The sequence below is a fragment of the Triplophysa dalaica genome, chromosome 15, assembly GCF_015846415.1.
Source record: "Triplophysa dalaica isolate WHDGS20190420 chromosome 15, ASM1584641v1, whole genome shotgun sequence".
NCBI lineage: Eukaryota > Metazoa > Chordata > Actinopteri > Cypriniformes > Nemacheilidae > Triplophysa > Triplophysa dalaica.
This window is the reverse complement of record NC_079556.1, coordinates 17249241-17380559: the sequence shown is the minus strand read 5'-3', so window position 1 is coordinate 17380559 and position 131319 is coordinate 17249241. Positions and strand designations below refer to the sequence as shown.

Genomic DNA, 131319 nt, shown 5'->3' with positions numbered 1-131319 from the left:
ATCAGGCTTTGTTAGAAATCGTGAATTTTTTCCGACTATGGTGAGGGAAATGACACCGGACTGATTGGTGTCAGACCGGTTATATTAATCAACAATAATAACAGAAGCATTAGTTTTGCCTTTTTATATTGGACCCGAGTTGGATTATAAAACAAGCAGATTGACCAGGAGACATTTGCAAGCAGAACTTTAAAGGACGTTTCATAGAAGTGTTTTGGAGGTACGCTATGCGCACACACACACACAATATCAGTGTATTACACAGACCAGCTTTCACATCCGATGTTAAAGTCATGGAAGCTGTTATTTGACCTTTGGTTATCTTAGGAGATGGTGGTCTAGTGGGTTAAACCAGTGAACTGGTAAATCAAAGGTTGCTGGTTCGATCCCAGCAGCCACCACCAGAGTGTCCTTGAGCAAGACACTTTACTCCATGTTGCTCCAGGGGGATTGTCCCTGTATTAAGTGCACTGTAAGTCGCTTTGGATAAAAGCGTCTGCCAAATGACTAAATGTAAATGTAAATGTGGAATATGTGTAGATGAATTCTTATTACCATCTGTAGGACTGTGATGAAAGTGAAAGAAGTTTAGGGCTCAGGCAAATGTTTATGATCTCTGATAACCAAACAATACTCCAGCGGTTCCTCCTCTTCTCTAAGGAGGACCCTACCCCTTTTTGGCGTATTCCTTTGGGCGGAGGTTATTAAAAAGCACTCGGAACAGTGACATCATATACCCGGTTAGAAGAGGGCTGTAGTCCGATTCAAGCCGTTCTCTGTAGTCCTTGAAAAGCCAATTCTGTTAAAGACAATATCTCGCATGGCACTGAACTTTGAGCTTTATCATTTTGCAGGTATTGTTTATCCTCTAACAGCAACATTACATACTATCTAAAGGTTGAAAAATGTGATCTCGGGGAACGTGGCCTTTAAAATATATTTTGTTCTGTTTCACAGCAGAAAGAGTCCGATACAGGTTGTGAATATCATAAGGGTGAATAAATTATTGCAGAATTTTCATTTCTGGGTGAACTATCACTTTAATGTTTTTTTTCATTTTGTAGAAAATTTTCACACTTTTTTCTAATGAATTCACTATTCTACATTTTAGCCCAAAATCCATTTTAGAGAATCAATGTAGTAACTATATAGTAAGGGATAGATTTTTCCAGAATATTGTTCTAGAAGGTTTTAGTTATGCTGCTGTCAAATGAACATCCCAACTGTCCCAACACAGCAACACTGATTCAACAAATGCCATAAATTTGGGGATTTTCTGTTTGGCCAAACGGTTCATGACGGGATATTTTGGAAACCTGTTTGAAACAGGGGGACAAGGTTTGCTTGTTTAGTATCAGGACCTGTTGGAAGATGCTGTAGCCTACACCTTGCAGAAGGCACAAAAACATTTTTCACCGGTCGACGGCCATCAGCATTAGTGCTGCAATACGGACAAAATTGCAAATATACCTTCTAGAGAGTAGGAGACAAATTGAAAGAGACGAGAGGGGAATAGTGCAGGTCTTCACAATAGTAGGAATAGTGATTCGGTCTTCAGCATGATAATAAGGATGTTACCCAAACGACTGCCCTCCACAGTGTCCTTAGAATCTTCTGTGCTCAGAGAAACGATATAGCCTGGTCAGTAATTCACTTGGCGGCTAATGCCCTGTCAACATAGGGGCAGGCTCTATTGTATTTTTTCGACGAGAGGGGAATAGTGCAGTTCTTCACAATAGTAGGAATAGTGATTCGGTCTTCAGCATGATAATAAGGATGTTACCCAAACGACTGCCCTCCACAGTGTCCTTAGAATCTTCTGTGCTCAGAGAAACGATATAGCCTGGTCAGTAATTCACTTGGCGGCTAATGCCCTGTCAACATAGGGGCAGGCTCTATTGTATTTTTTTAAAATGTCGTAGCAGTTCAGTTCATCTGCTCTTTCTCTCCCTCATTATTTTACTTGGAATCACTTTTATTTATTTCTTTGTCGTTTGCACGCTTAGGGAGAGCCGGGGAGGTCGAACCAAAAATCACAATCAGAAGCAGAGTAGACAGATTTTAAATGCATAATTGCCGTAAGCCTGAAGTGTCTGTCTGGCTGCCACAGGAGGGAGGGTTTGTCAGTGGGAGAGACATGATCGTAATGAGATTCTCCTCAATGTAACATTGCACAGGCTTTATGGCGAGAGAGTAATATAAACTGGTTAATTAGAAGATGTAGCAATTATAATTGTATTTTCCTCTCTATGTGATCTTCATTAGACAACTGGCTCTTAAGCTAATATTCTTGAATAGTGATGTCCCAGACTTGCATTCTTAGTAATTGCTATTACCAAGTATTAAAGAGACTAGCAAAATAGTTGGAAATTGGTTCTTTCTCAATTCTCAGTAAACACCCAACTCACACTCACCCGGAAAAAACCGATGAACCACATAAGAAATAGCAAGATGCTAAAAAACACAGCCACATAGCACTCTGCTGATCTGGTTCAGTTCTTTTGTATGTGCTTTGTTACATTTACTCATTTGGCAGATGCTTTTATCCAAAGCGACTAACATTGCTATACATTTATACTTAGGTATATGCAATCCCATGGGATCGAACCCACAACGCTCTTACCACTGAGCTACAGGAAAGCTAGTACATATACTCTAGAGCTGTTTTACTAAAAAGGTACAAAAGATTAGTTAAATCGATGTCCAGTTGATACTTTGAGCAGCATCTAAATCATAATTCCTCATAAGTGGGAATTAAAAATAAGCTCTCCTCACTTGAGGCACAGCATATAACAGATTTGTTTCATATGTAGTCCAAATTTATCTTTACTCTCAAGTTGCTTTTCTGACAAGCAAAAAACGATACACAATTATTGGGTGAAAAAGTTACATTTACAGTTGAAAGAAAAAGTATGTGAACCCTTTGGGCTTACTTGGATTTCTTCATAAATTGCTCATAAAATGTGTTCTGATCTTCATCTAAGTCACAACAATAGAGAAACACAATCTGCTTAAACTAATATCGCACAAACATTATACGTTTTCATGTTTTTATTGAACACAACATGTAAACATTCATAGTGCAGGGTGGGAAAAGTATGTGAACCTTAGGGTTTAATAACTGGTTGACTCTCCTTTGGCAGCAATAACCTCAACCAAACGTTTCCTATAGTTGCAGATCAGACCTGCACAACGGTCAGGAGAAATTTTGGACCATTCCTCTTTACAAAAGTGTTTCAGTTCAGCAATATTCTTGGGATGTCTGGTGTGAATCGCTCTCTTGAGGTCATGCCACAGCATCTCAATCGGGTTGAGGTCAGGACTCTGACTGGGCCACTCCAGAAGGCGTATTTTCTTCTGTTGAAGCCATTCTGTTGTTGATTTACTTCTATGCTTTGGGTCGTTGTCCTGTTGCATCGTCCATCCTCTGTTAAGCTTCAGTTGGCGGACAGATGGTCTTAAGTTTTCCTGCAAAATGTCTTGATAAACTTTGGAATTCATTTTTCCATCGATGACAGTAATCCGTCCAGGGCCTGAGGCAGCAAAGAAGCCCCAAACCATGATGCCCCCTCCACCATATTTCACAGTTGGGATGAGGTTTTCATGTTGGTGTGCTGTGCCTTTTGTTCTCCACACATAGCGTTGTGTGTTCTTTCCAAACAACTCAATTTTGGTTTCATCTGTCCACAGAATGTTTTGCCAGTAGTGCTGTGGAACATCCAGGTGCTCTTTTGCAAACTTCAAACGTGCTGCAATGTTTTTTTGGGACAGCAGTGGCTTCCTCCGTGGTGTCCTCCCATGAAGTCCATTCTTGTTTAATGTTTTCCTTATTGTAGATTTGTCAACAAAAATGTTAGCATGTGCCAGAGATTTCTGTAAGTGTTTAGCTGACACTCTAGGATTCTTCTTCACCTCATTGAGCATTCTGCGCTGTGCTCTTGCAGTCATCTTTACAGGACGACCACGCCTAGGGAGTGTAGCAACAGTGCTGAACTTTCTCCATTTGTAGACAATCTGTCTTACCGTGGACACATGGACATCAAGGCTTTTAGATATACTTTTGTAGCCCTTTCCAGCTTTATGTAAGTCAACAATTCTTGATAGTAGGTCTTCTGAGAGCTCTTTTGTGCGAGGCATGGTTCACATCGGACAACGCTTCTTCAGAACAGCAAACTCAAAACTGGTGTGTGTTTTTTATTGGACAGGCCAGCTTTAATCAACACATCCAATCTCATCACATTGACTGGACCCCAGGTTGGCTGACTCCTGGCTCCAATTAGCTCTTGGAGAAGTTATTAGCCTAGGGTTTCACATTCTTTTTCCACCCTGCACTATGAATGTTTACATGTTGTGTTCAATAAAAACATGAAAACGTATAATGTTTGTGCGGTATTAGTTTAAGCAGACTGTGTTTCTCTATTGTTGTGACTTAGATGAAGATCAGAACACATTTTATGAGCAATTTATGAAGAAATCCAAGTAAGCCCAAAGGGTTCACATACTTTTTCTTTCAACTGTATTTCAATTCCTTAATTCTTTATCATTTCTGAATGAGTTGCAGTGCTTCTCAGCAAAGGATGCGAAACAAGGTATCTTATGATACAGAAAATTAAACTGGATGCCTTTTGGAAAACCTTTTAGAAACAAGTTTTTGAGGACTTACAATGTCTAGGTAGGCAGCTTACTAGGTTTTGGAACAGAGTCAAAATATCTGCTGGTGCTAAATGAAATGTAACAAAATATGTGCTCATAATTTCATGGAGGTGTGGAGTCGGAGGATGTTCTGTTACTTCCAGATAATATAGAAACATCAAAGTGAGACAAATAGACCTATTATAACGGTTAAGAAGTGCTGGAAAAGGAAAAAAGCCCAAAGGGGCTTTTAGAGAGCACTTTGCTTCAAATAAAAAATACATTTGCTTTTCAAATCGCAAACAGCAAAAAAGAAAGACACTATACAGTATGTAGAAACAAAAAGAAATTGATAAGAATGAAAATGCTAAATGGCTTGATAAGAATTAAACTGAGCAAATTCTTAAAGCAAACGAAATAGTTAATGAAAGGGGAGTTTGCTTCAAATGTCTGAAGATAGAACTTGGAAGAAATTCGTAAGATTGAAGGATAAATACATTTTGTATAATATCTGCCCACAATTATGTATAGATTTCATATACACTGGGAATTTGAACTGTAGATTCTAAAACAAAAGTAACAGTTTGCTAAACACTGTAAAAGCTGACCATTCTAACAAAACATTATGGTAAATTCAAGACAGGAAATGTTACTTTTATATTACAATGTAAAAATTCAGCTGTGGAGCCAAAAAAAACTGATGTTTTTCTTGTCAATTTGCTGTATCTTTCTGTTATGTTAGAGTTTTGACTGTATATTCAAAAAATAAACTGTAAAAAAATCCTTTAAAAAATCCTGTTTTTTTTCTTGTAAAATTACGTTTTCCCTGTTTTTGCAGTCTATTCTGTAATGTTACGTTTTTGACCATACTTAAAAAACATGAAAAATAAAAACTATTCTTTGGCATTATACATAAAATATGAAAAAATAAAATAACAGATTCTACAAAATTATGTTTTTTTTTTAGCTCAGATAATGTTACAATATGACATATACAAGCACAATATGGATAAATTAATTATGTTTAAGTATGTGGTGGATTCTATTGATGGGATGTTACAACCGACTAGAGTAATACACAAAACACACAACTGGTTTGAAATAACTTGCAAGTAATATGACTGTATATTCAAAATATACATCACAGAAACTATTAGAATTTCTGTGATGGTTTCTATGTTTTTTTCAGCAGGGATAGATACTTTGATCTAAACTATGTTTTTAATAGTAAACACAAAATGACTATGACTAGTGAATAAGTGATACTTTTATAATTTAGCTCTGGCTATGCCCTTCATTTGCACTTGAGTGCAAGCTAGACTATAATGCTACACTTTCATTGATTCCAAGAGCCGATAACATGTTAGGTGTCTCATAGTTAGAAACGTTAGGGTCTGCCTTAGAATATCTTATGTACTTTTTAAAAATAATTTAAAGATACTCTGCTCTTTATAGCCTTTATTAACCCCGAAGTGGATGTACTGCATGCATAACGGCACGCTTCAAAAAATCACTTCTGTCACATATTGACCGTGAGGCTTTGAGATACAGCTGTCATACAGTATGGCTATCAAGCATTTCATGTACGGGGACACTTGAAGGAGAGCAGTAATCCGAATCTAACCCTGCTTCTCTGGGCTAATGGGTCACCTTTGTGATCTGTGTCTTCAGCAGTGTGCTAAAGATAACTGTGGCAGGTTTCAAGCCTAAACTTACAGATGCCCACTATGGCACCTATTTTTCTTTTTAGCAGACTTATGATTTTTGTTTGACTGTGAAATCCATCCTGTACATACTGAAGCAGGATTATGAGCAAAATCTTTTTCATAAAGATTTTGGGGTGGAATCATTTTGCTTCCAGTAACACCCTAAATACCCTAGCAACGGCATCTTTTTCACAGGGTTTATAAAATGTAATAATGTAGTTTTCAGTTGTCCTCTATATTCTCTGTAGTCTCCATGTTGTTCTTTTTATGTCCAGTCGACCAACAAAGGTCAGGGAGAAAAGAGGCTCATGAATATTTAATACACCTACATGGACACATGAAGCTATGCACTATGTATTGCTTTAATTAAACGCAGCATGGTGTTGTAAAGAGCCATCGGGATAATGCCACCGGTATTTTGGGGTGTATTGATCTACTCAGACAAGAGTTATGCATGACCTAACAAGGACAGTAAAACAATGAATCCCAAATTGTATCTGCTTTGTTGATCTGCTTTTATTCATGATTCATGCATGCATATTTGTCACCAAAAAGTATTTATTATACATATTAATTGCTTAGTTTTTTGGGCTTGTCTTGATCATGTAAATAATGTTTAGGAAAGTTTTTTAGGTATTTCAACAATCAATAGTTATGACATAATAACACACTTGTACAAACGAGCATACAACATCAATTGTTCACATGGCAGTAAATGAATAGCAAATGGATTATCTGTTGCTACGGTGGGAATCTGACCTTTCAATGTGCATGCATCAGCAAACAGTGAGAGGGAAACGCCATCATAGCTCAGTGAATATGTAGTGTTTTTCTCTCTCTTTTTCATCTGTGAGCAAAGACTTTGTCTTAAACAATATAAGGGAAGTCTATATGTTTCTCTGGACTCTATATACATTTCTGGAGTCCCTGTTTTATAGAGATAGCTCACCTAAAAATCATTTATTCACCCTCATGTTGTTCATAAGCTTTTTTTTGAAGAACACAAAATAAAATATTCTGAAAGATACCTCAGTGCTTTTGTGTGCCAGACAATGGAAGTAAGTGGGCACCAATGTTTTTTGGTTACCAGCATTCATACCATATACACACATACACCACAATGTGATGTCTTTCCAGAAACATTAAATCTATGTTACACAATAATAATGATTTCATTGTTTCAAAACCTATAGGGACCATGATTGTCCAATAATCTCTATTCAGAAATACCATCTTATTTACCAATAAAGTACTATTGATATAATATTCAGATTAAATGCTTAAATCTGTCAGGAATGCTGGACAGAACCCAAGTGCGAACAGGTCAGGGGTTTTAAACAAAAGACTTTATTACAAACATCAAACACCCACTATGGGGGAAAAGCACTATAAATAATATAAGAGTTCAAACTGAAATACTGAAATACTGAAATATTGTTTCTGCACGCATCTCAGCCTGCCTAGCTGATATCTGCAAAACTATAAATTCAAAAACAGAACTGCTTGTAATCCCGGCTGATACAAAGACTTATCACAACCTTTCCATTCAACTGGGCTCCTCAACCATCACACCTTCCAGAAAGGCAAGAAACCTGGGAGTGGTGATCGATGATCAGCTCAACTTCACGGATCAAGTTGCCAGTACCGCCCGGTGCTGTAGATTCATCCTCGTACAATATCAGGAAAATTAGACCCTTCCTATCAGAGCATGCTACGCAAGTCCTAGTGCAGGCTCTAGTCCTGTCCAGACTGGACTACTGCAATGCGCTACTGGGTGGACTTCTAGCTTGCACAACCAAACCTCTACAGATGATCCAGAATGCTGCGGCAAGAGTTATCTTTAATGAACCGAAGAGAGCACACGTCCCATAAAGGTAAAAAATCTCTCTCGCGCACCTTCTCTGGATCTGTTCCACAATAGACAATTTTTAACGCCTGCCTCAAAGAGCCCCTCAAGCTGGCGGAGACCAGGATGATGAGGTCCCTGTACTTCGGGGACATGGTCAGGTTCGTGGTGAACCAGAAGTCCGGTGGGCCGTACGAAGAGGAAGAGGAGACCCAAGGTCTCTTCCGCTCCGGTCCAGCCATCACCCAGCTCAGTCCAGCCTCTACCCAGACCGGTCCAGTCGGTATCCTGTCCAGTTCAGCCAGCACCCAGTCCTGTCCAGCAGATATTCGGTTCGGTCCAGCTGGCATCCAGTCCTGTCCAGCCGGCATCCTGTCCAGCAGGCATTCAGTCCAGCCGGCATCCAGCCCTGTCCAGCAGGCATCCAGTCCGGGTCTACCACAGCAGGCATCCAGTCCGGATGTTCCCAGTGTGCGATTGTTCCCTCAGCCTCTTCCTCAGCCAGGCCTGCTCCACAGACTCCACACTCTCCCCCTCTGAAACAGCCCTAAGACTGTCCCACCCTGCCCCAACCATTTTGGACTTCCCCCATGGATGCTTGTGTTCCTGAACACCCCCTCCCGTGTTTATTATTTTCATTGTGTCACCCCAACCCTTGGATTATTCTTGCTTGTCTGCCACTGTTGATGTTTTCTATGTTTTGTTGGTTCATGTCTCTGTCCCAATCAGTCTTGTCTGTCCCCTTGAGGATAGCCAGGTTGTCGTTCCTTAAGGGGGGTACTGTCATGATTCTGCCTCTCCTTGTCATGCTTTTCTAGTCTTGTGGCAGGGTCATGACAGCCCCACATGTTTAGTGTGGTGAGAGAAATGGCATTGTATGATTGTTGACCCCCTGCTGGGTTCTTTTCATTTCACATTCTGGACACAGTGTAAAAGTCTTAAACACACAGATCAGCAGATCAAACCTGCTGGGTTCTTTTCCTTGCACATTCCTGACACAGTGTAAAAGTCTTAAACACAAAGATCAGCAGATCAGATCAGCTTCAGTATGGTCTTTAGTTTGATAAATGTATTGAAGTTCAAGGGGGGATGCCTTTTACTGCTCTGTAGTCAGCAATCTAGTGCAGTGAACTCGATAAAAATGAAACAGAAGAAACTGCTGTGATTCAAAACCATTTAAGAATTCCATTTGGAGATTTGTGTGAAAGCCCTTTCCTCAAATCTACAACTTTATCACATGTTGCTTCTAGTGTCCGAGCACTTTATCCATAAGTAGTTTAAATCTTGCAAGTGTAAGAAATGGATTTTATGGACACCTTTATTTAGACATTGGCTGTGTCCTATACCAAAACTAGCTGTTAGTGTGTTAGTGTTTTTTGTATAAAATTGTAAGGAGACAGACAGGCGTACAAAAGATACTTTAGAAAAATCATCATGCAATTGTTGGTTAAAACAAATAAAAAATATGTGAATTAATCTGCTTTATTTAATCACTTCAATGGTTGTAATTTTCCTTTCCGCCAACCTCTTATCATACAATGGATTGGTGGGTATTATAGCAAACAAAGAAAATGTTGCTTTCAAAAATCAAACCGATGATGTTAGTGGTTTGTTTATTGTGTTATTGTTATTGTGCTGTTTTGTATACATATAAATATAAAAAGTGGTGACCAAAAATTATGTGCGGGGAACTACTTGCTGTTAATGACCCCCACATCAAAATATGTTCAAAATGTATAAAACACAACACTTAACTTTTAAGATATTTACCAAATTGTTGGGAAAAAAGCTAACAGCCCCATATAAGGGGGGTGTATCCAAATATACAAAAAAATGCTTAGAAAAACAAAAAGCTCAGTGGAACTAATGCATTTCATAAATAAAATACTTTATCTGTTATTAATATTTTGTCGCCTTGAAATTGTCTTAGCAGTTTTGAGAAATTGAGCTTTAAAGTTTGTGCATTTCATATAAAAAAATTAAATGAGGAAAAAATCTCTTTTATACATGAAAAAGACAGACACCCTTATTCAAAATGAACAATATCAACTTTCTCTGAAATTTGTAAATGTTTTTTTTTTTGGAACAGGTCAAACGCAGATAGAACCTTCTTATTCAGAAAAATCACTTTCGGTTAAGATTTATATGGTTCTATCGGCAAAACATTCATTAAAGTAATACATTTTCAAACGTCACAAACAATTTACTTATAACTTTTGTGGCGAGCGGGACAATGGCAAATCAGCGTCGCCAAGGAAACGGCGCAATCAAGCCACCGCACCTGCTCCCGATCAAGTTCCCCCCATATAAACAGAAAGGAAGCAGGTAGGATGAGATTGTTCTCCTATAGTTGCATGACTAACATGTGGCTGTTTTCCCCTTCTAGAGACCAGCAGCTAACGATCGGCAGGAACCCTTCACAACCCACGGAGCACCACGGCACTCACGTCCCCGGAGCCTCCACGACAAGATTCACAACTGGAACAAACGGGTCTAATTCCCCCACAGCTCTCCCCACTGTTTAGATGTGCACATCTTTTAATAAATCACCCTCCGGGGCCTAACACAGCAATTCTGTGCCTGTCACATTTCCATGCCTGCCACACGTTTGTTAAAACACGAAATTAGTTTATAATAATGTGTTAAAAAGGTACATTTACATGGTTTTTATGACACTTATGTCATATTTTAGGATCGTTTTTTTCTTGTTTAAGTTAAGCATAAAAGGCCATGCTAATTGTTCTATCAGAGTTTTGTCACAGAAGGTGGGACATCAAATTACTTTTTAGAGATGAGTATGGCTGAAACAACATTAAATGTTTATTATTGTAATTAAGACTCTTGACATTGTTGACTATTTGACATTAAGGGCATTATGAGAGTCTATGTAAACACAGGTATTAGGAAGCTAGCGCTCCTGGCTAGTGTTGTGTCTTTGAAAAAAGAAATGTATCTGCTCAATAAAACCTAAAACAAAACCAAAAATTTGTCGTTGGAGCTGCTCTCGTTGACAAGAGTATCAATTAAACAGTCAACCTTGAGGTTTCTTTTAAACATTGTTTTGTGTTGCACTGTTCCCTCAGATATTGCCCTGTCACTGAGGAGTCCGGTCACATGACAAAGAAACTGATCCTGATTGGTCGTAGATAGAACCTTTTTGTTTTCTTAAGAAAAGTCCCAAAATGCACACATTTTAAAAAACAAACATGACATAATGTAAAGAGCTGTAACAGAATAAGCATATGTGAATAACTAAATTTTTACCTAGAACCTTATCATTCTAAGGTGACAATTTGCTGATCATATTTTGTATTAATCTTCTGTTGCAATTATCCCATGTCTTTATAAACTTTATAAACACATATACTACAGCTGCCACATGGAAGTCAAAATATAAGAGTAAACGAGAACATTCCTTCTGTTCTAAAATCATGGTTCATATGGCATAAGCCTACTGGCTAAAAATGCCCGGTTTTCTTGTTTTAATAGGAATTATATCAACACCCGGGAAGGAAATTGTGTTAAGTAATCACATTTGGTCTAGAAACCACACATCGCTCTGTGTTGTTGGACATAGGAGGTCAGGGTTGGTATTGTCTGAACATCACATGTTGGAGTATGCAGGAAGTTGTAATCTACTTCAACATAGTGATAGTGTGTTATATGATGCAGCTGTTGGCTCATGTCTTCTCAGTTAGCGGTTAAACACACCTTTTTTAGAGGATATGAGGAGTAACAAGACAGGGTAACATATTTAGAAGTCTCTGGGGTCAATATGAACACCCCCTGATTCTCCCACTGCTGGAATGATGGATGAGGGGGCACTAGAAGAGCTGATGCTGGAGGTGGAGATAGACAGTCCAAAATAAGTAACAGGAAATGGGCCTATTTAAGGGTAATAGATATAATGAAATAGTGAATCTGCATAACAATGCTTTTAAAAGACTCATTCTTGAGGAATTCATTCATCAAGAACAAAAAGTAGTCTGGACTTGGTTTCGTTCATTGAAAATTGACTGGATCTTAAAAAGTGGGACTGTGGACGTGGAATGAATCCAGACAGAGGTGGTGACCAGTGGAACTTGAGCTGGGTGTCGGGATCCTTTGAGGAGAGCAAGTCAACTTCAATGAATGAAAGATCAAACTTTATTTCGAACATGCAATAATTAAACAATATTAGCTAATAAACAAAACACTAACTAAACAAAATAATCTAATCATACACATATCCGAAAAGGAGTAGGAAGAAGCAACAGGTTATATAGTCCTACCACCTTCTCCAGTGCTCAATTATGATCATCATGTTATCTTTGTAATTCTGTCACCATAAACCCATATTAATAAGTTGATTACAATTGTCTACATATATTTGTTTTCAACACCAACTAAAAAAATCCAAAAACCCACATAGTTACATATATATCCACCGTAAAAAATAAGAATATAAAAAAACACAACAAACTGACACAAAAAAACACAATAATAATACAATAAATAAATAAATAGTTGGTGAAAACACCTAACCGAAACCCTTCTTCCTCCCCCTACATTGTAAAAAAACATACATAAACATTTTGTACCGCTGTTTAAACTGGCTCATACTTGGACACTGCTTGATCACTGGACTCAATTTGTTCCACATCTTCAGTCTACATACAGAAATACTAAACTTTTTAAAGCACTACGTGGGGTGGCATTTTATTTTAGAGGTTACAAGTTTTAAAAGAATCTTACAATAATCATACAATCACGTACAAATGACGTTCATTGTTTCAACTTTTTCTCTTTGATTATAATTTTAAACTTAGATTTATTGTTCCCATTTATGTGCACGGTCTTGTTTTGCCCCTAGTAGGAAGTTTTTTGTTTGTAGTTTTTAATTTTCTTTGTTATCGCGTTTGCCCCATCGTGGGTTTTTGTGTTCAATAAATTTGAGTTTCTTGCTGCCTATGTTTGGGTTCTGCCTTCTGCGGTTTGTGACAGAACGAACCAGCCAACTTTGAACCCAGCGGGCAGTAATGGACAGTGCGCAATCCCCGTTGCAATCCCGCAGAGCCCAGCTATATATATGATTTCCCTGGGAGTTCCTGGATGCAGCAGTGTAAACAGATTTTAAAAGCTAAATCATATCTTCAACGGCTGTCTCATCGAGACCCTCAAGCCAGCGGAGACAGTGATGCTGAGGCCCCTGGGTTTCCTGTCCTGGAAACAGCCTTCAATTTCATGACACTGATTCAAACAAAAGCAAAATATATTGTATAACAATAAAATCATTGAATGAACTAAGATGATGTGCATTGTGTTGTGGTTGCTAAGGTCTTCCAAATGTTTTGCTCATTTTATAACATTTTGTGGGTAGGTTCGTTTTATAGTCCCAAAATGGCTTGAATCTTTTGTTTAATGTCTGTAGGATTTTCACCCGAACTGTCGTCTCCCCAGCTATCATTTTCTAGAACCAAAAGTACTAACACCAAACAAAAATACATAACTTGGTGGATTAAATACAACTAAAATATGCAAATAATATGCTAGGGGACATGCACGCTCATTGTAAACTTCACTTTATTGTAAACTTATGAAAATTGTAGAAGGAAGGTCATCACTGATTCAGACTTCACCTCTGTTATATAGTCAATTTTCTTGCACACAGCTAGGAGGGACATTCATCAGACGTTATTCCTTTAATCTCACTGCCAAAGAGGCAGACAGACCCCAGGTGCTGAGAGCAGGGCAATTCATTCTATTCTCTTTCCAATCACACTTTATGACAGGTCTCCTGGGAGAGTTGCCATCTTATCAGTCTGTTGTTACTGTGGGCTCTGAAGCGGAGGCAAAAAATTAGAGCGTGAGTGCTGCTTTCAATAATGTCCACCCCCAGCACTTAGAGGATTACATTATAAGAAATAACGAGTTGAACACATACCTTGCTCTTAAGTATTGTCACTTTTACATTAAAAGCTCTTCTTCCAATAATGCGTAATGGAAGTGAGAATGTTAACAGAGAAATGTTCAAGAAGATTGGGTTTACTACTTTTATCCTCAAAGGCTTATAAATTTAGCAATATCCACTTGGGTACCATTGGAAGAAATTACAACAGTTAATAAACATAGACATAGGCTATACATACATACATACACACACACACACTCATGCACAAACACACTGTATATCGTATATACACACATACTGCATTTGAATCAGTTTCATATGAAATTTAATTTAGCTGCTACTTGGCTGCTTTTGTGATAGGCAATTTTGTACATCAGAATTAATGGAGCAAGATTTTTAAGGTGGGGTATCTTGGAAAAGGAATATACTTACTATATAACTATAGAGATAAATTGTAGTAGTAAAAGAAAGTTAATGCCTAATGACAAAAGTTCAAAAATATGGCACAATCTCTAACAATTACCCCCTTGGAAAAGATTCTGGAAGAGACTGTAGAACAGTCATTAAATAAATAGTTTACCAAAAAAAAAAAATCTGTCATCGTTTACTCATCCTCTGTCATTCCAAACCTGTATGACTTTCTGTCCTCCACACAACACATAAGAAGATATTTTGAAAGATTATTAATCAAACAATATTGGGCCCCATTGACTTCCATTACATCGACACAAAATCACATTTCTCTAATATTTTTTGTTCCACAGCAGAAAATCATACAGCTTTTTAACAACGTGTGTGAATAATGATGACAGAATTTTAATTCTCTCGGGACCACTGTCGTCAATTATTTAACGATAGCATATACTTGGTTTGGCAGAATGAACTGTTCTAGGCAAACTCTGCCCGTCCATGCAGCCTCGCATGGACATAGCAGGAGCGCAGCTACAGTTCCTGATGTATAACAGGATTATATTAAAAGATCAGAAGATATGGGCAGATAAGGAGGATATGGGGATGGAGGTGGGTTTTAACTGCAAACGATTAAGCAGCTGATAAGGAGCAAAGAAAGGAACTTAATAGAATGCAGTCTAGTATGTGTTGTATAACTATTGGTTAACGTTGATTAGCTGCACCTGATGTGATCAGCTGATGCACGGTGAACTCACGTGGCCAGCCAGAACTAACGCTATGCTTGATTTCTGTCGGGAGCACTGTCGTCAATTATTTAACGAAAGCATATATTTAGTTTGGCGGAATTAACTGTTCTGGGCAAACTCTGCCCGTCCATGCAGCCTTGCATGGACATAGCAGGGGCGCAACTATACATGTCCCCCAAAAACAAAATAATTGCCACCAAAACAAAATCATTCCCCCAAACAAATAGCATGTCTAAATAGCATAAAGAACTTGCCTCATTATGCAGACACTGTGTTTAACTAGCAGTACGGCTGGCAGGGGAAGCATGCACTCTGCAACAATTTGCACGAGTTTGGTTAGCAAGTTGTTAGGTGCCAAATGGGTTTAATTAGTTGTAAGAGGTCAGGGGAAGCACACACGCTGCAAAACAGCACTAGAGTTGCTTAAACTAGCAGGTGGCTGGCGGGGAAGCATATGCCCTGGCACAAATAGCAACCAGAGTTATATGAGCAGGTTGTTAGCAAACCGAACGAGTTAAACGAGCAGTAAAGCTGGCGGGGGAAGCAAACACCCTGCAACGAACAGCACAGCAGTTACAGGAGCAAGTTGCAAGCAAACAGAACAGGTTAAACAAGCAGTAAGCTGGCATGGGAGCTATACACTCTGCAACGTATTGCACCGGTGTTACATGAGCAAGTTGTTAACGGTTAATCTTGCAGTTGCTGGCAGGAGAAGCATTCACCCTGCAACGAATAGCTCCGGAGTTTACATGAGCAAGTTACCAAACCGAATGGGTTAAGCGAGCAGTTAGGCTAGCGGGGTAAGTGTACACCCTGGAACAAATAGCCCCAGAGTTAAAGGAGCAAGTCATTAGCAAACCGAAAGGGTTAAACAAGCATTAAAGCTGGCGGGGGAAGCAAACACTCTGGAAGGAACAGCACAGGAGTTATAGGAGCCAGTTGTTACCAAAACAAAACGGGTTAAACAAGCGGTAAAGCAGCTGGGATAGCGTATACCCTGCAACTAATAGCACAGGAGTTACATGAGCAAGTTTTAACGAGCTGAAAGGGTTAAACTAGCAGTAGCTGGCAGGAGAAGCGTACACCCTGCAACAATTAGAACTGGAGTTACATGAGCAAGTTGTTAGGGAGCCAAAAGGGTGAAACGAGCAGTAAGCTGGCAAGAGAAGCGTACACCCTAGTCCAACGTAGTCAGACCTTCATACTGAAAATTCTCGAAGAATTTTCTGAAATTCTTCTTGTTCTTTGTACAAATTGATTTAATTGACATGCATTGAGGTGTGAGAATGACGCCCTTTATCTTCGTCTGTGAAACCACGCACACTTCCGGTTAGTATTCCATTTGGGATGATACTCTTAAATGCATTCACTATGCATACTACTAGAAAGCGTTTATTTCTGTTATACGCGCCTTTTTCAATTGTTTCAGATGGCAGAGAACCTTGCGCGTTGATTATGCACGCCGGGCATCTCGCGTTTTTCCGGCTTGCTGTGTTTACAGTCTTCTTTGGTAAAGAAATGTTGTAGTTACAGCCCCGCGAGTGCGTTGTTTGCTTTGCCGACGCAGTTTGCATTTCTCTTGCTCTATCTGTGCAGCGACTGCCAGAGAACAGCAGCACATTCAACTGACCAAACAAAACGCAGTTTCCAAAATTCTATCAATTTGCTGTTGATTCGCTAAAAATACAAAACGTTTTACTGGGCATTGAAATTGTTATCAATGAAACAAGCAATTCGGACCTTTGAATGTAAACTTTGAGAAACCCTGCAAAGTTTAAGTGCCTAGTATATCATTTGGGAAACTGGGAACAAGGCCCACCCAGAGGCCATATGACTGACAGGTAAGGAACCCAAGCTCGTTTTGTGCCACGTCGTTTTTAGAGACATGGAAAAGTCCCCGCAGTATCAGACCGGTTTAGATTCATGTGCGTGTTAAAGCAACGATTATAGTTTAAGCAGTTAACCTAGAATACTTATACAAACTAAGCGTGATTAGTTCCTATTGCAACCTTTTAAAACCTTCTTAGATCAGACGGCCCCTATTGTTCCCAGGTGGACCGTTAAAATACCGGAAATCCTGTAAAATTCAGAAAATCAGATGACGATTTTTAACATGCCGAAGTGTTCCCAAGAAGTGTGCCTTGCATCAGATGTTTAGACACCCGTGTTTGAGGCTGCGCACATCCTCCAATGAAAGCCACGAGTGTTATGAGAAAATTGATAACGAGACGAATGGGTAAACTAGCAGTTAAGCTAGCAGGGGAAGCGTACACCCTGCAACAAATAGCACTAGAGCTGAATGAGCAAGTGTTAACAAGTAGATATACATTGTGACTGCATTATTATATACAATTTTGGCTATATAGCTTACCCCATGCATGTATTAGACACGTAAAATTGCAAAAATTTAAGTGTTGAAACAAAAGATGCATTCTATCTAAAAGCGATTGCTCAACGAGACCTGCCTGAAACGCCCTTGTGTAACCACACCCCCACAAATCTATGTCAGTTATGTCATGATTTAACTAAGAATATAGACGCAAGTAAGGTGGGTGTACCTGTCAGTACAATTGGTTTGGAACCTGATGTTCCAAATATGGTAAGAAACGTTATATTTCCGTCAAACGCTTGCAATATTCGAACAATCACTGCGGACTGGCTGAGCATGGCCAAGCATAGCACACCTTGTTTTTCAGAGCGATGAGCTTTTTAAAAATTCTGAGCTGTTATAAAAAATAGATGATATGTGGAAAAATCTGCATTTTTTTCCTTAAATCTTGTATACACATTGCATTACACCGAAAACAAACTATAATTTTAGATTTAGCCGTGTCATATGACCCCTTTAACTGAAACCGAGCTCAGGCCCTGTCCACGCAAACACGGTATTTTCAAAACCGCAGCTCTTTCTATGCTGAAATGTAGTTTCAGGTCACGGAAACGAACAGTTTTGTAAAATATGTAGACTGAGTGTGGTTTTGTTGTTTGTCTGTATGATCTCAGAATTCACAGCAGCCTGACTGAGACCGGACCAAAAAGACTGTTTATTTCATTCCTAGTCCTTGTCCCTTCTGGATGTATAATAACATTTGCACAGATGTGATCTGACATTCTTCCATCTGCTTATAATATTATGCACGTTCATTTAGCAAACACATCAAATCAACGGTCTATTTGCCGGCTGTTCATCTCTAAATGAAGACATTATTTGCCTTTGCTAGATGAACAAGACGCGTACAACATGATATATATGCTCAGTACAGTATGTGATCTTCAAAACAACCTACTCCGTCTTCTGCTGTGACGTCTGTCCAATTTTCACCCGACGTGTTGTATAATATATCTACACAACACAGTAATATCTAACATCTAAAGGATAATGAAAATCTTACAGTGAGCCTATAGGAGGCACCGGAGGTTTCGTATTCAGTCCTTTTTCTGCATTTTATTTTCACCACTTGTGAGATACCAACCGATTTATCCGTGCTGTCAATGTCTTCTGGGATTATAAATTCCCTTGCTGATCAATGTGCCTACTTGCCTCATGAAGACGAACTCTTTAATCTAATATTGAACCTTTTATCTGTATCCTCCTGGCTTTATTCTTAACCATTAAATCCATCAATACATGTGTCTCATTGTCTTTATTTCATTTGTCACTAACTGTTCTCTCTCTACTTTTTTATGACCCTGGCTTCCCATTATTTCTTTTTTTATCACACCCACTTTCCTTTTCATAATTTTGACCTCACTGTTACAATTTTGCCCCTTTTTAGAGCACATATTTAAAATGAAACACTGCTGTTTTTTGCATTGTGAATGGAATAAAGACCTCGCTCTTGATGGCACACACTCACTCTATTCACAAGGCCATCTTGATCCTCCCTTATTGATCGCTGCTTCCCACAGGCAATGCATGTCTCAGCGCAATGGCAAGCACCTCTCCAATTCACATCGGGGATAATTTAACTCATCTGTCATTGGCAGGTTCCCTCCTCTCTCTGCCTTCCTAAACAGGCATGTTGGGAACAGCAAGGAAATCAACATTTTTAAATGAATTTGTTCCTAACGCTTGATACGATTAGTGCATCAGTGCATTGACACTTATTGGCAGGAAGATGGAGCTATAATTGAAAATGATTGATGCTCTGTCGACAATTGATTGCCACATTAGAGTTGGGATTTAATATTTATTACATGATTTGACCAAGGGTGTAACTTTGGTATGAAAAGTGGGGGGGACACAAAATGGCGGAAAATGTTTTTGATTTGAATACTATCATAAATGAAAATACCTATGTGTTTTTGATTGTTTAAATTGATTAAAATGTTTTTATTGTCTAGGAAAATGTTCATGAAGGGGGGAAAATGTGAGTATTGACAGAGAAATGGCTCAAAACTTGTAAACCAGAATCTGTGGTCGGAAGGGGGCAAGCCGGATGACTTTCTAAACTGCTTATCGAGGTTAACCGTACCTAAACAACGACCAGAGAAGGTCACATGTCGGTCAAGCCTTGTCATACACACTAATTAATTAAAAGAGCTAGTCCTTATCAAAAAAAGTAATAAATCACGGGTTGCGTTTATCCTACCGAAACAACGACCACGTAAAAACAAATTTCTGTGAATTGAAAACATAGTGTGTGCAAGTGACACGCGCATCGACACAGGCAGGCAGACTCTCTGTGTCCTGCTTGGTCCGAGTACTTCTCCGTGGCGATGATGGCATGTGGTTAAAAAATCTTTTCAAACAAATTTGACAGTGAGGGGGACACGAATGGGATTTGGAAAAGGTGGACATGTCCCCCCTGTCCCCAGTGGAAATTATGCCCCTGGGTTCGACCATTTCACATACTGTACTGCAGCTTTGTAGTGTTACGAAATGCAATCATGGTGGTTAAAAAACAGCTTAATTATTATCTTTATTAAAAAAACTCTGCTGCTTATTTAGAATTGATTAAACAGTACGGTTGCATGAATGTGTCATGATTCTGCCTCATCGTGTCATTTCTTTCTTGGTCTTGTGGCAGAATCATAGCAGAGGCTCATGTTTTGTGTGGAGAGAAACATATTATTGTCTGTCCTGACGTACAGTAAATGCATTCCCTCCAGTCTCGTCTTTTAACCCCGCCCCCTCGTTTCCTCGTTAAGCTTCCCGCCAGTGTTGATTCCCCTCACCTGCCCTTGCTAATTACCCTTTGGTAGTTTCCCCTATATTATGCCCTTATGTCTGCTGTCCTGTGCTCGTTCGTTCTGTCGATTTTTTTGATTTGCTTGTTTTGCTCCATGCCTCATCTGACGTTGCATCATGTTCCTGCCTGTGAGTTATCCAAGTCTAGTCTAGTGTTAGTTTTGTCAAGTGTTGTTATAGTCCAGTGTTAGTTAGTTCACATTCATGTTTCTGTTTGCCTGTCTTATTATTCCCCTGTCATTATTGTTTTACCCCCTCGTGGGTTCTTGTTTTGTATAAATAAATCCTTGTTTGGTTAAGGGGTTGGGTGAGGGGATATAATATACAGTTTGTTCACCATTAAAATCATTATGTCTATGGAATGTTACCACATAGCACGGAAACCCATCATGTTGTGCATGTACACTGACCAAAATTATAAAGACTTGGCCCCCATTTTTCATGTGCTGAACTAAAAGGTCGAAGATGTTTTCTATGTACACAAAAGGCCGATATCTCTTAGATATTGTTCACAAACAGTTTGTGCAGAAATTCTTTGGATATGTAAACCGATTGTTGCAGCAGCTGTACGGGTGGCTGGTCTCAGATGATCTTGGAGGTGAAGGTCCTGGGCTGGTGCGGTTACAGTTGGTCTGCGGTTGCGAGGCCGGTTGGATGTACTGCCAAATTCTCAGAAATACCTTTGGAGACGACTTGTGGTAGAGAAATAAACATTCAATTCACGGGCAACAGCTCTGGTGGACAATCTTGCAGCCAGCATGCCAATTGCACACTCCCTCAAAACTTGCAACATCTGTGGCATTGTGCTATGTGATAAAACGGAACATTTTAGAGTGGCCTTTAATTGTTGCCAGCCTAAGGCACACCTGTGCAATAATCATGCCGTCAAATCAGCATCTTGATATGCCACACCTGTGAGGTGGATGGATTATCTCGGCAAAGGAGAAGTGCTCACATACACAGATTAAGACAGATTTGTGAACAATATTTTAAAGAAATAGGCCTTTTGTGTACATAGAAAAAGTCTTAAATCTTTGAGTTCAGTTTATGGAAAAAGGGGGAAAAACTGTTTCGTGTTTATAATTTTGGTCAGTTTATATAGACACTCTTAGAGAACTCTTGGTTGTTTCACTTTTTTCAGTTTAAATATCTAAAAAGATTTTCATAAATAGAAGTATCACAGTGGATGTCAAAACTCTTCTGTGTCTCATAAATAAAATTAATGCATCAATAAATTTGAGTAAAGTCCCATACTTTACACACCAACACAATGATTTTTGAATAAAATTAAAAAAAGTAATTTCTTTGCTTTGAGTAGTAGAGAACTAATATAATTTCACTGAATTCTGAAAAGTTAGTATAACATAACCAAGAAACAAACAGCCGGTGACATTTTTTGCCATTAGCATTACATTGCTGCCCTCCAGTGGATGTCACCAGCATTGTTAATTTGGGATAGTCAACATCAATATCCTCATTTATGATTTGACAGACAAAAAATATGTTCACACCCACACGAGAAATAAATGGCAGATAGAAGATGCTAAACAAAGTAAAATATTGAATTTAGGGATCCCTCATTAGCTCACAATGTCTCTTTGGAATTGGCTTTATCTTCTAAATAGTTTCAGCCTGCCATTCTACACCACACTGAAACTACACTAGACACATCTTCTACTGTGTATAACTTACAGTAAGCTTCAATATATTTCACGAGAATAACATCTTTAAAAACATTTAGCTTGCCCCTGTAGGGTGCTGAGTGGGTTCCTCCATATTTTAACCCAGATTGACGATGTAGCCCAAAAAGAGGTCCTGATAAATGCTTTTGGAGCATGTTGAGTAGAGCAAGAAATGTTCTTATTCTGGAAATGCAAAGAACTTTTCTTTATTCAGATGAGTAGACCATTGGATTACAAGAACATTTATTTATATTGAACCAAGATATCAAATGTATTTAAGGGCATTAAACGGTGCAGTGGCTGGAAATATATACTACATGAATGGATAGTTGCTGCTATCTTTAGTCGAGATATAAAACAGGCCATCAGGATAACACCCATAATCCTTCAAACCATTTAACGTATTATACTTAAGTACGTTGTTATGACTGGCATTTTGCTTTAATCGTAAAGATGTCAGCCTACTTGCACTCCATTATAATATCACTTTTCATCCCATGTAGACACAGATGTCTTTTCCACTTTCTCTCTGAGACCACAGCGCAGCTGAGTTATGTAATTTTATTACGTTTGTCGGCTCTTCCTCACCAGGTGACTGCATGCTACAGTCATCAGTCAAGGCCTGAAACCCTTGGGCTCCATTAAACCGGCTTTTGGATTGACAAAGTCCTTCAGCAGAGTTTTACTTCAGATGTCTGAGGAAACAGGAGCAGCAGGGAGCTCACATCAGTGAACTTCACCATCGTCATACTGTACAAGCAGATGGATACTTGAAAAGGTATACAGTACACAGCCCTTTCTTACCTAAACTGATTTGACTCTGAACCAAGTTTATATGAGTCATTTATCTTTGTGACCCCTTCTCAGAATTGTTTATTGTGAAAACGCAACACTCAAATCTATGAATATTACCATCAATTGAATGGTCATAATTATGCAAAAATATTAGGAATTTTGTTTTTATTAAAACTGCAGAAACATATGACTGACAAACTTTTATCATTGTTGCAACATGACCCAATTATTATTTATTTTAACTGGCTAGCTTCTACCAAGTTACAGAAGAATTAGTCTCCAAGACTTTCAGACTGACGGCAGAACGTCTGGGAACCATGGGTGCTTTTATTAGTTATAGACCGATTTCACGCGGCCGCCATGTTGAAATCGAAAGCGAGGCAGAGGTGGGAAGAAACTTGGAAGGACAGATAGACTGCAATGGTTTGGACAACCAACCTGGAGTTATTAAAACGATTTATGATCTAAAATGTATCAATATAAGCATAGGATGTATGTCACACGAGCTGTTATACTTGACCACTTAAGGCATACCATTACATATTAGTTACTGTTTAAACTGACATAAACAGGTTTCATTCGCGCACATACAGCCAATCTAACGGTGTTTTTAAATGCATTATTTGTTTATCCATGTCACAGACACCAGATGGTAGTCCAAACCATTGCAGTCTATCTGTCCTTCCGGGTTTCTTCCCACCTCTGCCTCGCTTTCATTTTCAACATGGCAGGGGATTGACCTCCAAGATGCCACATGTCATGTTTAGGAGTGAGGAGATGTCCCCACAGTTAACAGAATCAAGTGTTTAGTTAATTTTGATGAATGCTCATTGTCACAGATATAAGCACCACAGCATTTTTCTTTGATCAGACGGCTTTGTGTTTTTTCAAGGCAAGGCATTAAAGAACGCAACAAGCATGTCTCTCGGAAATTCTGAGGCTGAGAAAAAAAAATGCCAACAAACACAGAGTGATTTTTGATTTGTGACCCATATTGAGAAGCACTGGCTTAAACACACCTTGATTTTACCAAGATAAAAACTGAAACTGAATTGTGTTGCTGGCACAGTTAATCATATTTTTTGTAAATAAAGTAATTCATGCAGTTTGTTGCTCTGATAATAGTAAGATGATATCCAGGCTGAAATTCAAGCAATTTAACTTCAAAGATCTGGAATTTTGACCAAAAATGTGGCTAAACACATAGTTCCTCTGAGAGGAACGGCGGAATTTTGATTTTAACAGATCGGATGCCTGCACCCCACACACGTTTATATCAAAAGATGTGCTGCAGGTTGCCAGAACATAGTTTTGAGAGAATGAGTTGATTTGTTTCTCGGTTACACGAATTGGCAGTTTGTCAGCTCTTTAAAGCTTGAATTTGGGATATTATACGTTTTTCACTCATGTCCAGACGTACACTACAGTTGAACTTCAAACAGTTGTGTTTTGATTTAATGAGATGTTTTTTGTGAAGTAGGTCTCAAGCTTTTGCCAATATAATTCGATCTGATAGTGGAAAAAGCAGGAATGCATCTTCAATGAGAAAAATCTGCCTATGTGCATTTTGGAATTCATCCAGTTATTCAGTCTACTCAGTCAAATGAATCAGAAATTCTTTAATAATATCAATTTACTGTAGCTAATAATATAATATACAATAATATGAATTAAACGTGATGCAGTCAATGAAAAACATTGAACAATATCAAATAACATAATTGTTGTATATGGTACCTATTACAGACTGCTGGTCATAAATCCATCACAGTAAGCAAACGCGAGATGGTCACATGACTTCTCTTCCATATAAGAATATCTGTTATATCTGGAAAACTGTTAAAACCAACGGGTGATGTACCCAAACGAGAGCTGACTATTAAGCTGAGTGAAGGGTTATTTAGATTAAACAAAGAACGTGCACTGCTGTCAGCAGTTCTGAAGTCCTCATGCTTTAAGTTTAAAAGTAGGAATAATTCACCCAGTATTAGCCAATATTGTTCATTATTCTCAAGCCTTGTCTTGATTATGATGAGGAAACATCTGGTTTGGATATGTGCTTTAAAAAATGTGTCTTGTGAATAGCCACATCTGCACAGACATTTCCAAGCACTGCCATTGTGTACTCTATTGCTTATGGTGAAAAGGTAAAGCTGTAAAACAGTGCTGCTGAGGAGATTACCTACTAGGCTAAACAGGAGTTCAGGGGGAGACCGAATGTTTTACACTGCAGCTAAATGCGAAATAAAAATAAAATGTCATATCAAAATAAAATAACATTTATCTGATTGGAAAATAACAACTGTGCTCTCTGGCTTGTTTTTCTATATTGTTGGAAACAAGTCAATCAAATATAAGGAAATCTTGGTGACCATGCTTATGAAATGACCTGTTTAATGTTTTCTGTGGACTGTTGTTTCGCTTTGAATTGCCCAAAATAAATTTATAAAAAATTCCCAAAATCCAAAACAGATTAAATGACAATGCAACTAACTGACAAAAATGCCCCCCCCCCCAAAAAAAAACTCAGTATTGTTTCATTATAGTAGTGGAGAGAATTTGCGAGAAGCCGGTCCATATTCTAATTAAAAGGCAATATTTTATTTTCAAATATAAGCCTTATGGTAGCTCATCTGTTGTACTGTAAATGTTGCATATTCTTACAGGAAAAGAATCCTAAGGTTTTTTAGCTGTAAAATGCCCAGTTGTATAAAACAGAAAAAATGCTGTGAGCTCCATTGTCTGCATAAAGCTGAACTGTGTTCATTCTTACCCACTGGTCACTGTCACTGCTTGTATCTTAAAATCACAATTTCTGAATAAAAGATACTCACGTTTTGTCAGTGTTTTATAAGTGAACATACCGGCAAACTTCTATTTTGGTTGTTTTCTGGGCTTTTTACTGAATGTGTTAATTTTTTTATCAGAACAAATGGAGTATGTAATAAGATCTTGCTTCATTTGCCTAGTACTTATGAATGTCACATATGCAGCGCTTATCTCCCCCGAGTAACGTTTTTTGACATTTCTCACTGTATTATAATTAAAGATTCCCATGGTAACAGTTGAAGATGTTTCCCAGCTGTTCACTGTACATCTGCTGATCCGTCCCATCCGACGGGCCAAACCAACAGCATGATTCTCATGAGTCTGCATCTTAGCCTGTCAACGAACACCAGCCGTGCGTCTGGAGCTGCTTTCCTCTTCTCATGCATCCTATTACCAAGATGGGCAGACGTCTGCCGCACGGGTGCAATTTCCTTTTGCTAAATCGAGCTAATGGTATTGAGAATTTAGTTGCCCTTATCGCTATGATCTTACAAAGAGAAAGAGCATAAGAACAAGACAGAGAAAATGTATAATATTTTGAACACACGTGTAAATGAACGCACTAGAAGAATAATGAAGGTGAAGAGGTGGAGGATCTAGCAGCTGGATCGCTTGGGGAGAGAGTTACAGGAGAGCGACAATGTACAAACATCAGCGCTCTTGCTAAGGAGGCATTTCCTTTAGTGCCTGGACACTCTCCGGCTCCCGACTGTTTATCCCACAAAGATAACAACAAAAGGAAGAGCAAAGTTCCTCCAGCGTGCAGCCAGCACTCTAACGGCAGTCCCATTTGTCACCACTAATGTCTTCAGATGGCTTAGTTGGATTTGGGGGCCAATAGGGGGAATTGTAAGCCCTTTGGGATCTATCGAGTTATCTCTGCGCTGGAAATGCAGGCAGTCACGACACAGTGCGGTCCCAGCACTGTGTGGGAACAGTTACGGCTGTCGTAAATGTGCTCGATAAGAGAGTCCGTAGAAAGGATTTTGGGGAGGGAGGGATGTTGCAAGATCATGATGGGTTTTCTTGAAAGGTTCATCTTTGTAGTTGTAGTGTTATGACCAGCTCATCTCCTAAGTTCATACAGCATTCTTTTACCCACATCAACAATGTTTAATGCTTCCAGAGATGTAAAGATCTAGTGGAGCTTAAGGGCTTTGCCTGCCAGGTGTAAGGTGGTCTTCTGTGTTGCTCCAGCATTTAAACCACAGGTGAGCATCAATACCTTGAGCCATTAGGGTTACTGGTGTGTAAGAAATATTGGTGTTGATATGACGAAAAAGGTTAAAGACGAACATTTCCTATGATTCACATTGAACAAATTCTTTACAGTATATTATATTCACATCGTAAAATGGTTACAAATTCTTGCAAGACCATGTTGGTTCTGGGTGTTGCTGGTGCTTGCTTACTGGCCCAGGTCAAAAGAGCCCAGTCTCAAATATAGAGGAAAATCTGGGTTACGACTTATACTTTATACGATATTTTATCATTCACCGGGTCAATTTGGCTTTTAAAAAGATATAGCTTTAGTTATAGTTAATTCATCTGTAATGAGTTACAGTATGCACCAAAATCCTTAACAAATAGAGAAGGGATGACTCTTCTTGGAACCTAAATTATCATGTGATCTTTAATGAGGAATATGGACCATTATTGGATCGAACAGTTATAAAAGTGACACTTTGAAAAAAAACTTGGATTTGGATATAGAACTGTGCCCACACTGGTGTCTTTTTAATCAAGTTCTAGTCCTGTCAATCATCTTTAAGGGCCGCCCCAGCGTAAGCTCCTACGGCATCCCCCCTCCTCCCCATCTCCTCCTTATTTTCTCTCTTTCTTCCTACTTGTAGTTCTGTTACAGGGGGAGGTTAAGCTTGGAGCTCGAGCCGAGCCTTGGGTTCGAGCCCCCTTCAAGGACAGCAAGCCAAGTTTGTTTACCCTTATCTGTTAGACTGAATGGGCAGGCGAACTCATGAAATCTATTTTAAAAACCCATCTTTATCTCTGGCATTTCTGTCTAATCCTACTAAACTGATATGCTAGTGGCTTGTGTTTTTGTGTGTTTGGGCTTTGCGTATGTTTACAAATTGTACACCACACACATTCAACTACCTATTGTTTTATAATTGTGCTTTCTAAATAAATGGTTTTGCTTGCCTTGTCTAACACCATGTCTACACCGGCATGAAGCGACTCGACAAAAGACGTTAGTAACGCATTAGAATCCATTATAATTTTACATATTGGCCACACTGGATGCGGCGCGTCATGCCGGTTGCATGCTAAGAGAGCTCATATGGGTATTGTAAACCTCCAAATATTTTCGTCAACTATTAGCATGGGCAAAAACCTTAGGAAGAACGTTGAGTTTTTCATGGTAAGGTTGAACTTTGCAGAGAATTGCCCCTGTGATAAGATTGTAAATGATAAAGTTCAAGCAGCATACAAATACTTACATTGGCGCTGAGTGGGTTTGCATTTGATGTAAATCATTATCATTCTTGGATTAGTATCACACACTAAAGCCACTGTTAAACACAGACACTACAAAGCCAATTTATCTAAACTTGTGAAATAACTAGCCGTGCGCATTATATTATGGCTGACTTAACCTCTGATGGTCTTGATATGATGTTTTCTGCACAAAGCTTTCTTGTTTTTCTACCAAAAAAATAAAGCATATCTTTTCTGTCGGTCTAACGTTACACAGTTACACAGTCATTATAATGTGAGATTTTAAAGTTTCTCAGAAAACATTTATTGAGATTGAACAGTGCAGAAGTCAACCAGGAACATCATTCCTAGTCTTGTTTGACTTAATACGGAAGAATTGAAGCACACTTTGTGTGGATTTCTAAAGGCTTTGTAAGAGCTTCCCTCATGCTTGAAAGTGCCCTGATCTCTTTACTCCAGTATGGTCTCCTCTGATGGACCATTCACTATAAGCAGCCTCTCCTCCCCATATCTTAAAATCTTGCCATTTAGAGAGGAACATCGCCATTTAGAAGGTGCCAATAATACTGATTCAAAAATGTAGCACAGTGTCTTTTGACCAATTCACAGCCAGCATTTTAAGTGATTTCACCTGAGCCAATGAGAAGACAGGTAAGGGTTTAAGTTTAGGGTGATGTCAGAACACTCCAACTTGAACCTTTATCTCTGCTTATGCATCCTGGTTCATTAAAAAGCAATTTAGCGAAACCATTATAAGTAATTATAGGTCTACTAAAAAAAACTCAAAAATTGCTTCTCGGAAATTTTCATACTACCAGGTCCTTGTGACCTTCTGAGTGAACTTTGCCAAAAGTTCAATTCTCATTGACGTATTGTTATGAGAAAGGTAGGAGAACCTGTTGTGGTTGCACAATCCCTGGAACGACTTTATGCTCTTTGGCTCCTTCTGACGCAGATGTCAGCCAGATGTTTCCCAAAGCATCCAATCACTTCTGTTTTAGGACCCCAGTCTCCCATCTCAAAGATAGGGAGTGATGTGGTTTCAAGGTCCATCTAAAATGTCTTCTGGTTTTCCCTGCACGAAATCTTCATGACTGTGTGAACTTTTGCTCTATCTTAAGACTAAAACCACAAACACAATCAAAGCTTGGCAGTTATGCAGTACTTGAAGCCAAACTAATGTGCATCTCTATTATTAGTTGACAGTTTTATAGATCCCGATCTTGTTCCCAAAGGCAAACTGACAGCAGCCTCCAAAGGAAGCCACTTGTAACAATGTAGGAACTTCATTGCATGGTCAATAAATTACCAAACATAATTTCTGACATTTGAAAGAAAATGACGTTGTGAGCTGTTCTCAGAACTTACTTGTTCTTTTTAGACAGACCTGTATTCAAAACCATATTCAACTAGTCTTAAAGTGAATTTTTAGGAGACGTTAATGTGTCCTAGCAGATTGACACCATGTGTGGTTCATGCCTTAAACACCCACCAAAAATTCACACTACGAGAACCATTATGGTTTTTCGATCGTTAAAATGTTGGTTTTTAATATAAATGGCTTTTTTTGCAAAAACACTACATACCAAATACATAACACCCATATAATGCTGCTCTGTTCTGACTTACATAAATTCTATCATACACAAAAAGTTCCCTTAATCTTTGTTATACTTCTCCATATGGAGTTCCCGTTGCCTCTGCCAGCTCTTTGTTTACAGACATCTTGTCCAGCAGCCCTGTGACCCATTCGCAAGAGCAAACCCAGAGAAAAACCGATATGTTTGTGCCATTGCCAAAATATTAGTCTAAAGACGTCAACAAAAGAAACTGAGTCCACACATAAGCATCAGACATTGGGTAATTGTTAGATAATTCTTGCAGGGGTGATGATTTTTGAATTACTAGAAGGTTAAAAAGAGCATTAAAAGGTTTAAACAATGCTTAGCAAATTCTCTATTTAAAAAAAAACCATTTGGTAACGTCATAGTTCACCTCTAACATCAACAATTGGCTAGAGATCAATCTCTACTTTCAGAGTATTCAACTGGGAATGATCAAAAACAGAACAATTCACAGAATTGCCTTGTTTCTTGTTGCATGAGAAAGTACAGGAGCTGTTGGACACAGTCCATAAAGTTCACAGCTCTACCTACCATCATCGCTGCTTGCCTCCCACAGAAAGGCAGGCGCATTGGTCATGTGACCAGGTTTCTGGGGACCTTAGTCCTTCCCATGGTGCTAATGTTCCTTCAGTGTGCCCCAGGGATTGACAAGGCTGAGGGACCGGTTTGGGGAGGGGATGTCCTGAGAGACTGAGATAGGCCAAGATAGTGAGATAGACATGAAGATGCAGGGAATGGGGGATTAGAAGGGAAGTGTGTAGCGGTGAGTGAAAGAAAACTACCAGTGACCAGACGAGAAGGAGGGACATGCTTTGACGTCAAAGCGAGTTGACAATTGATAAAGTAAGGGAAGTTAACAGAAAGCAAGATAAAAAGAAGAGTACAGGGGGAAGGGAGAGATGGAGACATCTGCTTCTCATCTGGTATGGGAAAATCCCCCAAATCACAAAGATTAGGCTGTGATCCCTCGAATGAGGTTACTAAACCACTTTACGATTCTCAGACTGTTAATCGGGCTATAATGATACACCTCCTAGTGTCTTCAAACAGGGTGTATATGCATAAACTAGGTTTTTACATTTTCTAAAGAAATTGTGAGTGGTGCTTGACTGTAAGTTTTTGGCAGGCCATTACTGATGCTAATATATTTTTTGGCACATTCATGTGAAATTGCTTTACTTGAACATTTAAACATATGTTCTGTTGTAACCTTATGCAGTCAGTTTTATGTAGGTTAAAAAAGGAATGTTGTTCTGAATTATTTGAGTAACATTGACCCGATATACAACAGAGCTTAGGATGGACAGATTCAACGCATACACACTATAACTGCAACTGACCTAGAGGGAGTTGTATACAGTCGTGTCTTCTGATGTGAAGGTCAAAGATGAAAAATTGAATGTTTGGTTGGGGTGTACAATGAGGTAAAACTATTTTTTTACTGTAGATGTGGTGAAGTGTGGAGTATGTTATTGGTGTGCAAAATGAATTCATTAAATCTTTAAGGTTTCACTGTAAGCCTGAAAACTCCAAGTATTTAATTTAAATAAATGAAGTAGAAAACTCAATTTAGAATTTATTTTACAAGTCAATTCAACATGATTGGATGAGGAGGATTATTAGTTCCCAGCATGCTTTGCATGAGACTGAATTAGTTAATTTTGAGTTATGTTCTGAGTTTTCCAGAAAACAGAAAGGCGTATTGATGTTTAGGGTTTGTGTAGGATCACGTATGGTTTCTTAACGAATAAAAACACAGCCTGGAAACTTCATGATGTTCTTCTATTTTATTGTTTGCAAGGAGAACATTTTGTATGTATATTGTGTAAAGTAATACCACATGTGATCTACAGTACTTTAGAGGTATTATTCATGTCAAAAAATTCTCCCTTATCATTAACAGAAGTTATTAATTTGATTACTTAAGCATAAAGCCCACCTCTCCTCAACAAGCTTAAGTCTAAAATGGGTTTAGCAACCTTGAAAAGAAATGTTAGAATTTCCAAAGGGTAGTACCATTGTAAGCTTGCGTTGAGTCAGCAAGTTCACTCAAAAAGTCATCTACGTATTCCTCAGAAGTTATTTAACAAGATAAATGCCAGCCTTCCACTCTAATCTTCACAATATCTGCTTGATCAATTTGGGGTTGATTATCTCGTAAATACCACCGAAGCACAGTCACAACCGTTCCACAAAATATCCTTTTTGTCAGCAATAATTTTTCTTATTTTCGAAATAAATACCAAAATTCTGTATGGTGTATCACGCGATAGATCTCAGAAACAAAAACTTTTTTTGTTTGCTTCCTTAGTACATTTATCCTGTTTTAAACATGTTTAGCTATTAAAATGAAGTCAGGATGCTTGTATAAGAAATATTTATTTGAATTCCCCTAAAATACCCTAAACCAGATATGTTTCTATGGCGATTAAACTTTGTCTTTTTTATAAAAGGGGGTTATTCTAATGTACCGTAGCTGTGTTTATCCAATTACTTTTCCCCGTGATCAGAAAGGGGGTGTGTGCACTGGTGTAATGATTTATGCCCTGGGGCATGTCCTGTTTCTCTGATAAGATGGCTTGCAGTCTGTTTTAATGAGTGTTGAACAGAGCCAACTTCTGAGTCCTACCAGAATGAGTTTGATGTAACTGGCTTGCTGGGAATATGTTTATATTAGTGGTACAATATTTATATGTATAAACTATATGTATAAAGACTAAAGTCCACTATTCTTAAATTAGTTTTTGCCTGAGACGTATTTTACACAACAATGGAAAGCTTTTTTCAGAATGGCAAGCGCGTATGTGGTTAATTAATTCTTGATTATTTTAATTTGATGGTTACATAGATTTTTTAAACAAAGGCTGAAATAAAACATCTGTCAAACATTATTGTCATGAAGTAAATATTCTTGGAACTAAAACTGAACCTCAGCCTCTGACATCAGAAATTGTGTTTACGTCAAAACAGGAAAATCATCCACTTGGACTTTCCACAGTCTGATGCATTTTCATTTAATAATTTTTAACTCACTTGGTTCCTAAGTGTTTTGAGGTTTTGAAGTTGGCAGGTTGTTAAAATAATGGTTCTGAGAAAATAGCTGCTGGATTTTCCAAAGTTGGCTTAATGTATGGCATCTGTCTTAATAAAAGAGATTTGCAAGATTTGTACATTGTAAGCGGTCAGGCCAACAGATGGAGCTTGATGCAAACCAAATAATGAACAATTGGCTTCCTCTTACTTCTTGATGGTTGTCTGTAGAACACAAACTCAAATATTAAATCTTTTTAAATGAACTTTCACTTCATTGCACATTAAACTACACTATTCATTATATTTTGTGCAATAACATGTCTAATTAATATTGCAGAATGCACCTCTGAGTAATTTTAATAGTGACATAAATGTCTGGGCCTAAAAACCTGAAAGAACCTTAAACTCAACAATTAAACATTAAAGACTTAACTAAACATGTAGGCATTAACCACTAGAACTGTGCACATACTATAACTACAGGTGTAAATAAAATGATACCAAACCAACAAAAATCTAAGATCCACGAAACAGTAGATCTCCATGAGTTCAGGCATCTTCCAAAAGTTCAGGCCTTTACATCCTTATCATCTTCCTCGGCTCGGCCATCCTGAAGCTCCTCTGTTTATTTGTGTACACTATGTGAGGAACATGGTCATGGAAAACCAAACATCACATTTAGGCCAAAGTGACTGGAAAGTCTCACTGGCAAACGTGAAAAAGAGCTGTTTTATTAAAAAGAATCAATAATATATCAACATTAAATGCAGTATCATACTGTTGTCTTACAATGATAAAACCATGGTTTCTTTATGATCTGTACCACAGTGGTGGTCTCTCACTATGTTTCCATCTGGGACCAGTCCTCCTCACCAGCCCTCCAGCACACATGGCACCAGACCAGTCCATAATGAGACAGAATTGCAACAACAAACAGACAATATTAGAGGAAATCGAATCCAGTGTTTTAGCAAGTGCACGGCGGCCCTGGAGCACCGTTCCCCATTAATAGTCAGCTCAGCCATGGTAAGGAATTGTTCCACTGCCAAATTCTCATCGTCCGGTTACACTGTGTATTGTTTTAAGATATTAACTTTCCACAGCACTAAACCCATCATCCTTTAAACTCCTCCCCTAGTCTCCTCTTTCCCTTCAGCTTTCAAATTTTCCCTAAGACCCACGACACACTGTCACTTCCCCGATCCCTCCATCTGCTCTTGTTCTACAACTGGAGGCAGTGGTAATAACTATTTAGGTAGTTGTCTTTCCCTGCACAAAAATAAACCCTGAGGAAATCATTTTGCTTGGCAATGGGTTATATAAACACATCTACAGCGGATGGATTTCACCTTGCACTCGCCTCTGGCATGTCCTACTTTAAACTCTTGTAATGAGATACGCCTGACAACCCCCCTTAACCTTACATTGTGTTCATAAAGATTAACAGAAGTGTTTGTAGAATAATTATACACACTTCCTTTGACAAGAGGTTTGGTGGAATTATTGTGGTTTCATCGTTTTACGAACATTAAAAATCACATTAATAGTCCTAAAACAGGGATTATGTGCGTGCAAGAAATAAAATCATGGATTGTAGTTGATGACTGTAAGGAATTGTTCTGGTCCTGTGTAAGAAGTACTGCATACCTTGAAGGAAAAATTCAGGTTAAGAAGTACAGCTTTCTTACCACATTAATAAATAAATTAAAGTAATAATAATGATATTTATTAATTATTAATATTCGGTCTGTTTTTACCGCAAATTAATACATTATGCGACTCTTACACTGTTTAAAAAACATTGAATTTAGCATGTTACCTGTTCACATATAAAGTATAAAATACCTGGAGAGATGTAACATTCCCATTCCTTTCATTTCCAGTTTCTGAACTAACAAAAATAAAAAAATCTTCTTTCTCTTCTCTCCAATCTACATGATCTAAGTTGCATTGCAATGTGTATCCCCTTACAGAGAAAATGCTTTTTATTATTTTTACAAACTTTGGAAAGAACATAATGTAATAGACAGCAAGCTGTACTTAACCTCTATGTGTGTGGCTGTAAATTTATGCATAAAGTGTAGAAACCTTTTAAGACTCTTGCATTTCACCCCCAAGGGAAGAAAAACTTATTAGTAGTGCTTACACAAAATATTATTATACTGCAATAATAAACAGTACAGTTCCAGCAGAGCAGAAGTCTAAAAGACCACATTGTTTTTATAGGACTCCTTGCAAATATCATTAAAAACAAATTCAGTTAAGCAGTGGAACCTACCTCATTTCAGATACACTCTTGTGGCATCTATTTGTGGGAATGCCTAGTCAATGAATATATATTGTGCTGTTTTTTATGCTTTGGGTGTAATTTTCAGGAAAGGTATTTGGACAATACACAAGCTAAACTTAAACCTGAAAGTACAGTTGCCATGGCTCAAATAAAACTTTTTGGTTGTTAACGAAATGCTCTTACCTTCGGAGCTTCACCTCCGGAGGTATAGCTTTGTAGATTAAATTGCATTTCTATCATTAGATCATCCCAAAAATTACACACTGGACGTTTAAGGGATATTTCGTCCAAAAACAAAAATTCGGTCATCATTTACTCACCCTCAAGTTGTTCCAAATCTGTACTAAAACCTTTGTTCTTTTGGACACAAAAAGTATATATTTTGAAGAATATCGGAGACTAAACATTTCAGGGGCACTATTAACTAACATAGTAGTTTTTTACTACTATGGACATCTCTTGTGCCCCGATCTGTTTGGTTACAAACATTCTTCCAAATATCTTTCTTTGTGTTGAGCAGAACAAAGAAATTTACACACATTTTGGAACAACTTAAGGATGAGTATATTTTGATTTTATTTGTGGGTGAACTATCCCTTTAAATATGACTAAATTTAGATGAAGTTAACCATTTATAAGTTGTTCTAGTTTGGGCTTTGCATCCGTTCGATGAAAATTAGTTACAATCTGAAATAAAATATAACCCTGATCAATGAAATGTCAAGACTGCCTTTATGGTCAAAGTAAATAGTCAATTTGAAAACCTAAATTCCCAGATTCATTTTTGAGCTGACATGATATGATTTTTATCCTGTTGGTTTCCGTAATGTTTTGCAACAAAAACTGTCAACATGTGCATTACTATAGAAATACCTTATTTCATATTGCATATGTCCTAAATCAACCCAATGACCGGCAGAATTGAGTTCCATCTCTTAGACAGCACATCTGCCTGTAGTTTTGATTCTTGAAGACCTTGATTTAGTGTTTGAAGTGTGCTAATAAGTGCTTGAGCTAAACTCTGTAGAACCTTGTTCGTAGGAGCACGATTTGACAGCCCTGCTCTAAATTAAAGTTGTTTTCATGTTGCTTATCCTGTAGAGCTACGACGTAAACGCCCATTGAAATGATTGGCTAACATCTTTGCGTAGGAAAACGCCCCTGCTGTTATTTTATTTAGACAGCTATTTACAATAAATAATGAGGAAGAGAAGAGTGCAGCAACATATGTCTGAACAAAATTCCGACCCTGAATTAAAAGAACCACAAAAATACAGCAGCATGTTTCTGCATTATACGAATCAGAAATCACACTGAGAAGCAAGGCATGGTCTTCGGTCAACATCTTTTTTTTGTTCTGGAAAACCCTTAATATTTTGTCGAAGAAAGCATATTTTGATGAGTTTTTGTTATGTTGAATACAAAAGAAGATATTTCGAAGAAAGCAAACAGTTTTGGTGCACTTGTGACTATTACTATAATTTGTAACCAAGAAATGTTTGCTTACAAGCATTCTCAAAATATGTTTTACTGTTCATCGGAACAAAGACATTTGTACAGATTTGGAACAACTTGAGATGAGTAAATGATGACAGAATTTGTATTTTTAATAAATCAAATTTGAAAAATCATCAGCAGACACGAGGAACCATACGCTAAATTTGAGTTGTGTTAAAGTCAACTATACATCTCATGCCATGTGACACATCACTGCCAGACAATGACAGCACATTAGGCATGCACGCATGGAAGGGGACTTCCTACAAAAACAAAAAAAATACGGCTCCATACAATAGAGCGGAATGCCTGAGGAAACCGCTTAACACCTGTAGGCCTTCCTTCAAGACGTAAGGAAGACTGTCATCTTTGTCTTGCAAATAGGAAGTGATACAAGGAAAAACAAAAAAACTGTTACAGTAATATCAAAGTCTATTTTTCACAACAATGCAAAGGATATTTTAGATAAGACTCATTTCCAGGGCTGCCTAATACCTCATTTTTCCTTACACCGGAAACAACAGGTGTTAACATGATGACTGAGGTCAGTCAATTGCAGGAAGCTAAATCATGTAATATCCGGGTGAGGTGCTGGCCAGATGCTGACCTCAAAAACAGCAGTAATGGAGATTCTTGAATACCTTCAAGCATATCATTCCAGTGTTTATCATGTCTTCCCATGGGTAAAACAAACCTTGATGGAGGAAATCAGATCTTATAAACAATGATGAATGGATAACTTTAATGTTGATCATGTTTTCCCCTCTGTGAAACCTAAGATTCAAAAGATCCAGGCAGATGTAGTTTGTACGCATGGATCATCACAACAATAATTTATCAGCATAATAATAATTTAAGTGTTTCTGATAATAAAATTAATCTGAGAGCAATCTTCATGAGGCTTTTATTTAAAACCATGATTGCAATTTCTGTTATAAAACGTTATAAAACATGTAATTTGGTAACAAAAAAATTATAATAAATACAGTTGGGTTCTCTGCCTTGGATCAAGCATAATTAAAATATAGGAATAAATTATTTATGCATTTTATTGCTTTTTCAGCAAAATTGTCATTACCGTAAAGCCTCCTGATTTGTATAAAAACTGAGTAAAATGTATATATGCTGTAAAAAAAGGATGTTGTACTAGTTCTCAAATGACAAGAAATGACAAAAACTGTCAGTGAAAGTTTTGAAATTAATGTTTTTAAACATGTCATACCATGTTTTAATGAATAAAATGGAAAAGTGTTTACATGTGTGTTTTCAAGAAAATCAAGGATTCGTGAGAATGACCTATTATTTTAAAGTTCTTCGTCTCTTTTTCCGTTTGTTATTTTTCCAAGTTTTGTCTGTGGTTTGTTCAACACCCAATAATGTCTCACAGGTGCTCTATTGATTCTTCAAATAGTTTTGAAAAACAGACCATTTTATGTTGTAATCAGTTTGCTGAGCCCTTCCAAAGTAAGACAGACGCATTCAGATCTAAGAAGGGACATTTAGGTATATCTACATAACAAACTTCCAGCTATTGTGCGCTAGAGATCTCCAGTCTAAAGAAATAATACTCAATACCTCTGTTTTAGTTGCTTAAATTTACACTGCAAATGAAATGACTTCATGACATATCAGAACCTATGATAATCTCAAACAGACACATTTCGAAGGGAGGGTCCTCAAAGCTACTGCCATTAAAATGTTCACTAACACATTTCACAAAAATCCTTTCCACAGATCAAACATCAGAGTTTAAAGTCTTTCAGACATCTTCATTTTGAGTGGTGCACAAGACAAGTGCTGGGAAGGGGTATGTGGGGGGGTTATCTGAAGCAGCGGAACCCACACTGTTTGCTGACACCATCTACTAAAGCGTGCACTTCACAATAGCACATAGAGGCCCTGTCAGTCAACATACCGTGAAGAATGCAATGAAACTGAAGAATCTCCAGCCTCTGCATTCCAACACTACAGCAAACACCACATCCTTGTATATAAATGTTGTGTGCGTGAGACAGGAATCCTTTACACACACACACACACACACACATACATACAGTGACAGAATTTGGAACCGCACATCTCTTGTACATCATCTGATTTACTGCAATAAAACTGTCTCCAATGTGTCCCTTTAAAAATGATAGTTAACAATGTATTATTATAATACAGCATGCCCAGAGAAGGATATTGTTTGTTTCTCAGGGTGTCTATTCTGAGCCTGTGCTTTTTCTGGTCGGATTGTAGACCCCATACTGCTTTCCTCAAAATATGAGATGAATTCTGAGACTTTTGACCACACAAAACTGTGGTGAACATACCAACATCAACATACCGGGCTTTCAGGTTTGTTTATTGTGTTATGACGCAATAACAACTGCCAAGTACAATGAACATGAGTTTTGTAACAGCATGATGAATTGGGACCGATGTCAAATTTGTAGTTATGCATTTTAATCCTCTGATGCGAGACGTCTTCTACAGTGGCCATTTTAACCATTTAGGGCGTGATGTATCATTTAAACCATGATGACTTATTACTTTCGAATTACCTGTATACTCATCTGACGTTTTTTTCAAATCCCACTGTGCTTTATTTTTATGACTTCATACATTTTAAACGGTTACTGTATTTTATTATTATTTATATAATCGTTTTGCTGCATAGAAAATACAATTTCAATGTGATGTGAACAGAAACATTGTGATTTGTTGTGATGTTAAACAATAATAAAAAAAATATCTGTTCAAAACTATATGATTATTACCTCGCTAATACTTTATTGTGACAACAATAATTCCACCAGCCATAATTATGTGTCATTAAACACTATTCTATTGTATTATGTGCCTAATCATAATATTATTATTAAAAAATTGTGTAATGATGCTGGGTGTCACAAATTATAGGCTGTTGAGCGCAATAAATGATAATATCATGAGTATGAGTCCTGTTTTACACTTCCTATCTTTATTTAAATTTGGTGACAGCACAGAGTAAAATAATAATTTATTAATCCATAAAAAATTGTCAAATAATGTGAGAGATGAGGTTATGTAGGAGGGCAGTGGGAGGACAGTATGAAAATGAGCTGGGTTTTGGGAGGAGGAGATTTAAATGATCCACTTGTTGAAAGGTAGTCACGGCTCTCATGTGGAAGTGTGCCACTCTGTTTGGAACATGCGCGTGCAGGATTTTTTTAAAACAGACGCTTGATCTCCGGTGTCGCGTGGGGATGATTAAAGCCGGCAAACTATAATTCAAAACACTATAACACAATAAGGATCTACCTTTAACTTTGCGTTTATTTAGTAGCATAGAGTTCTACAACTTTGGTCTTTTATGAAAATTTTCATGTCCAGTCAAATTTTAAAACCTTTTTCCGGATTTTTTGGTGCAATCTAAAGAAAGCCAAGTGACGCACATTTCACTGTCGACGAGGAAAGCAACTAACTGGGCCTTTTGTGGAATATTCAAGTTTACGTTCATCATACAGTTTGGATGGACAACGGTTTGGATTTCTCTGCTATTAGACTTTGCACCCGACTAGTCTTGGCATTCGAGATGAGTTACTTCACATCAGTGTTACATATCGTGGCTGCGGTCCTGAGCCTTTTACCTGCACAGGTGAGCATTCCTGGGCTGTCCCGTATTAAAGATAAACTGCTTATCTCTATGCCACTCTTTACGCTGTAAGCGAAACTTAAAACGACACCTCGTAGTTATAAACGAACCGCTCATATGGCTTCGTTGCCAAGGAGAGGCTAGATTTGTCGCGTCGTGTCACTATAAGTCCAAATGTGAGGAAGGGGCCATTCACACAGAACGCGTTCTTGCCTTTTGTTTGCGCTTTTGTATTATTGTTAGTTAACGTGAACAGATGTCCTTGTGTTGCGTCGCGTTAAGCTTATTTAAAGAAGTATATTTGCTTTAACCGCGTCCTGTTTGAATTGCCCCGAAACTGAATTGCGTTAAAGTTTGTGAATTGAATATATCCTTTGGCCACTATTTGCATGCAGATACAAAGCTAAATATGAAACTTAATTTAAAGACATAATTTCTATTGAATAAATTGATTTATATAGATTAGGAGGCGTATATGTGGCAGACAAAAGCACTGGCTGAATGAAAGGAGTCAGTTTACTTGTGTCACGGCTCTCAGACAGACGCCTGTTTTTATAACGCCCTCTATAACTGGATACCTTTTTGAAGTGCTGACACAGAAATCGTCGAGTCATGAAACGAAACGTGACGGACTGCATCACCTCCTCTAACCCGCCAGCGTTTGACACAGGGCTGTGCTCATTAGACCTTACTCAAAAGAAATGAGTACCGTGGCACAGTCGTGAGAGTAAGCAGAAAGAAAGCACTGTTGCTACAGATTCAAGCGCCTATTAACCATGTCTCTGCTCCATTCTGGCTTTCTTTATATAAACAATAAAATTACAGTGTGTGTGTGTTTCCAACCAAACTCATTCAAATTGAGTGTTTCAGAGAGTTGAATGATAGGATTATTGTCCATCAGCTCAAGGTAGGCTTAAGTAGGCTACCTCAGGTGAGATGGCAAAGCTGAACCATGTCTGTAGAATGGAATGCTGGAAGCAAAATCTTGTCCACTTCTCTTATGACATTTTCATTAATTTTTGACATTTTCTTTGAGTACTATATGAGTGTCATGTGAATGCCATTCTACATTTTATTCACTCAACTACTCTTGAGATATTATCATTTCTTCTGACAACTGTTAAGATGCTTTGTTTGGGCTTGTGTCCACAATGGTTGAATACATCTAACTGAAGTAAGATACACCTGTATGTGTATGTTGTGGCTCAGATGATCAAGAGGTAAATTTAGCTTAGAATGTGTATACAACCTCTTTATCCATGTGTTCTGTTCATCACTAAAGGGAATAATATACAAGAGAATGATGCAACTTCAGTCCTTGATTTCAGTTCATCCGAAATACGTTAATTCTATTACCCAGCCTCTCATCCTACCAAACCTGTATGACGCCCTTTCCTCCACCCTTTTAAAGGGATATTTCACCCAAAAATGAAAATCCTGTCATCAATTACTCATGTTGTTTCAAACCTGTATACATGTCTTTGTTCTGTAGACACAAAGAAGGGTATATGGAAGATTGTTAGCAATTTTTAGTTCTGGGACATCATTGACTACCATATTAGAACACAAAATGAGACATTTTGCTAAATTTAGGGTAACAAACAGTTCTGGGGCACCTCTGACTACCATTTAATATTATCTACTATGTCTAATGTTCCAGAACTGAAATTGCCAACATTCTTCTTTGTGTTCATCAGATATGTAGTTATGAAATTCCATGAGGTTGAGCAAATGATGAAAGATATTTCGTTTTTGGGTGAACTATCCCTTTAAGAGTAAATAATAATTGATTGAGGACTTGTACTGTCAAGCTCCAAGATGACAAAACCCTCCAAAAATGTAATCCTGAAATCTTTCTTCACATGTTAATATAATAATAAAAAGGAAGCTAAGAGCATATTGCTATAAATACAATTATGTGACAACAAATGGCCATCTAAATGTGTGATGTCTGCAGCAAATTTTGCCGTTCATGCCTTATTAGTAAATTTAATCTGGAAATGTTCCTCCATATCAAAATATGATGCATTGTGACTGTTTGTAGCAGACTGAAAATAACTACATCAATATTAAACAATGATTTAGCCGTTCCAACAGCTAATGCAAAATGACTAGCTGTCACAACTCTAGACAAACTGCAGAGAACAATGCCTAATACCAGCCAGACTGTAAGTGTAACTGATTTCAGTGTATTTCTGTATCTCAGTGGAACACATTGACTTTGTTTTCCCCATAGAAATGAACTAGTAAATCTGGTATTTGGAATTTGTTTCCCATCCATGGGTGGATGGAGCCTACACATATCTGTGGCCTTTCATTATTCAGTGTAAATCCTACTTGCAGGTCAGAACAAGGTTTAGTTGGTGTAACAACACCCCTTCAACACCTTCCTGACCCCACTACCGTCTTACACCCTCCAATTGCAATTTTAAAATACACAAATGCCGTCTCTGATATAACTTTGCAACACTAGGTGTGTGTGTGTGTCAGAATGTGTCTGCATCTTCCCTGATTTTCCATTACGCCTGTGGCAAGATTTTGCCACTGTTTTGTCAGACTTCATGTCAAAAGTCAAAAGAAGTTGGCAAACGCCTGCTGTTACTATTGCTGGTAATTACAGTAAAGAAAATGCTCAATTAGGCTTTTCTTTTGTAAAAAAGAATGGGCATCCTCCTCTCTTACCACAGCCTTCATATATCCATGAAGGAATTCACTTCTCCTAATACTTTCCCTTTAAATCCTTGGCTGTGTTGTCTTTGCAAATGAATGGATATTCATATCTTTTCTTACATTGTGATTTTAGTCCATGCCCTGCCCTGTATTGGGCTGTACCCGGTTTCAGTAGGATCTGTGTGGAGCAACTTTGTAAAGAATATATTATAGCCAGGGGAGTTCCTGTATCATTTCCAAATCTCTCACATTTTTTGTTTAAGTGTGACACGGTTCAAAGTACTACACAACACAACAAGAAGCTGGAAATAATTTCCCAAAATTGGCTCCTGATTTTCCTAGCTTTATTATTCAACATCTTATGCAGAATCACGGGACTACTATTTTTGTGTCATTTTTTACAGTCTTTTTGAAGCTATTATTTAGGGAAGATCTAGTGCCAAAGTGCAATATTTTGAACAGATGCTCTATATTATAGTGTTAAATGTAATATCGCTTGGTTTTACTGAATAGGCTATTCTGCAAACGATCAAACATGAAATACTCTTAAAAAGTGCTCTGGAAAAAAGCCAAATTTTAAAGAGGTTGTATAACCCACATAATAGCCATTGCAATTTTTTGTCATTAGTCTTCAGTTTTCATATTTTAAGATGTGTGCTGTTGTATAAATTCAAGGGTTAGAATACTTTTTTCATCAGGTGAACCTGGTTGGTCATCTACAGTACTGCATTGTCCATTACTGGTGCAGTGCAGTGCATTCAAATCACCTTTTGCTCCTGGGTGGAATGAAATGCATTTCCCTGTGGACCAAAACCAGTCCAGTATGTGCTGAATAATGAGAGCTACTTTACAGTATTCTATCAGGATAGAGATGTCTCCTCTGTCTGCCTCATCTGCTTCTGCCACCCTTTCTAGAGAAAAGTAAATATTGGCCATGTGGTTGTGAAAAGCATTTATAAATGTTTTCTCCTGCTCTCTCGTGTCGGGTGGAGTGCTTGGTTTACCCAAAATATTCTTAGTGTTGAGTCAGGCACTGGGCGAAATTATTCCATGTGTCATCGTCGTTCATGTGTCAAGAACTTCTTGACACGTCTCCGTGGTATTAACAAAGGTCTTTTGAAGCAAATTGATACATTTGTTTAAGGGTAATATCATAAACAAATGCATCAATTCCCCCAAGCATCTCCAGGAAACTTCAAGAAGCTGGTTGATAAAATGCCAATTCCAGTCAAAGGGCTATTGTATTACAGTAAAGATACTGAAATATAGCAAATTTTGTGACAGCAAAATTCCCACTGTATAGTATTTTTTTGTGTTTCTAAAAATAAAAACATAAAAAATGAGTAGAATACTTATTATTATGAACGTAGTGTAGTTTTGTAGTGTTTTAACTTGGTGACTTACTAAGATGCCTTTCCCAACACAGGGAACATTTTGTACTGAAGTTCTGGAACTTTTTGCCCGCTTTTTGTTGTGTTCACCGCAAGTACTGGGAGGAATTTTAGTTCAGAAACGCCTTTTGTAGGCATGTCACAGAGTATGCTTATGTGTGACAAGACATAAACATAAAGAGAACTTATGTTAGAGACATCTTTCTGTTGTTTTTGTTGCATGTTGAGTTTTTCTCTATGTGCACACCTGATTCCAACTATCACTCACGCCACCGGCCCCGCCTCACGGCTCTCGTCCAGCCTTCCTCACCACACACAACTTGTATCATTGTCCTTCAGTTTTTTATGTTTTATATTTATGCATTTGGCAGATGCCTTTGTCCAAAGCAACGTACATTGCACAATACTATACTTTTGTTTCTAATTATGTGCAATCCCTGGGATTGAACCCATGACCTTGGCTTTGTTAGCGCCAAGCTGTAACCCCTGAGCTACAGGAAAGCTGCAACACTTTATGTTGTATGGCACTGAGGTGTATTTGGTGGTGTTTACATTAGCCCGTCGTCATATGAACCGCATTTTAAAACGAAAACGATTCTCGTTTATACTACCATTTCCACAAGGGTTTAAGAAAAAACGTGTTAACGCTAGGTGTAACCGTAGCAAGATTTATGCGTTTTTAAATGAAAACGCACTAGTAAAAATGCTGCCTTAGATAGTTTTATTTACACTCGTATTGTCCCTGCATGTTAAGTTTATAAAGTGATGTGACAGGTTGCAGGTGTTGGCTTGTGAATCTGTCTTTCTCAGGATATGTAACTGAGCCAATAGGATGTATGTGACAGACTAAACAGTGTTGAATACATCCACAATCACCCAATTCCATGAGAGAGTCTGTTACTGCTTACCCACGTTTGCTTTGTGACTTCTCAAGTTCATTCATTTATTGCTAATTTTACTGTGCTGTCCTATTCTATTTTCTTCTCTTCCTGCTTTAATTGACCTTCCTGTGTCACGTGTCATTTGCTTTGTGTCCTTCCTTAGTTCTTCCTCCTAGTGTCCAAAACTCTCTTTTTTGGGTCTGATGACGTCCCATCATTCATTTCCTTCCTCACTGTATCATTTACATTGTCTCTTTCTTTTGCCTTAATATTCCAATGTCCTGCATGTCTTTGATCTATTCCTCCTGGGCCTGGCACTGGTGCTGGGATGTTGATAGGAGAGTTTTGTGTGAATTCGCAAGTTCCTGCTTCCTGTGTCTGGTTTTATAAAATGAACATCATGCCAGCCATGTTGGATCTCCTGGTCATCTGATCTTATGACAGATGTTGCTGGCAGTGTTCCCTCTAAGCCAGGTGCACACGTGGCTGCGTACCTATGATACTGACCCTAAGCAGATAATAAAAATCCACACATTACACAGAAAAATGTGAAAAATGAAGTCTTTGTTTTGCCCTGTAGAACTATAGCTGTAAGCAATTTTTGACTGAGCTGTGGAGCTCTGATTAATTGTGAGATAAGGGTTGCATGCGGCAACAACAGTGCAGTGATATCCAATTATACTGTGATAATAATGTCAACTGTTTCCAACACAGAGGAGACTCTTACGATAAACAAAACTGGCAGAGTTATGTTGCAAAACTTATACAATTTTTAAAACATTACAAATAAAATGAAATAAGAGATGAATTAGAATGAAATAAGAGATGTGTATTTTAAGTCCATTCCATTCCATTCCATTTTCTACCGCTTATCCGAACTACCTCGGGTCACGGGGAGCCTGTGCCTATCTCAGGAGTCATCGGGCATCAAGGCAGGAAACACCCTGGATGGAGTGCCAACCCATGCGGCTGTATTTAAGTCAATTGTTTAAATTAAACACGATCACTAGGCAATTGCTACAAGGTATATAGCTATATTATGGTCAAGTTACGTAACAGTTTAGTAATCCAATAACAAATGGAAAATGTAACTACAATGTCATGTGCCTGTTATTTTTTATCCTTTAAATGACCAGTTGCAGCATCAGAAATCTGTCCCTTAAACCAAAATAGTTTTAACATACAGTTCTAAGCTGCACACACAGCAGAACTGCGTTTGACACCACAGACCGTTCTTTCAAAGTGAGAAGAGTGATTTCTCCATTGTGACAATGTGCTGTTTTGACACGACAACAGCTCTGCAGTGACTTAAGTCCCCCTGTGGTCGATAATTTTATCCCTTAAAACTAATCTTTGACCATCAAAATTACATACTTTTTCCTGTCTTACAATAGCTTGAATGTAACTCTACACCTCATATTTATTAAGTATACGCAGAAACATGAATATGCAAATGAGTCCAGCCCCCACTCAATCGCACTCTGCAGTTCAGACGCTGCTAAAACAGAAAGTGACACTTAGAGCTGACACAGCAGTGCAGCGATTGTTCCAGCCCGAATCTATGCACCATGTAAAGCTGATCCACAGGGCTAAAAAGAGTTAATGTGATTGGTTACAGGTTTATGATGTCCTTTACCGGAGGAGTTTCAAACCGCATTTTTTAAACTGTCTTTAATGCACGATGTGGAGGCCGAGAACCAGAGACCGTTGAGAGAGAGAGTCGCAACAACTGAAGTTTAAAGTTTTCATGTGTCACAAGATTCATGGAGCCTTCAGATAGTTCAAGGAAGTTATGTTTTCTCTTTAAATGCTGCATTTCTTTCATTTTTTATTAATTGAAATGACTGACATCTTTAAATTGCTTAAAGGTTTAGACCACAATCGGTCTGTTTAGTCACAGCTCCATGTTGTACAAGTAACTTCCGGAAACTTTTGAGAGACTCCTTGGACTGCGTGACTTCTTTTGTGCTTGCGTTGCACATTATACACAAGTGATTGCAGAGTACAGTTAGAAGAACCATTCTGCTCATTTATAGAAGTGAACTCTCATAGTCACATTCTTTAAATAAAGGCGCTACAAAAGGTTGACTCCTAAATATCAGGATGCCATAGATTTTCTTGTTTCGGAAAAGGTTCATATTAAAAGGTAAGACAGTCATGGCTCTTTAATAAAACTTTGACTGAGTGGTTCCTTGTGGAATCCAAAATGTTTTTCTATAGCATCACTTTGAGGAACATTTTAAGTACATTTATTTTAAAGAGTGTTCTTCGTTAAAAATTTCTAGACCCTTGTCTATCCTACCTCTGTAGAGTCTTATTTGTAGAGTCAGAAAGTTTTTTTCTAATGTACTGTAAAAGGTTTTTTGGAACCATACAGCCAAAACTGGTTATTTTATAAGCACCATCATTTGTAAGAGTGAAAGTCCACTTCTCCACTGTAGCAATTCCATTGACTGTTGCTCTGTTAGACATGATATCTGGATGTCAAGATGGTTTAAAATCTGTTGTTGCATCTCCTACTTCTTGTATTTTGTTTCATTTGTGTGAACACTACACTATACAATAGGGGTACTTTGTGAGCCACTATTCCTTGTTGAAGACTAATGACAGGGTTGTCACAAGCTATTCAAAGCAATAAATGTCTGCATTTAGAATTAGGTGGCTGAATAATTGAATTGAAAAATGATGATTGAAAAAAAAGGACGGCATCTCTGGAAAAATTGTCTGTAGGGTGTGAGTGCGCGAGTGAATGAGTGAGTGTGTGTGCCCTGCGATGGGTTGGCACTCCATCCAGGGTGTATCCTGCCTTGATGCCCGATGACTCCTGAGATAGGCACAGGCTCCCCGTGACCCGAGGTAGTTCGGATAAGCGGTAGAAAATGGAATGGAAAAAGAAGGACTTTATTTGTTGGTTTATTCACAAGATAAGATTATTAAAGATCTTCCATAACTGTCTCAGACAGAAGAAATCGTGAGGATGTGATACAGACAGTAAAGAACACTATACAGGGACATATGCCAAAGAAAAAGATCTGAAGAATCATGCTGTATTGGGAAAAAACCCAAATAAGGGATGAGAGGTGAGAGAGTGTCAAGAGCGACAGCAACACAAGCTTAGAACATGATTAACTGCAGGTGTTTCCTCTCCGTCAACACTCAGAGCACAATAATACTTGAGACGGGCCATCTGCGTCTGTGCTGGTTTCCTCTGCCTCCATAACATGGAGTGGCAGCTATTTATACAAGCTCCATTGACTGTCTTGCTGGCAAAGTAAACACCTGAGTCGTGAGGTTATACGGAGTTGTTAACAGATCCTGCTCAGACTTCCACCACTTCCAATGCACTCGGTTCATTGAAATTGTGTGATGTCTACGAAATATACCTCCTCTTAAAAGTGTGGCTCAAAACCCACCTTTTCATGATACACCAGATATAGAATAATATTTTACCTAGAGACAGCATATTCAGTGTATATTGGATTTCTTGCATTGTCTCTTGTAACTGCGCTAAGTGCATGCTATTGTGTTATGCAAGTGTTTTACTTAAACAAAGTCGTTTCAGACTGGTTCAAAAGGTTAACGTCTGCTTTTTTACAACCAAACATGCCTGCTCATCTCCACAGACTTTACCTTTTTGTGTCAGTGGATTTAAAAGAATACAAGAGTCTACATGCATGTGTCGCCACCCATCAGTTCACCCCCTAGAATCAACCTGGGTTTAAGAAATTATTGCAGGAATCATAATAATAAAAGCACATGGAAAGTGCTAGTATGTAATACACACTGTAAATAAATCCAATTAAAAAATGTCATTTTCCGGCATCTGTGGTGCCAAAATACCATAAGATAACAGTTTTGTCATGTAAAATTACCTCATGTTTAAATTTTGTTTTAGATTTGTCTTGTTTGTCTTTTCGGTATTTCCTGTTCCCGAAATTATGATATTTTGAATACAACCCGGGCTGCCCCTGAAGTTTACATTGGAAATAATTAATAAATAACGATAAAGACTTAGGTAAATAAAACCAGACAAATGTATTAAAATAACTTATTTGAACTAAAAAACAAAAATGAAATAAATAAATACAAATAAATTAAAAATACAATAAATAAATAACAGATATGCAATTAAAAATAAACAACCCCCCAAAAATAATTTAACTACAACAATATGGTAATTGTTATTTTATTGTTATTTTAATTGAATTAAAAGACAATTACAAATAACCTTTAATATATTTTTATGTGTAAAATGTATCTAAAGTTTTGTTATTTTTTCTAATGTAGAAATTTTAGTTTTTATCTACATAGAAAAAGTTTTTTTAGGTCAATTATTTCGCTACAGATAAACTTGTGGGGTTTATATGCTTCATTCCCTCATAAGGGATCTAATATAACTTTCATCTGTGTCAATGTGTTAATTTAAAGACACATGTGCCTATAGACAACTCAGCTTGCATTGGGTTGTTGTGGTGACAAAACCTCAACTTTTGTATGGGTCTGGGTATGACTCAAGGGACAAGGTGCAATCACAATCAGGAGAAATGGATCTCTCCTTCCTTCAGTGGCACTCAGGGGACTGTCATCCACTCTGTAGGCTTTAATCTCTCATGTGGAAGCAATTTGCTTTCATTTACATAGCCACAACAGGGTTTACTGTAATAAGGAGCATAATTATCCCTGGCCGACAAGTTTCAAGGGAGTTTATATGGAGATATTTGAGCAAAAGAATACAGTTTGTTGCTCTCCAGGATGTTCTGAAAGAATCTGAACACTTTAATAATGCTTAGCTTATTAAATTAAATTTACTTTGCGCACATTGCTAGTTTTGATGTGAACATTTAATCTGTCTTTCCCCTTTGATTTTGTACTCTTTAATCAAAACATGCATGTTGGCTACTACCGCTCTGGAGTGTCGATTTTTGTCTGATGACGTTAGAGTAGAACATCTGTTTACCCTCCACTCCAACTGTCAGTCTGCTGCAACTGTAAAATCTAATAGCAATCTTGACTAACTTAAAATAGGTAAACGTTTTACTCGTTTTATCAAGTTACACATAATTGTGGCGTGAAAAGGGTAATTTACTTATCGCTTTGAGTGACATTAACTTTAAACAATCAAGTTAGCAACAATGGAAGCAATGATGTTACTACACCACCTAGAGGCGGAGGAGAACAGAGGTTTCTGTGAGCATGTGCAGCATCTGCAGTAGCCAAAATTTGTGCTGGGATCATGTGGCTCAGGTGACGATGGAGGATTTTTCTGTAGACGAGGATGCAGTCAGACCGAACGCGGTAAGTTGTCAAGCAAGCAATCATTTTCCCTGAATGTATTGTTTTGACTTATTGTACATTATAATTTTGTTCTTGTCCCACCATGGTCCATGGATTGTAGCAAGTTATGTACTTTATCTCGAGTTGACACAGAAAATGCATTTTGTTTGCATATTGATCATTTACAGCTGGTAAACCACAAAACAAGTGTACATCTGTCATACCAATTGATTTAAACCGAAATATAATCCAATGCTATCGCAGAAATAAGCCCCTTCAATGTGATACAAGACCCTCTGCTTCGCGACGGGTCCTGATCACATTGTCAAGGCTTATTTTTGCGATTATAACTGGCTGCTTGGACATATCCCTTACTTGGAACATCTTGAGGATGAGTAATTCATGATATCAGTTTCATTTTTGGGTCTACTATCTCTTTAAAGAAAACATTGTAGGACAGTTTTCTTTATACATGCTGCCATGTAACTGAGCTTTCAAGAAAAATGATTTAATAACTAGACTTTGCATGTATATACTGTATATATATGTATGACCCTGTCTGTGAAAACCCAGTTTAGGTCATTTTATTGTGATTTATTGTTTTCTACATGAAATCATCCTACATAATGTAAAGAACATGCTGTGAAAATATAACCTTGATCTCTAAAATCATAAAATGTCAAAGATTTAAAGTCACTGAAATCAAACTTTCCCTGATCTAATGTCATGATAAGATCATAAGATTTTAACCTGAATTTCACAGACAAGGTCACATTTTAATAACGAAAGAAATCTCTTTTTTTTAATTGTCTATCAATTTTTAATGTGCAATGCATGGGCATGGTAGATAGGAAATCTAGTTAGCACAGACAACAGTCACAGTTGATCATGCCTATCAATATTTCCTTGTTGTAATATTGTGATTTTAATGTTTTCCATAGGTGTCTGATGTTAATGTGACCTGGGAAAATGAACAAATGTACCTCTCTTTGCAAACCTTCTGTGTCGTGAGCAAGTGTGCTTTCCTGTACCTCAGTGGTTAGAGCATAATGCTAGCAATACCAAGGACATGGCTTTCGATCCCAGGGATTACACCAATTTAGAAAATCGCTTTGGATTAAAGCCAAAAATGTATAAATGACTATTCCCATCATTGTTTTCCTGAATAAAAAAAAATGCTAAATTGATCCTTTGGAATGCTTAACACTCATAGATTCGTATTGTCTCAATTTACTTGGTTTGACAAATCTTCATTAGCTATTTAAAGAAGCACCTTTGGACATGCTGCAGCTTGATTCTAAGAACCCTAGTCATATGCACACAAAAATACAGAAAAAAACATTCTTGAAATTGCATTTTTAGCTCACTTTTGCTGTTTCAGTATGAATAAAACTACCGTAAACCAGCAACATTAACCCACAATCACAGGAAACTGTTCACATTAATAATATTAAGAATAAGCTTGTGTTCATTACACATCATAGAAATATTTCAGTGATCCACCCAGTCTCAATTAGTTTGCCATAAAGGCGTGCACAAGTTCAAAGGACTTTTGTCTTAAGAGGTAATGTTGAAAGTAAAAGTTCCCATAGACTTTATGTTTGCCTAAAGTCTCTTTTTCAGTTTACTCAGACTCTTCCTGTTAGGCCAGCCCTCTCCCACACTGTTCCATCAACTGGAAAAGAGGATGGTCAGATACTCTTTCTGTTAGGCTTACTGTAAGGTCACTGTGTTTTTTTTATATTTAAGAGACAGGTCTTGTATGACACTAACATGAACTATTTCTATAACTCAGAAGTATTTACATTTGGCAGTAGAAACTGTATCATGAGTCATGAACTGAATTTAAAAGATTAAACATGAAATAGGTCATTGATTTTAGAGTAAAAAGTTAAGCAACTTTGAAGGTTTATAGGTTAAAAGTCATTGTTGAAAAAACTCTTAGTAGGTCGGATTAACTACTTACTTATCTGTTGCTTGAGTACATGTCTATTTGTGTACAATAATAACACAAAGCTACACACCAGAAATTTAATTGTTTCATTTGTTGCAAAATATATTCTTTTTTTAATACAGTACATCAAACACTTAAATAAAACAACATGCAAATAACAAACTTTCCTTTGGACAAAATCTTGTTTAGATACAATGCTCTATTACTTGAAAATAACATTATGGAGATTTTTATTTGTGGTGGATATTCAATTTAGTATGCTTCAATGATACAGTAATTGCATTTCATGACATGAGGTATGCAAATTACTTTCATCATTTCATCATTCCTTGTGGGTTTGATGATTTATGACTAATTTAACCTGAAAATATATTGTTTCTCTATTAAGAAATCAAACAGAACAGAAATAAAAAGTTATACTTTTTAATGAAATATGTATTAAGTGAGTGAAAACAAATAAGAATTTTAACATAATTATTACACAGCTTTATTTGGATTGGTCAGGTGCGATTTTTTAAGGTCATATTTTCAAGATTTCAAAATAACAACCACTAAAATGTACACATATAGTTACAGAATTGAATTGTCTGTGTGTAACTTTGACAGTACTATTAATTATTTAAGTATATTAATTTTATTATTATTCATCTAGAATTATGTTTCAGCAAGTACTTACATAGTCTTTTATTTGGTTCTAACAATCTGAATTTAAACTGAACATGCTTCTTTTTTTGTGACCCATAGGCCTATCACTCATATAAAAATCATATAAAATAAAAGAAGAAACTATGCCTATCTGTACAATTATGTCACTTATTTCCCATGAAAAATTACAACTGTCAGTAACAGGAGAACATCAGAATAGCTATTTTAGTAAAACCTTCCATCCCTGGAGCCAGAACATTTACCAGAACAGTTTTTATCATAAACCACATTTTTATGAGGAGCCAAAAGTCTGCAGAACTGTTTGGTTACCAATTTGTTTGCTTTCCTATTTCACTCAAAACTTCCTGTCTCGCATCCTTCGAACCATGGGATTGGAGGATATTAAACCTAATGTCTCCTATTGTAGGAAACCCTAAAGTGCATGTCAGTTTGTTCACACAAATTCACAAATTGCACAAATTCCCATTATAGAGACAGACAGATACACAGACAGACAGTTGTCTGGCTCTATGTAGCCGGAATATTGTGACCACATGCTTGCAATGCATTGGCATCTGCATTTCTGGCTATAGAGAGCACCTGCCCACAGGTGCGTGCCTGCATGTAGGGAATAGACTGTGATGCAGCTCACTGGGTTTTGGGATAGAGCCAAGGGTAACTTACTGTTGCCTTGTGTACACAACGTGTGAAGGTTTCTTTTTTTCGTTTTGAAAAGTGCATAAGCTTGAGGAGACAACAGGAATTTAAGATATCTGCTCTCTCACTTGTGTTTTTATGTGGATAATTTGAAAAACTGAGTCGTAAATGGCTATCAGTATCTTCCATCTATTCACACAAAATATGTAAAATGTTATTTTTTACAAATGTTGTGTTAACTTGCATTTGCCAAGTTTGACCATTCAACCATTTTACCCTAGTTTTTGTAAGTAATAAATGACAGAAAATTATCTTTCTTTTCCTTCATTTATTGGAAATATTTATAAAATCTCAAACTCACTAACAAATACTTAGTAATTCATTAATTAAGTTAAATTTGCATTATTGTTAGGCCTATCTATTGCATTCTCAAACACTGTTAAAGTAGCGTTTCTTACCTCAAAATAAAGGGGTTGGTGGATGTACAGTATCTTTCTTCTTAAAGTATTACAGTACATGCAATTTCCTTCAAGGCAAAGATTTGAAACCACACTTATTCTGATGGTGGCCCATGCTGTTATTTTAACATAGCCAGAGATGGAGATGGACCAATGTGAAAATAAATGCCCAATTCTTATACTACAGGATTTTATCCCACACAGACACTCGCAAAAGAAATATGATGAATCAGCTCCCTCTCCTGGCACAAGTCTTGTCACAGGGGTAAAACTAATGTAAAAATAATAATACAAGAGAGGAATCATGCATGTTTTATTTCGCCAGTAGGAAGTGCTGTTTAGTCAAACTGTACATTTTGAAAAGCATCACTGCTTTTTACATCTAATGTACATCTAATATTTTGTTTCTATGGCTGTAATCTTGTGAATATTTGTTTGTTTTCCAAACAGTAATATTAATACTGTGTAAATCTAAGCATTTTGATCTGATTTGAACAATTAAATCTCCCATGAAACTTCACATTCTAATCTGTGTCTTTTTACGCTTCTTGCAGAGTTCTCCCTTGGCAAGCGTAAACAGCACTGCTAAAGGTAAGAGCATCAGCACGTAAAGCTTATCATAGTTGGCATTGACCTTTTTTAAATTGCAGCTAAAACATATTATTATAGATGATTTAGATGATCAAATCCAAAGCGAGATTAAAACAGGCACTTAAACATTTATTGGTATAATAGTAATAATTCCTCTGCTTTGGTGTTATTGTTTGCCTGAAATATTGCTGCTTTGATTTTTTTCACCAAATCTCCCTTTTTTTATTTTTTTATTCCTGCTGTCCCTTTCTCTTTTCATTTTAGCCTGAGTATACCCCCACTGGAAATTATCTTTTGAGAAATTTGGATAAATGAGAAGGAGATAACACACCCAGGACATTACAGGGATTCTTTGTTTCCTTACCCATAGATTATCAAATATCAAAAAATATTTAAATGTTTCTCATGGGTCAAAAAAAAATCCACACCAGAAATAAGTCTAACAGTACTTTATGTATTCTAGTGTTACTACAGTAAACCTAAAATGAATGAATGAGTAAAATGAAGAGTTTGGTTCCATAATTAGATAATTGTGCATCCCAATTAATATCAATCAAACTGCTGTTGGTTTGATTTGATTTAAGCCGTAAAAAAATACAGCACAACAAAAACATGATAACATAATAAAAACATGATTTTAAAGTTTCTAAATACAGAGTTATCTCATTTTGGAACCAATCTCTTCAAATATTCTTTTAAAGATTAGATTTATCAAAAAGATTTTAAAATCTGCTTCTTGTTTGCTAAAAGTTTGATCCACAGAAGGTTTAGTCTCTCAAGCTTTTAGTTTCAGTCTAATGAGGAACATAAATATTGGTTAATTATGCGTAGAACATGGAGAGTGCAGCAAATAGCTAATCTCATCCTGTCCTTTGATACGTGCAGGTTTTATGCATCTCAGAGAAAGGCTTCCGCTGAAACACTACTAGTAGTATAGTTATCTGAATTTATGTTATGACTACTGTGATTGTTAGTTTCTCTAAACTCATTGGCTCTTCCTTATTTCTCTTGTTGTGTTTCAGTCATGCTGTTTCAGGAGGTGTGGGGGAAAAGCTTCTGCCGCACTATAGAGAAGCTAGTGGAAGTAGTTCAGGAGTACCCTGGGGAGGTGGAGCACATTTTCAGCCCCGCCTGTGTGCCATTGGTCCGTTGCGCTGGTTGCTGTGGAGATGAGAACTTGGAGTGTCACCCTACGCTTACCTCGAACACAACCATGCAAGTAAGAATATTAACTTTGGTCAAACATGCTTCAAAAGCAGCCCAGAAGATCCTGATCAATTAAAACAGATTTTCAGGGATTATCCATATTTCCATTCGTACTGTATGTTGACATCATATGTTTTGTCTTTGTCATCGGTGGAATTAAGACAGATGTCAATGTAATGATTTTTTTCAGTTATTAAAGATTAAGCCGGCAGAGCAGGGTCAAGAATACATGGACATGACCTTTGTGGAGCACAAAGCCTGTGAATGTAGGTAAGGACAAAAGTCAATTTATTCCATTTATGTAACTACATATGTTTTGCATTGTAAAAGAGCTTTGTACTATCTCATGACACCTTAGAATCAAAAGATTGATTTCTGAGATAACAGAGTTCAAGTATAAAATGCTTGTGTAACTCAACTTCTCTCACCACCTCTCTTCCATGATTTCTCTTGGGATGCCAAGACTAAGAAAGTCTACAGCAAAACATGACAGGTAATAAGTTGTACAAAACACAATCACATTGAGCATACAGACAAACTGAATTATAGTGACTTCAGTGACTCTTCATTTTGTAGATGGAAACCAAGAAATAGAGGGAGAAAAAGGAAGGAGAAACAGAAAGTGAAGGATTGTGACAGGTAAGCTAAATATTATACACTGAAACTATAATCAAAAGTGCAATGTATAAAAGTCGATTTTGCACATTGTATAGGTAAATTCCAGGCTGGTTAATTTACCAAAATAAACAATCCGAGTAGATTAGATGGTAAGCAAACAATCAGTTCTTATAAATCGTAATTGACATGTTAGTTGTAGGAGAAATGGGCAGGAATAAAAATCTGAGCAACTTTAACAAGGGCCAAATTGATAATATTATTACAGTTTACTATCTATCATAGATTATATATTACCTCTATGTTTATATTATTTATATTTTTTATTTTGTTATTAATAAAAATATTATTTAATTATAATAATTGCACAGTCTTTGGAGCTAACCTGACTTATATTTCACTACTGGTTGTATATTTTCTAGCTGTGTATATGACAAATCAAAATTTTGAATCTTGTTATGAAATGGTGTGAAAGTACATTTTTTTGTAAGTATCAACAGCTCAACGACCTCAATGTATGTTTTCTTACAGGTGTCAGCCTCCTCGCAGGTAAACGTTGTCTCACCGTGATCTCAGCCAATCACGCGCATCCGTCCCCTGCTGTGCGACCCTCATCATCATCATCTTACACTAATGGATACTGCCACTGCTCTGCCCCCCAAGATCCCAGAAGCAGAGTTGTTATGGTGATGGGGCTTCCCTCCAGCACATGGGGGAGCTTTTAATGATCTATAGAGGAAGCTCCTGTTGTGCAGAGGCATCTTGACAATAGCTTTTTACAGGACCACACCTAAAATGACTGACATAAACACAAAGGCCCTCTATTATTATTATTATTATTATTATTATTATATAATAATGTTATATATTTTTTATGTTTGTAGTAGTTGAAATAGTAGCTGTAATAGTAGTTATAGTATTGGTTTACACCGTTTCCAAGTTTTCCTTATTATTTATTTTGAGTAATGTAAATATAGTTTCATTACATTTATTTTTAAACAATCAGTCAAAATATATAAATACAAACCAAAAATACCAAAGATTGGTTGTTTATCATGGCATTTATAATAATTTGAGTATTTTGTCACATTGGAATAATGCTATGAATATAATATAAACAGATGAGCATTAACAAGTTCTGTGTGATTTTTTCTCACGGTATTTTATTATGTGAAATGAAATGGAGATACTGACATCTAGTGTTAACATAATTTTCAGACAAGCTGTTGTACAAATAATACTGATGCAAGCCATTTAAACTTGAAAAATAAAACTTTTGAGGTGTAACTGTGAAAGGACAAATGCCTTTTCTCTTAAAGGCCCAGTCAACCTGAACGAGACAGACATTCATCATCATCTAAGGAAATGTGGATGTTTTGTATTATTACTTTGTCAATGGTAACTGAATTTCCCACAGTGCGGACTCGGGTCTGTAAAGTGCCTGAAATAAACGAATAAAATAAAAAAAACATTATTTATGCTGCTGGCTACGTTCAGGGCCCCAAATGCACCAGTTTACAAAAAAAACTGGCTTTGTGTTTTCCAAAGTATAAAAAGTGGTCTGCTGATCAAAACGTTGTAATATTCTATGTATGAATATTCTATGATAAGTATCTTACTAAATAAAGTGTTTATTTTTTGTTATTAACAAATATTTTTTAAAGCAGTGTAGTATATGTGTTTATGAGAGTGTGTGAGCATGTTTTATTAGTGAAAGTTGTTGCAGGTTATGACATTGGTAATAAAGAAAAGGTCACATAAAGAGATACTTTCTGCAATTCTGTGATAGAGTACTTCATTCTTATATTGTTATGCATTTTTATAGATTTGTTTGAATTGGTAATTTACAATATTTTATTTTCTTGTTAGACAACTGCATTAGTTAAGCATATATGTTTCAATTACAGGTTGGCCTAATACAGCAAATAAAGCGACTATTTATCCGTAGTCAATAAAAGTAGCCCGATTTGACACATGACGACATTATAACATATAAAATGCTAATTGTGGCTGCTATTTTATAGCTTTATAAGTTCACAATATTCAAGCTATGCAGAAGATGACGGTGAGGTATATACGTTTACAACTATGTTATGGAGGGGATGACGCCAAAGCGCGTGCCACTCTAGATTCACTCTTCTTGACACCAGTGCATATTTCACAGTCACGTTTACGGTCGCAAGGGTTCAGCTCCGCACCAATCAGAACGCGATATGCAAATAGAGTGCGAATCTTGCATGCTTAAGCAGGCTATGATTATGCGGTTTCCGTGGTAACAGTCCTTTACACCAGCAGCATAGGCGGAGCCACGGTTGTAAACTCACGTTGCACTCTGGGCAATCCAATTTCAACAACAACACATTTATAAGGTTACTTTTGCGTGTTTAGCATCATTTCGCACACGGGCCTTACCGAGAGGACAGGTTTGAGGAAAACAAAATTTGGTAAGTAATAAAAACGCGTTTCTGATCATGTAAAATGTGTTTATGTGAGTCTCGTGTTCGGCATCGTGTGTCAGGCGCTGCAGTAACTTCGCTGTTCTCTGACAGTCAGCCTCTGTTCAAATTTAAACGCTATTCACCAGAGGTCTATTTAAAATAATCTACTACTGTTTTAGTTTATTACAAAAAATATTAAGTTGTGTTTTAAAGTGTTCAAATATATTTATACCGTCTACTCTGCACAGTATGTTGATCGATCAATCTCAGGTTTGTTTTCATGCGAAACCACGAGACAAGTTGCTTGTGATAGGCCTACATTCATTGGGCGTATCTTTTGGAATCACATACTTCGTATATTATATTCGGTTATTTGCAGTTAAGCTGTTTTTGGTCGTACAAAACCACCTCTTTTAGTTCTACCGTTGGCTGCATTTCATTGATTTGAATCATAAATCTGCTCAAATTACAGGACTATCTCCTTACGAGGTTAAGACGTCCCTTTATTTATTAATCCATTGGCTCTCAGTCACTGCCTGGCTGCATCAGGGCAGTTCATGGACCTCACATCACACTGAAATCAAACAAACTGGATTGTCACAAAAGATCAACCATGGGAAACAAACGGAAAGCACCTAGTGACATTGATAAATATTCAGGTTTGTCGCTTACCTTATTTTCTTGCTTTGTTCTGGTGTAAGTGGTTGTTTTATTCCTGATTTATTACAAACTAATGCAGTGCTTTTAGGGCAATTCTGTCAAATTCTTCCTTTTCTTTAGCAATAAATACAAAACCTAGATATTAATGTAAGTAAAATGTCTTGGGCAAAATTCAATTAAAACATTGATTTCAAAGTCCTTGTTATTTCCCAGTATTGTGGTGGGGAACAAAATCACTTTGTCAGTCAAGTTACTGTATTTTTGAAATATCTATATTTATTAACTGTACTATTTACTTTCAATGCCATAGATGCCAGTTCAGGATATTTTAGCGCTTTGGACCAGACAGATTTTGAAGATGTGGTACCAACCACTACTGCAACACATAGCATGCAGACAGCCCGACAGGTCCCTTTCATTCCTGGTTCACATACAGGCGTCTCTCCCATGATCATAATGAACAACCTTGTACTTAAACAGGTATTGCATATGCATATTATACAGTAATGATTCTTCCCATCTGTTGTAGCATTTCGTGAGTTTACTTTATGGCACATCTATAATCTATATCTGCTGCAAAGTTTACATTTGTACGCCGTTAACGCAGTGAGACTATTATCGCGCGTTAAAAAAAATGTCGCCGTTAATCTATTCTCAAAGTTGGGTTGTGAGCTGGGTCTATACTACGCAAGCTATGATGACTTTCACCTTGATATTTTAGCGCGGATGTATACCAGCTTAACTGCACTGTACGGGGCGAGAACGAGATTTTTCAACTCGCGTGATTCGCGTCATTCGCGGAAGCAGAAGCAGCCTCATCATCTCATAACCAGGGCTTCATTCGCGACTCATCATCTCATAACCAGGGCTTCATTCGCGCGATTCGCGCAGCAAGTAGGTCTATTGGCTCTTTGCATTAACATATAAATCACTCGCGCTTGACACGCCATTCGCGTTTGGTCTGAACACAACATAACGTTACTGTGAAATTACCGCATCAAACGTGACGTGCTAACATGGATGCAGCTATGAAGCCGCCGGGTTTGCTTCAGGGAATATTAATTTTTAAGAAGCTTCCCAATAGGAACATCGACAAGACTAACGTTGTTTGCACCTTGTGCAATGCGGAATTGGTTAAAAAAACACTTTCTCTCAACAGGTAGTGGTCTAGCTTAAGTTGAAACCAGTAACTTTGTATTGAGATCTAATGTATTATGGCTCCTGTATGACATATCGCTTGTTGCTCCCTCACTCTTTGTAAATCGCTTTGGATAAAAGCGTCTGCTAAATGACTAAATGTAAATGTACTGTAGGAGCTCTTCCAGCCTCAAGTACCACCTAAACGGAAATCATCCCTTAGCTAATGCGGAAGTAAACGCAAGTTCATCTTATTGAACATAATTTAATTTTCATCACCAATTATCATAGTAGAACAGCTTTCTCAAGCAGTTTGTGATGCATTTTGGAAACAGGAGATAAGCCCCTGGTCTAATGCGCCACCTGGCTTGAGAAACCCGTTCTCAAAGACTTACTTTTAGTCATTATTTGGGTAGCACACATATTCTGAATCCCTTCGGCAGAATTCAAATGAGCCATTTTAATCTAGATTAATCTAGATTAATTTTGGAATTAATCTAGATTAATCTAGATTAAAAAAATTAATCTATGCCCACCACTAATTTGTATGCAATATTTACTTGATTTGCTTGTAACTAAAGCTCCAGTTTTTTTTCAAAGTCATTTCATTTTTTATTTAATGATGTTAAGCATTACTTGGATCTGCTTGTATTCAGCTATCGTAAGGGAAATCTGTCTGTTTGTTTTAACTGATCATTGACGATTGTCTTTCCAGCCTAAAGGTAAGACCCCTGCATCAAAACCATGGAGCTTAAACCCTTCAGGAGACGTGGTTCCTCAGTCCCAGCTGGTTTTCCTCCAGCCGGTCATGCCCACTGGTGACTGCACCTCCCGAAGCTCTGGCAAACCAAAACATTCCAAAAAGTATGTTTCCACTTATACAAAAATTGCTCCACACCCTGCACCTGTGTCTCCTGACTTTGGTCCCAGTACCATCAACAAGAAATCAAACCATAGTGGAAGGCATCAGCATCGTCACCATGATGATGATAAACCACTTTACTGTTTGAATCAGAATGAGGCATTTAAAGATTATGACGTACACCCCAATGATGCATCCTGTGAATTCAGTCACAGACCTAGCGCAGACCTGGCTGTGGAAGACTCCTTATCCAGGCTTTCCGACCACCAGGAGCCCCATACCACAACTTCACCAAACTCTCATTGCTCCGACTCGGTCCTCTCCGCGTACCCTCAAAAGTGTTTCAAAGCAGAACAGAATAGTGATGTGGAGAATATCCAAGATGCCCTTTCTCCAAGCATGAGCAAACGTAAACGCTTCTGCAACACGTACGAGATTCTGAATAGGTCGGGTTTGCTGGGCATCACTTTGCGTACCAAGGAGCTTATCCGACAAAACAAACGCTCCCAAGCCCAGCTTCAGAGCCTGCAGGCTCAGACTGACCTATTCCTGGAGGCCATATGTAGCGGAGACCCTAAGGTCTGGACCAGATTGCAGCTTACTCTTCAGAATTCTGGAGACTATGAGGACAATGCAGTTGAGACGGGAAGAAGTGTATAGCTAGATATGAAAGCTGTTGGTTGTAGGACATACTGTAGACTTTTATCTTTTTGTTGTATTCTCCTAGGCCCAGTTAAATAAAAAAAAATGGTATTATCTCGTAATAAATTACAAAAGTGTTTTTTTTATTAGAGAAGAGGTCTTGAAAAAAGCTTTTTAATTGAGTTGAAAATGTGAAATTTTGATGTATGTTTGTATTTGTGTAAATTTGCAAACGTGTGAGAATTTGTGCTTGACATTATTTTAAGGTAATAACAAGGCAAGTTACACATTTTGATCTCAAATACATCTCTAACAGTAAATATTTTTGATAGACTGTAGGTCTTACCAGGGCAAAAAATAAACATTGCGAGTTGTATTTTTATAATGTTCTATGTAAGTCAGGACATATTTATTTAAAGTAGTGGTTCATTATTTGTCTTGTCAGGTTACTTTATTATTTCCTTTTTTAACAGAGATTGTGACACACCTTCAGTTTGGGTTTTCTGAGGTTTATTTTTTTTACTTTCTTCTACATCAATCAATTACATTGCATGCTTATATACTATGTATTGTAATCTAATATGCGTTTGTATTTGCTTGAAACAACTGTGAACAGATTTTTATTGTATTTATCCATTCACAATAATAGTAAATGGGATTTCTACAGCAAAAATATGGAACGGACTTGTTTATGCATTTTTGTATTCTGTATAGGTGTCATTTAATTTTTTTGTGTGTCCTAACAATTGAAGGCATGTTCCAAAACATTCACACGAAGACCTGGTTAACAGTTTTTGTTTCACATTAGTTTTAAACTTTGTCCATATTCTTTTCAATAAAACATGTTTTACTTATATGGAATTTAAGGGATAGTTCACTCAAAAATGAAAATGCTTTCATAATTTATTCATCCTATCGAACCTGTATAAGACTCTTCTGTGGAACACATAAGAAGATATTTTGAGAAATGTTTCAGTGGTTTTGTTTCCATACTATGGAAGTCAGTGGGGTCCCAAATTGTTTGGCCAATGCCATTCTTCAAAATACCTTTTGTGTTCTGTAAAAAAGTTGACATGCCTGTATCTGTCGGATCATTTTAATTTAATCCTGTTACTCATCATGAACAGTTCTGGATCCCCAAGTGGGGGACATGTATTGCTGAGCTCACGCTCTGCTGAGAGTTTGCCCAGAACAGTTTAATTCAGCCAACATTAAATATATGCTATTGTTAAAATATTTGACGACTGTGATACTGACGGAATAAATATTTTTGGGTGAACCATCCCTTTATTGCCCACAATCCAAAAACAGACATGGTTTCGATTTTAATCATTTTAAGTAGGGTATAAAATAAAATAAAGCATATGCCTGACTAGCCGGATTTTAATGCACAAATTGGAGCTAAGAACCACCTAATGCAAAGCACATTAATATCCATAAATGCACGGCTAGCTGTGGATCATCCCGCTTATACCATGGTCATTGCCAAGTAAAAGCGGTTATTGATGTTTACAGGGCAATTTTTGATCAGACAGAAGGTTTTAGGTATGTTTTATTACATAGAACTTCATATCAATAATTCTACGTGAAACAAAACTGTAAATTGTAAAAATGCTGATTTGACCAATTACTGTATTTTATGTGGGATTATTGTTACTTTTGTCACCTTGTGTTTTTTTGAATATGTGGTGTTTAGTTCAAATAAGGTATACATACTAAAAATGTACAGAACAACCCTTTAAACAGTAGGTTTAAACTGTACATACAGTACACAGACAGATTTTAAGCTGATTTGTTGTTTTATACCTCCTTCAGTGTATCAGCAGGAAAAAGTGTAGATTTTCAAGTTATAAAGAATTTACTGCAAAATGTTTTGCTATAGATACTAAAGAATACACTTTTTGTGCCACATACTGGAAAACATGTAATCTTAATAAATAACCAATTAAATAAATCATTTTGATGAATCGGTTTACAACGTTAAGTCCTGAAGTTCCCACAACTAGATGCTAAAAACTAAAGGCATAAGTAGGATAACTGGTGCTGTTTTAAATACAAAAGGACTTCAATGAACTCTGTTTTTTTGGTTTGTTATTTATGCAAATAGCATCCTTCTTTAGCAGCGTTCTTTATCCCTAACTTCAGGAATCGTTCAGGAATAATTACGTTAATGTAATAAAATAATTGAAATACTGAAATAACAAACTCTAATTCCAAACACCTGATGTTCTGATCATAGATCCAGTCAAGTCATTACATTTACTGGCCATTTTATTACAGTAGGTATTTTTGATTGTTTGTTAATGCAAGTATCTAATCAATTAAACACCAGATGGCAACGTAATGAATTTATCCACTGAGTTCCAGTGTATGAATAAGAATAGTGAAAAAGGTGATTTAAGTGACTTTAAACATTGCAGTTAATGGCTGAGATGAGAGGCCAATGGCAAGACATACAAAATAGCAAGGCAACAGTACCTTTCAGATAAAAGGTATGCAGAAGGTCATCTCTGAAAACAAAATCTCAATGTCTGTGAGGACATTAAAAACAGAAGGGTTAAAATTTGGCATAAATATCAAAAACGAATGGATCCTTGGATCCAGGAAAAACATTATCTCAAAAACCTCAAATCATCTCAAATTGTTTTTATCAAAAAAGACTGCAATCGAATAAATCACCTGTCGAGGAACTACACTGGAAGCAACATCATGATACTATCATGTCGGTATGGACAAAAGCACCTTGTTAAATTTATGCCATGAGGATTGATGGTCATGAAGCAAGATTGGGTCCAACCCGGCACAGGCAAGGTACCTAACAAACAAAGTGGTCAGTGAGTGTAGGTGAAGCTCTGGGGTGTCTTGATAACGTTTTGTTTTCAATTCAACAGCAGTCAACGGATGGTAAGTACCTGGTTTCAAAATAGAGCAGACATGGTTGAGAATGGAACAAACATAAGCTTGCACTTACAATAATTAAAACACTGACAATAATTAAAACACTGACATGAAACTTAATCATAGGTTGCTGTTTTATAACCCTGTTTTTTATTCTGGAATAATGTTACCCTGCATCATTACTAATTACTTAGGACGTTTTAACAATATAACCTATAATATTTGCATATTAACTAGACAGTATCAATACACTCCTACATTTTTAGGTTTCCATATGTGATTACAAAAATGTATAAAAGGTGTTTTTTGGTAGCACATACTACTGTTCTGAATTGGTAAAATTTAACACAACCTGCTTGTTTGTCAAATTAAACAATTCATTAACGTCACCCACATGTAGTAGGCCAATTGTGTAACAGTGTCCTACTTACTAAGCTTTGCTTTGTTTTGTAAATACAGTTTACATTTATCCATCCCTTAATTTTGGTCAAAGCAATGTCCGCCTTTTCTGATGTTAATAGGGTTGAATTGGTGTTTCAGCACACTGCTCATGGACAGCGACATGGGGATATCACATCTTTATGACATAACTGCCTCTTTATTTGTGCCATGATGACAGAAATCTACTCGAAAGGTGGATCTCTTGCATGGGCTTATACAAGCCTGCTGCCAAATGACCTGAAGCCCTTAGTCCATACTCATCAAATTACGATCAACACATTGATATGGCATACACCCAAGAGGATCTTCAGTCATGTTTGTGGTCATGGTAGACCTGCCAGTTGCCAGGTGCGGTCTCAACGGTCTGCACCGGCAGGAAAAGACCCAAAGCCCAGCTGGAACCAAAAACGTCACGGAGGTTGGCACGCCAGGTACCACAACTCTGTTGGCCTTTTTGGAGCTGACACCAGGTCTGCCCTCGGGCCACTAGTAGAAACTGTTGACAGCAGAAGCCGGCGCTCACTAGCCCGACACCCAGCCAGATGTACAGCATTAGAACCAGAAAGAACTGGAGACCTGATATCATACCTAGAAATAGGGGTAAAAAGAATAATTCTTATCTAAACTTTCATAAGAAATCAGAATCTTTAAGCAAGACTCAAACGTACCAAGGAAGAAGTAACCTGTGGAGAGGGGTAGGAGTGTGAGGAACATCAGAGGATTCTCAAAGGAAATGGAGTACTCCAATGTAAGATAGGCCACTCCAATTACCAAAGAGTACAAACAACAACAGGACGTGTAGATGCTGAACATAATAAAGTAGCGCATGTTTCTGTTCCCTATGCAATTCCCTGTGAAAAAGCAATGGTGGTCCCGTTTCATAATTACTTTTTTACACACTTTACAGAAGTGCCGACCATTCAAGAGGTAGTGGGCATCAATTCTGTCTGGGCAGTCAGGTGAACACACCGGGATAACTGTCTCATTGGTACTTTCGGACGGGAACCATACAGTCATTGTGTAATTTCCCAGAGCGTTTCCCATGAGGTACAGAAGGACCACAATGTGGATTAGCATGGTGGGACTTAACGTCACATCCGGGGTTCGGAAAATCCTGGGGAGGAAAAGTAGGAAGTGCAGGGCGAACGTCACCACAGTGGCAGTGTAGAAGTAAGCAGGTGCGATCGTGTTGAGTAGTCGGAGTTTAACCATCCTGAACAACATACCTGTGCAACATTTATGAAGAAAAACAATATGACAAATTGTAAGTCTTATCAGTTACAAAAACAAAGATCTGTATAAGTGTTTCAAATTTTATCTTAGTTATGCCCCAAAATGACCACTGGTTAAGCCAACTTAAACTGCCATTAAACTGTATAGTATAGTAAACGACCTACAATACAAATAAATACATGAAAATAAATACATCAACTATACATTTTAGGTTTTAGGGAACTGACACGTAAAAACATCTATCCACATAAACACAACACATATCTTACAATAGCAGCAAACCACTGTGCCTTAAACTCAGACAGATTGTATAACAAAACGTTTTCAAAAGGCAAAATCACGTATTGAAAAGCATAAGCAATGCATCATAATATCCAATATTTTCAAATGTTAAATACATATAAAATAAAAACAATTTGAATAGTAATCGATTTTTGACAGTGTTCGTGATAAATAATAACAATATGAAGACTATTATGTATACTCACTGATAAAAGGATGTTATTACCTGACACGCGGCTAGATCAGACGAGTTGTTGTATCAGTACAGCAAAGACGATTCCTTACTCATACTGTACAGTTTCAACAGCAACCTCATATAATTAATTCACCAAAGGCATATATTTTATTTGATAAGTCTGACAGTGCGCATTGTTTGCATCTGTGAGAGGTTTAGCACCGCCTGTTGGTTTGGAGACAGTACATCAGCCCATAAAAATAAAACCACATCGAAGGTACAAACGTGCATAATAAACATTTAGACGGCAGGTGTTTACTGTTTCCTTTATGTTGTTATTTGATGATTTTGTGTGAATGGTTTTATTTGAATTACATTTATCATGTTGACTTAATAATATGGATAAAAAAGAAGACACTTACAATTTTCCACCACTAGATGTCATTGCAAAGCAACACTTATTCTGTCGGTATACGTGCACATTAATAAACCATGCTTCAGTACAAAGGTATATATTAAGATGTATCTTAATGTATATGGCCACCCTGTCAACGAGTATACATCTGTAATACGTGTAAAACAAATAAAAGCAAGTTTCCTAGTTTTCGCCTCTTGATGGGGTGTCACATGACACATGGTCCCTAAGCAGACGGGCGCTCCCCGTGTGTTGTGGTGCTGATGCAGACGTACAGACAGAAGCATCAAACCGGACGCGAATCACCGGAGGTGTTGCAAAGGTAAGCCGCACTATTGTTCTGCGCACATCGTCTATATTGAACTATTTTAATTTACACAACAAGAACACGATTTAGTCGACCGTCACAAAATGCGTAATTCTTCGTAACTTAAACGTTTTAAGTGGGCGTATTGATTTAACAGTTGTAGACAGTGAATATAAAGCGCATGGGTTGTAGATAACTGCTTTTGTTTGTGCTAAACCTTGACGTCAGGAATAATAATTTAACAATTTAACATCTCGTGGTGTCTGAAAGTACGGTTGGTAAATGGATTGCTTTTGAAGGATTTGCTTTGGCTTGTTTGTTTACGATTTCCTGCATAACACCTCCAGCAGCCCCGCTGTTGTATTGAACCATGGGAGTGTACACGTTGTTCATTTACGTAAAAATAACGCTCTATTAAAGTTATAGTTGCTGTGCTGCTACTTCTAATAACTATATTTCTCAGTCCCATAACGCTGATAGAATATAGCTTAATGCCTGGATAAGATATGGGGTATAAGAGCTGTGCGTTACAAACCAGAGGATGGGGGCGGAGACAATTCTCCTGCCAAGAAGCTCTGATGATGTTAGAACAGATATTCTCAACTTTAAAAATTAGACATGTAATCTCTTCTACACTTTAAATTCAACACAGTTGCATAACTTTAAAAGGGGTAGCAAGGTCACATCAATCATTGCAAGTAGGCTACATGTTAGGGTTACTGTTCTGTTCAGTATATTTCACCCTTAAACAGAAAAAGAACGGATATATTTTGATAAAAACAATGAAACCTTTGATGCAAGATGTGTTGCATATTCATATTCACATACGACATATTCATGGCATGTACGCATTCCTTGCATAATAATAAATATTGTCTTATTTCAAAGATGATACAATTTTTCAGGACTGTAGTGTAAAATAAATGTTATTATTATAAAACATTGATCATGACTTAGATTTATGCAGATAGAGAAAAAACATTTATATATTGTATTAATAATGTTATAAGAAGAAAGTTGTATAGAAATAATGAAAGTCTTAAAAACAATTATTCGGAATTAATGACCATTGCCAAACAATTCCAGTAAAATGATACTATGCGTAAGGAATATTTAGCATACTCTGTACATACATGGCAATGTTATAGTTGAAGTATTAGGGAAGCATGACCCTGGCTGCTTTATAAGGAACATGTTCAGTTGCTTAAATACACAAATCAAACATGTGGCAGCAACTCAATGTACCTGTACATGCCCTGGGTCCCAATTCATACACTATTCATCCTAAATACAACAGTATTCAAAATTAAAATTTATATATCTCAAATTTAAATATGTTGAAATTGGTATTTTCAAAGAACCCGGATGGTCTACTATTCTCTGTGAAGATTTGTGTGCAGTTCTCTGAATTCTAAAATGGCTGATATTACCTACACCTCACCGCGTCGGGAGGAGTGTATTGACACAATGCTGTATAAAATAATGTAATTATACAGTTTAAATTACATAAAAATAATGAATAAATAAATACTTAAATGTAAGTTATCTTAATGTGTTCTAGGCAACAACAGTCACTTCGATACCGCCATATCCCTTCTGTAGTTTTTGCTACTCACTACAAGAATATACTTTCCATAACAAAAACAGTTGAGCAGCAATGCTGAAGAGGATCTAAACAGTCCCTTAGCAGCAATTGAACCAAAATGGGAACTAAAAACTAATCTTATGGTTCTGTTTTTGCTGGGTTTGCATTATGAATGTGCAGTCTACAAATCTGCTGCACCTGCTTGATACAAGTCAATATGGATTATTGTCCCAGAGGTATGTGTCTAGCACCTTGCTGAATCTATGCCACAAAGAATTTAGGCAGTTCTGATTGTAAAAGGGGATCCTTTTAATATGCATTTAAAATATGCATTTACTCAGTTTAAAGCAACATAAGATATATGGTTAATATTTGTCACTTATTGAAAAAATTTTTTTTTATAGAATAATGAAATGCATACATTTTTAGTAAGCAAATGGATCCCTTACATTCGAACACCACACAAGGGTTAAGAAGAACATCACTTGTTTATCAATTTTCTTGCATTGAAACAAGTTGAAATGAGGCTGAATGCCTCAGTGGCATTTGCGAGACTCATGGCTTACTCTGAAAGAAGTAATCTGTAAATCGATTTGCCTCCAAAAGAGTAAGCAATACCTGACATTGGCAGTCTTCATCAATTGCAAGTGTCCATCTGACTATTGAGGATAAGATGACACCAATTTCTAGTCACCAGTCAGATTTTTCCTCTGCTTTACATATGAATGAAGCATCTTGGAATGATGTTTACAGCAATGCATGATTATCCTGGTTATATAATGCAATTAATACTGGTCAAAATGTCACTGTGTTTATGACAGAATGTTGATAGAAGCTCATTATTGGATTATGAATAAATCATCACAACAAGCACCTGCTCTTGGCTGATGACTGTTTCAGCTCTTAGTTCTTCCTTTTCTCATTAACAGAGAAATAGTAGCACATTGCTTGCATTAGTTTTTGCTGTGCCAGGGGAAAATCAAAGGTTTGCTTTCATATTGATTTTCATTTGTTCCCATATGGTGAAAGTCAAAAGGAGGGCTTCGTGCCCAACCTAACTGAACTTAGCTTGGAAAATTCTGTCATGATTTACTCCCTTTTTTATAACCCAAATTCTTATTGTGACTTTAGAAAAAAGTCAGCAGTATGGCTTAAAGGGTGATGATAAGGGCTAGTCAAATAACGGCTTAACATTTCTGGTATGCATTAAGAAATCCAAAATTCAAAAAGTCCAAAATTGAAAAGGAAAGTGATTTCCATCTTTAAAGTAATTGATGTCTTATAAAGCGATTTGATCGGTCTGTCCAAGAAACCTTATGTTATTTGCAACGTTATAATTGACAATCCACAGGCAGTGTGTTCCAAAACACGCCTTTGTGCCCTTGAAAGTAACTGCAGTAAGGGTTCTACACCATGTGGAAAATCAATGTTGTTTTTATTACTGCATTCAATGTGTATTATTTAATCCGCTATATTTAAGAAGAACAGCTGTCCGTCTCCCTCCATAACTTGCACTTCAGAGGATCTGCCCTTCTAGTGCACAGGGCACAAAAATGCAAGTGGAATTCACCCAAAGATACAATAATTTAGTTTTTTTGGGTTATAAATTTAGGGGTAAACTAAAGTATTAAGTAATATAAAATATAATTAATAAGATAATATACCTTTTAATTAAATCAAGCATAGCGTTAGTTCTAGCAAAGTCTAGCTTGCTTCAGCCGATCACATCAGGTGCAGCGAATCAACGATATACAATAGTCATACAACACATAATTGACTGCGTCCTATTTAAGTTTAACTTTCTTGCCTCTTATCAGATGCTTAATCGTTCTGCACTCAAAACCCACCTCCATCCCCAGCTCCTCCATATCCACCAGTAAATTAATTTAATTTAATCCTATTATGCATCATGAACTGTTCTGGTCCCCCAGGTGAGGGGGGGCATGTATTACTGTGCTCCCGCTCTGTCCATGCAAGGCTGCATGGACGGCGGAGAGTTTGCCCAGAACAGTTTTATTCCGCCAACCTTAAATATATGCTGTTGTTTAAAGATTTGACGACAGTGGTCCTGACAGAAATATAATGAAAAGGCACAAATACTGGATGCAATATTTGTGAGCATGTTTTAATAAATGAGAAATAACAGCAAAAAGAACACTATAAAAAGGAACAAAATGCAAAACATAAAAAAAACAAAATAACAGAAGAAATGGTAGAAAACTGTCCCGCATCCTATTTATACTTTTCGAATCGGCCCCGAAAAGAAAAGTAGTTAATTTTCAATGTTTTTTTTAATCTATTTCCAAAAATGGTTTATCTTCCCTGAAAAAAGCATAGTCGACTTTGAGAATAACTTTAGTTAATTATACCTTATATGCTTCAAACTGGTTGATTTTAGCTCATTATTTTGACTGTAATTCTCTGATTGCCTCTTTTGGTTGGACATACTGTACCAACTTGGCCACTTTCTATGTCAATTTTATTGCCCTCAGTATTTAATAATAGATCTCTCTTGCATGATTTGTGATTTTTGGTAGAATATTAGTTCACAAATGAACCAAAGTACGATAATAAGAATTTGAAAAAAAAAGTTACCCCTACGTATGTAAACTAGCAGTTGTGAGCATGATTTTTCAGGCTACTAAAACAATTCATAAGACTGCAGAAGTAGGTACCTTACATATTGAAGGGTTTAAAAACCTGAAATTAAACAAAAAAGAGCGTCAACCAAGTTTGTTTATAGCCCACTGCACGGATGATCCATTAATAATTGATGGTACACTTGGCTGAGATTGAAATTGATACATCCCTCTGCAGTTCACCTAGAGCCACAGAAGCTAGGGAAGCTGAGATAAAGAAAGTTCAGGCAGGTGTATGTTTGCTGTGGTTGAATGGAACTTGTCTCCTAAAGCTTTTCATCTTAGCTGCCATCATGATCATGGAAACATCCAACAGCTGCATGTAAACTGTTTCAAGCCCTTTTTTTTCTGCACGTTTTGTCCCCAGCTTTTGCAAAATTGTTGAATAAGGGCCTCTGAAGAGGTTTTATTCTAAAATGATCTATGGCGCAATATTGTCTCATTCACACACCCACGCACACAGAGGCATAAAAATGAAGGCTGCCACCTGAGGCCTTTCACACATTGTAACAGTGACTGTTTGAGAGTCTAGAATAGCAGCCCCTTGCTATTAGATTAAGGTTAAGATAGAGGAGGTCAGATCAGTCATATAAATGCATTTGCTATAAAATATAATAAGTAAAAATGATTAAAGTCATAGCCACAAATTGTTCCAAAAATACACAGTTTTGTTTTTCAGTGAAATGTTTTTCAGGGAGGTTTGTCTGGTCTACATTTTTTTTCACCACATTGAGATGGAAAAGTTCAACTTTTCAGAGAGCGCGCGCACACCGCTGGTCATTTGAAGAAAGCGCCACAGCTCGCGTTTTCCGCGCGTTTTTAGACACGAAATGTGAATCGGGCCTAAGGCAACTTTGAATAAAACGGGTAAATTCATAGACACAAAAAGTAAATTTCACAGAATTGTACCGCTATTTTGTTGAAAAACATTTAATTTTACGTTATAAAACTGTTATTTAAAGGTATTTATCTAGTCTTAGGCTCAGACATCATGCCCACGGACAGTTGGCTGAACTTATAATGCAGAAGGCACACTTTTCTGGAAACACTTCAGGACGTAGAAGGTCGTCTTCTGATTGGTTGAATTATCAGGATTTCCAGGTGACGTGCGTATCGCGTTTTTTAACAGTCTGCCTGGAAACAACACGAAAGTGTGTGATAGAAGAAATAAGCTGTCGTGTTTACGTCTGTTGCAATAAGAATTCATCATGATCAGTGTTGGTAGAAACGCATTACAAAAGTAACGATATAACAGTAATATATTAGTTTTTGCTGTAACGCAGTAATATAAGGCATTACTAATAAAATTTGGGTAATATTATACCCGTTAAAATCTCAGTAACGCATGTTACAACAAAGTATTTTCCCCTGAAATTCTTTTTTTATTATTTACTAACACATTCCTTTCCCAGAAAAAACTAATCTGTGAGTAAAATCATATGATTGTAATACTATTTTCTGTAACTGAAATCCGATGGTTGAAATGAATGCAACGGATTCTACAAAAGGATAGAAACAAAACGAAAGTAAGTAGAAAGAGGTTCTGCGTTTATTTATAGTGGGCTCTACCACTACCATAATGCACCAGATGCCCCTTGTCTACTTTTTCGATTCGGACAGCGATAGTTAGGTACATTGTGCCATGAGCCTTCTCTGTGACTCTTTAAGATTTTGGAGTCATATATTTCACTCGAGAATTTAAGCGCATGTGAAAACGCCGACTGTGAGCGTTCGACTACTCATTGATACACATGGTTTGCCTTGGTATGGAACGTCCGCCTAAATATTGTCAAACGAGTATTAGTTTCGCAGATAGAGTACTTTGTTTAATTAACAATTTTTCATATTGTGGTTTTCCAGGGATTTATCCTGATTCAGACATTGACACTCGAATCCTTAAGTATTCATTCCTGCATTGTTTTTAGGCATTGTAGACAGACATATGGTTGTAGCCTTCAGGTATTTGCCGATTGGTTGATGGGGTATTTGTCCTGCCCCTGCTGTGCTGTGATTGGATGGCCAGGTAAAAAGTGACATAGATGTGCACAATCATTATGCGTTAACACAACACCCTCCACTGGATGTACAACGAACAGTAATAAACTATATTTTTGCATACATGCATATATTGCTAAAAAAGCGATAGAGACCATCACATAAATTCTACTGGATTTAACGGTTACAGTATGATGGGAATGTTATCAATTTTGTGATGTAATGGAAACAAAAGTCTCTACTGGTAGGGTATGTGTTGGCTTCTGTTGACGAGACCATTAATTCATACTCAAATAATGTCCAATACACACTACAAAAAGGTATTTAATAAAACCTAATGGTTTCCACTTGAGTTTTTTTTTCAGTAGGGTATTCATAACTTTGTGGTTATTTTGATCAAAGTAACTCCAAAGTAACGCAAAGTAGTATAACGCATTACAATTTGAAGACAGTAATATTGTGATATGATTAATTAATTTTAAATTGCAGTCACTAGTAATATATAATTTGTTACATTTTGGGGGTAACTGCCCAACACTGATCACAATCGATTTAACGCTTTATTCTTAAAAGTATGCATAGATCATTGCATAAACTTATAATCATTGTTGTTGCTGTTGCCATAAGCCACAAATCTATTTTTTTTAAATGTAGAATGCTTTGTAATCATAATCAATTATGTGGCCAAACCACAAAAGCACGTTTAATTGATTTATACTACAAGTCTATTTTAAAGTGAAGATTCATTCAATCTTGAAGTTTTATAATAAAACAACAAACACACATTATATGCTTAAATTGTATGTGTGAAGAGAAACAATTGCATCGTGCTGTCAATAATCTCTCATTCACTGCTTTATGACTGTTTTCCCTTTAAATGCTAATGACCTTAGATTTGCGAATGTCACTTTGATAAAAACCAAATGTGTCAATGTAAATGGAAAAGTTGTTTAATGTTTTTTAGTGGTCATTAACATTTGACTGCAACATGCTGATATTGATCAGAATCAAGTTTTCTAGAAAGCTGTGTAACAAATTGTTGTAATAATGGCTTGCCTGCTCCAGTGTTTGTCTGTGAAGAGAGTGATATGCCAGATTGCTGCTTAGATGTCACATCACTGCATTTATGACTCACATCCTTACAAGAATAGAACATTAAAGACAGAAAACATCACTACACCATTTAGGAAATATATAATATGCATCACAATCACACTTTATTAAACAATGGCAATTGTTAAAATAACTTGCAATGATTAATATTTTTAATGGAGGTTCAAATATTGGACCAAACTTCTGAGTAAGCTAAATGTCATGTAAGTCCTGCTTTAGAGATCTGTTTTGCTTACTAATAAGCAGCTTTCTTAAGGATTTGTGCAATATACAGTTTACCTGATAAAAATATCTTCTTTTATGAATGTCATACAGGTATGAATTGACAAGAGGGTGAGTAAATGATGACAGAATTTTCATTTGGAAGAACTATCACCCAAATGGATAAAGTGATAAGGGGCTTATTTTTAGCTTATTAGGATATTTCCTTTAATTATTTCTTAATTTGGTCCTCAGGTTCGGTTAATTATTGTACACCCATGATCTTCCTATTAAACTTATAATTTCCTAAATAAGACGTCTAGGTCAATAACTGTGATATGAAAATGTCCGTTGTATATGGTGGGATCTCTGGAGGAGAGAGTCTTTCATCTTCCTGGACATTTTCAGACTAATCCAGCCAATCGGTCACAGCAAATCAAGCTATTGCATTCCCCTATGAAGTATGGGAGAGAAAAATGAGAGCGTAATATTTTTGGTCTAGCAGCATTTTCATCCTGAAGCGTAGTCTGTTTTTGTATGTAAGTGATTTTTTATATTAAAGAGCACGTTCCAAAAGATCCCATTTTTTAACCTTAAGTTAATGTTAATGTTGCTTTTAGAGCATAAATAATACCGGCAAAATGTTAAAGCTCAAAGTTCAGTGCCATATTTTATTATCTTTAACAGAATTCGCTTTTCAAGGACTACAAAGAATAGCTGGATCGGAATACAGCCCTCTACTTCCCGGGAACATGGTATCATTATTCTGAGTGTTTTTAATAACCTCCGCCCACACGAATACGCCAAAAAGGGGGCGAGGCCTTCCTTAGACTAGAGAAGAGGAAGAACCGCTGGAGTAGTGTTTGGTTATCATATATCGTAAACATTTGACTGAGCTATGCACTAAACTTCTTTCAATTTCATCACAGTCCTACAGCTGGTAATAAGAATTCAGCTACACACATTCTAAGATAACCAACAGTCAAATAGCAGCTTCCATGACTTTAACATCAGCTTTGAAAGCTGTTCTGTGTGTGTGCGCATACCTCTTAAACATTTCTATGAAACGTACATCGAAGTCTTGCTTGCAAATGTTTCCTGGTCCAATATAAAAAGGCAAAACTAAAGCCTCTGTTATAAGTGTTTATTAATATAACCGGTCTGACGTCATTCGGTCTGGCGTCATTTCCCTCTCCATAGTTGGAAAAAAATTCACAATCTCTAAATGATTGGTGTTTGCACATGCACTAGCAGACCTCCGTTACACTTCAATCGATCAGCATGTTTTTAACTGATAAAGTGAACCATTGTTAATTTTTATTGCTAAAAGTTTATGAATACAGGTGCACTGAGAGGGGCACCGACCAATCACCACAGCCTGAAGGAAGCTCGCTGATATGGTATGGGTGGGACATCATCACACACACTCTAAGTGGGGAACCAATCACGACTTGGTCAGCTTTACCCATCAGAGCATATCGGAAGGAGGGACTTTATACAGACCGGAAGAAATCCAGTCGTTTCATTATAAGATGAACAATAGACTTGAAATATGGGAAATACAAAGTGTTTTTTAAATTAGAAACATGAACATCCACTGTTAAACACCCAAGAAACAAAATCAAAGCCTCTAAAACAGCCAAAGACTGGGTCCTTTAAAGCCCTTTCTCTAGCTTATCATGCAGTGTACATTTTCGTCAAATATGTAAAGTATGTGCATTGCAGATTCTATCACCGAATGGGTGTCTCGAGACCCTCGCATTCTATACTGCACTTTTTTATAAAACATTCCTGAGCGCATTGTCTCGCAAATATGCGTTCTGTGTGAATGACTCCTTAGTGGATTGGAAACTAGGCTTTTTGTTTGTTCAGACAATGGCTACATTAGGGACTATTTTGGAAACCATTTGAACCATTAATTTTCCAAGTATGTTTGATGTCACTTGTGGCGGAGAAATTACACACTTTCGCAGCTTCATCTATTGAAGCCCTGCGTGAACTGCCTTCGATACAATGAGTAAGATTTTCCTTATACAGGGTTAAACAGAAAAGCTTCGTCAACATCAGCCTGGACCTCTTTATTTAATAAATGAGATTGCTTCCAAAATGTATCAGATAAACGAAACAAGATTGCAACGCTGTCAAGACGTATCCAGGAGCCCTTTGAGGGCAGATGTCGAGAAAACAGAAATGTAACATAGATTTTGTGACATTTTGCTGTCAAGCGTGCAAGCACCACACAAACAACAAGTACTGAGGGAATAAAAGCATGTAGAAGAAACACTCATGTCTGGTGGAGTTAACAGAGATTTCCAACCAGACTTTGCTGGGATTCATTTTTAACCAACTGATGTAGGAAATTTTATCAGGCAATTAGAGTTCACCATTTGATTTACATCCTGCTTTTTTGCTGTTTCAGGTCTCTGTTTTTCAAACATACTCCAGATTATGTGCTTGCCCAAGCAGGTAATGGGTTTTCAGATGACAAATGGTCTCACTATGAGTACAAGCCGTGTTGCTGAGTTGCAGTTCAAAAGTCAGGAAAGTATCATATTGAATTCCAGGCTCATAGGCCAAGTTAAAGTCTGAGTAAAGTGACATTCCATCCATCCATTTTCTACCGCTTATCCGAACTACCTCGGGTCACGGGGAGCCTGCGCCTATCTCAGGAGTCTTCGGGCATCAAGGCAGGATACACCCTGGATGGAGTGCCAACCCATCGCAGGGCACACACACACACTCATTCACTCACGCACTCACACCCTACGGACAATTTTTCCAGAGATGCCAATCAACCTACCATGCATGTCTTTGGACCAGGGGAGGAAACCGGAGTACCCGGAGGAAACCCCCGAGGCACGGGGAGAACATGCAAACTCCACACACACACAAGTCGGAAGCGGGAATCGAACCCCCAACCTTGGAGGTGTGAGGCGAACGTGCTAACCACTAAGCCACCGTGCCCCCTAAAGTGACATTGAAATATAATAATAATATGTTTGATTTATATAGCGCCTTTCCAGGCTCTAGGATGCTGAAAAATAATCAGGACTCTGCTCTCAAATGCTTGGGGAGTGTCCGCTGTTAGGACTGAAGCCAAACCTCGCATCGTTCAACCTGACCCCAGCCCATTAGTCCAGCAGTTCTTTCCAAACTCTGAGTACTCTCCCCCTGTTTGGGGAGAAGGTTCCGGCCCCGGTATTAGCCAGAACCCAGAACGCGTTTTGGTTACAAATAGCAGCCGGCAATTTTCAAAGATAGCATTTGTGAACGGAGAAAGCTTAGAGAGACGGGCTTCAAAGGCAGCGTAGAATTCTTTTTGAATTATAAACAAAGAGCATCTTTGTTATAACCCATCAAATATAAAGAAACTACAATAGTAAGTTCTCAATCAAAAGTTATTGAAAGTGAACTTACATTTGTACAAAACTAGGCTCCAACTGGCGTTTCGGCCGCCATTATTTTTTTTCGAGCTTGAGCCTTCTCGACCAATCAGATCTTGCATGTTGTTATGGAAACGACAGGTCTCTGTCATTGTTTAGCTGTGAAAAAGGTGCTTGTCAGGACGTTTTTTTTTTTCAGAAAACTTTTTTTAACTTCGGAAGACGATGCAGATTTTTTTTTAAATGCGCTCAGGACTTTTTAAAAGGGGTTTTAAAAGGGGTTTATTCCATAGGATTGTAATTATAAAACAGATGCTACTACAGTTTACAACCCTGAGCTTGTGATTGAGCAGACACCTGATGATAGGCGCTCTAGTGATAGGGGAGGGGCCATGCATGCGGGGACGCTCCATTGCGTCATCGAGCCCCCATTTGAGCCCCGCCCAAAGAATCCTGAACAGAGAACTGGTGAAAATCTGTTTAACTCCACGATTCAGTACTACATATTTCTGAGTCTTTGGATGTGTTTCAGCAATACATTTCTAACATCTATAATGTGTTTAGAAACAATACTCAGAATTCTCTTTACCCTTTAATCCAATATCTTGTGGTGGATCAAATATCATCATGGAAGTTCGTTAATATGTGTGTGTGTGGGCGGAGGGGGGTGGTGGTTGAGGATTCTCTCAACAAATTTCTTACATACATTTTTTTTTATTAAATGGGCTTTCAGTGAACTTCTGTAATGTGAAATGTTTGTTAGATAAACAGAATACTCATTTGGCACCAATGTACATTGGGTTATTTCCATGGTTGGGTCGAAATTGGACAAACAGAACAGCAGAGTTATAAATGAACCAATGCTAGATATAGTGTGGTCCGGTCAAATGGTCGGGTCAAATATAGACAGTTTCTGGGATAATTTAACCCAGTTGGCTGGGTTCATCCCTGTTTCGACCCAACCGTGGGATGAAGATATTTTTTTAGAGTGTAGAGAAGGACTTTATATATTTAATTTGATTGGTTAAGGATGTTGGGTAGGATATTAATGGTTGATTGGATTTTAATGCTTGCCACCAGACTTATACCTGTTCTAAAACTCATTGTCAGTATTCTCAAAATAACTGCTGTAACATTATGAATCCCACGGATGTAGAGTATAGACATAAGAGAATACCAGTTTATCTGTCATTATACAACAGTTAATTCCGCTCCATAACTCTGATTGGATGAGAGACTTCCCAAGAGTGCTCAAACTGTATAGCACCAGAACAACACAGCCATACAGTTAAACTGGGTTTTCTAAAAAGGATAGCAGGAATATAATTTAAATCAATGACCAGCGAAAATTTCTATTAAGGAATATTTCATGAAAAGAGTTGCAAAGAAGTATTGTTTTTTAGTCATTTAACTTTCTGAACATTGTCTTTCAAACATAAAATGTGAAAGTGTAATTTTTATTGTACAGAATTGTACTGCACAATATAGCACAGTTCAGTTGTATCAGCTAAGCAGGGATAGGGAGAGAGAGACAGAATCTCCGTGTGTATGTTCGTTTTTGGATAAAGAAACTGCTGACTCATGGTCATAATTTCTCAGCCAGTGATACATTTGAATGGGCTGTTTATTGTTCAGTTTGTAAACAAAAAAACAAAGATTCTTATCTTTGTCAGCAAAAAGGCAGTGACCTTGTGTGGTATTGGGTATTTTGTATGTGCTCAAAACATAGAAGTGGAAAGTTATTGGGACTTACTGTTTGATTGTATTTTATCAGATTCAGTAATATTCATCTCAACATTCTACCTGATATTGATGTGCCAGAGTTCAATGTATCTTTTAAAGTTATTTTTTGGGATATCAGTTGACTGTGATGTTTGCTGTTTGCATGTTTAATTTTCCTTTCGGAATCAATGATGTGAATAAAATAAGAAAGCACAACGTTTTTTTATCAGCGGTTATTTTCTAGATTCCATGGTTTCTGTAGAGCTGAAATTTTGCATAATTTTTGGTACAAATGTTGATTTTTTTATCTGTCATTTGAACAAACAAAATATTAATCCTTGATCCTGGTTTACTGCATTATGTGTAGTCTGCTCTATATGTTTACAATATGTTCTTGTTAATGTGCTTGAGGCCAAATTCGGGAGTAAATGAAAACCATCAGTAAAATTTAATGGAATGAAGAATTTATTTCTTATTTCAATTTATACATATGGCTCGTGTTTATTTTATTCTGCACGTCACACTTAACCCTTTTAAGTGATAACTTTTTTGATATTCTAGTATAGAAATTTCACAAATCTTGACTGTGGTCACCATGGTAAGACTGAGCTTTCACTCCGCCGGGAGTACCAGATGAAAATGAATCTTCCCATATGAATAAAATAAAAAGATGTGATCATTTTTATATTTCTTTTGAATCACCTACATTAAAAGGAAATATGATTGAGAATGATCAATAAAAAAAATATATTCAAACTTATCTGTTTAATCCAAATGAATTGGCAAATCGAAACAAGCAGTAAGCATTGCCTAGTACACCAACATCACAATGTGCATCATCTGCTGCTTTTATAAATAGAATTGTGTTAATCGTTATCTGTTCTATTTTCTTTCCATCTGATTAATACACTCGTTGTTTTCTGTTCTGTCTTTTCAGTAATGCTTTGACAGTTTGAAAGGCTTCGGAGAACCGCGCCACTACCATGGCGTCGCGCTCTGACCTCTTGGGAACAGCTCAGCCGCCGCTTGTGTTTTGGCCTGCAGGTGGCGGCAGCCCTCCGGAGGAGCTGGATGTCATGAGTTTCCTGAGCTCGCTGTTGGAGGAGAACAGCACAGCAGAGCGATGTTATCACTCCCATTCTCGCAGCAGTGTGCTGCAGGGCTTGCCATTCGGAGGAGTGCCCACTGTCCTCGCCATTAATGTTGTTCTGTGGCTGGTACTGTTGCATATAAGAAGTAGTAAATCATACATGGCCACACAAACCACAATGATCTCACAAACACAAACACTCACAAAAAACATGCGGTAAAGAAATCTACCTAGTGCTTATCACATGACAGAACTGGTGAAAGAACAACATTGCAAATTAAAGCAGAAAACACTAAAAGATAAAAAAATCAATAGCTATTGAAATAAAACTGCAGACCTAAAATGGGAGAGAGTTTTGGATCTGATCAATATGCCTTTGTATTTTTTCTCGAAACGCACTTTATAAAATTCCTTTGTATAGGAATATATGGGGGAATTATTTAATTATTAAAGCATTGTGAATCTATTAAGCCATAATGCTGCAATATAATACTTTTATAGTCTTTGTCTATAAAAACAGTATCTCTTAAAATGTAAAAATATAAACAAAAAATAGCTCTCATGGGTAATTTGAGGGTGTTATGCATCATTAATGTATTATTCTGGTTACATGAGTTACATCATTGTAGTCTTTATAGGAATGAACAGGAGATTGTGTAGTATTCACTATTGTCCTTAATAAAGTCTAAAAAAAATCATTGAAAGAGCAAAAAGGATTTTTTTGAAGTTAACTTATTATTTACACACATTTGTGAAAGCTTTGAAGCGTTTACAGTCAAAAAAAATTTGACGAAAAAATAAAGTTGTCTTTATTCACTCACCCTTAGGTTATACCAAACAATTTATTGTTGAATATTAAAATACTGTGTAACATAAAAAAAAATATGCACACTTCCTATACAATGACACCTAGTAACAAGCCTGTCAAGCTCTAAAAAGGAAAAAACGTAACCATAAACAATCCATACAACCTCTCATCTATGTCAAGTCTTCTGTGTGGAGACGCACTGGCAATCATCCCCAAACCCCTAAAACGCTGAGTTTGCACCACTAATAAAGAGTGTATTTGTTTGTTTGATGTATGTTACTTTTGACCTGGTTAGGAACTTAACACAATTTAAAGTGATGCCTAAAGTGTAAAGTAACTGGAACAATAATGTCCAGATTCTAAATCTGAGATCTTGCTTACAGCATTTTAGGATTTGAAGTAGTTTCCCAGCAGTCAGAGTTTTCAGTTGTCTTGTCATTTACTTTTCCTACTGGAGTCATTATGATCACAATGTGTGCATGCTGACCTTACTGCCTGTTAGTTTCCAAGACAACCGTTCACCTCTTCTCTCTATCTCTGGCCCAAGAATACATATTATTGCTGCTGCCTAGGGGTCTAGTAGGAAGGAGGATTTGCTTACACAAATAGTTCTTATTTAATTTAGCGTGTTTGCATTGGTGTAGAAAACTATTGGCCAAATTCAAATACGATTTTTTAAAATCATATTTCACTGTGCATGTTACTTCATAACTGTAAATAATAATATTAAAGGCCACTGTAAGAAACTGGTTTAATATTTATGCATACTGATCACTCTGTGTTTGGTTTATTGTCTTTTAGTTCCTTCTCCTGATCTTTTCCTGTTTGAGGAAAGCAGCATGGGACTACGGTCGCCTGGCTCTACTAATGGAAAATGACAGGTATCATCTTTGCACTGTTGACTAACTGTAAAACATTATATAGTGTAAATAAATAAAGAACTGTGTGTGGTGTCGAAGTGAACTGAATGCTTAACAGGTCAATGTGTGACACTGGCTCCATCTCCTGGTAAAACAAGACAAGGATAGTTTTAGAGATTCTTTTAATACAATATTTAGTATAATTATAGTTTTATACTTGATATGTCATATAATGATAAAAGTTTATGTGAGATTTATTATTGTTTACAGTAACTTCATTTGCATGGAGTTTGCAAATTTAGCATTCGCTCTGTTACTTACAATTTTACTTGCAGCTACAGAAATGTGCATTCAGATTTTTTTCTATACCCTTTAATTTCTAGTTTTCTAACAAAATTGAAACTCTTACTTCATACACACACAAACAAAGAGTCCCTATGGGACCCCGTGGGTGGAATTGGATAATATGTTTTAAGGCACTGCAGCAGTCTTGCTTTACTTTGCCTCGACATGTGGCTTTAAGTCTTTGTTAATGCGTATTTGTAGCTGATTCTCTCACTGTGTATATTTACACAGTATTGCATCAGTCCGCATGGGCAGTTAGAGATTGTCTCAGAAACGCGACATCAAGGGGGCAAGGTTTGATCAAGATCCAGTCTCCTCCCATTGCATTGGGATTGGTCGACACTGGATCCAGTCTCTTTCCACTGCGTTTTGATTGGTTGACAGATTTCTGCAGCAGTTTTGCCACAGTTACTCTACCATCTCCGCATTGAGGTGTAACTAAAGTTATTCTTTTGATGGAAAACAAACTTGCTGGAGACAAACTTTATTTATCACATAGTTTTAATAATATAATAATATTTTATTTTATTAGGTTTATGGTAAGGGTTTGGTTTAACAAATATTTAACTGTGGTCATTACGCATCAAGGCGTACACTAAATGATGACATTGATAAGAGCAAACGTTGGCGACCACGAGTTCCAATTTACTCTCAAATTATGGATAAGTATATCAAGTGGGAGGAGTTGGATCTGGATCCAAACTCGCCCCCTGGATCTTGTGTTCTGCAGTGAGGACCACCTCACTTTAATAAACACAGATGGGAACTTTAGGAGCATGACACATCTGTAGTTGAAAGGGCATCGTCCATAGAACATTATACTGTATTTGGGGAGATGAGACTCGTTGTTATATACATCGTTTTGATATAGTATTTGTGTTTGTTATATAAGGATAATCTTTTTTTGTTGTATTGTGAATTGTTTGCATTTCACAAGTATTTTACTGTTTAAATCTTGCTGAAAAGCGTATTATAACGCATTTTCAATACACACTTGTGAAGTGTAAGGCTGTTATTTAGTTGCTGTATAAAAACACAAAATCTAACAATCTAAACCGTGTCAGTTTTTACCTGCAACAACTCAACCTCATGTTTTTATGATTTATTGAAGTTAAATACAGTGACAAGTAAGTCCTGTCTCTCCTGTATATATATTTGGTTCAGAACGATAACAATAAAAACAAATAAATAAAAAACAAAGAACAATAAAGAAAACAACAAATAAATAAATAAAATGTAATGGATCTGTTATTTATTTAAATCTTTTTTGTTATCTGTGTATTCAATCATTTGCCTTTGTTCTGTAGCTTGACATCACTATTCTACGGAGAACAAAGTGAAAAGGAGAAAACGCCATCAGAATCCAGCCCATCAGACTCAGAGAGCAAGGACACGGTGAGAAGCTTTAGAAAAACGTTCACACACATATAATAAACGTTTGATCACAAAGAATCGAATAAAAGCACAAGTACAAAGCTTGTGATGTAACTCTTGTTTTCATTTTCTAGAGCTAAATGTATACATATATAGAGGCTTTACATAACAACAACTTCAATCTTCCACTTGTATTAGTCAGCTTTTGTTCTGCCATGTCGCTCCAAAGATGATGTCAAAACAAACAGCCGTATAGCATTTTTAGTGTCACCCTATTTTTTATGCTCACTATCTGTCCCTTTATATTCTGACCTAACTTTGTCTCCTTGAGTTTTATGTGCATGACACTTCAAGACGTTACGGTCATTTTAAAGATTTAACGTGTGTTTACATGGCTTTTTCCACTTGTTAGACTATCCGTGTTTACTTGAAGTACAAATGACTCTGACAGACGTGCTCTGTGCTGGCCTGTTTTATATGTGCCAGACCTTTTTATGACACTCTCGTTGTCTCTCTTTATAGGGCTTCTGTTCCTGGCTCTCATCTCTGTACCACATGAAGTAAGTGTGTAAGAAATGGTGATGTCATCAAGCGGTGTTCTGTTTGCTCACATTGTATCTCATTAGGAAGGTAAAACAAGGCAAGGGCAAAGGTTTACCGGGCACTTTCCCGGAACGTCTATCGTCTGGGTGCTCTTAAAAGCTTTTCAGTACCATAAACCAGCCTGTTTCCACGGTTTCTGAAATGTTGTTTGGAAGACTGGGATAGCATGTTGGTGCCATTTTTAGCTGGTTCCTTTAAAAGCTTCTTGAACTCTCTGGAGACCTTGCTGAGAGCTTCCTCACTCGGTGTGAAGCGAAGCCAGAGGGGCGTGTGTGTTTGTGTTTTTCAACGTTTTTGGTGTGTATGAGTGCTTCTTGTAATAATAATTGCACCCAACGCCCTCTTGAAGTGTGGTCTTTCAAAAAGGCTCCACCACATATGGTGGGATTCAAAGGTTGGGACCACCTATAAAATGCATCTGTTTGCATTTTTATTACAGATTTTATCAACATAACAATTTGAGTGAAAGGTTTAAAAAATCATCATAAATATTGGATTCTCTTTATAATTTTTCATATTAAAGTTAATGTGTTTATTTCCCTTTAGAGATGAAGAGATCCGCAGTAAATGTGGTATCGATGCGGTCACGTACCTGTCTTTCCAGCGTCACATCATTCTGCTCATGATGGTGGTGTGTCTGCTGTCACTTACCATCATCCTGCCCATCAACCTCTCTGGGAACCTCCTCGGTAACTCCATCACATTCTGAACTGCTTGGTTACTGTTTACCCTAGTAGTGCTTAGCCACAAAGGACTCATGACAACAGACACAACACGTTTGGTATCCAGGAAAAGGCAGTATTCTTTAAAACAACATTACTCAATCCATCAGTGTGCGTGTAGTAAAAAGATGGACTGACGGCTTTTTGTTATGACAGGCTGTAAATTATGACTGAGACAGTGTTAAAGTTTTTTTCAGATAGAATGTAGACTTCCACTAGAGCACATTAAACAACTCTAAAATGTTTAAAGTTTATAGGTTAATATGCTCTGAATTCACTTTAGAATATTAAAACCACATTCATAAAATGGTTAAGTGCAAAGGTGAAGCAGGTGAAGCGTGTTATAGTTTTTTTGGTAAAATACATTCTTCTTTCCCGAATTGATGTACAAAAACTACAGCAGTAATGATAAGGCCCTGGCTTCAGCGGAACGCTGGAAAGGAATAGAGGTCTCAATTTCAATACAGTGTGTAGGATCATTACAAAAAGTGTACGAGCACCTGAAAGCCAAAAATACCATAAGGAAAAAGATATTCTGACTAATAAAACCATGTTCATGCACACCTGTAAGCAATATTCACTTTCTAGATCACTTATCACCTGCAAGTGAGCCTACGTGAATCAGCCTCATATCCAGCATGGAACACACCCATTTTTACCCATAACTAGTCAATGCAAAGCACCTCATGAATACTGATTTATATATTAATAAGACTGGCATCCAAACCACTGTGTTCTGCAGTTATCATATTTGATGCTGTCCCTATTCAGTCGGATCATCTCCTCCTCATGCGCTCATAGTGTGATGGTGAGACAGCGCTGATTAAATATTTAGATTGGATTTTTATTTAATATTGTGTTGGATTTTTCAAGGTGTGCTTGAAACAATTATCACTCAATACAAGCGCAAATAACTCTGCAGATTTAATCTTCGTCATAATGTGGATCTCTGTGTGAGGAATAAATTCTTATAATCGTTTTTATCACACACTCACTTTCTGCAATCTAACTAGAGTTCACTAACTCGTTTTTGTCACACCTTGTCTCCAGACTGTGTGTACGCATGGGTCGGAGATGCTTAACAGCTGTGCACATTCTTCAGTCAAGTTCGATCACAACCTTTGCGTGGAAAGTGCCGTACGCACGTTTCCAGGCCCCTTTTGTGCGTACGCAACGTTTATAAATGAATCCCCAGATGTTAGTTTTTTGAATGGATGTCAATGGGTTTTGTTAGCTGTTACGGGTTCTCCAATTGGAAGTATTAATGACCCACCCATCTCCCTATAATAAAAGTATACCGTAGCTGTGTCCCAAATGACATACTATGCACTTAAACTGTGCACTATGCACTCAACGAAGAGTAGTTTAGTCCCAAATGGAATAACTAAACGATTTTATACTAACCGGAAGTATATCGGTTTCCCGGACGAGCGCCAATGAAGTCAATCGTACGCCACATTCTTTTTTGAGGATTTTCAATGTGAAAGAACTACTCACACTATTTATAATACAAAATGGCGTAGAATAGTGCGTTGTTCATAAACCAGATAACATGAGGGAGTGAATTTATACGTTCACTCAGCTCATCGCCAGTGAAAATTTCTTAGAAATGAATGTCGATAAACGTCTCCAAAAATGCTGGTAATAGGCACGCTCAATTATCGTCCCTGTGTGGACAAGCTTTAATGATATATGAAAAAAATTAGTGCTGGTCAACGATTACATTTTTTCTGTGATGAATATGGGAATTTTTATTTATTTGTACATTTCAGAGTGAGAAGACGTTAAAAAGGACTCTGTATAGTAGTTATTCTCTAGGTGCGCATGTTAAAACATGTTTTCTGCATTAGCGTCTCACTGCATACAATCCACCCAACAAATTCAGTCTCATTGCTGCTTTGTACCTTAGCCAGGTTTTTTGGGGGGGAGAATTAGGTTTCAGTCTGAAAGCAACGATAGACTGTTAATGTTATCTGATAATGTAAATTGTATAATGGTATCTTATAAGAACTGATTATGCTTTGATTAAAGAATACAAAATACCTAAATTGTTAGTAGTGAACAGCTAAATAGTTGTATACTGTATGCAGGTATCATTATTATGCATGGATTTTCCCACATTTTAAACATAAATTAGAGCTCAAATGAGCAAAAATCTATTAGCCAAGATGTACAATAAACAAACATGAAAGAAGCAGGTTATGCTAAATGTTATTTTGATCTTTTGGAGCTCTGTGGGTGCAAATTCCGTGTGGGCTAGCTTATGAATGACTCTAAGGGCCTGGGAAAACTCCTAAAGAAGTTGAAGAGCTCGATCTCAACCATCCATTAGTGGATATGTGTAAAAGCATAATTCAGACCACCCTACAGTGTTTGAAGATGGTTGGGTGGCACGATAGAGGGTTAGAACGGGCCAAATTAAATATGGGAAAGGCCCTGAATGTCCGCGCCACAAGAAGAGCATTGTGAAAAGCCACCGGCTTTACCTCGTGTTGTTCTCAGAGCTGCAATAAGCATTTCATATGACTTAGCCGATCTTGGTGGCAGGATTTTTACTGCCGACTTCTAAAAGAGTGGTGAGTTATCGTTGCATGTGGACGTGTGGTAGACCGATCTGTGGTGTCGTTTTGGGGCCGGCTGGTTAGAATAAGGTGGGGGTTTTGACACTAACCATAATCTCCATGCAACCGTTTGACACTGTATTTGTTAAATAAACCAGCATGCTCGCAAATTTATCATAGCAACCAAACCAAGAGCATAATGATTGGGGTGCAGAGAAATTCCACATTCACAGTTTCTGCTTTACCAAACACGCCTCTTTTAGAGGTTTATTTTAGACACTGGTGTGTGAGAAAGACATGAAATGTTAATTCAAGTTGTTTATTTCTATGCTTTTTAGAAGGTAGCCCTCAAAACTTTGGCCGGACAACAGTTGTTAACGTCCCAGCACAGTAGGTCATTTTCACACATCATGTAAAGAGCATAACCCTATACTTACAGTATTTAAAAAGATGTTGACATGATCTTAATCGGTTTCTCTTCCTCTTGCATTAGAAACACGTTTCTTTGGTTGCACAGTATCTTTGCACTGTTATATTTTGTCATCACTGTATTGTGTATGGCACACCATTCATCACGACTCGAGTTCAGAGAGGATGAAAAGGTTGGTGGACACAATAGAGCTTAATGCCACTGCTAATTTAAATGTAGGTTTATCTCTTTTTCAACTGAAGTAATTGGTAAAATACTTAACTACACAATTGTTTAAAATTGTAGCACAATGTTGTAGCACGTCGCTCAAAAAGGGCGAACGTGTCCATAGAGTTAAATTAATCCATCAAATGGTTTATATATTTGACCGAGCAATGGGTTAAACAACCAACCATTTAAGTTAATATTCACACAACATCGCCCAACGCTGGGTTTAAAGGGGTCAAATGGGGCGAACACGTGTTTTTCTGGTCTTTGGTGTGTTATAAGTTGCCCATGCATGTATTAGACGATGAAAAATTGCATAAATTAAAGTATCAGAGCAAAAGATGCATTTTATCTAAAAGCAAATGCTCACAGAGACCTGCCTGAAACGCGTGTAGCCACACCTACACAAACCTACGTCAGTTTGTGGCATGATTTGACTAAGACCGCACAAATGTATACGCAAGTAAGGTGGTCGTAGCTGTCAGTACGATTGCTTTGGAACCTGATGTTTCATATATGGTAAGAGGCGTCACATTTCGATCACACGCTTGCAGTATTCAACCAATCTCTACGCACTGGTTAACTGGCCAATCATAGCACACCTCGCTTTTCAGAACAATAAGCTTTGTAAAAAATCTGGCCGTTTCAGAGAGGCGGGGCAAAGAGGAGATACAAACATGCATGGTGTGTGGAAAATACAGCGTATTTGAACCTGAAATCATATACGCATTGCATTAAATCTAAAACAAACGATAATATTCATTTAAGCCATGTCATATGACCCCTTTAAAATAACCCAGAATTTTTTAGAGAGTAATGGTACAGGATGCTTTTGATAGGTATACAACTAAGGACACGTTACTTGTTTCACACTATTTGTGCTATGTGCATAAGTGATACCTCATTTCATGCAGCTTTTGTGGTGTGGTGACTTAAAGCCAAATGCTTTTTTATTGCAGGTAGCTCGAACTTTAATGATCACATCCATTCCTAGAGAAATCTCTGATCCCGGCTTGATCACCAAACACCTGCAGTGAGTAAAGTTGACCCTAGCATGAAAACTATTGCTTGATCTCCATATTTCATCATATTGAATATTAAGTTACAGTCTTACTTTTAAATTTACATTCAGTCATTAAGCAGACACTTTTATCCAAAGGGACTTACAGGTTGGGAAGTCTTACTAACTATATAGTTTTTAAACTGTCGATAAAATTATACAATTGCTTGTTTTCTCTAGAAGTTTGTCGGTTTTTAACATCTAGTTCAATTTCAGTTATTTTTGTGAATTAACTATACATTTTCGAAAAGATATTGGCTAAATAAGTGAACAAGGTAAAGGTCAGCTAATGAAAGTGGTCCATAAGACAGCCCCAGCTGACTTCATAGGAGGCATCAGGATGACTAATAATTAAAAATGAGACGAATTGAGCATTGAAATACATATTTCTTATTATTTGTCCATTTTTATACTAAATAGACACTTTAATACTTTACAGTTAATATCAAGCTCTGAGATATTTATTGGGGAAGAAATTTGAGTTTTTGTAAGTGGGAGGGGGGTTCTTTGACTATTGTTGAATACAGTGGGGTCCTTGGAGTCATTATGTCGGATTGGTACAAGACATACATTTTTTAAAATATTTTTGACCATATCTTTATTTTGATAAATTACATTTTATTGATTATTTTCATTTATCAAAAATATCATAAATGATTTAGTCTGATAAGTAACAGTAATAGCGTGACAACATGCCCCTCTAATAAAACTACACTCAGAATTGGAATTATAGGGTTGTTCTGAGCAGTTTTAAGAGTTTTTGCAGTGCTTTTGAGTTTATAGATGAAACCTTTAATGTGTTTTAAAAGAAAAAGTCCCAAAATGTACACATCAAAGAAAGACATCACATGATTTAAATGAGTAGTCATAGAATAAGAATGTGAATAACTCAATTTTGACAAAAATGTCACATAATTCCAAGGCGACGAAATCTATGACAACTAATAGCCTCAGTCCCCCACTATAATACTGTATCTTTTGTTTTCTAATAGTGAGGCCTACCCAAGCTGCACCGTCACAGACATCCGTTTCTGCTTCGACGTACAAAAGCTGATGAAGCTGGACTCAGAAAGGTCATTCACACAATCACAAATCATATTCTCCAGTGTCACTCAGCTGATTCTCATTAATATTTCATATTAAACCAGTACTGCGGCCAATGTGTGGCAGTTTGTAAATTCAGAAAGCAGAGAAAGATTTATCATTTGATCTGCTGTTGCCTATTTCCCACCAGACGTTCATATTTTCCATCCTTTACAGACGAAAAGCAATGAAGGGTCGGCTGTATTTTACAACCAAGGCTCAGAAGGAGGGAAGAATCATGATAAAGACGCACCCATGTGCACAGATCTTCTGCTGCGATGTTTGTGGCTTTGAGCAGGTGCACAGCTCTCACATAGTCATTATACTTGACAGAATGAGTAGAAGCATTTGTATATTTACAGATTGTTTACACGGAATTAGGGTAGCTAACTACAGAGGAAAAGAAGGGACTCTCTCATTTTCTTTATAGGAAAATAGAGGACACTCTGCGTTTCTTTATACCACATATGCCATTTAAGATTTCAGTAAATCATTGGTGGTGGGTAAAGGTTGACCACATTATAAACAACAATGAGGTCACTGCTTGACAGGCTGATACGCTTAAATACATTGATAACATGATTGTGGCTGACTGAAATGTAACTCAATTGCTAATGTTAAACTATAAATGTATTTTAATGTCATACTAAAGTTAAATATACATTCTTAAAGCCATATTAATTTAGCCTCTACATACAGTGTATGAATTATATTACAGGCAAATAGAATAAGATAAACAGGTTAATCAACTATTTAAATAGTTCAAATGAATTGTATTTTAAACATTTTAACTTTAAACCAAATCCATACAGTAACATTTCCTTTTTTTTGGTTAAGACAATAACCTAGAGACACCAAAACATGGTATGGTCAGTTTTCAATATAAAAGTCACAATTCTGTTATTCTTGTTTGGCAACCCAGCATGGTGTGGCTGGTACTGCAGCTTCTCATGTTGGCCACTGGAGACCACCACACACCAGCTGTCAGTCATGCTAAACTGCGGGTATCGGTGTCGCTTACAAATGAGAGCAGATCTGAACTCTTCTTGTCTTTTCCTCAGGTGGATGCCGAGCAGTACTACAGCGAGTTGGAGGAGAAACTGACAGATGAGTTTAATGCGGAGAAGAATCGTATCTCTATGAAGAGGCTCGGCATTGCCTTTGTGACCTTCAGAGACGAGAGAATGACCGCAGTGTGAGTGTTAGGTGCACATGATGTCTTATATGACTGGTTATGCACCTTTTAAATATACTTTACTAATGAATACCATGAGTGTTAAGGGATTTCATTTGACTTAACATAAAGCAAATATTCTAACCACTGAGCTGACATTTAAAGTTTTTGTTTTAAAAACACAATGTACATCAAGAAGGTAGACATCCAATTACATTGCTTAAAAAATACTACCGTATAATCACTAAATAAACACAAAAAAACACCTGCATTTGATAATTTTTACGACTTAAATCTAATTTTTCATCCTATAATTTTTTTTCCCTGTAGAAATACCTTTTTCATGCCTTAAAATGACTAAAATTAAACTCTACACCTTTACCTCATTTAGTACTCACGGATTCATGAATATGCAAATTAGCCAAATTTTAAACTTCCATTTTATAAAGTAAATTCTTAGCAATGATATAACATGATACACTTGCACATCGTTGGTTGTGTTGGATGTTATTAAAAACATCACATTTATATAAAAAACATAATTTTCAGCACAGTGAGACTTTCTGTAAACTAAATATTCATTAACAAAAGAGAGATATCAATACTTTATGTTATATATGACATATGCAAATTATAATGAAAAATTAACATTACATTATAAGTAAAGTTATTAGGTAGCCAATTTGAATTTGATCATATATCAACATTTATTATCTCCATTCATGGCTGTTAATCTCCCAGTACAGCCCCAGAAACTGTATGTCACTTGTTATTTGGAGATTGTTTGTTTAGCTATTTTGAAAGGTGAATACATACAAATTGATTTATATTTCAGCTATTTGATTTTTTTCAAATAAATTGTGTTAAAATAAATATAAAATACAACCAAATACAAAAATACATTTCCCAATAGACCATGTATAAAAGCAGGTTTTTTTAAGCAACGTTGCCTATTTTTAGACCCCCTTTTCCTTTAAAAAAAACACACACAGTGTAGCACAAAAGAAATGTGAAGTAAAGCCCCTCCAACAAAATTCTAATATGTAAATCTGATATTTGAATCATATTTAAATCTCTGAAATATAAATCAACTATAATATTTGGCCTCTGTGATGCGGATTAATACACCGTATAAAGCTACAGGATGATCAGGTGTCTTAACTGAAAATAAAAGGCCCTGACATATCTTTAAACATGAAATTGCCATTGTTTTGTCTTTCAATTCAATTTTATTTATACAGCGCTTCTCACTATGTTGCAAAGCAGCTTTACATACATCATAAAAAAAATCTTAAACCAGGAGTATGCCTTAGTTGAATCAAGACATTTATGACGCTTTTATTAAAATGCCTTAGAAGAATACATTACATTACAAATTTCTGGGCAAATTATATTGAGTTAAGACAGGTCACACATTCATCTTAGTCTGGGAGTAGCCTTAATCCTTGTCTGTGAAACAGGGCCTTAATAAAAATAATACTAGTGGAAAAATTAAAGAGAATATAGGGTATTAAGAAACATGGTGTTATTGCAAGTTTTTCTCTAGATGCACTCCAGTAATGTTTTTATTTACGGCATTATAATAAAAGCGATTTAAATATCCTAATTTAAGGCATAGTCCTGGCTTAAGATAAACCTTGTCAATGGGGCCTGTATTGTATATTTTAGATGAGCTAAAATACTGCATTGATTAATCAGCATCAGTACTATAGCCCTCTACTTTATAGTGTAGCTCATGACATTTCCGGATGACTTGAAAAACTCTTTTTAACTTCTGTAGGATTGTGAAAGACTATAGCAGAGCTCATTGCCGCCACAGAGCCCAGCAGTCCAGCATCACAACAGTGGTGCGTTCCCATCAATGGGGTGTTTCTTATGCTCCTGCCCCAAGTGACATCATTTGGTAAGCTATAAATTTGTAATAATAGTGCACCGCTTAAGTTATGCTTGTATTAATAAATATGCCATAGTATTGTATATTGCAGCTGTAATTTTAAAAACATTTTCTTTAAATGTCTGTTTAACTGATTTCAGTGTAAAGATCAAGGCTGCATTTCCCAAGAGGAATCGTAAGTCTTTGTGATCGTAGCTCCATTGAAGACAATGGTTCGAAGATCAATTTAAGGTTGCCATGCTTTTGAGAAACGCAGCTCAAAACTTTTGTTTATTATTAATTTTGTATTTCTCGCCTTTATTCATTTTTATACCAATTCAAAAGAAACGGTAACCTTGAATGGTACATTACTGACCCTAAACAGTTTGTAAACAGACAAACATGAAGTTTATATATAGAGAGAGAGAGAGAGAATGCTGGCAAGAATATTTTTTAGAGCTCATTTAAATGTTTCAACATAATTGTGGCACCTCGCTGTGAACAATTTCCTGATAGATAAGCAGTCTGTACAGTTGTATTACTCTTGTAAAAAGAGCGAACAAAAAACCCAGATCTTTTCGTTTCTGTATACAGTTATGCTGACATTTATCTGTAAAAGTCACACACATTTTTCATGACACGGTTTGTTCCAGTCTATTACACTTGGATTGGAGAGATGAAATTGGATTAATTAAGTCTCAATCTGAGTGTCTGCCTAGACAGCCACAGTGCAAGCCATTATATCTCTTACATAATATGTGTTGAGAATCATATATTGAGTGAGTGTTAGTGTGTGTGGGTGTTTGTGTGGGGGGGGACAGTGTCAGCCTGTCTTTCTGCTTGACTGGACAAGTGTGTGTGTGTGTGCGCGCGTTTGTGTGTATGTTGTCTGAATGCTTTTTATGGGCATAAGCTGTAATGTTGTAGCATGTTTGCTTCTTATTAAATAAAAGTATTGAAGTGTGAATGTTTTCCAGTTTAGCGTAGCCTGTGAGCTTGATGTTTTGTAGCACTCAGTGTTCCTACATTTATAGAGTAAACGGTTTGGGAAAATTATACAGTGGAAACCGTTACTTTCGAAAAGGCATTTGTTTGCATTTTATACGCCTTTAATGTCCATTTCAAACCCTTTTTTCCAATAAGCATCCTGCTTATTCTTGGAGAGAACGTGATGCGCTTGAACTGTAGTTAAGACCTTGTCGTGTTGATTGTTGGATGTGTCTGTCCAGGGAAAATCTGTCAGTGTGCGGTTCGCGCTGGTGGCTCCGCTGCATCCTGCTCAACATTGCGCTCTTCCTCTTGCTCTTCTTTCTCACAACCCCGGCTATCATTGTAAACACCATGGACAAGTTCAACGTCACTCGGCCAGTTGAAAGCCTTAGGGTCAGTGACCATCAAAGCACTTTTATAGCCGTACGGTTGCATTACGCCACATTAGAACATTAAATAAAACTGAAAGTGCTTTTTAGTGTTGTTTTTAGGATGTTGGATGTTTGGAATTTGATCTTTTACTGTCTTCTACTGTCTAGAACCCAGTAATTACCCAGTTCTTCCCCACCCTGCTCCTGTGGGCCTTTTCCATTCTTCTGCCCTTCATAGTGTACTATTCATCATTATTTGAGCACCACTGGACCAGGTATGATACTGTTTCCACGGTCTGACTTTAAACATTTTGAGTTGTTTAATGTAAGGTGAACAAGATAGTCTTTAAGTGATAGTTCACCCAAGAATCAAAATTCTGTCATCATTTACTCACCCTCTTGTCATTTCAGACCTGTATGACTTTCTTTTTTCCACAGAACACAAAAAACGATATTTTGAAGAAAGTTGGTAACCGAACAGCTTCTATTTTATGGACACAAAACTAATGCAATTGAATTGGTGCCAGTTAACATGATTCTTCCAAATATCTTCTTTTGTCTTCTGCGGAAGGTAGAAAGGTTTGAAATGACAATGAGGGGGAGTAAAGGATGACAGACTTTTGATAGTATTTTAAGAAAGATGGTTTTGGGTGAACTATCACTTTAAGACAGACCAATTGCCCTCAGTTTAGTACACATTAAATGAATTAATAAAATAAAAACTGAATTAAAAAAATATCAGTTTAACAAATCAGTAGCCTACAATGAAATGCATTAGATAAAATTAGAGCTGATATTGTGGAAACATATCGATTGATAGCACATATGTATTGCTAAAAAATATATCTGATAAGTGTTGTTTCAATCCATCCAAATGTTTACAAAATGATAATTCATCTAAATTCTATTCATGTCAATAGAGATTCTATTTACTGAACTATAGCACTTTAACTATGAATCAGCCTAAATTATAGACAGCACAACATACATGAATAAACTAAAATGTGACAATTGTAAAAAAAAACGTTTTTGAAAACCATCAGAAAGACTCATAAAGAAGACTCTGTTTATTTGACTTTGTTGCAATAAATCCTAGCAAAGATGTATCATTGTCCCAAACACCAGGGGGATTAAGTTTGTGATTTTGGTTGTCTCTATACTGCAGCTTATATGTATTGTATAAACATGCTCATATCAGCACACAAACATATTGCATAACAGCAGAACAACCCCCAACTCAGTCTCCCACCCACCCATGCACGTTAACACGGCGTCCCTCATTCTTTGCACTCTACTTTCCTCTCCGGTCTTGTTGTCATAGTGATCATAACAAGGGAATAATCATATGCACACTGGCCTCGTCTTTCACATGCAGTCACATTATAGTTTCTGTAATCTTCTGTATTCTGCGAATGTGGTTCCTCCAATTTAATATGAGTTGAATACACAGTGGAACCATTGCGCAATACATTTCAAAGTGCCCTTATTTACTTTATTAAAACATATTCCAGTTTTCAATAAATAATTCATTTATTCATGTCATTTAAAGGAAACAAATGTCATCATTTTTATCAAAATATAATACCTTGCCTTCAGTAGTAGCCATCCTGATCTGTGAAATATAAAACATAGGTCAATTTCTCAAAATATCGAAAATATTCGAAAGGATATGAGGGTGCATACTGTAAATGATGCAAAGATTTTCATTTTTGGGTGAACTATGCCTTTAAGAACCCGCCAAAGACATTACTTGGTCAATTGCAAAATGTATAATAACAAAAAGTTTTATATTACAAACAAAATAAGGGTTTATACGTATGTTTTCAAAAAACTGCAAATATAAAGTGTTGGAATATAGGGCAACTTTGTTCAGTTGCTGTCAATTACGAAAGATGCTTGCGTCTTGTGTCCATAATCCTTTTGTTATAGCATACTTTTATTGTTTCCCAGTCCCAGTCCCATCTGTAATAGTCTGCAAACTTTACATTGACATAGTATCCAGGAAAACAGTTAAACAGCCTGGAGATTTACTATATATTGTAGTTTCTGAGGGGAAAACAACCAGGTAAGTCTACCTGTGTCTCTTTCAGGTCCAGTGAGAATCAGGTCACCATGCACAAATGCTTTTTCCTGCTTGTCTTCATGGTCATCATTCTGCCATCACTGGGTCTGTCTAGGTAAATTACTTTACAATCTGAATGCAAATAAGTTTGTTAATCTAGCATCACTTAGTTTATTGCATCTAATAAAATGGCATTTTAAGTTGATATCTGAGACATTTTAGAATGTCCAAATACTTTTTAGAGCCACTGTATATATACACTATATATAATGCACATATCCCTCTCCAGCTTGAATTTCTTCTTCAGGTGGCTTTTTGACATCCACTTCCTCGATCAAACCGATGTGAAGTTTCAGTAAGTGTATTCTCCTCCTAAAATATACAGCTAAAGATATTACCACAAAGGAAATTAGTTAAGTGCTTTATTTTTACCCCTCAGGTGTGTGTTTCTACCTGACAATGGGGCGTTCTTTGTGAACTACGTGATCACATCCAGTCTGTTAGGAACGGCTATGGAGCTTCTGCGTATTCCTGCACTGCTGGTGTATTCTCTTCGCCTCTGTTTCGCTAAATCTAAAGCTGAACGCATTCATGTTAAAAGAGTAAGTGATTCTGTACAGTACCCTTCCTTTTTCATTTACATAAATACACGGATGTCTAAAAGTGAAGGACCAAATACGTCTATTTTGTATTGTTCTAATTCAATGGATTATTTCTAATTAAATCATTTTTAGATTAAATATTATTATAAAACAAATACTTTGAGTACTGTAAGTCTTTTTATTGGATTTATTTTTACATTGGGTGGTGGTCTTATAAATTTGTTAGGCACTATGTGGCTTTCTTGTCGCTCAGTGGTTAGAGCATGGCGTTAGCAATGCAAAGGTCATGGGTTCGATCCCAGGTATTACACATTCTTGGAAGCAAATGTATAGAATAATGCAATGCATTATCCAATGCTTTGGATAAAAGCATCTGCCAAAAGCGGAATTACATTACATTAAATGTAATGTAAACCTTATACAGTATTTGCAATGATGTACAACATTGGTAACATTCGTATGAGATTCAGCGAGCTCTTAACTAATACTGACTTAGTTCAGATTTGACTTCTTTTTTTAAGCAGCTAGCATCAGTTTTATATTATAATCCTATGGAGCAAGCTGTGTTTTCCAAAAAGTCCTGAGCTCTTTTAATTAGTTTAATTTTCAATGTCAATAACTTTTGATTGGATTTTCTAGCTAGAAATGAGTATTGTAGTTTTTAAATATGTGATTGGTTATTGCAAAGACGCTCTCTGTCTATAGTTAAAGTAGACTTCCTTTACGCCGCCTATGAAGCTTGTCTGAATCTGTTTCTTGGAGCTGCCTTCATGCTCAAACGCTGCCTCCGAAGTCATTGCCAGTTGCTATTTGTATCCACAAAGCTTCAAGTTTTTTTTAAACAAAAAAAGTGTTATTGTCAATTTTTTCTAGACAAAAAAGAAGTCAAATGCGAACACAGCCTAACAATTTCGTCTAAATGAACCATTCAGTAACCATTTAAGTAACCTGTTTCTTCACTCTCACCCTCAGAGTCAAGCTTATGAGTTTCAGTTTGGTCTTGAGTATGCTTGGACCATGTGCATATTTTCAGTCAGTATGACCTACAGCATCACCTGCCCCATTATTGTCCCTTTTGGTGAGTCTGTTACGTTAGTTTTTCTATACTTCAAAACAAACTCTTGTTTCACCCCTAATTTCTACTTTTCCTCATTTGCACTCAAATCCATTTTTCTGTCATCTTCACTGCACCATTTGACTTGTTTTCCATTTCCTCAGATCCATTTTCCCACAGCGCTCCTTGCATGTTCTTGAACCTCGTCCTTAGTCAGTGCGTGGGCGTCTGAACCGTATCTCCAACAGCATCTCAGTATCGCGCCGTGACATGGTCGCTAGGTGCGAACCCGCTGTAGTCTTCCAGACGCTCCGGCCCGTCTAGCCGAGATCCAGACGCCCACTCCACGCCTGTTCTGTCTCCAATATACGCCATGACGGTTTATTTACTATACGCTGTCATCCATATCATGATTTTCACTAACATTAGTTTTGAGTTTATTTGGTACGACGGCGTTTTGGTGCCATGTAAAAAAAAAAAAAAGAGAATAAAGTCGAAATTTTACGAGAATAAAGTTGAAATTTTACGAGAATAAAGTTGAAATGTTACGAGAATAAAGTCGAAATGTTACGAGATTAAAGTCGAAATGTTACGAGAATAAACTCGTAATATTTTGAGAAAAATAACAGAATTGCTAGAAACAATGGATGTGGAGAATTTGGTTAAATCCTACTTTAGATTATGATTTAGCATTAAGCAAATTCTTTGTCTTTTGGCGCATCATCAGGGAGTTATAATTAGTAAAAGGACACTGAAGCGATCATATAGGAAACTGAATTTATTCAGAAGAAAAAATCAGACATGAACTAAGAACTAACTCACTGGTTCAGATGACGTGCTTAAACATAACTTAAACTCTTAAACTACAACTTTCACGTAAACAAAATACGTATTACGACAAGTTTATTCTTGTTACGTTTCGACTTTATTCTCGAAACATTTCGACTTTATTCTCGTAACATTTCGACTTTATTCTCGTAACATTTCGACTTTATTCTCGTAACATTCCGACTTTATTCTCGAAATCTTGGATCTTTTTTTTTTTAACATGGCACTACAACGCCGTCGTAATTTGGCAACGCTAAAGTTAAATATAAATATTATACCATTGCTGTAGTTTTGGATAGGAAAACGTTATGCCACTGAACTGGACCCAACTGAAAGCACTTAGAAAAATAACTAATTTACAAAGCTCATTGAGTTTTTTAATTGTGCTCATTTTCAGGTCTGCTGTATCTTGTTCTGAAGCATATGGTAGATCGGTATAATATCTACTATGCATATATACCCACAAGGCTCAGCCAGAGGATCCACTCGGCGGCTATCAGTCAAGTGGTGGTAGCGCCTATTCTTTGCATGTTCTGGCTACTCTTCTTCTCTGTGCTCAGACTGGGTAGGTTACCACTCACTCTGAACTTGACTGGGATGTCTTTGGGTTTGGGGAATTTGCAGATAAAGCAGATATGTTGTGTCTGAATGTATGTAAAGATTCAGATGTAATTTTAGTTTAATTTCAGCTTTTTTCACAGTAATGTTACTTAAGGCAAAAACGATACAATCATAGTCTGCATATTTAAAGCTTAAATAATACTTATAACACCAATAATACTAATTATAGTATGGCTTCATTAATGAATAAACTTATATTAAAGTAACTAGAAATCTGTAAAAAATATCAGACTCTGCTTTTTACTTTCTAAAGTATACAGTTCGCAAATAGTAATCAGTAAGCTTATATCTTACTCATTAATTTTTATTACTGAATGCAAAGACAGGACTTTGTCCTTCTGAAACCTTGTATCTCCATATTGCGTTATTTTTGCCATAAATAATTAATATTAGTCACCCTTTATGTTTGTCACTGGGTTTTGCGAATATCTAACAAATAAAAATGATTAAAAAGTGCTTCTTAATTATGAAAACAAAGTTTTAGTCATTTAAAAAGTAGCGTTTCTTTCCATTTTCTGAAAAACAGCAAATTTGGACATTCAAGGTTTTGGAAGGACAGGACGATATGCTTTATACATTTTTTATTTTGACTTTTGCAACATTTATTATACATGCAGCACCAAAATGTTTATATAACGGTTTTTACCAGAAGAAAAGTAGAGGTTCCTAAAGAGTAACCTGGTCAGATGTTTCTAATGTCTTGAATTTTCTTAAAAGATGCAATAAATTCAAAATCATCGAATCCTAAGATAAATATAAACAAGCTGGTGAGAAATATTTTGCTGGTGCATGGGTAAACAATCCTAGAGTACCTTGTTGGTAACAAGTGTGAGTTACAAGTGACATTACAATGCATCTATTCCCGACCTAAAGTCTTGTGTAATGGAGTGTGCTAAGTTTTCAGACTGAGATTCAAACTAAATCAAAGAGCAATCAGACCCATAGAAGGAACATGTTGATGTCTAAAGGCCGAGACCAGATCAAGACTCTAAATATGTCAAACTATAAGCATTTACATAATCTCATTGTTTATCTCTTGTGCAGGTCCACTGCAGCCCGTCACTCTTTTTACTTTCATAACTCTAATATCCTGTATTGCCTTCTCCTGTTTTGGCCTGTGTCTGAAAAAACTACGACCTGACAGATCAACAAACTATCAGGTCAGCTGCGGAAATCTTCATGTTGACATTTTTTTTGTGTTGGTTTCAAGTGAAAGCTAAGTTGCTGGTCAAATTGTTGTATTAATTCATAAATCTCATTAAAAACTCATCTCTCTAAGGACTCTGTAATTATCTGTACTCCATACCACAATAACCAGAACGATGTAATAAGTAGACAATAGTAAAATGTAATTCAATATGTAAGTCTATTTTTAAGATCTTTAAGATTATTTTCCATTGTGACATTTTCTCCTATTTATAAAGTCTACAAAGATTTAGTTTAAATATATATTGTACGGGCAATTAAACACGTGTTACAGATTAACAAAAACATTTAACAAAAACATTCAGCATTCAGTAAAACCTGTGAGATTTTAATAAATTTATGTTGCAATGCAAAAAATCTTAATGATCCTAAAAAAGTCATTATAATTTTTTACAAATTATGCTTCCAGACTTTATTGTGATAAAGAAATACATTTGAGATCATTTGATATGACTGTTTGTTGGATTTGAGGATATTCTGACAGTCATGTTTGAGCGATGGTTAATTACCATTTTCAAGCAGTAAAACCTGTTTGCGCTCCTGTTCGGTTTCAGATGTCTGATCAGCCAACAGAAGGAGGCTTCGGCAGTGCGGAGAGAAGCACCGTTTCCAGCACAACCACAGCTAATGTACCGTGTCTCTCTCATTTCATTCATCGCACACTCATTTCAAGTCCCTCTTATAAAATTAATTCATCTCTCTCCTGTCATACCCTCAATGGCTTCCACACACCCTGTTAAAGGCACTTCACGTGTAGCATGTTACATAAACAAAACAAGCTGCTTATGAGATAATGACACTCTTGCTTTCCACCTACTCACCTCCACATCTTTCCCACAGCTTTTTATAGCCACCGTCCTGTTGGAGCCAGAGCTGGGTCTGACTCCCATGCCCTCCCCTGCCCACCAGAGCTACGGCACCATGGTGAAAAGTCAGAGTTCAGTGCGCGATGCCGAAGGGGGGGAGGAGAAAGATCTGGAGGAAACTTTGGAGACTGAACTCAAGGATGACCCAAATCCCATATGCCCCAGCCCTCTCATGGACAGCCTTGTGGCTTTCCAGTGACCAACTTCGCCAAGCCCAGAAGCTCGAGCCCCATGCCTCATCTTAGCTGGTGGCTGATAAAGAGGCACTATGCTGCAATTTTTGTTCCTCGACAACCTCCACGCACGAGACTAATTATGGTCAGCTAAGCAAACTGCTTCAAAGGCGGACGGGAAATTTACCGACATGGTGATTTTAGTAAGACTTTGATGAGCTTTTAGATTTAATGTGGGACTTTCAGAGAATTCAAACAGTACCGCAGCCTCCATCTGAAGTGGATAAAAGCAAAGGTCTGTTTAAAAAAGAGACCATTCCACTTTCTTTGTTTGGACTACGCTTTCTACTTGTTCAATTTTCTCTTGTACTTTCCTTTTCACGGTAATCAGTTTAATGGGTGTTTGGCAGTATGGTCGACTGAAGCTTAGAATAGCATATTTTGAAAGATGTACTTTTTTATGAGCTCCAAAATGAAGCCCTGGTCCAGATATCCAAATTTGATTTGCTTATTGCTACTTTTCGCTGTTCAAGTTTGTGCTTATTATTGTCTACCTATATATCAATATTTGTATTTTAGCAGTGCTATGTAATTGTGCAACATTATGCGCTGTTTTTATTTCTTTACTATTGATAGATAACTGTTATGGTTATTAACATCCTCAACCAGTTTTGCCACTTCCGTATTGTGCATCAATCACGCTCCAGGTTATTCTTCATTTGGCTGTACTTGCTGCTTTCATTTGGCACTACAGTTGCAAATTAGGTTGAGAACATTTATCTTTTCCACATTGAAAAATTCCACATAAAATTCCACATTGAATATTCTTGGAAACGTAAAAACACACTCTAAAGTGAAGATTTTTGTTTAATTTGACAGACATAAGATGCTGAATAAGTGCAGAAACAACAAATTGCTTATCTTGTGCTCAAATATCCAATGTATTAAAGGAATGTTTCGGTTTAAAAATTTAAATCAAAGGTTATCTGAGTAATTTCAACTGAGCCTTTATTTGAAAACAAGAGGGGACTATTAATGTGAATTTTTACATTGATTAACATACATGAAAGTTTGAATACAACTTGGCACATTTAGACGGTAAGACACATATAGCACCAAGTTAACTTCTGGTCTGTGTTTGGTTATAATTTTAAACTATCACATATTTAATTTATATTAATATTTAATTGTATATTAACTTTATGAAATGAAATTAAAACTACTCAAGAGTTATTGTTTCTTTGCGAAGGTCTACCATTTGTTTATGTTTTTGCCACTGCAATCGTCTATAGGGTCAGAATGTACTGAACATACAATTTTGCCGACACATTACGTTCAAGTTTTGCTGTGGTTTTCTAAAACAACTAAAAATCATAACAAACTAAGGGATAAGCTGAAATGATAATTTATCTATACATATTTGAATTTATTTGCAAAAACAGATCAAAATTTGAAAAAAGGTTTTTTTTGTTAGTATTACTTAATCAAAACAACCCAACTGCAGTTTGATTGATATATCTTGGATTGCTTAATAAAAAACTTGATTATTGAAAACCGAGTTATCTGATTTTGCAAAAGATCTCATTTATTTATCAATTTATATTGAATCCAAAACATTCCTTTAATCATCACCATCGTTCAAAAGTGCTTTGGGTAACAAACTGAAAGTGGCTCATAAAGGCAGATAATCCTGCTGTAACAATTTTATTCCATCCCTGACTCTCATACTGCATGTTGTTTGCAAGCCTCCCTCTGTCACATGCTCGAACTTGCCTGCAGATCTCTTTGGATTTTTCAAGTGTAGCCCTGGCTTCTGTAACACGCTAATTTTCTTAGTCAATTTTGTACTCTTGGTCTCTGCTGCAAGTGGTTGTAGGACTGGAGGGGAAGGGGTGGGTGGAGGGTTTTCTTGCCAATATGAATGTAAATGAGTTGTGGTTAGTATCGTGCTCTCTTGCTGTGCCTTGAAGAAGCAGATCTTATGAAAAGAAAAAACAAAGTTCTGTCTGACAATCCAGCATGACCTGCAATATGCTGCATGAACTTAAAGCGCGAGACAAAACAAAAAGTGAATTCCACAATGAATCAATAAGGTGAGAGATATGTGTGGTATGTTCTGTTTATGAAGCATCCCTCCTCATGACAAGACACGGAGCCAGAAACATATTCTACGCAAGTACTTGAGTACAAATTCTTCTGCCTACGCAAGCCTGATGCCAAGTTTATCTCAAGGAGTGGTATAGTGGACATAGAAGAACAATCTTTCAATGTAAATTGACATGTTTACATGTAGTAATCATCACTACAATATCAAAGATGATACATTTCCAGTGTGTTGGCTAAGCATTTGCATCTGCATTTACCTACTTCCATAAAGTGTCTGTCTGGCCCAAACTTCACAATTTAATTGAAAAATGTTCTGTTCGATATTGATCAAGCAAATACACACTAACATATGCAAATAGCCTTCACTCATGACATCATAAGCAGTTGTCTTGTGAGATACCTTAGATATTTCATTGGTTTGTTCTATTTGTAAATGCAGAATCTTGATGTGCACAAAAGTTTTCGTTCTTCTGTTGAACGGCTGTACCTCGGTACACTACAGCAGAATGTGTCTTTGTTAAGAGTATGAAACGGAATTAAAACTTTAAGTTGTCCAGACGTGTCTTATTCCATGTATGTTACAATGGCTTGTTATTACTAATACTTATTGGGGTTTGTTCAACACAATTTCACAGGAATTTGTACGTAGTTTACAGGGTGGCTAATTTGTATGAATTCGTACGATCCTACTTGTACATTTGAATGCGATTAGCTTTAGCACCTGCGACAGTGACATTAGATTTAGGAGAGGGGCTTCAGTGTTGCTTTTTCCAAATTGTACGTTTTTCCCATCGCACGAATTCACTTGAATTAACCATCCTGTAAAATACGTATGAAACTTCATGTGATTTGTTATATGTAAAGCTATTCAAATTAAATTTTGTGTTACAGATATGAATGACACATGAAATCATTCATGATCAAATTCTCAAATCAAATCAGAATTTTTATTCTTGCATCATAGTATAACAGGCAAAGAAAATCAACTGAAATGAATGAAGGTCCTGATCAATTGAATATCAAGCCTGATCTCAAAGGAATTTGTAACCATTTTAGGTGGTGGTTAATAAGTATCAATTGATACAAAAAAATTAAAACGCCATACTGAAACCCCTCCTCTCACCCCGCCCTATATCACTGGCACGAATGCAAATCTTAGAAAATTGTCCAAATGAGATTGAACAACTTCATACGAATTAGCCACCTCGTAAATTGCCATGAGATTGTGTTGGATTATCACAAAGAACTGGTGGTGGTCTCTTTTGGACCACTAAGGAACAACCATGAACACCATAGCAACCACATAACAACGTCCTATAAACCACTCAGACCACTTAAGAAACCTTGTAGCAATGCCCTGACAACCATCTACTACAAACCAACATCATGGTTGTGGGAAAAATCTTTCTGTTCTGTGATGGAGAATCTGATAAAACATTTTCCACTTCTGTTCTTCAAATTCATTCCCAGAAACCCCTGAATTAAATCTCCTGCAGTGCCAGAGGACAAGCAGTGGTCATCTGAAGACTGGTCATCACTTGACAACCACCAATTATGTTTCCCGGCACACAAGATGTTATTACTTGAGTTTTAATGTTTTAAAGAATGCAGCACAACAGCAGCAATGAAATAAAATAATCCAAAAAATATGCACTCTGAAGATCTGATTCACTGAGCTTTGACACAGTCTATAAAATTCTTGATTTCTTCCTCTTGAAATGTCTGTTTTCTCATGTTTTATTTAAGATCAAAACACTAAAGAACAACAACCGAGTTGGAAAACTATAAAATTTTCCAGTTCAATGTGGAGAGTTCAATGAATTACGTGATAAAGAGAAAAGATATGTCATGTCCTATACCAACAGATTCATGTGAAAATAGAAAGGAACCTGGTTAAAAGGTAAATAATTTTTTCAATTAATTGATTTGAACTTTTACTCATTGTAAGTGTCCATGTGCAAGAGGCTGTCACGTATCTGTGTCTTTTTTCCCCTGGTTGTTGTGGATTTTAGTTTGTATTCCTTAGTTACTGTTTCCTGTATTATGTTTTAGTCCTAAACATAAAAGCACTTTATGTTCATTGGCTCCGAGTTGATTGTCTCCCAGGTGTGCTTTGTTAGTCATTTGTTGGTGTATTTATACCCCTGTGTTTGCCATAGTCCTTTTTGGTTATTGTATGTATTTATCGTGTAGTTTATTTTTGGTCTTGTTTATTGTTTTGCCTTGTCTTGCCAAGTTCATGTTTCATGTTTTCATTTGTTTGCTGCATTAAGATCCATTTTCTCCCTTGTGTTTCTGGACTGCACGTTACAGAATAACCAACCTCAATTTTGGATCGAGCAACACGTTTGTGATGTCTACGCCAAGGCTATGAAACAATTGAGGCCTATGATAGCGAATGAGGAACAGTATTATTTAAACACTATTCTTCACCAAATTTGTAAGAATTATCATGAGCTTTGATCACAATTATAATTAATATATTCTCCACCACCCTTTGTAAGGGAAACAAATATCAGCCCAAATTGGGATGAATTTAATTGATTATGATCAAATATACTTATATGGAAAAGTTGTGTGGAAAGTTAATCGTCTTTGTCTTCCACATGGTGTTTTTTTCATGTGGAAGCTGATTGGATGTTCACTAAGAAAACAAATAGTTTGATAAAACTAATATGAAAAGAGTTACCAAGACACAACAAACATTAACTTTAAGGAAATCACAAATGGGCCTCATGGACACCAAACATGATCTACATATCATCTTAGTTAAAATGGTTACTACAAATCTAATAATTCTAGTAGTTATACACACATTCATTCAAACTGCTTTGGATTAATGTTTAAGACAGACATAAAAACAAGAACATCAATACATGGAAAGGTTATAAATCAATATATGTAAAGTTCTATATAGATGTATTTAGGATTGTATGTCTGTCCTTAAAGTGAAAGAGAGTTTAAAGAGACCTCCTGGCAACTAGCTTGCTGGTTAGTTGAGGGGTGTTGTTGTCATATTTAAGAAATATAACTAGTTATTGCATGTCTGATCGGTCTCAGACACTATATTTACATTAACGCATTTGGCTGATGCTTTTATCCAAACCAACTTCGATGCATTGTGTTATATATTTTGTTTCTGACTACGTGCAATCCACTGGGATCGAGCCCATGCCCTTGGCATTGCTAGTGCCATGCTCAAACCACTGAGCCACAGGAAGGCTGGAAATTACTACATTGATTTTAATGAGGCAGCATTGAAGGACATTTTTTGTTTTGGACTTTGTAACGAAATCTCTCAGTTTATGCCATCTCATTTCCCACACTGGTCTCTGAAGCAAAATATAGACTTTGCCTTGCGGCTGACCGAATCCCCTCTTTTACTGTAAGCCAGATGGAAGAGATGGCCGTCCCTACATTGTTTTGGGGGGGCAGTAAGCCTCAACCTCTGCTGGATGAGGAGTCGGGATAGCCCTGGTAGCCTGCCAAGCAAGAGGTCGCTTGCAAGATGTCCGCCAGCACAGATCCCGCTTGTGTGTCTGGGCTGTGCAATGCTCTTCCGCTCCAGAGGTCGCTGACAAGATGGACGCTCGGGACTCTTCCGTGCCAGGTGCCTCAGTCAAGAAGGCCGCTCTGACTTCTCCTGGCACATCCAGGCTTCCAGCCCTGCCTGCATCTCCTTGTCGTCCAGCCCTGCCTGCGCCACAGAGGTGTCCAGCCTTTTCTTCCAGGCCGCCGTTGCTCCACGGTCCAGGTCCTGTTCCCCTTCACAGGCCTTGCCCTCCATTCTGACCCTCCATCCCTCCCCCTGTTCTGCCTGCACTTCACCACCCTCCAGGACTTGTGAGAGTTCGGAAACCGCTCTTGGGGGCCGGGGGCTCTGTCACAATCCCAGTCCCTGTTTCCCCTGTGTTTGTGAACTTTTCTGTTACTTACTTGTTTGTGCCATGTTTTGTACCTTTGTAGTTTTTTGTGTTAATTAGTTCCTCCAGGTGTGTCTTGTTATCTTGTTAGTTTCTATGTATTTTAACCCCAGTGTTTGCTTTTATCTCATGTCAGTCGTTAAATGTTTGGTTGTGTTCCCAGTGGTTAAACTCAGTGTACTTTGGATTATTGTTGTTCCTTTTTCCTTAGTTCTTTGGTTATGTGGTACTTTGTCTTTTTGTTTAATTAAACCTTATGCTGCTTGTGGATCCACTGCCTCGCCTGCCACACGTTACAATGACACAGTGTGGTGAAATAATCAAGTATGTTTACCAGCCACTGCTTTCACAGATTGGCTTTGCTGATTAAAACTTTTTAAAACAGATTAAAATCTGTTCACAGTTATCATCAGAATATGTCTCTAAAAATGAGGACCTCATTAAAAGAGGCATTTAGTCAAATAGGCGATTGGAACCTGTTGTAATAAATGTAACGTTAACCAGAAAAATCGATTCACTGCTTTAATAGGCACTTCTGGTGTTCAATTTGTGTGTGGTAAAGGTCCATAGAGTATACATTGAACGGCACACGACAAAACAGAAAAAGGCCTCATTACACCCAATTGTCGGAAAAAGACCATTTAGATTTTTAGGTAACTAGCTGTTTCCAGTTTTTTGGCGTTTTATTCTATTTTAATATTAAAATATCTGTTAGGTGAAGAAATATAAAAAAATGTTAGATATCTACCTGTTTATGTGATGAATATCAAATGCGATGAGATCTATTTTCTGTTTTTTTGGTTAAAAAAATACACACTACCTTTACAAACGTGTACTAAAAAAACTTCTTTAAGAGTTCATTAAAAGTTGTTGTTTATAGCCTTGTGAAGCTTTTCTGAGACAGGTACAAGAGTTCCAACCCTCAGATTAAAATGTGTCCACTATGGACATACACTCACCTAAAAGATTATTAGGAACACCTGTTCAATTTCTCATTAATGCAATTATGGTGTTGGAGTAATGGTGTGGGGAATGTTTTCATGGCACACTTAGTGCCAATGAGTCTGTTGCCAATTGGGCATCGTTTAAATGCCACGGCCTACCTGAGCATTGTTTCTGACCATGTCCATCCCTTTATGACCACCATGTACCCATCCTCTGATGGCTACTTCCAGCAGGATAATGCACCACGTCACAAAGCTCAAATCATTTCAAATTGTTTTCTTGATCATGACAATGAGTTCACTGTACTAAAATGGCCCCCACAGTCACCAGATCTCAACTCAATAGAGCATCTTTGGGATGTGGTGGAACGGGAGCTTCGTGCATCCCACAAATCTCCATCAACTGCAAGATGCTATCCTATCAATATGGGCCAACATTTCTAAAGAATGCTTTCAGCACCTTGTTGAATCAATGCCACGTAGAATTAAGGCAGTTCTGAAGCCGAATGAGGGTCAAACACAGTATTAGTATGGTGTTCCAAATAATCGTTTAGGTGAGTGTATAGTAACACTATTGACCTTTGCCAAGACTTCATGAAGAATTAATTTTGCTGGTGTTTATGTTCAATCAGGGTGGGAATTCCCTAAAGGTTGTAATGATTAATATGTTGGAACAGTCAAATGTGGCTGAGTATATGCCAGAGCTCACCTCTCTAATGACAGGCTGTGAAGAGCAGTGAGTATGCATACTAAACACTGCTGTTTAGGCTGGCCCTGCATACAGTTAACCTTATTATTTGTGTGAGAGAAATAGAGTAGTCTGTTGGTTTCACTGTTATTTTGAGACCATGAGATGGCTCATATGAAAATAGGAAATAAAAAATGTAAGCTATAAAGCTGTTCATTTAGGAAATAATTAATGTAAACTATAATGTTTTTTTATAATAAAGACTACTTTGTAAAACGTAAACAATGCAGTAGAACTACCTAATTCAGTTTTTTACCACTGCACATATGATTGATCAAAATACAAACAACAGAAAGTGGAAACAGAGTTTTTCTAAATCGATTTGACACATTTCTCCAAAGAAATTTATTTGCTGTTTTTATTACCTTACACCGTGTCTAGACCGATATGACAACCAGCTTGTTCTTGATGGGTTTATAACATCGTGCCGTGCTGCATCTGGTATGGACAAAAAGTAAAATTATAATGTGTTTCTAATATCTTTTGACGTGTCGTGTCGGGACGTGCCGGTCGCTATTTCTAACTACATAGACCACATACACATGCCATTTCCCGTGTTGTTCATGAACATCAAACTAATCTACAGAAAGCGTTTCGTTAATACATTATCTCCTTTGCTAAATAATTGAAAATGTGATGACATGTAAAATGTGATGACATGTTTGTCCTGTGATAGCCACCATAAGGCTTCGAAAGGGAGGGATGGAGTGAGCCTTTGGTTGCAATTCACAACCTCACCGCAAGATGCTGCTACAATCTCCACATTGCTCCTTTAAGAAATTAAACAGAAACAACCACCTACATATTTTCAACATACTTTAATGTAAAGTTTATTATTGATTTAATAATAAGAAAACATTTTTACTTATGAGTCATCAGTTTGTTTTGTGAGTGATGAAACTGCCTCACTTATTTGAGCGTTGGAGAAAGCTATCTTTCATATGAGCACACCTCAAATGTAAGTGTCAACACAACAGAGAAAAAAAGGGAACCTGCTTGACATTTTCCTCTTGTCTCCTAAGCAACCCTCCTGAGCAGGCAGTCTTTAGAAGGTGAAAACCCCTGGGAAGAAAACAAGGTGCTATATGCTTGGAATAGAACTGCTGCTGTGTATCCTCTTACGTTCAACCTGTGTTTTGTCTCATATGTTTGTGCAACAGAATAATATTGTTTCTTAAGATGATGTAGAAGCAATTGCTGCTGCTTCCTGAGTGGACGTTTGCCAACTTTGTAGAAATTAAGTTTTGTGGTAAGCCTGAAATTGCATTGCGCAGGACCTACAAGGCTGCTCACGCACAGCTTCAGACGAAACATAGCCATGAGTCAATTTGCAATCGCGTTCCTCCATGCATTTGCGATTTAGTTTCAAAGGTTGGGGTTTCGGGGAACCGTTACTCCCCACCTGCAGTACCTCTGTGCCCCACTGGTAAAGAACCACTGCTTTAGTCATATGTTTCCACCATGGCCTCCAGTTTCTCTAACGATATGAAAATATTTATGTGAATTGTTATACATTAATGTAAGCATGAGTCTTTTGCACATCCAGTATTGGAGCCACAACCAAATTTTTGATACCTCACTAAAATTCCCTTAGGAAACTATTTACAGGTATGACTGCTTTGAAGGTTCGGAAAGGAACTGCCTGCAGGTAATAAATGCATTAAAGGTCTGCGTAAATAAGGTCTGACCATGTATATCTTCAGAAGTCAATCTGGCAACAAAATATCCAGTACTCATAATAAATAGTGTCCCTATACTTTGCCCAGGACAGAGTTTCTGACAACCAGGGATATTGGCTGTGCCAAAAAGTCTCTTGATTGTATCTGGATCTAACCTATAATATATGATGTTTTGTGTGTTCTATATGTTGCTTACGAAAATGCTATTCAACACACAGATAATGTATTGATGGCAATCAAAAAAACATAAAAGTGTCATTATGTCATCAACAAAGACCGTTATGATAACGTCCTTTAATAATTTTAAAGTTAAAATTGAACCCGGTTCTAGATATGTGGTGGCATGTTGCTTGTTCAATTCTGGCATAAATGTCTAGAGTGAACACATTCTGGAAATTACTGTTACAGTCTGCTGCTAACTTTCTTGGCAAACACACTATGAACACTTTCAATTAGTATCTGATTAACATGTGACCTGTTTAAGCAGCCTGTCTCAAATTTTCTGTCATTAGTGGATTCCTGGGGGAAACTTATGGACATATGAAGGAGAGGTGTGAAGACTTCAGCAGAGACGGTGTCACTAAATTACTTTTATTGGAAGAGGGAACATCAACACCAGAGGCTGGCTTACACATGCGCTTTGGATGACATCAAGACAAGCAATATGACGGAAAGCGCAATAATGTCTGTAAAGCCTTGTCCAACAAAAACCATACACTAACTGCAATACAAATAAAAAAAAAAGATAGTACAACATATGCTGACTATTTGCTGTATAAAATGTTGGCCATTGATGATTAATCATGTGCATATGTTTTACAAACAGACATAGACACAGATGTAGGCATAAACATGCATTCAGAGTTCTTGTATACGACAGACTGGTGTGTTAAGATCAGCAACCAGGTGTTATTACATTGTGAGTAGCAATTTCTGAATAACTTCATTGTCTTACAAATGCAAACTCTGTTTCTATCAGCTCTAAGCATTGTCGCACTTAGGACATTCAAAAAAACACTGAACTCACAGAGAAAGACACTGCTATAACTTTCTTTCATTTTAATGAATAAACTGTACAGAAAATATCTTGATCAAAAACGTCTTCTGAACCGATGGTAATGGTTTTACCACCAACGTTACGACATCACACCTATCTTTGGACCATGTCTCAGGTTTAGCTGTCGAATATGTAACAAAACAACTGCTAACATGCTAAACACATTATTTAAGAAAGGCGATTTAAAAACGATGTATAATACTTACTTCTTCAGGAGATGAAGCTTGATCTCGAACAGGTACTGATCCACTCTTGACTAAACAATGTGACATCAGATTGATAGGGGATCGCCAACAGGTTGTTTTGTGTCACTGTTGTGGTTTAAAGGAGATAATAAAAAGAAGAATAGATATATTTGAATAATTGAAAAAAGTTTTTCATAATGTAAGTACGACCAAGCTGCTATGAATGAGTGGAGGTGGGGCAAATTTGCAATTTGTTTATGAATCCCCAATATACTAAATGAGGTAGGAGTGTGGAGTTACATTCATTACAATCACTTGTACATATGCTTTTCAAAAGCTTTAAAATAAGTTTTAAAGGACCAGTGTACAGATTTTGGAGAATCTATTGACTGAAATTGAATAAAATATAACTATGGGCGGGCTAGATTTACCAACAACTTGCAGCAGCGCAAAAACAGCTCTTTTTGGGTAATTTTTTTTTACCACAGACTATTGAAAGACCTGCTACATTTACTAAAGACACTCAGTGTAAATTAACGCTGAAAAGGCGTGAACACATTTCCTCTTCATACACATACTTCAAGGGTGTTAGGTTGATACCCCTTAAAAAGGCATGTATTCCGCACCAGGAAGCACACACACTCCATCAACGTCTAGGTATTGTGTGACTCTAAAACTTAAATTACCAACGTTGTGGCTAAATACCCAGGGTTCATTCACGACGCATTCATTTTACAGAATTGCACACTTTTCAAGAAAATGAGGGTTGGACAGTATGGTGACACTCCACCGAACCTCATCCCATGAACTCAATATATGCCTTGTGTTGGTTGTGAGGTCTACTCGTCATTTGTGTTTCGTTTAGTGCTGACCCAGTTCTTATGTGTTACACCTTCTCACCTGCGGATTGCTTACCTGCTTACCTGTGGATTGCTGACCTGCTTACCTGTGGATTGCTTACCTGGTTAACTATGGATTATCCCCTTTGTTCGCTTAGGACTGCCAATAAACTGTTGCAAGGCATTCGTGATGTGGCTCGTCTAGTATCCTGGTGACACATTGGTGATGTTACCGGTCCAGAACCATAGGACACAGTCAGAGGAGAGCTACAATCATGCACACTGTAGGACAAGAAATGTCATGAGACATTCAGTTTTAAATTCGGTTTGCGAGGGTTAGAACGATCGGGTGGAGCACTTCTCTACAGGAGAACTTTGCTTGAGCAGTTTCTGACCCCTTCCACTACGTAGATTGCAGAGTATTAAAAACACAAATCAAAACAATGAAAATCATGTTGTGACTATATAAAACAAAGCTATGTTATATACTGTTGTCTTCAAAGTAACTACAATTTTAGTTAAGTAAGTAAAGTTTATTTATATAGCACATTTAAATACAGCAGAACTATCCAAAATGCTTCACAGAGTCAACTAAACAACAACACTTATAAACATGAGGACAATAATACACAAATTGCAGAATAATAAAATAAAAAAATCAACAAATGAGTTTTCAGTTTGGATTTAAGAACAAAAACCAAAGCTGCCAGGCGGATATCCAGAGGCAGCTGATTCCAGAGACGTGGGGCAGCAACCGAAAAGGCTCTTTCCCCTTTACTTTTGAAACGGGAACGGGGGCCGAAAAGGGAGCCTAGCCGGAGGATCTTAAATGTCTAGCGGATGTCAGTGGGTTAAGAAAATCCTTAAGATAAGAAGGGGCCTTATCACTTAGTGCTTTGAAAAAGAACAAAAAAATCTTAAAATGAACCCTAAACTGGACCGGAAGCCAATGAAGGGAAGCTAAAATTCACATTTCTTTGACTTGGTCAACAACCTTGCAGCTGCCTTTTGAACCATCTGGAGTCGTGCTTAGGATGTCTTAGGGAGACCCATGTACATGTACTGTTTGGTGATACTGTCGAGCAGCAGTTCTCTACAGTAAAGAATCAGACAGAGGCTATCAAGCATATCCTCCCTGCCGGGACTAGGCAGCCCTCCGGCCGTTGAGGTCCTGTGCATCGTGTGCTTCCCAGCAGCCCTGGTCCTCTTCTACGCGCTCCAGCTCCGGTGCCCCCCACTCAAGCCTCACCCTGGAAGAAGATTTCGAAGAGGAGACCACCACCCCATGAGCAGCCGCGGCGAAAGCAGAAGAGGCCCTCAATGGAAGACCCCAGGGAGATCAAGAACACCTTTGGGCCCCTCCCCAGCCATTCCATCGCTGGTAAGTCGATCCTGCCCCGTCCCAACAGCCCCTTCAAGGAGTTTTCCTCTCCCTCTGGGTGTTTTTCACAGCCGCTCTCACCCTCTTCACGATGGTTTTCGGCAACCAGACGTTGCGTCATGGCGAGACGCAACGTCGAGTATACTTGGCAGCCCTCAGCACTCTCAATCGACGGTGCGTTGAGCTGCATCGCCAGGCAGGTAAGTCAGCAGAGCTGATCTCCTCCCCCAGGCACTCCCCCTTGGGAAGGATAGGGTGAACCCCATCTGTCGGTTCGACACAATGTAACCTAGACGACGTCACGACGTAACCTAGACGTTACATCTGTAACCAAGACGTTAACAAAGTTAAGCTGGCGAAGATTTTCAAGATTCACTCTTCTACTGCGAATATTAGATTAGATTAGATTTTTTAGATTCAACTTTATTGTCATTACACATATACAAGTACAGTGTAACGAAATGTAGTTTAGGTCTAACCAGAAGTGCAATTAGCAAGTGCAGGATATACAGTGTGAATAAATACAGAATACAATATTAGGAAAATACTATACAATGGGCATGTACTATGAAAATATGACAGTCGGTATGTATTATGAACAATATAAACAGAAGGCTATATACTGTGAACATTAATGTACAGGTGGTTATGAACAGATAACAATGTAGACTATACAATAGTGCAAGTGACTTGAGTGTGCATAAGTTACAGACATTAGCTATTAAAGTAACAGTGCAGTAGATGAGTTGATGCGGTTATTAAAGTTACGGTGCAGTACATGAGTTATTGTAGTTATTGAAGTTATAGTGCAATACATGAGTAGATGCAGTTATACAGTTACAGTGCAGTAGATGAGTTAGTGCAGTTATTGAAGTTACAGTGCAGTAGATGCGTTAATGCGGTTATTAAGGTTACAGTGCAGTAGATGTGTTAGTGCAGTTATTGAAGTTACAGTGCAGTAGATGCGTTAATGCGGTTATTAAGGTTACAGTGCAGTAGATGAGTTAGTGCAGTTTTTGAAGTTACAGTGCAGTAGATGCGTTAATGCGGTTATTAAGGTTACAGTGCAGTAGATGCGTTCATGCGGTTATTAAGGTTACAGTGCAGTAGATGAGTTAATGCAGTTATTGAAGTTGTAGTGCAATAGATGAGTAGATGCAGTCAGTTATGCAATAGATGCAGTAATGCAATAGATGAGTTACAGTACAGTAGAGAAGTTGGTGCAGTTATTGAAGTTACAGTGCAGTAGACGAGGTAATGCAGTTATGAAAGTTACAGTGCAGTAGATGAGGTAATGCAGTTATGAGAGTAGTCCATTAGTGCAAATGAGCATTCAGTTTAATATTCCTGGTGTGCAAGTGAGCAGTATAGAGTGCAAATGATGCTATGTGTGTGTAAACAGTCCGGTAGAGCAGATAACATGAAGAACTGGTGTGTACAGTTCAGTCATGCATGGCAGCCCTGTAGTGCAATGTAAACAATGTAATAGCAGCATTACAGTTAAAGTTATGAGGGGTAGTGGAATCAGTGGGGAGCAGAGTTCAATAGTGAAACAGTTCTGGGAAAAAAGCTGTTTCCTAGTTTGCTGGTTCTTGAGGCACCTGAAGCGCCTACCGGAAGGCAGGAGAGTTAACAGTCTATGAGCGGGGTGAGAGGAGTCCTTGATAATGCTGCGAGCTCTACGCAGAGAGCGTTTCTTTTGGATGTCCTCAATGGAAGGGAGTGTAGTTCCTGTGATGCGCTGGACTGTTTTCACCACCCGCTGCAGTGCCTTGCGCTCAGCAACAGAACAGTTCCCGTACCAGACTGTGACACAGTTGGTCAGGATGCTCTCTATCGTGCAGCGATAGAAGTTCACCAGGATAGTTGAAGACAGTTGGTTCTTCTTCAGTGTCCTCAGAAAGAAGAGACGCTGGTGAGCCTTCTTGACCAGGCATGAGGTGTTGGTGGTCCAGGACAGGTCCTCCGAAATATGGGTCCCCAGGAACTTAAAACTGGAAACACGTTCAACAGCCGTCCCATTAATGTGGATGGGGTCGTGTGTGCCTCCTTTCGCCTTCCTGAAGACCACAATGATCTCCTTTGTCTTGGAGGTGCTAAGGAGCAGATTGTTGTTTGAGCACCATGTGGCCAGGTGCCGTACCTCCTCCCTGTAAGCAGTCTCATCGTTGTTGCTGATGAGACCAATCACTGTTGTATCGTCTGCGAACTTGATGAAGGAGTTAGGTCCATTCACAGGCCTGCAGTCGAGTGTGAAAAGGGAGTAGAGAAAGGGGCTCAGTACGCAGCCCTGTGGTACACCAGTGTTGAGGGTGATGGTGGTGGAGCAGATGTGGCCTAACCTAACAAGCTGAGGCCTGTTCGTCAGGAAGTCCATAATCCATTTGCAGGTTGAATTGTTAATGCCTAGGTTTCCAAGTTTGATGATTAGCTTGGAAGGGATGACCGTAATGCAGAGCTGAAGTCTACAAACAGCATGCGTGCATAAGTGTCCTTATTATCCAGATGTGTTAGCACAGAGTGCAGCGCCATGGACACCGCATCATCTGTGCTCCTGTTGCTACGGTAGGCAAATTGGGATGGGTCCAGTGTGGATGGTAAAGAGTCTTTTAGTTGTGAAAGGACCAGCCGCTCAAAGCACTTCATAACAATATGCGCCCGTTGCGGAGCTCAGTCAGACTCAGACAGCCAATAATATATATAATTACACTTGAACTCAACGCAGTCAACGCAAAGTCACTTCAACATTCTTCAACAACTCTTCTTTACTTTCTCAGTCGGGAAATACAAACACAACACTCCACACACTCTTTCTCACTCTGCTTCTCATGGTTGTCATGGCAATTTCCAATGTACTGCTTCCAAGACACATAGCAGACTTTCTAAAAATAATGATCTCAAGTCTATTGTTTTTATTTTTGTGCTCTTTTATCGTGTCGCCCTCTGTCTCTCTTGTATTGTCTCTCCATTAAATACTTTATTTAGCTTTTAGGGACGGATATAACAGCACACGCTTTTTTGGGGGGAGTTCTGTTCTATGGCATTGTTAAGATTTGTATAAATTTGGTATCATATAAATCCAAAATAGAAATGCCATAAATGTAAAAGTCATTCAAATGTCATTATAGACCAGTGATGGATAGACACCACGGAATATGTGAAGGCAATGTTTTGTGTCTTAAATACAGTGAGGCAGATTGTCCCTAGACTTGACAGTCAGCCTTCAAGACATTAACAATAATGCAATGTAATTGAATTCAGTAATGGCTCATCTGATCCAGAAACTCAGCGAACAGCTCACGCTTCTGGAGTTTTGCCCCAATATCTCATACACTCAGACAGGGTCACATCAGAAAAACAGACACAGAGTACAAGGTTGTGAACAGTATTTCTTTGTAACCTTCTTATTGTTGGAAATAGGACATGTAAAAGAAGACATTGAACAAATGCTATGCCTTTGTCCTTTAAGCCAGTGTGCTAGCATTATATAAGATGCATTCTCAGGAAATATTTGTGTGCAATGTGTGTCCTACTTCTGGTAAGTAATCACAATATTTGATAGATTGAACTCTGTTTAGTGTAACTGCAAAATACATTTTAGAATTCTACCTATACGTTTACTGAACAGTCAAATTAAAATGTACTGTCATTGTGTTTATTTTAAAATCCTTAAAGTCCCAATAAAATCAAAATTGAAATGTTGTGGTTTTTAGTATACGTGTGTTTTTAGTCACAGAGTAGTTTTTAGTTAGTCCGTGCTTCAAAGTACATAATTTGAGTTAAGAAGATATAAGCATTTGAAACGCACTTCATGTCACTTCTGCCAATAAAATATTTTTGATGAACTCATTCTGAACTTCAGTTTCTCATAAAATATTCCATGCAACCAGATGCTCTCTAGAATCTGAAAGATCCACCCCTTACATAATAAAAGGTTGTAAAGCTGTGCCCAAAGCTTGTTAAGATATTTATATTCTCTATATGGTGAATTGAACATATAGGCTTTATTGGGGATAAGGAATGATTCAGGGAGTGTAAATAGTTTTTCTATTGTGAGAAATGAAGTCTGAGTTTGCTTCAGTGTCATGAGAGCTACTGCAGCAGACAGGCACAGTGTTTTTATGAAACACTGTTTCACAGTGAAATTATGATTGAAATGAAACTTTGACACTCCTAATCTCATAAATATATAAAACTTTAGCCTGGATTTCACAGACAGGGTCACATTTGCACAATTGAGTGCTGACCTGTGAAAATTCGCACAGAATTGTATATTTCAAAGCATTTTGTATGAGATCAAAAATCCCTGTTAGCCAACATAAACTACAAGCTATTAAAAGGTGGGATGAACTGGACTTGTTTAATGTTTTATAATGTTGTATGAGGTCTACTTATGATGTTCGCATGATTTTTACATTCAAAAACATCTAAATCAATAACCCTGCTTTGAGGCCAGCTCTACAAACGCTAGGTTTTTAAAGAAGACACTTTACTGCTTTGATTGGATAGCAGTTTACATAGTTGGAGCCATCTGTGAATAGGGTTAGAGACGTAAACATTAGGTTACACATCTGGCCACATTCACAGTTTTCAGATGTTTTATCTGGAGACCTCCTCTGATTTTAAAATGCCCCCCCTGCATCAGTATTTTATGTGATGCATTCGCACGGGATAATTTTCCTCAAATTTACTGACTTATTTCCCGGATGTGATGGCAAGGCTTTGCGTATAGTTTGTATAGCCTATACTTGTATTGGGTTTGATGATATATGATTGAACCTGTTAGCATTTGAGACCTGTTATCGCGATCCAGACAAAAGATCACCAAGATCGCAGGTCTCAATGATAAATAAACAAACAGGAGACTCCCGGTAACTTATGGATATCACCCAGCACCCAAAATTGTATCAAAACACTTCAAAACAGCCTCTATTATTCGCAAACGGTGGATAAAACCTTGAAAAATTATATATGAGCCCACCAAATCACAGAGATGCCAATTCGCACGGGTTTAAGATCACAGACAACCTCTGCAACTACAATGCAACTACAATGTGCAGTGTACAACCTGCCGTTTGCTGGGCCTGGTGTCTATAGTAGATGTAATCTCAGTAACAAGGGCGTTTTCAGTTCTGACACTAACATGAGGTTCGTGTGAATACAATTCCCTCTTATATAACAAAAGCTCAGGTTAAAATCGGGATTTTAATTCATTCAATTTTTTTTCTTTAGTCTGATTGTATTTTTTTAACATCCATGACAAGCTGTCAAATGCAGCTTTGCTGGTCTGCAGTGTTGGCTGACTCTATTGGTTATTTAAAAAAGGGGAGGAGCTACTCTATAAAATTTCATTAAAGGAGTCATTTGTGGGGGGGCACGGTGGCTTAGTGGTTAGCACGTTCGCCTCACACCTCCAAGGTTGGGGGTTCGATTCCCGCTTCTGACTTGTGTGTGTGGAGTTTGCATGTTCTCCCCGTGCCTCGGGGGTTTCCTCCGGGTACTCCGGTTTCCTCCCCTGGTCCAAAGACATGCATGGTAGGTTGATTGGCATCTCTGGAAAAATTGTCCGTAGGGTGTGAGTGTGTGAGTGTGTGAGTGAATGAGTGAGTGTGTGTGCCCTGCGATGGGTTGGCACTCCATCCAGGGTGTATCCTGCCTTGATGCCCGATGACTCCTGAGATAGGGACAGGCTCCCCGTGACCCGAGGTAGTTCGGATAAGCGGTAGAAAATGGATGGATGGATGGATGGATGGAGTCATTTGTCGGAAGTAAGTGTTTTTCTTTGTCTTTTGTGTGTTATAAGTTGCATGCATGTATTAGACACGTGAAATTGCAAAAATGGCACTTCAGTGGGTCTACTTCAATATTGTGATATATTTTTGTAAGGGTTTGGCATTGAATATATGGGTGAAATCCCTTTTTTCACTACTTGGAACCCCGAACCGTATATATGATTATTTTGAAGCATTTTCAATTATTTAGAAAAACTATTCATTAGCAAAAACAGTGATCATTGAATTCTGTAAGATATTCTTTATTTATGTCATGTTTTACAAATAAGCTTCACGCACATATGTTGACATATAAAGTCTTCAGTTATCCTGATGCTTGCTGGATTGGTGACTGGCTGAAGAAACAAAACGTACCGTGTGACTTATCACTTTTTTGGTTACTGAGGAGTCAGGTCATAACATCGCTGTTCAGTAGCAGCTGCTTCAGTGAGGTAGACATTGAGACAATTTAGAGTAGAATATCAAGAGGAAAATCACAGGGGCAAACACTGCACATTAACAATTCTTTAGTGGTCAATAAACAGAGATAATCACAAAGAACCTCCTTCCATCCTTGTATAAGCTCCATCATTCAATAAAGACTGACATCTTAGAGGTTATTGGAAAGCCATCAGGTGGTACATTTTCAGCAAGGGCAGTCTTTGAGAGACAAAAATGTATATTTTACACAAATAAAATACAGTATCATAGTTCACCATTAAGCAATACATAAAATGATCAATCCACATACACCTAAATATACACAAAAGATTTTATACCTGAAGAAGGTACTTTCATATACAGTAAAACATCAGTTGTAACATACCAAAAGATTACATATCAAGCTGTGACACACAGTTACCTCTATGCATTTTGAGATACTTGGCCAGAACCTTTCCAATGTAGAAATATTTCTGGTATAAAGAGGACCACGTTTCTACAAAGACATAGATTTTTTTAATGATAGCAGCAAAACAGTTATCATCGCTTTAAACACTATTTTATAGCTCATAATCGTGACAAATATATCTCTAGATAAACTGTAGTCCGTATGTTGTAAACTAACATTACGGCGCTTTAAAAAAAATATTATTCAGAATGATTGCTAACAAAACATTAAAAAGGTAATTAAATAAAAAAAGTCATTATTCTTAGCTCTTGTCCAAGCGGATCAGTTGACATAAAAATGTACTACCTACAATTCCAAAGTGAATAGATCATCTAGCTAAAATAATATACTGTAACAGTCACTTAGGTCCACACAAGAGCAGTAAATATTAACAGTCTTCAAAAGTCTGTCGTTGGTACACTTTTGAGTATGTGAGTGCTTCGAGTATGATCTCATACAATGGAAATGTAAACTTATGAGATGGCACACGCTGATAAATTAACAGTCTAAAAATTCCAAAAGCTATTTTGGATGTAACAGTTCTCGTCATTTCATCTCATCAAAATCAACTTTCATCGCCAGAAATCCCGTTCATTGTGACAAAGTAAATTTTATGATCAAATAATCCAATGGTAACAATAACTTATTATGGCTAGTGATATTTTTTTTAAGTCGAAGGATCTTTAGCGACCCTTGAATTATTCATAAGAACCATGCTGATGTGCTTAACTGACCCCTACTCTGAGTTTACTAGAAAATTCATCCTGTTTAACGTAGGTTTAAAATAAAATTATAGTTTTTGTAAAGACCGTTTCTAGATTCCAGACGTTTCTAGAGGCTACCAAAACTATTTAAGATGACCAAGCCCGTATGTGCATAGTCAAACCTATGAACATGGAACATCAATACATCTAGACAGTCATTTAAGATATTTTAAGGAAATACGTTTAGTCATGACTATATGTACAAAGCAAATTTTGCCTTTGAAGTTTCAACCAAAAACTTCGTCCAGGATTTATCAACGTCGTTTAGGCGTTGTTATCTCTGACATCTCGTACATTCTCAGACTACAGTTAGAGCAAGCTACCACAGTTGGGACTGTTTAGGAAGCCGATGCAACTCGGTTGAATAGATTTTCCCTGTAATAAATCAAGCCCCTTCACTCTTTCAAAAGATTTTTTTGTAACTGTACATCTGCAATCGTTTGTTACATACTGTATGGTATATCTTCAGTGTGAATCTCACATCTACCTCCTTTTCAGTTGGTCTTGTGCTCTCCATTTTTGGCCCAGTCTCTAGTCATGGCGGACACCACAAAGCTGTACATATTGAGCCAGGCCTGGCGCAGCGGTGCCGTGTATGCCGGACCCAGGCTGCACTGAAGCATATACAGCAGAGACTCTCCAACCACCTGATTAAAGAATAAAATCAAACTTGCCTCCTGAATCTATCGCCAGTCTCTCTGTCACTTTGACATTTTAGCGTCACAGCTGTAATTTGTAATTTATATCATTTGTCACCAGGGACACTGAGATTATTGTGTACTTACAGCAAAGGACTGGGTCTTCACCCCAACTGCTTGATGCTGTCTACCTAGGTTTGACAGGAAATCCTCCAAAGTATGTAGGTCATCAAGATGGCTTACAGCTGCATCAATGACCAACATTACCTGCATAGACATACAAAGAATCTTTTTTACACCAAAGCCATAAATTGTTCCTTCGGTTAAAAATACAAGTGACTCAAAGCACTTTAAAATCAAACCATCTTTATTAGGACTGGAACAGTGGAATTTGTCCCTGCAACTTTCACATGATATAACTGCGCAATGAACATATAACTGGGACAATCCCTGGGGAGCAAGCTGGCTCATGGCCTACTTCTGGTAATGTTTAGATCAGGGCTAGATTCAAATGTGCTCCTGAAGGTCCACCAACCTGCAGAATTTAGTTACAACACCCTATGACACTCATGTGTATAAATATCCAAGTAATCCTGAAGACTTTTATTAGCTTGTAGAGGTTTGTGACACAAACTAAACTCCAAAGAGTAGATTTCAATCCTTGGTTTAGCATGAAAACATATTTTAGGTTTTCTTCTGTGTACATGAAACGTTTAGCAGAAGAATCAGGACCGGTACTAGGCTGGCTCAACTGGGGCAATCACATATTTTGGTTGGGCAGACATATATTCCTTGTTCATTGCATGCTATTTTTATAAATTCTTCTGCGATTAAATCGACATTTAATTGTCAGTTGGATATTTTTGTAGGGACCCAAGAAAAATTTGGGGTGGCAATGGCCCCCCCCTTATCCCTCCCCGACCCAGTACTAAAAGATAATACTTTTCAGGCTTACCTTGGTGACATGATCAAGGAACTCTGGGCTGGACAGGCATTCAGGTGCAACACCACAGTTTGTGTTGTAGCTGAAGAGCGCAAGTAGTTCTGGGTCCAGCTCAAAAAGCCTATCAAAGAAATGTTGCACATCGGTCAATGCTACAGATCTTTAACAGTTGCATTTCATGCATGTCCTTGAGCGCTCTGTCAACGATACATATATTTAAATCACTTTTACTTATTTAAAATACAGTAGTTGATGTCCTTTATGGCGAGTTTAAAGAGAAACACTCAGGAAAGTGATACTTAGAAACATCTTTCCACTGTGAAGGCTGGATTCAGATGAAAATGATCTTGCAGCTCCCTGTCGCCAAGCAACAAGTCAAGCCTCTTACTGAGCTGCGGCTAGAGCAACAGACAGTGGGAGACTGAAGGAGGATTGTTGTGAAATTTTAAATAAATGCTGGTTCGCGTGTTTATTGTGTTCCGGTAGCGCAACAGTGCCGGCAATACCAAGGTCACCGGCTAGATTCCAAGGGAGGACATATATTGATCAAAATATCATCAAGGTCATTAAAAGCACAGAAATAGCATCTGCTTAATGCACAAATAATTTGCTATACCTTCCTTTTTCAATAATAAATATAATCTGGTAAACATTATTATATAATTTTACCATGCTTCAGTTTGATGTATTGTTGTTTTTTCAGATTGTATAATTTCTTTCATGTATGTGAAATCAAATTAATTTCAAATTGTATTCAATTGAGATGCATGTACTGCGGCCCTATGGAACACGCAGCAACTTTCTAAATAAACATGTTGACTAATTTGCACAGCATCCTCCCCGGCTTCAGCAGAGTTTTGTCTATGCCATCATGTGGCATGCTGAATACGTTACCTCGTAAACATAACAATTCCATGTGGCACCTTGTTCTTTCCCAGGCTCTCCCAACTGTCCCGGATCAGCCCCTTCTCTTTCTCAGAGAGTTTCTCCATTGTGACCCTCAGGAATGCAACGCGTTCTCCTGTCGACTTTCAGGGATGTGGCATCAAATTGTGTGTACAACAATTCAGAGCAGGACCTCCTGAATTCCCATTTCCAGACTTCCACTGAGTTTCGGTCTTCACGTTTGACCCACCTGTGAACTGACAGTATATGCAGAGATCAGTCGGCAATGTCATATAAGACATTGAACTTAAGGTTCTTTCAAATACATTTAACAAATCAGTACACATCTACAAAACTCTCAGCTGTGATCCATTTGCAGTGCACATACAGGCTTTCCCATATCCACCACCAGCACCAAGAATAGAAGAAATCCTGACTTAATCCATACTTCATGCTCACAATAAACAGTCTTAAGTGTTGAGCTGACATACCGTTTCTTCAGTGTTCTAGAGGTGACCTTCTTCTCTCAGTGGCTTCGTCTCTCTCTGGCATTAGGATTTGTGTTTGTTCACTGCGAATATGTATATGTCAAGCCTGCTATCCTTGTGTTTGCTCTCTCTCTCTTTCTCTCTCTCTCTCTCTCTCTCTCTTTTCTTCTTTGCTCCCCCCGCTCTCTCTCTCTCTCTCACGCATAAAAGCACTCACTCACTCACTTTCTCTGTCTCTCCCTCTATCTTCTCCCTCTCCCCTCTCTGCTGGATGTAACCTCATAAATGCTGCTTGATGTGTTTACAAAATGAAATATGTATGAAACATTTTGAAACTGCAGATGATTGTCAGTATCTTGGCTTATTTCTCATTTAATCACACTCTAATAGTCCTGCATGCTTATATCCTGGTGATATTCCTGTGCTTATATGGAAGGTAAACAAAGACTAGAGGGAACCGTTTCCACTTCTCCTAGTAATAGCACATGTTATGATCCATAGCTCCTCCTACAGGTGACAGTCTGGCCTTTAACAGAATAATAGCCAAAGACCTTGAGAGGGCTTTGGTAATATAAAAATAATATTTATAAAATCACATAACATTATTTTATTAATTGCATCAATTAACTGATAAAGAAAATGCTTGACACCGTGTGTGAAAGGTTAGTTTTGGAGAGCTCACTTTCATTAGAAGACAACAAAATGGTTTTACAATATGATTCAAAATATATGATATGATATCAAAAACTTTGTATTTTGTAGCTTAATATTATGTTGGTTTTAGAAAAGGTTGGACTGTTTTTCAAGATTTCAAGATTTCATATACCAGAACGAATCTAGGATAATAATTGGATTATGACATCTCAACTTTAACATATCTACCTTTAAGGTCAGTACAATAAAAAGTATACACAGATTGTAAACAAATTAGGTGAATAAATTATTATATTTGGTTTGTTTGTTCGTTTGTTTATTTTAAGAGATTGTTTGAAATATTGAAGTGCTTACTGATTCATATCTAAATCATAGCTAAAAATGCTTTAACATGGAGTAACTTTGTGTTTTCGACCACAACACCTACGTGCAAATTAAAATGTTGTGTTTAAACCCCAGTTATGCATTAAATTGATTTGCAAATCTGTAAGATTCTGTTTTGCAGTTAGCGGGCATTATCAATGTGATCTGATACTGGGTAAAACAGATTATACTGTAATCTATAAACGCATCCTGTAAACATTAAAATAGAGATGTCAACATTTCTTCTTTTTATGTTTATGATTTACCATTATCTAATGCAAAAAATGGAAAATGGAGGGTTTTCCTATATTCCCAAAACGGGAGTCACCCATGATGTCCCACCTGATTTAAAACTCCATCTGTCATGTTATCAAGGACACTCAGCTGAAGCTGTAGTCCCAGAGCACTTGATGTTAGTGTGACAGGAGAGGAGAGCACAGTTGCCATGGTGACTTTGCAAGAGCACTTGAACTTTCAGTTATCTGCCACTCAAAACTCAAGATAGGGCCTGTCACTCACTCAAGATAGGGCCTGTCACTCAAGCATCGGGTTCAGTGCTTCATTAATGACTTGATGTGGCAGTTTCAATATGTGCCAAAATCAGATGGACACATAATTTGTCAGTCAACTTTATTGACTTTAAAAGAAACATCCACAGATACAAAAAGTTTCAGACATGCCAATGTGTGTGGCAAATAGTAGTATGTTGACCAAAGATGGCATACCTTTTACAGTTATATTCTCAGAACCCCAATGTGTAAGAGAATAGGTTGTGGGGTCAGTGTAAAAAATGATTTAGAGTGAGAGGAAGATATCCTGTACTATAATAACAGAGCAAATATGTCACAATACCTGGACCCTAATGAATAGCAATTCATGAAAAAAATGTGTAGTTACTCTGCCAACATTTGCTAACTGTTGCAGCTATCCAGTCAAACCTTGACCCCCAGACTTTCCGATCACCAGTAAAGTACACAGCCTTATTCTTAAGTTGCACTCAAAGTTTTTTACTCAAAGTACTCAATGAAGTATATCCCAAAGCTTAAAACTGACCACTCATATTCATTTGAGCCCGCACTTGCCTCAGGGTGAATCATTGTCTAGGTAATATTTCAGCCTACGAGAACAAGGATTTTTGTCAACCGGTCCTTCAACCGCAGAAAAAACAAACTAATCCTCAAATGTACAACACTGGAAATCATATTTCACTCAAAAGTGGGATTTAAGCCTTAAAAGGCACTGGATGCTGCATGGCTCATATAAAGTAATTATATTCCAGCTGAAGATTGTCATGCTAAAGCAAAAGTACAAATTATGCCATTTAAACGCTCTAAAATAACTAAAAACGCTGGAACTTTCCATCAGTTTCCAGAAAGATTAATTCCTCCAATTCCTTACAAACAAGAGATCACAGAAAATGCAACTACAGGGATGATGAAATGTTCCCTGGCCAGTTGGACTAAATGTCTCTTGATGTGGCCAAGGACTGGTTATAATGCACTAACACAAGCTCTTTTTCCAAAGCAGAGAAATGTCCTACGGCCCTCAAAATAGACTTCAGAATGAGAATTTCAGATGGGTCTTCTTGGGCTAAGGGGAGTTGTCACTGGATGTAATTTGTGTATTTATTCAAATGCACTTTTGGGAATAAAGCTTGCCTCTGTGACAGTTATAGTTTATTATTACAGCAGTCGTTCAGAACCTTCTTTCACAAACTCTAGGTAGAAGGTGTGCTCGTGCCAGGGCAAGGCTTCCCCGATTTACCGTCTGCAAACTTTGAGGGAGCCCAACAGCAAACCCAAGTGCTGTTTATGTGGTTTACAAGATTATTTAACGTGCAGTAAGTAGAACTCAAGCAAATATGTTTTAATATGCAGTCACTCTGGTTGCCAAGTGTTTAGGTTTTCTCTTTTTCGGTTGGATCCGTAGCCCCCCTAACATATATTCAATATTAAAATTAAAGTTGCTATTAACTTTCTTTTAATAAAAATGTTATGACACGCAGATGGAATTTCTTGAACATATATAATCCTCTCTATATTCGAAAGTCATTCTCCAATACAAATTAGCAGTTATAACGTCTTGGTTACGTATGTAACCTCAGTTCCCTGATGGAGGGAACGAGACGTTGTGTCGAGAACGACAGATGGGGTTCGCCCTTGAGAACCAATCAACTCTGACTACTATAGAAAAGGCCAATGAAATTTGGCGAATGCAATTTGCATGCCGGGCTCCGCCCCCGGAAATCCGGTATAAAAGGAGGCCGGCGTGCAGCATTCACTTACCTTTGTTCTGAAGAGCCTGAGACCTCTCAAACTGCAGCAGAATACGATACGTGTTCGTGGCATAAGGGACACAACGTCTCGTTCCCTCCATCAGGGAACTGAGGTTACATACGTAACCAAGACGTTCCCTTTCTGTCGGTCTCTCGACGTTGTGTCGAGAACGACAGATGGGGTTGCCTATGGAAAACGCCACAACGCTGTATCGCGTCACAATCTCTAGCGAAGCGACGGTAACAAGCCTGGGCGTGTCATCTCGAAGCTTTCGTGAGACTGTAACCTTCCAGTGTGGTGGTCGGGGGGTTCCAGAGCTTTCTTGGAGAAAGATGGGTACAGCCCTGACCGGTAACTTTCACGGACGGGGCCTTAGCTCTCTATAGGCGAGAGGCCGTCCAGATCAGTTTACACCGGGTAAGCGCGACTCTTAATCAGAGAAGCGCTACAGAGGCCACCTCCTACCCGTGGGGAGGAATATGGTGGATATAGGTATGGTCTCGTCCTTGGAGGAGAACGCATGGAACGTGCGGACTGAGTAGTTAACCGCGAGGTGGAGGCCCACCTGGGGAAGCTCATGGGTTACCAGGAGTGGGAACCATTCTCATGAGGATACATCAGACGGAACAGCCCACGGAGGGGGTGTTACAGACGTCCGGTAGCACTAGGTCCGGTTAGAGCTATCTGTGATAGCTCACATGGTATCCCGGCCTAAGGGGGAAGGCTGCTCTGCCCAGCCAGCCCCCAGGGGGTGCTTGTTTGGTGATGGATGGAATGCCTATTCTTAACCAGTGTCTGGGTAAGAAGGGAGGCTGGTGAGGTACCAGTTTCTTAGCGATGTGTTCGGGTAAGAAGAAAAGGTAAATAGCACACTGACCCAACCTGTTAGAGGGTGGAAAGGTGCTTTCGCAGGCATACGCCCCCCCGGATGCCAGTCCTACATGTCGCCACGCAGGACGTGGGCTGACACCGGGTTTACGCGAAGGTTGTTAACCCTTGCGAAGGTGTTTGGGCATAGCCCAACCCGCAGCTCTACAGATGTCTGCTAGAGAGGCGCTTCTGCCAGTGTCCAGGAGGTGGCTAAACTCCGTGTGGAGTGAG

At 37.5% G+C, this 131319-nt stretch overlaps 5 protein-coding genes across 7 annotated transcripts; 3 read left to right on the top strand and 2 right to left on the bottom strand.

Moving 5' to 3' along the window:
• The first annotated feature begins 39787 nt into the window (after positions 1-39787).
• On the top strand, positions 39788-58328 carry pgfb (placental growth factor b). Its single transcript, XM_056767894.1, has 7 exons — positions 39788-40255; positions 54737-54773; positions 55796-55992; positions 56170-56249; positions 56443-56472; positions 56556-56618; positions 57126-58328. The coding sequence occupies exons 1-7, from the start codon at positions 40130-40132 to the stop codon at positions 57145-57147; spliced, it is 555 nt and encodes a 184-aa protein (XP_056623872.1). The 5' UTR covers positions 39788-40129; the 3' UTR covers positions 57148-58328.
• A 571-nt stretch (positions 58329-58899) lies between these two features.
• cipca (CLOCK-interacting pacemaker a) lies at positions 58900-64150 on the top strand. Of its 2 annotated transcripts, XM_056767946.1 has the most exons (4): positions 58900-59038; positions 59505-59691; positions 60003-60172; positions 61545-64150. In XM_056767946.1, the coding sequence occupies exons 2-4, from the start codon at positions 59646-59648 to the stop codon at positions 62349-62351; spliced, it is 1023 nt and encodes a 340-aa protein (XP_056623924.1). In that variant the 5' UTR covers positions 58900-59038; positions 59505-59645; the 3' UTR covers positions 62352-64150. The 2 variants fall into 2 exon arrangements, with proteins under 2 accessions (XP_056623924.1, XP_056623925.1); XM_056767947.1 differs by lacking the exons at positions 58900-59038; positions 59505-59691; positions 60003-60172 and adding an exon at positions 60219-60586.
• Positions 64151-65362: 1212 nt separating this feature from the next.
• On the bottom strand, positions 65363-67555 carry zdhhc22 (zinc finger DHHC-type palmitoyltransferase 22). The gene is made up of 3 exons (XM_056768177.1): positions 67414-67555; positions 66341-66898; positions 65363-66260 (listed from the first exon to the last, which is right to left on the bottom strand). Exons 2-3 carry the CDS (start codon positions 66894-66896, stop codon positions 65980-65982), a joined length of 837 nt encoding a protein of 278 aa, XP_056624155.1. The 5' UTR covers positions 66897-66898; positions 67414-67555; the 3' UTR covers positions 65363-65979.
• A 297-nt stretch (positions 67556-67852) lies between these two features.
• tmem63c (transmembrane protein 63C) lies at positions 67853-106337 on the top strand. The gene is made up of 23 exons (XM_056768152.1): positions 67853-68099; positions 81660-81939; positions 83422-83501; positions 85133-85220; positions 85722-85759; positions 86349-86491; positions 89424-89475; positions 89579-89687; positions 90682-90755; positions 91775-91855; positions 92043-92163; positions 92927-93060; positions 94820-94942; positions 96142-96295; positions 96442-96548; positions 98364-98450; positions 98625-98690; positions 98775-98937; positions 99910-100015; positions 101217-101384; positions 102485-102600; positions 103201-103275; positions 103487-106337. The coding sequence occupies exons 2-23, from the start codon at positions 81706-81708 to the stop codon at positions 103709-103711; spliced, it is 2544 nt and encodes an 847-aa protein (XP_056624130.1). The 5' UTR covers positions 67853-68099; positions 81660-81705; the 3' UTR covers positions 103712-106337.
• A 16265-nt stretch (positions 106338-122602) lies between these two features.
• Positions 122603-130106, bottom strand: ngb (neuroglobin). 2 transcript variants are annotated; one of them, XM_056767180.1, is made up of 5 exons: positions 126929-130106; positions 126447-126694; positions 125565-125673; positions 124757-124876; positions 122603-124618 (listed from the first exon to the last, which is right to left on the bottom strand). In XM_056767180.1, the coding sequence occupies exons 2-5, from the start codon at positions 126542-126544 to the stop codon at positions 124466-124468; spliced, it is 480 nt and encodes a 159-aa protein (XP_056623158.1). In that variant the 5' UTR covers positions 126545-126694; positions 126929-130106; the 3' UTR covers positions 122603-124465. The 2 variants fall into 2 exon arrangements, with proteins under 2 accessions (XP_056623158.1, XP_056623159.1); XM_056767181.1 differs by having other exon boundaries at positions 126447-126687.
• Positions 130107-131319: the final 1213 nt, after the last annotated feature.

Coding starts and splice junctions, on each gene's coding strand:
- pgfb (XM_056767894.1), top strand. CDS start 40,130: ATGGACAACGGTTTGGATTTCTCTGCTATTAGACTTTGCACCCGACTA. Junction 56,250..56,442: donor CACAAAGCCTGTGAATGTAG/GTAAGGACAAAA, acceptor TGGGATGCCAAG/ACTAAGAAAGTCTACAGCAA. Junction 56,473..56,555: donor TCTACAGCAAAACATGACAG/GTAATAAGTTGT, acceptor TTCATTTTGTAG/ATGGAAACCAAGAAATAGAG.
- cipca (XM_056767946.1), top strand. CDS start 59,646: ATGGGAAACAAACGGAAAGCACCTAGTGACATTGATAAATATTCAG. Junction 59,692..60,002: donor TGACATTGATAAATATTCAG/GTTTGTCGCTTA, acceptor TCAATGCCATAG/ATGCCAGTTCAGGATATTTT. Junction 60,173..61,544: donor ACAACCTTGTACTTAAACAG/GTATTGCATATG, acceptor TTGTCTTTCCAG/CCTAAAGGTAAGACCCCTGC.
- zdhhc22 (XM_056768177.1), bottom strand. CDS start 66,896: ATGTTGTTCAGGATGGTTAAACTCCGACTACTCAACACGATCGCACCT. Junction 66,261..66,340: donor CACAGGTTACTTCTTCCTTG/GTACGTTTGAGT, acceptor CCCTATTTCTAG/GTATGATATCAGGTCTCCAG.
- tmem63c (XM_056768152.1), top strand. CDS start 81,706: ATGGCGTCGCGCTCTGACCTCTTGGGAACAGCTCAGCCGCCGCTTGTG. Junction 91,856..92,042: donor ATGAAGCTGGACTCAGAAAG/GTCATTCACACA, acceptor CATCCTTTACAG/ACGAAAAGCAATGAAGGGTC. Junction 103,276..103,486: donor CCAGCACAACCACAGCTAAT/GTACCGTGTCTC, acceptor TCTTTCCCACAG/CTTTTTATAGCCACCGTCCT.
- ngb (XM_056767180.1), bottom strand. CDS start 126,544: ATGGAGAAACTCTCTGAGAAAGAGAAGGGGCTGATCCGGGACAGTTGG. Junction 125,674..126,446: donor GGAATTGTTATGTTTACGAG/GTAACGTATTCA, acceptor TTTCTTTGATAG/GCTTTTTGAGCTGGACCCAG. Junction 124,877..125,564: donor TCCTTGATCATGTCACCAAG/GTAAGCCTGAAA, acceptor ATGTCTATGCAG/GTAATGTTGGTCATTGATGC.